This window comes from Ostrinia furnacalis, unplaced genomic scaffold (assembly GCF_004193835.3).
Source record: "Ostrinia furnacalis isolate ACB-3 unplaced genomic scaffold, ASM419383v2 OfSCF4062, whole genome shotgun sequence".
NCBI classification, from domain to species: domain Eukaryota; kingdom Metazoa; phylum Arthropoda; class Insecta; order Lepidoptera; family Crambidae; genus Ostrinia; species Ostrinia furnacalis.
The window spans coordinates 511,521-655,699 of NW_021134301.1; the positions used below are offsets into that span (position 1 = coordinate 511,521).

Consider the following 144,179-nt stretch of genomic DNA (forward strand, 5'->3'; position numbering starts at 1 on the left):
CCACATAGAATACCCCCAACATGAAAGTTAATACAAGCCCGCGATAAGTAATTTATGCCAATACACGACGAATGTGCCCTCAACACGCAAATGTAGTAAAACTTTATCCTTATAAAATCAGTTAAACCTGTATTAATAAAGCAGCGTTGCAATAAATCAGCTCCGTATCAAATCAACAATCTTTTGATTGACGATTTTCCAATTATACCCACGCATAAATATTCCATTTGTTTTGCATACAACGGAATTGAACACGTATTGGGTTTGGACCTTTCGGCGATGTTCAGATGTTTCGAACGGCCAAAGCGTTGTCTGCCACAGCCTAAAAATTCTAACTCAATCTTTCGCCAAAACAACCAGACAAAGTGTTAATATTGGTAGTATTTTAGGCTATGTCTTATTCGGTTTGTAAATGCTTGTAATGTGAACAGACATTTATAGCGCTATTCAACGAAGCTATTCGATCGGATTGATTTACAAGCTACCTTTGAGTGGGCGGCTATATGACAAGGATATTTTGCCCTCTTAGACCTAATTTATTAACGCAACAACCAAAGTCATTAAGCTTAATGCAACTGCGAATGTCAGTTTCGAAACCAAATCAAAGTGTCGTGATACTAAAGGCCGTTTAAATAATATTTAGTATATTAGGTGAATAAGTTTTACATAAATTGAGGATAAATATATTTTAATGTTCAAGAACCAAATCCCTAAACCAAGTTCAAAGTAGGTAACTACCTAATTTATAAAAATATATAAATATATATTAAAATTCTCTTTTGGAAATACTTCCAAAGTAGATATAAAAACAAATTATTAAATTAGCTGACTGTAAAACCTTTTTGTGGTTACTAACATTATCAAGTAATAGGTAGGTAATTATAGAATTCGTTGATCATAACTTGACCTCGTCCTTTTTTTTTCTATTTAAGTAAATCATGGTAAGTATTCAAATTAAGTACCACAATATCTTGAGGTTATAAATATGTACCTACATAATATTTTATGTATTTAAGTATCATAATTAACCATGACACAAATAAAGCTGTCTATTTGTGGTGTTGAAATTGTTTTGATTTGAAGCACCTACTTTTAAGAGATTATCTTATTAGCACCTTGTAAACCCGCAGTAGGATGCAAAACCGCAACTGCACGGGATCTATCGTCTTAAAATCATATTATTACATCATTGTATGAGCAGTACTCATTTACTGCTTAAAACTGTATAAAACATGTTCTTTAAAGTTTTCATAAGTTATACCTAATGTTTTTAATAAATTATGCGTGTTCTAAGATTTAATTTCTGTTAAATAAAATTTATTCAAATCAATTTGAAGAGTATCAAAACACTTTGTTGTAATATGAACTTCAAATGCAACTCTTAGCTCGATGCAAATATGTCTATGTCTATGATTCAATTTAAATTCATGTTCAAGGAGCCTGTGAAAAAACCGTGAAAAAGTCGGCCGTTTGGTGTAGTGGTTCAGAACGGACTACTATGCCGTGAGGTCCCGGGTTCGATTCCCGGTCGGGCAGAAATTGAAATGATGAATTTTAATTTCTGCGACGGGTCTGGGTGTTTTCTATGTATAATATGTATGTATTTACAAAAAAAAAGTATTTAAGTATGTTTATATCCGTTGTCTAGTACCCATAGTACAAGCTTTGCTCAGTTTGGNTAGTTTGGTACTAGCGGCGCAGTGTAAAATGTCCAAGGATATTTATTTATTTATTTACATCAACATGTAAAAAAAATTAAACAAAAAAGGGAGACACAGGGCGACTTCAGTTAACAGCTGGAGAGACGTAAGATTTACACGTTTACACGTTACGTTACGATTCACAGCAACGGACGAGAACGACATTTATGTCGGATCGGACACGGCGTGGCGCAGGCCGATGAGGTGAGGCGTTTGGCCGTCGGACCGACGCGACGCACGCAGCGCGACGCGTCGGGGCGCAACGCAGCAGTGTCTTCTGAGGGCGAACTCCGAAGGCCACCGCTACGCTGCAGGGCAGAATTAGGGCAGCTCTACCCAACCACTGCTTTACTGTAATCTACAATATGGTACACTGGACTCCCCACTTTAGCACTGTATTGGCTGTATCTTATACTAAACTGGAACAAAAACTTTGATATCGCGATTCAGGTTTCCGAGGGGAGTACGTACGCACACGGCACGGCCACACGCACACATGTTAAGGAATGTGAGAATAGACCGCGCAAAATGAACGATAAATTAACATTGTTTTTGATGATGACGATTTTTTTTTTGGTCAACGGATATTACGGACTAGAATTTAAGGTTTGTGTTTTAACAATAAAATAAATTTTTACCGTTCGTGAAAAATAGAACTTCTGAAAAAATTCCAAAACAATAAAAACGTTACATTTTAAATTGTTAAAAACCTAGATTAAGATAAAATGTTGTTTCTTAAAATATACACAAAGATTGATATAAAGATATTTTTTTTTAATTATTTTTTTTTTAATACATACTTATGTACTAGGAGCTATGTCTATTTTTGCGTCTAGTTATAACTAGAAAATTTTAAAAATAATGGTAAATAACGTTGTATCTTCTTCGACTGCGTGACTTTGCCTTGCATGCGACCGGTTTTTTAAGTGAACTTATCAATGGCCGGTGGCGGGTATTCGATCTAATTTTTGGCATGCAAGAGGACCAACTACTTATTAATATAATCTAACATACACATTACACGCTCATTCATATATGCCAAGGATTTCAGAACATAATTTTAAACTGCACTATTTCTTGTTTACTGTAATTATTGTTATTGACACTTTATTGAGTTTTATTAAACTTGAGAGAATTTAAAAAATATATATAAATAAACTACAAAAAATTACAAAATGACCAATTATTATACCTGCAGAATTATCGAACAAAAAGCATTGATTCTGCAACTTTCCCCAAGAGATGGATCTAATAATAAAACCTTTTCATACAAATTGACATCAGTAAACAGCTAATAAGTATGGAAGTTAATTTTTTTTGCATTAACGATATCGGTCCTGTAGGAAAGTTGTTGCATTTGAATAGGACCTGTATAAAAATTTAAACCAAAACAAAAAGGAAGTCAAATTTGCTACTTCAGTGGGGCAAGTGCAAGCACTTTGTTAGACCATTGACTGTGCAATACAAAGGGTGGTTAGCGACACGCTCAAGGTATCAAAATCAGCGCACGCAGTGAGATGCCCCCCCAAACATCTACTACGCGGCGACTAGGGCAGTGTTAGAACAGCGCTGCCGTCACCACTGCTTCACTGTGTAGCAACGGACTCCCGAACGAGTCTCTAAATCACAATTTATATAGCCAGCATGGATAAAAACTTCGTCACCGCGATGCAGGTTTGGTATGCAAAATGTACTAGAATATTTCTTCCTCTGTTATGCTTTTTATCAATTAAATAAAAATTAATTACCGTTAACGTAGTGAAACAATTTCAAAGCAAAATCTTTTAATAATACATAAAAAATACACTTTACTGTCCTATTCTAAAATGGCTCAGTTTATAATACAGCGCCATCTGTCTAAAAATATATGAACGTAGCAAAATAAACACTTGTAAATACGATCATTGAAGGAAGTTATAAGTAACCTTTAAGTTCTTACTAGTAATGGTTACTTTTAACTGCCGGTCGGAAAGAATAATACCCATTTTCTATCAATTAAAACTAACGACCAATGGCCATTAACCAAATTAGAGGAAGTAAAACACCTTTTTATGAAAAGAGTGTCAATGTAGGGCGACAGCCCGTTTTGCCCGCTGACCTTGGCATTTGACCGGTTATATTGGCTAGGGCTACCATTGTTATCCTTTAGGTCATGGTAAAGTCCGCCCCGAAATAATTTTAAATCCATGATGACATAAAAAATCATGGCAAAAATATTTTAATCTCATATTTTACCTATATTTTTGCTATCTTTTTTTACATTCTGTGAAGATATCACATTGGAAATTGCTTATAGGTGAAAAGTAATTGTTAATTTTTTGAAAGTATTACTGTTTTAGGTAATTTTTTTATGTATTATTACATTACATATATACCTATTCGATGATAAAGTTGGCATGTTTTCAATAAGTTATTAGGGTAAACAATAGAATAGGTAATTGTTAAATTAATTGTAGGTTTGTTATGTTTACAATTTCATTGACCAGCTATATTCTTTAACTCACTTTTTAACCGACTTTAAAAAAGGAGGAGGTTATAATAATATGTTCGACTGTATGTATGTTTTTTTTTTCTATGTATGTTCACCGATTACTCCGTCAATTGTGGACCGATTTTCAAAATTCTTTTTTTGTTCGATAGGGTACACTTCTGAAGTGGTCCCATTGTCACCAAGTCAGGATCTGATGATGGGATCCTAGGGAAATCGACTGCAACTCTCAAATTTTATAGGCACGTATATCATTTTTCAAACATTTTCTTAAGTTATTCAAGTATTTGCTCATGGAAATCATCATCTCAAATTCATGAGCTGATGATAGAAAGTAAAACTCCTTAATGCTTAGGAGTAGGAGGATAATTCTTTTAATTTTATAGATAAGTATAGTTTCTAAAGTTATTCAAGTGTTTGCATCAGATATCCATCATCTCAACACGATGAACTGGTCATGGTAGGTACAACTCCTTAACGCTTAGGAGTTGGAGGATAATTCTTTAAATATTATAGGTACAAATAGCCGTTGCCGATATGGTAACCTGTATTTTGTAGGGAATATTATTTTACACTTGACATTAAGAATATACTGCCTACCTTCAGTGGTAACACCAAGGTAATAATTAGTTAACTAAAAAGCAAGAAATAAGTTAATTTTTATAAAAAGGATTCGGTGCAGAAATGGAGTCGGTGCAGGCAAACTTCACACGTTTCATAATATTAGCACCGACTCCAAAAGTATCAATCATGGTATACATAAATATTAATTCGTCCTAATAAATAAGTAATTAGTGATTATTTTTCTACTTTTTAGTGTATGTTTTTTGGAGTCGTTTTTTTTTTTATAAAAATTAATTCATTCTTATATTCTCAAATCACTTCAGAACGAAAAAACAAAAACTTCCATCACGAGTGTCGTAAATTCCATCTTGAGCTTAAAATCTACGACCTAAATATTATAGTTTGATACATATTTCCGGGCGGACTGTACTTCAAGATAATTTATACGAGTATGAATATTTGGGTCCGTGGCTGAGTCCCCCTGTGTTCGACGCACCCGTGGTCGACGCTCCCGGTCAGATAGAAGCAATTTTTTATCAATTAATGTACAGTCAGTCACAAAAATAATTATAAACGAATAAATATTTATACTGATCGTACAAATAAATGTTTAATATTATTTTACCATAGTGATACCTAAAAATATAATAGGTTTTATGTTAACCTATCATATTTTATCATAGGTTTTATTTACCTATAATAACATGTAAATCGTTTTACCTAATCAAAATAATTGTAACAATCAGTCTTTAAAATAACTCTACTCTCTCTACATTTAACTAACTACAAATAAAAGTTTTAATTATAAAAGTTTTAAGTATTTTTAACAGAAAATTAAATACATTATTTTAAATAGCGTCAAACATGCATGGTTTTCGTTGACTGTACTTAGTGCAAAAGCCGAAAAAAAAAAGATATTAAATTTATTTAAATCGGGGGCTTCAACCACGGGTGCGTCGAATACTGGGGGAACTCGGCCACGGACCCGAATATTTTTCCAACCCTGCTAAACGGAATGACTTTCATACTTAAAATATTGGCCATATTAATACTTTGACTTAGAATCAGGCCAATAAAAATATTATGTGTCAATCCATCCATGGGCACATGAAGTTTAGGATTATACTTAACGTACGTCATCAACGTCAAGAAAACATAAAGAAAATAATTTAAAAAATCAAAAAGGGAGTCACATTTGCAACTCCAGTTGTATTTGGAGCAGGGCTCCATGTTTGCTACCATTATGGTTATTAATATTATCAGTAATGAACATGCGCGCAGTGAGATGACAACTCACTGCTACTGCGCGTTGGCCGGGGCAGTATTAGAACAGCGCTGCCCCACCACTGTTGTACTGTGTAGCAACGGACTCCCCGGCTTTGAAGCCACAACGACCCTATTTAAAACAAGCTGGGAATAAAACTTCAATATCGCGATTCAGGATAGCGTTTTAACCCTTACTCGTACAAAAATGTGACGTCACATTTAAATAAAACTCTATCAAGTGCCACAAAACTTGCTTTTGCGCAGAGGGGACCACCTATTATACTTAAAACACATTAAAAGGGCAAATTACATCCTTGATGCTTAGGAAATAATGGTCAGTTTTGGTTGTACGAGGTTAATAAAGACACACCACCCTAAACGAAACAAAGTAACTGAATATGTAGTGCTATTTTATTTAAACTTTTTTTAAATAAATACAATCTTTATCTCAATGTCCACCGATGGGTATTAAACGAGGTAACTCCTCTAGAAAATGGTTTTTGACCAAGATTGCATTTTAAATCATATTGAACTATTTTCCAATGAAAGGCGTGAAAACTTTTTAATAATTTCTTTTAATTAATTATTTTCTTAGGCGTTCAGCATTCAAAGTATTGTATCTAGTTAAAGTCATGGTATAGTCATTTATTCCATGAACAATAACAGTAACAATAACAGTAAACCATCTACTACGAATGAATTTCGTAACTTGTTCAAATAACTATTTTGCCAATGCTTAATTTTTTTATGGACCTAGCTTTCTACAAAATCATAAATACAGTAGATTTTGGTAATTTAGTACACACTATCGAGGAGTCCGTCTCCGTTATTACTACACGGTCGAACAGCGGCAGAGGCAGCGTTGTTCCTCCGACACTGCCCCAATCACCGTGCATAAAAAAAAATATCGCATAGTGATGCCGATCAGTACCTAATATGATTAACTACTTGTAAATACATAGATCATAGATACACATAACATCATAATAACATTAACGACTAAAGTAGTAGACGCATTTTCTTGATAATTACTTGACAAAACTGATTTATCACTGAAAACTGAATCAATAACGTTAAAACAAGAATATCTAATATACTTATAATAAATCTGTAGAAAGGTCAATTCTGTACATGAAATATATTTTCAAAATAACTATCAAGGGGTGATTAGTGATCGATACTGATGCCAAAAATGCAATCAGTAAAATTTTTGTCTCTCTGTCTGTCTGTCTGTATGTTCCTTATAGAAACAAAAACTACTCGACGGATTTTAATGAAACTTGGTACAATTATTCTTCATACTCCTGGGCAGGTTATAGTATACTTAGGAATTCCCACGGGAACGGGAATTAGCGGGAAAATTCTTTTGTATGAAAAAATTAAACCGCTTAAGTTAGACGCTTGAAATTTGGCATGCAGGTACCTTAGTAAACTTAAAGCTTAGTTACAACAGGATATTGCAAAATTCCCACGGAAACGGGAGTTAGCGGGAAAAAACATTTGTATGAAAAAATCTAAACCGCGTAAGATAGATGAAGGGGGTAAAACGGGATCCACGCGTACGAAGTCGCGGGCGGCCGCTAGTTTAAAATAAATACAAAAAGGAAGTCAAATTTGCTACATCAGTGGGGTGAAGTTGTCCTTCTTTCCTCAAGAATGAGTCATCTGAATGAGTTAGCACGCGGCCAATCTGAGTTTCCAACGTATAGCGCCGGGATCTGAACGTGGTGCGATGGCCCTCCAAGCATCGACCTAGTAGAGACCGGGGCAGTATCAGAACAGCGCTGCCCTATCCACTGCTTCACTGTGTAGCAACGGACTCCCTGACTATTGAACCAAGTCAACCGTATATATTCCAAACAGGAAAAAAAACTTTGTCACCGCGATGCAGGAATGGTTTGCATAGTTTTGGCAATATTTTATTTTTAACGTGTTTTGCTCAAAGCAGTTAACTTTTCTTTGTTTTAAATTATTTAATATCGATCAGTCATTATGTTTCAGCGTTAGTTTTAGAAAAAAATCTACAATACGTCTTAATTTTTTAAATAAATGAGATGCATCAAAATTATAAGGCCTCATTTTAGGGGACAGCGCCATCAATTGTCACTATTAAGAACTAACATTGTAGAGAATGCTTTAGCAGGTAGAGACCACCCTTCGGACAGCTCATTGCAGAATTGTTGCTGATATGCGATTGTATAAACTGTGTCGTAAGTAATAGGGGTTATGTTTCTATCGATATTTGAGCATCGACCCAAGAATCAACAACGCCATCGATTTTTGATGAAACGAACTAAATAAGTAGGTATGACACCTCTACAAGAAAGTACAGAGCAAGCGCCAAAATATCATCAAATAACTTTTTCAAAAATAGTATTATNCAGCTAGTTTAAAATAAAAATTCGTAATAAAACAAGGAATCTGTTAGTACACAGATGATCTACAAAATATCCCCTACTTAAATAAATTAAATATCTGGAACATCATACATTTTTACAAAATAACATAAATGAATTTGGAAATTGGTGAAAATCTTGCACCATCCTTTAAATTGTTAGTACCAATTTTTCCTTTCCTTCTTTAATGCTGGTATTTTTCGATTATACTCGCGTAGGTTGGTTATTACGTATAGATAAAAGGAAACCATATTTTTGACAATAAATATATACCACGACAGTGATACACTGATTTTGGATTTTGTGGAAGATGTCTTTCAACAGGTCTCAGAAAAGATCTTAAAACAAATAAATTGATCCAATTAGGAATAAGACTTGTACCTTATTATCTACTGTTCTGTTACTACTGCATTCGTAAAACGAGCTAATGTGACTAAATATATTGTCATGTAAACCCGTATGTTTTTACAACCATTGCAGAATAATATATCGTTTTCATGCCTTATTCATCTCAAATTTGTGAGATATCTTTTTTCAGGCTCCAGCCTGTACCTAATCGTAGGCGTAAGTAAGACCTTCGTTTGTATATTTCGTCCCAATCACAATATTTGTCTTATAATTTTTAAATTACTTCAACTGGTTTAGTTAACGATAACGACTAATGTCATTAACGATAATGCCTCATTACTTTGTTTGGCAATACGTAGGTACAATACGATGAAATATAACCATTATTAGAAAGAACATAAAGATTAAACTTGTCTTTTGAGGACCTAGTACAATAAGCTGTCCCAACAGTCTCTACCTGGTATAGATTTTACAAGCGATGACTTTTCTTTAAAACTGAGCCCTTTTGTACTAGCAATAGAGCAAACTTTTAGATATTTCCAAAACATTGAGCCTGCATCGCGATGACAAAGTTTTTGGTCCTGCTTGTTATATATACAAGTATGCTAGGATCACAGTCAGGGAGTCCGTTGCTACACAGTGGAGCAGTGGCGGGGGCAGCGCTGTTCAGATTCTGCCCCAGTCGCCGCGCAGTGGCTGCATGGGGGGACACTCGCTGCGCGCGCCGACTCCGACGCCTCAAGCGTCGCTCTGGCCTCGTGCCGTACCCCGAATCTTTCAGACACCTCACACGGTGCTCGCGATTGAAACTAAGCCCGACCTAATCGTTGCTTCACCGCACACGAAGAAGTGAACTTCGCTTCACCCCACTGATGTAGCAGCTTTGACTCCTTTTTGTATTTTTATTATTAATACCTAATCATAATTTTTGTTCATACATTAACATTACCTACCTTAAAATTTCAGTACAATAACAACTTAACAAGGATGATTTGTATTAAAAATATAANTTATGATTCAATACGCACAATTGGATGCATGTCTGAAAGCAATTCATAAAACTAAACAACCAATTAGTAAAATAAATAGAGTAAACAAATTATTACAGCTATTCAGTAGGACTAGTTCTACACAAAGCAGAACTTGTAATTGTTCGCTCTTGCCTAACTTACCGGATGCATTTAAGCATCCATGGCTCAGGTAAAAAAAATACTTTAAAGATCAAGGCAAACAAAGAATAAAAACATTGTGATACAGTTTTCAAGCCTTATTCGTTTTAAAATTGTGATTCCTTTTTCAGGATCCAGCCTGTAATCGTACCTCATGAATTATTTTTGAAGATGTCCTTCAGTAAGTAAGGCCTTCGTGATCGTGCCGTAACTAAGCTATACCTACTATTTATTCTGTGCCTAAGCAGTTCTTTGAATATTTTAGCACCATTGACTTTATTTGTCTTTTAATTTCTAAAATACCTCAACTGGTTTAGTTAACGATAATGACCGATGTTATTATTGATAGTACCTCATTGTTTTGTTTGGTATACGTACAATACAGGGAAATGTAAACATTATTANTAAATATAATATAAATATAAATATAATCTACACAAAGCAGAACTTGTAATTGTTCGCTCTTGCCTAACTTACCGGATGCATTTAAGCATCCATGGCTCAGGTAAAAAAATTACTTTAAAGATCAAGACAAACAAAGAATAAAAACATTGTGATACCATTGACTTTGGAAATAAGAGTGATAACTTACTGGTGATTTTATTCAAAACGAGTTTGTTTATTTATTATTAAGTATCTAATATTATATTCTTTCATTTTTATTTCAGATGATATTATGAAAAAATCATTTAGTACCTATTAAAATTTTAATTTGACCTAGATTTACATCCAAAATAACCATTTTAAAGCAGTTTTAAAACCATTCTTAAATCACCTAGCCCCGTTACAGCTTAATTTGAGTTTACATTACCTAATATTTCACAATTTCTTTCAATACAAATCAGTAAGATAAAACCCTTGTGGTAACGCCACTGTTCTTGAGAACTGAAGAATAACGAAATAATTTAATAATTTCATGAAAATGAGAATATCGACCTGTAAAAACTTCTATGTAACTATTAGACAAGCTGTGCTGAATAAAAATATTGGTGAGATTACATAATATTTGTCTTCCTATTAGAAGACAAATTCCCGGCTTTACATTGTCCTAAGTTGCCGAACGTTATTATCAACAATTAATTTAATATATTGATCATCGACAAAAATAATAATACTACGGCAGTACTCAGTGATTTATCTACTAATTCAATAATGAGACAAAATATAATAATATTATCATGCAAGACCTTTTGATGACATTAAAGCATTATGTATAGCCTGCTCTATTACCATCACAGAATAATATTATGTATATCGTTTTCAAGCCTTATTCGTTTCAAAATTGTGATTCTTTTTCAGGCTCCAGCCTGTAATCGTACCTTATGAATTATTTTAGAAGATGTCCTTCAGTAAGTAAGGCCTTCGCGATCGTGCCGTAACTAAGCTATACCCACTATTTATTCTATGCCTAAGCAGTTCTTTGAATATTTTAGCCCCATTGACTTTATTTGTCTTTTAATTTCTAAAATACCTAAACTGGTTTAGTTAACGATAATGACCGATGTTATTATTGATAGTACCTCATTGTTTTGTTTAGTATACGTACAATACAGTGAAATGTAACCATTATTAGAAAGAACATAAAGATTAAACTTGTCTTTTGAGGACCTAATACAATAGGCTGTCCCAGTCTCTACCTGGTATAGATTTTACAAGCGATGACTTTTCTTTAAAACTGAGCCTTTTTGTAGTAGAAATAAAGCAAACTTTTATATTTTCCAAAACATTGAGCCTGCATCGCGATGACAAAGTTTTTGGTCCTGCTTGTTATATATACAAGTATGCTAAGTTCACAGTCAGGGAGTCCGTTGCTACACAGTGGAGCAGTGGCGGGGGCAGCGCTGTTCTGATTCTGCCCCAGTCGCCTCGAGCCTAGGCCTCGAGCTGTGCCCAGATTCTTTCAGACACCTCACACGGTGCTCGCGATTGAAATTAAGCCCGTTCTAATCCTTGCTTAACCGCAAACGAGGAAGTGAACTTCGCTTCACCCCACTGATGTAGCAGCTTTGACTCCTTTTTGTATTTTTAACCGACTTAAAAAAAGGAGGATATTATTAATATTCATAATTTTAGTCCATACATTACGTCATAACTGCTTACCATACAATTTTAGTACGATAACAACTATAACTTGTATTAATTACTTTTGCTCGCTCGCGACTAACTTTTTGTTGTATTTTTTAAGCATCCAACACTCAGATAAAAATTTTACTTTTAGGATCAAGACACAAAAACACAATCATTGGATGTAGATAAGAGCGGTGATCCATTATCTACTGGTGACTTTTTTCCATACGAGTTCATAGCCTATTTTTATACTAATCTTTAATTTTTATTTCCGAGGTGATAATATGAAAAAAAACTAAGTATTTAAATTTAAATTTGACCTATATATAACTATTCTAAAACAACTTCAAAACCTTTCCTAAATGACCTAGGTCCAAATTTATTACAGCATATAATTTCACTTTACATTAGCTAATACTATTATTACATTATTCACAGTTTGTTTCTTACTTGAGAATGTAATAATAGTCATCATGTCACCTAATATCGACAGAACTTAATAATTTAATGAAAATGAGATTAATCATCCTGCAAAAACTTCTATGTAATATCAGACAGGCTGTGCTAAATTGAAATATTGGTGAGATGTGTATAAAATTTCTCTTCCAAGTCCCGGCTCTACATTGGGCACTAAGTTGCTAATCGTTATTATCAACTATCAATGTAATAGTTTGATCTTTGATCGACTGCAGTAAATGCAAAAGGTAACAAAGAGATTTTTACCTTTTTTATTAAATTTTGATTTTTGACAAATTACTTCACAAAATACAAATAAATATATCGAGTAAAAATTAAAAAAGGGAGTCAAATCTTCTACATCAGTAAGTTATCAGTTGCATTTGGGTTTTTACACTTAAGTTCCTAATATTCCTAATACTAGTACTAGTCATATAAATATTCATAGGACAGGTTAAGTTGATTTGTGTCCACTAGTGAGTAAGTTAGTAGTCAGTTCCTTTTTGCCTGTGTAGAAACGGACTCCCAAGTACACGTCGATAACGCAACCATTTATACTGAGCCCAAAAAAAAATGTTGACACCGCGATGTAGGTAACGTGTCCAAAACGTAGCCAGACTTAAGTTAAACTGCGATATTATGGGTTTCTTTTCTGTGTTAAGTGTTAGTACATATTTCTAAACATTAATAATTTTTGTTAGCCCATTTTGTACAGTCTATCTAGAAAATACTAAAAACATCTGCTTTTAGTGAAGCAACACCGCCATCCCTTGATCATTCAAGGAACTAACTCACCCGGTCGATAACGTGTGCTCAGGGTAGAGGGTTGGACCAGTTTGACTCACAAATCTCACAATAAATTAGCAGACAAGATCTCATACCATAAATTTACATTTTTGAAAAATATTGATCCCCATACTAACTAGCAATCAATTTTGCTTTCCTCTATCTTTACTATAATTTTATTCATCTAAATTGGTTCAGCATTTAATTTTAAATCTTGTATAGTTGTTGTGGATACTGTTGAGCAAAGAACTATAATTTTGCGTTTATTAATAAAAATCTAATTACTAATAGCAAACAATGAGACTCGAAAATAAACTATTATACAGAATGATACTTAGTGACAATTTAGTAATTATTGTTATGAGGTTTTGGCACTTACACTGATCTTTTCGGTTTCTATAACTGATAAAGATAGACCTTGCCTTTTTGTGCTGTAAGATAGCGCGTTATTAGGTTTTTATAGTAACGCAGTAATTAAATTACAAATATTTTACAAATAATCAATCTAGCACGACCTTTAAAAGACATTTAAGCATGATACATATTTTAAGAAACATTCATAATAATAAAAGACAAAACGAAAGTCAACTCTAAATATCATACATGTTAGCAGAATTTGTTTATAGTTAATACTACAAAAATCTAAATCAAAAATATTTTATTCAATTTAGACCACTGGTGGCATTTATGAACGTCAAAATATAGTAAAATAAAGGTAGCCCTTATGGGGCACTTTACATGTCTCCTTATCTTTTGGGCCCTACCAACAGTACAGAGATAGGCATCAATCGCGAGCGCTTCATAAGGCGCCTGAGAGAATCGCAGTCTGCGCGCGCAAATAGAAGTCACAACAACCAAAAGCGCGCGCGACTGGGGCAAAGTCAGAACAGCGCTGCCCCACCACTGCTTCACTGTGTAGTAGCAGTAGTATTCCCTTGACAAATACCAAAATTGAAAGCATATAGGTAAATCGTTGCTCGATAATCGAAACAAAAATTTGAGTAATTATTTGTACAAAATAATCATTTTGTTATGTTGGTACAAAAATAACTTGGCAAATGAAAACAAACGGACAATCTATCTATCTATTATATAAAAGAAAGTCGTGTTAGTTACTCCACTTATAACTCAAGAACGGCTGAACTGATTTAGCTGAAAATTGTCAGGGAGGTAGTTTAGAGCCAGGAGAAGGACATAGGATACTTTTTATCCCGTTATTTATTGCCATTAAGGCGGAACAAAGTTCGCCGGGTCAGCTAGTAAAGAATAAACCAATGAAACTCGAGGAATAGTAATTTGAAAACTTAACCTTATTATGCATGCAGTGATTTGTCAAAGTCAAAGTCAAAGTCAAAATTTCTTTATTTGTTTAGACTAATAAATAGTTCTTACAAATCGTCATATGCTCTTAAGGAGCCTCTACATGTCTCTAGTGAGCCTCTACATGTCTCATGTCAGTAAACATTATTCTAAAATTAAATTGTCTACAAAGCTATTACGGCATTAGTCGACAATTAAACGATATTATGTACAAAACTCTACACAAATAATCGCGTGCGCATGTTTATTTGTCACAGTAGATATGTTACAGGAAATGTATGAATTCTAGGAATTGTATACTATTCCTAGGAAATGTATACAATTCCGAAGCTATTTAGGAAATGTATAAAATATTGCTTCAGAGATTTTTTAATACGCACATATCCTAGGAAATGTATACTTGTCCTAGGAATTTTATAGAATTCCAATATTGTATTAGGAAATGTATAAAACTAAGCGGCACCAGCGCGGTCGCGTGATCGGGTGCCCCTCGGTACGCCTAAAATTTCATTTAGCCAAACCACATTGGCCGATAGGTACTTCTAACTCACAATTATTATTGTTTAGCCTGACAGTTGTTTTCGCACTATTATACTTTGGTCGAATAAAATATTTGCCTAAAATTTATTGACATACCTTTCTTTCGGCATCACGCCTATTACGCTTAAGTATTGGAAATCCCTAATTTTAACATCTCTTTTATTANGTGCGTCAAATTATTCTATTGCGCCGCTAACGCCGATTAAAAATCAAAAATACCAAAAAGACTCCAAATAAAATAAACCGGAGTAGGAAAGAGAGTATGACTGGATTACTGAAGATCCCCGAAATATACAGTGGAGTCACGATAAAGTGCACATTATGAAAATATGTGAAACTAGACCTATTTTTTTTTTCGAGAAAAAAGAGGTCAAAAAATTTTTGAGATATTTTTTGATTTTTTTTTCTTCCAATTACTTCTCGTAAAGAAAACGTAATAACTATTAAACTAAGAGGTATATCCTGATAAAATAAAAACAATAATAATGCTAAATAACAGGCGATACAAATAAAATACATAAAATACCCAGAAAATGCCAACAAATAATAAAAAAATATACTTTTAAAAAAAATCTGCTTTTAAATTCGTGTTTTTTTGGTTATTTGATTAATTTCTCCAAAAAATGCCCCTATAACAGGTTTGCTTTGTATTATTCTCTATCGTATTACTTTTGTAAAACTAAAAATTGCATGTCTCTATCCTTATCACAACATATTATGTCAATTTTAAAATCGGCGCTAGAACAACGTAAAAAAGATTTTTTTTTGTTACAAAACAAAAAAAATGTTGCAATAATTAGAAGCAAAATCCCCCCCACATGAAGTTATGGAATTCAAAAGATTATTTTGCTATTTCTTGATAAATCTTTAGACTATCTTAATAAATGGTTTGATTTCAGTGAAAGCAATTGGTTATTTAAAATCCAAAAATTAAATTTAAAAAAGGAGGTTTCATTTAATGACTGTGAGACAATATTAGAAGTTCTAAATTTACAAGAAAAATTCAGTATCAAAATGGACGACCTATACTCTGAAAAAACGATATTGAATGAAATCTTTGCTAAATTAAAAGACTACAGTCTAAGACTTTACTGACAAAAGTACAGGCCAAAAATGGCAGCATATTTTAAAAAATACTGAAAATGACTTACCAAATTTATTTGAAGTAATTTCATTCCTGCTCTCTGTTCCCGCCACTTCGGCATTTACAGAAAGGATATTTTCGGTTATGAATTCGAAGTGGCGAGAAGGAAGAAACAGAAGTAGTGTATCATTAATAAAAAATGAGCTTTTGATTTATATTAATTTAAAAATTGAATGTGACAAAGCATATGACACTTTTATTTTAAACAAAAAACTGTTACACAGCGCAAGAACTGCGAAAAAATATAGTTTTTATAAAAATAAATAATTAAAAAATGTATATTTGTCTATTTTTTTGTTTTTCCCATAAAATACTATATTTTTTTTAAATGTACTATATTTTTTACACCTTATTTTAGAAAATACTATATTTCGCTGATGAAATGTTGGCAACCCTATAAGGCGCCTGAGAGAATCGCAGTCTGCGCGCGCAAATAGAAGTCACAACAACCAAAAGCGCGCGGCGACTGGGGCAAAGTCAGAACAGCGCTGCCCCACCACTGCTTCACTGTGTAGTAGCAGTAGTATTCAACAAACAAAAATTTGAGTAATTATTTGTACAAAATAATCATTTTGTTATGTTGGTACAAAAATAACTTGGCAAATGAAAACAAACGGACAATAAAGAATAAACCAATGAAACTCGAGGAATAGTAATTTGAAAACTTAACCTTATTATGCATGCAGTGATTTGTCAGTAAACATTATTCTAAAATTGTCTACAAAGCTATTACGGCATTAGTCGACAATTAAACGATATTATGTAGAAAACTCTACACAAATAATCGCGTGCGCATGTTTATTTGTCACAGTAGATAGGTATAATAAATTAGTCGTGGATGAAGAGTGCTATATTTCAAACAGTTGAAGATAATTTACAAGTAATATTTTATCTGGTTTTCTGAATAATAGTAATATATCAATATTAAAATATATATTTTCTATGCTCTAGCGATAGAGCATAGAAAATATTATGTATTTTTAACGGTTTAAATCTTCGATCAACAAACCCAACTAGATACTCGTATCAGGTCAGCGCAAAAATTACGTTATTCGCGAAATAAAAGTTCAGAATTGAATTCTTATTTAATTAACGCCAACTCACAGTTAGCGGGGTGTAGATGGGAATTTGAAAAACTATAAAATATGAAATGAAATGATTCCAGACGAAAAAAGATAATATTAATATTTACAATAAAAGAACTCGCTTCTCAAGTGCGCTCTTATTTCCCGAGATGGAATATCTAGTTGATATTGTTGATCAAAGGTTTAAATTGACGGCTATAAATAGAAATTATAGTTAAATTAAAAAATTAACTACAGTTAAGTATCGTAGAAACCACAATACACAAAGTCCCGACTCTCCCTTGGATCTGTTTCCGCATTAAATTATCGTATCTCTATGAAAAAAGTTAACTTTCTTTTTCTGTTATACATCACACAGGACCTGTTAGTGTTAATAAACCTTTGCAGTAGTCAGCCCGCACTGGTTAATCCACATTCCCTCGTTTCGCGTAGCCGTTGTAGAAAGTCTGCAATCTTTAGTTCCTTCGATTGTCAAGCGATGGCGCTGTGCCTTTACTTTAAGCCCGTCAGCTGGAAAATATAGTAAAAAAAGCATATAGAGCTCTGATATTCACATACAATTACCTACAGTGTGAATATAATCGCTATTCAATATTAAAAACTTGTAGTATTACAATCCCCTTGCATTTAATCGTAGCGTTTTATACTAAAATCATGCATCTCGATATTGAAGTTTTTAATCTGGTTCAATTTATATACGCCAGCTGTAAACGTACTGTTGGGGGTCCGTTTCCACACAGTTAGCTATACAGTGGTAATATGGACACAACAGTTCTGAATTCTGTCCTCACCAAATATCCTGCACTTACTTCTAAGTAAATCAGTCTTATTAGAAATCTCATTAACGGGAAGCGAATCTGTGATGTAAACTTGATCAATAAATGAATAAGTAAATTACACTGATGTAGAAGATTTGACCCCCTTTTTTACATTAAACCTAAATCTAGAGCACAAATGAATATTTATTGTTGAAAATTATCACCTATGTTGCTACATAATGTGCCATTTCTTTATTAGATAAATATGTCATCGTGCGTACTTTTAAATATTAAAATAGGTATAACACCAGTGTATTACTTGTGCTTTATCTGTGTCTATATGGGTGTTACTTGACTCTACAAAAAGTATAAAAAAGTTAATGTTAATGTTTTACTCAGATAACAAATGGTGAAATACTTATACCCCACCTATAACACAAGGGGTTAACATTAAAAAATATTTTATGTACAACAATAGGCATGCAAGTATTCCTTTAAATAATGTATAACTGTTTTCTTTTATGACATCTGCTATCAATTATAAGAAAAGAGTGAATTAAGTAAGAAAAACAATCATGTACTTATTAGCATACAATAATGTCACTTATCTTCATTCACTTACATACAGCTAGGGCATGAATATCGGAATCTCGGAATCTCGTAATATCGGAATCTCGGAGTAAGAGATCCGATATTACAATTCCGATATTGAATGACCCAATATCGTAATATCGGAATCAGATAAAGGTTTTAATTTAGATTTTAAACAAAGCGTTTAAACGCGCCACAACCAGCCACAAAGCCCAAAGTACATAATTGGCAAAGACCAATGATTTTCTCATGTCTCTCACCATCACTTTTTGTCCCACTGCAAATATTTATGGTTAATTTAACTTGTTCTAAAACAATTTTAGCACTTGCCGTACTTGGTCTTAGCAATGAAAAACGACATGTCAACTACCTTCCAAACATTAATTGGACTATGGCCCATCAGTTCTGCGTACATGTGCCCTGCCCATTGTCACTTCAGCTTGCTAGTCCGTTGGTCTATGTCAGCGGCTTTAGTTCGTTTACGGAGCTTCTCATTTCTCGTCGATCTCGTAAATAAACACCAAGCACAGCCCTCTTCATAGCATGCTGTGCAACTTTGAGAGGGCACCTTTCCGAGCCGTATATCATGACTGGTAACACACACTGATTGAAGACTTTCGTCTTTAAGCACTGAGGTATTTTGGACGAAAGATGTTGTGTAGTTTCCCGAAAGCGGCCCAGCCGAGTAAGTTTCGACGATTTACCGCTTTCTCGAAATTGCATCTACCTAGCTGAATCGTTTGTCCGAGGTAGCATACCTGTCAACAATCTCAAGAATCGAGCTCCCAACCGAAAATAGGTAGGGTGCAACATGATCACAAGCTTCGTTTTGTCCATCTTCATCCGAAGGCCTGCCTGTTGGGAGACTCGATTAAGGTATTCGAGTATTGTGCCGAGGTGTTCTAGCGATTCCGCCCTTGTATGCAAAATTGACGGCCAATGGGGCAGCAAGGTTCTGGAGTGGAGGCCACGTACCGGAAAGCGCAGCATAGGACTGCCATCCACAAGGTGGACCGACGACCTCATAAAGGTAGCAGGAAGGCGATGGATGCAGGCCGCTACCAACCGGCCATTGTGGAAATTATTGGGGGAGGCCTATGTTCAGCAGTGGACGTCCTATGGCTGAAATGATGATGATGAGGATGGCCCGTGGTTTTGTGAGTTGTACATCGATAATCAAAAAGAAACAAATTACAAGCATACTCAAGTTTTTTACCACTACCTAAAATTTTTGTAACATGTTACTTAAATGACTTTACAAATCGTTCTGCCAGTGTTGGTTGAAGGAGTAAAAGTTTGTTTGATACCTGTTTTACAAAAGAACTTAAATTATTTGCTAGTCCATATTGGCTCATTATCAGTAACCAAATGCAATGGATACCCATAACATACTAAAATGGTTTTAAATACTTCAATTTTATCATTTTAAGCAGTGCTGTTTCGTACGAAATTAAAGATTTTGATGAAAATCATTATTTTACTGTATACAATCGAGAAATGTTACGAATATAACCAAATATTCAATTTATAACACATAAACTCAATTCCGATATTAATATCGGAATTCCGATATTGAGATCTAATATCGGAAACCAATATCGGAATTGAAAACCTTCCGATATTACATGCCCTANACTTTTAAATATTAAAATAGGTATAACACCAGTGTATTACTTGTGCTTTATCTGTGTCTATATGGGTGTTACTTGACTCTACAAAAAGTATAAAAAAGTTAATGTTATGTTTTACTCAGATAACAAATGGTGAAATACTTTTAGCCCACCTGTAATACAAGGGGTTAACATTAAACAATATTTTATATGGTATCCTTCCGTTTGGCCAAATTACTTTTCGCCAAATTTCACTTCGCAAACAACTTATCGCCAAAGTTTCATTTCCCAAATGAACTTTTAGCAAATGTACTTTTCGCAACTATTTCATTTGGTCAAATTATCATTTCGCCCATGACTATTAACAATGTCGTATGTGAAAAACAGCAACTTTACAGGAGAGCGTTTCAAAGTTTAAATTGCTCATATTTTTGTACTTATTTTAGGCAGGGTTATGAAAGTTTAGAGTATTACTATGAAAGTTATTTATGTTTAGGACAATATTATGAGTACCCGGTATTTAATGTGTAAATATGAGAAAAGTCACTTGTGACCTTTTTAACGGAGTTAGACTAGTGCTGATTTGTCATATCTACCAGAACCGACATTGTTGCATGAACGAAATTAGTGATAACTTGTCGGAAATGCCACTTTCGTCCTTGTTTAATTATTTATTTATGATTATACGTATGTCGTATGTAAAAATTACTGAAAAAAAACACAAAAATCTATAGAAATTATATACAGGATGTCCCAAAAAGTAGTGTCAAGCCGAAGCCCAGAGGTAGAGCATCACTAGGGCTACCCAAATCACCGTGACNATACTAAAATGGTTTTAAATACTTCAATTTTATCATTTTAAGCAGTGCTGTTTCGTACGAAATTAAAGATTTTGATGAAAATCATTATTTTACTGTATACAATCGAGAAATGTTACGAATATAACCAAATATTCAATTTATAACACATAAACTCAATTCCGATATTAATATCGGAATTCCGATATTGAGATCTAATATCGGAAACCAATATCGGGATTGAAAACCTTCCGATATTACATGCCCTACATACAGCTCATAATGCATCGCTGTGAGATATCTCTACAATGGAGGGCCATCTCTACTACACCACGTACCTGAGGGCTAGTCCATAAAACTATAACGGCATCCCCCGTCTTACTTACTCACATGGGAATTTAGGGGATGCAAGCGAGACAGACGAGGCCCTTATGGGGATTCATTTCTAGTTCTATGATTTGTCAAGGGATGGCGTTGCCCTTGCCTTTGCAAGTTACATCGAAATATATTTGACTATATATCCATTTTACTGATTAATTTTTGATGTAAAATATTATTATTAGAATCTGATCATGAATTTAAGAGGATTCTATAGAAATACTATTAGTAAGAAGTCATCAAAGGTATAATTTTGTCAATTTTGTGTGCGGAACCTACATCGCGGTGACAAAGTTTTTTTTCCGACTTTGTATAAATGCATTTGACTTGGTCGTACCTTCGGGAATCCGTCTCTACTCGTTGGAGCGGTGAACGGGACAGAGCTTATTCGTATCTCTGTCCCATTCGCGACGCAATAGTTCCAGGCCCAGACTATTGTGCTCGCAATCTGACGCCTCTTGGTGTCAAAATTTGAAAGATTCTCAACCAAGAGTCTTTCTCAAGAGAGTCAATGGGGCCGATTGACTCTCACGGGTACCGGCTTACCCCTAAACTGTGCAATGTACTAACCTACCGACTTAAAACTACATTATATCACTGGGTTAAACACTAGGTTCTCACTAAGTTCCAGTGGTGTGGACGACGCGATTCCCTTTTTGTTTTTAGCCGCAATAATTAATGAGTACAGATTGAGTCGCATTTATTTTCTGACAGTTTTAAAAGATGTAAAATAAATAGTTTAAATATTATAATCTATACGGATTACTAATGTTTGGCCAAAAAACGTTTCCCAAATTATCACATCGCAAACAACGTTTCGCAAATTTTCATCATCATGAAACTTTGGCGACAAGTTGTTTGCGAAGTGAAATTTGGCGAAAAGTAATTTGGCCAAACGGAAGGATACCAATCTATACTCTATAATTAATATTGTAAATGCGAAAGTAACTCTGTCTATCTGTCTGTCTTGCTTTCACGCCTAAACCAAAGAACCGATTTTAATAAAATTTAGCATAGAGATAGTTTGAGTCTCGAGAAAGGACACAGGATAGTTTTTATCCCGGTTTTTGAAACAGGGACGCGCGAGATAAAGTTTTTTCTGTGACAGACAAAATTCCACGCGGGCGAAGCCGCGGGCGGAAAGCTACTTTCATAATAAAGAAGTGAAGCAAGTATAACTTCTTCTGCTGTAACATTTTGCCTTGGTGCGATTCGAATACGTAACCGCAGCTGACATTGAGGCCCGTTTCGCTAACCAACAGGCCAGGCGGCTGTCCAAATGATACTAAAGACTGAAACTCGTCATAAAAATAAAAATGACGCTAATAAACAGTCATTTACGGTTCATAATGCTTCGTGAGAAATCTCTACAATGAGACGTTATCTAACAAACTCTACCACGTACCTAGGGGTTGATCCGAAGACGATGGCATTATGTTCGGTTCTATCTGTCTTATTCACTCTCTCCAAGTTGCATGGAATAAGAGCGAGACAGACGAAAACAATAAACCAAAAGTTTTGTGTAGTAGGTAGATCTCCTAATGTAGAGGGGTGCAACTCTAGTTCTGCGAGTTGTCAAGGGATGGCGTTGTCCTTGCTCAAACAAATGCTTTGAGTAATATTTTACTATATTTTTTGAATATACAGGTATATTTTCAGTTAAAAATAAAAATATACAAAAGAACTACCCACCTAAGAATATTGTCAAACAACCCAGTCTGTATTAAGTTCTTAAAATAATGTTTTTATACATTTTTTGGGCGGTCTCTACATCGCGGTGATGAAGTTTTTTTTCCGACTTTGTATAAATGCATTTGACTTGGTCGTACCTTCGGGAATCCGTCTCTACTCGTTGGAGCGGTGAGCGGGACAGAGCTTATTCGTATCTCTGTCCCATTCGCGACGCAGTAGTTCCAGGCCCAGACTATTGTGCTCGCAATCTGACGCCTCTTGGTGTCAAAATTTGTAAGATTCTCAACCAAGAGTCTTTCTCAAGAGAGTCAATAGGGCCGATTGACTCTCACGGGTACTGGCTTGACCCCTAAACTGTGCAATGTACTAACCTACCGACTTAAAACTACATTATATCACTGGATTAAACACTAGGTTATCTCACTAAGTTCCAGTGGTGTGGAAGACGCGATTCCCTTTTTGTTTTTAGCCGCAATAATTAATGAGTACAGATTGAGTCGCATTTATTTTCTGACAGTTTTAAAAGATGTAAAATAAATAGTTTAAATATTATAATCTATACTCTATAATTAATATTGTAAATGCGAAAGTAACTCTGTCTATCTATCTGTCTTGCTTTCACGCCTAAACCACTGAACCGATTTTAATAAAATTTAGCATAGAGATAGTTTGAGTCTCGAGAAAGGACACAGGATAGTTTTTATCCCGGTTTTTGAAACAGGGACGCGCGATATAAAGTTTTTTCTGTGACAGACAAAATTCCACGCGGGCGAAGCCGCGGGCGGAAAGCTACTTTCATAATAAAGAAGTGAAGCAAGTATAACTTCTTCTGCTGTAACATTTGCCCTTGGTGCGATTCGAATACGAAACCGCAGCTGACATTATGTGGTGTGGCCCGTTTCGCTAACCAACAGGCCAGACGGCTATCCCAATAATACTAAAGACTGAAACTCGTCATAAAAATAAAAATGACACTAATAAATAGTCAATTANGCGGGCGGAAAGCTAGTAGTCATATAAAAGCTCAAGAATAATTTGACGATTTGCAAATATTAGTTAATTTAGTCCAGTCAAAGTTTTGATTTTGAGTATTTTCACGGGATAATTAAAAGACAGAACAACGCTTCTAATAAAGTTTCCTGGTAACGTTTTTCCAAGACCGTATCCGAAACCTGGGAAAAACCTGAAGTTTTCCTGAAAGTTCTTTTAATAGGCTATCAGAGCTCTCATTAGTACTTCCAGGAACTTTGTTCAGCTTGGTTTATAAGATAATGCTTAGTTTCATAACAAGTGGAATGTTTTGACTTACCTATTTACATTGAAAGAAATATTAGCTACTAAGAAAATCTGTTAAAATAAAAGTAAAAAAAATATGTGAAAGTTAAAAAAATCATTAAAAAAATCAATCATTTCTAAAATCATTCCGATCTATTTAATTAAACTACTTGTAGAAGCTTCTGAATGAATATCGTGTAAAAATTAAAGATTCTTAGTGCTTGTAGAAGTAAAATAAGCAAGTATGTTCGTTAAAAAGACTTGAAACTGGAAGAGATGGTGACACGGGTAAAACCTTGTGTATTCGTTTAAGTACTTAGTAACTTATTGTGAAACTTAATTGATTTCGTTCATAACATTAGTACGCAAGTCTCGTCTGAAAACGGCCTCGCTAACGCGGGCCCCTAAAAGCGCGCCTCCTGAAACAGATTTGTTAAATACAAATTGGTTATTAAAATTCCCCGCGCGCTCCGAGATATTTGTGGCGGGAGTTATAGTTCCTTTGACAGATTCCCGTTTTTTTGCCTTGTCAACTTTAAAGGAAAGATGTGACGTTTGTGTTTTGTAATTACAACGTGTAAGACCGGAATATAAAGAGAATGCTACTCGATGATAAGAACATACCAATAAATTTTCAGGGCTAGATTTTTTTTTGTTATTAGCTGAAGGTGTATTTTACACTAAATAAATAAATTTTACACTACCCATTTATGTTTATTTTATGAGGCTTTTTAGAGAATTTTTCAGGAAAATAAGTGGGAGATTTACAACATAAGCCGTATTGATTGACTTTGTTTTTATGGATGTCTTCGTTAAAATATAAACTTACATCCTACTCAACTCGTAGAAGGAACAGAACCAATGTTTGAGCTGAATTCAGAGGTTTAAAGAAAAGTTGTTATGAAATTATTTTTTTCATACTACACTACTCATTTAGGCTTTACTACGAAAGAATGTTATCAACATTATTATCATTAATAAGCCCAACGAATAATTTTAACGTCCTAACTTTCAAATCCAGGTCATTCTGTACAAGTCATCAAGTTAACAATTTCGTCAAATAGCTCGCATTTCTCGCACGTCAGAGCATCCCCTAGGATTGATTTCACGGCGGTCGGTTGGTTAGCCGTCAACAGGCCATCCGCCCGACAGCCGTGGAGAGGCGTGAGAGAATGGCAGAATGACCCTTCTGTGTTTACTATTTTAATTTGGGTGAAATTATTGGTCAGAGTCAGTAATTAATATGGCACAAATAGGTTTTATTAGTCTTGATCTTTATTAGTAGAATTAATTAATAGACTTTCAAAAAGAAATACTTTTAATAGCTTTGTCGAAGTGGTTTTAGCTCTGTTTGAAATGACTCAGTAAACTAGTGTGGGACGGGACACTAGCACACTGCTCGATGCACAGACGACGTCAAGGATATGAAGGCTGCAGACCATGCTCTTATGGAATTTCTTGGGCTAGCAGTGGACTGTAATTCGCTGATGATGCTATGTGGGAAATCCCTATAATTATTTCCCATTTGCAGCAAATCTTTGTTCTCTATAAGAGTGCCTATAAGGTCCCCCCAAAAATTAATGTTGTAAGTGAACTTTCTTTTTAAAAGCTCCCAATTATATGGCGTAAGCGTAGGTGCAATTTTTTTTTCGTACAAAATCGTATCACAACTTTTTTGAAACCATCAGTCACTTCTAGATTCCCTAATATACGAGCATAATACAATGCTGCTCGGCAATATTGCTGAAAAATGCTCATTTACCTACCCTCAAGCAAAATCTTCCCTCAGGAATCCTGTGAGTCTATTTGGAAGTCTTGCGGACGATAAATCATGGAGCTGTCAGGCGTCCGTGACAAATTGCGCCACCTAGCGGAGATAACTATTTTGGGTTAGCTTGCCGTAATGATCTGCGATCTAATGGTTCTACCACTTTGAAGTAAAGTTAAGATGTTCGATTGGGCTGTAGCGCTTATTTTACTTAGCCTGAGTTGGTTTAGTGACGGTCGAAAAGCTAGTAATTTCACTGATAGCAGGAAACAAACGATATAATGTATTTGTATTAAGGCTAACATTGTAAATATGAATGAAACTCTTTAAGTAGCTAAGGTAAGTTTCACGTAAGTCCACTGAAAAAAAAAATTAATGAAGTTTGATATGTCTAAAAGATATTAGATTAAGCATTAAAGAAAATAAACTAACTATTAGATAAGTAAGTAACTTAACTAAAAATGGCGTGAAACAAAAATTTTAAAGTGTAAAAAACCTTTATTATTTTTATGGGTCATTCCACAAAAATATGTCAACTCTTAGTCCGCGCCACATTTCACAAGAAATGTTTGTTAATATTTTATTCCAAAATTGTTAAATAACAGCTCGNGCCTTTCAGTAGTTTTTGCGTGAAAGAGTAACAAACATCCAGACATCCAAACTTTCGCATTTATAATATTAGTAGGAAGTAGGCCAGTAGAATTAAACACAAAAATTGATTAAATCGGAAATAATTCCTACAAAAGATTTTTTTGCTTTAACGTTTTTTCGGTTTTCCAGTTATATCGCGTAAAGGACTTACCCTATCGAAAAGTGGTCTTCATGACGGTTAAAGGGCACTTAATCCTGCATTGAATAAGACCAAATTCATATGTTTTGGACAAACCGTTCGTGGCGTCGAACCTTAGACCAGGCATACGGCTAGGCAACGTAGTCATGCAGGAGGACACAAGGAAGAGGGGCAGCCACAGTAGGTAACACAGAGTCGTTCAGGTGAGTGCCAGGAAGAGGTGCAGCAACCGCAGTTAAGGAACGGCTGGGACGAACAAGGATAGGCGCATCAAGCTCGTAAGCCTTGATAGGGTTACACTGGTTGAGGTGGCCCTTTTCAAGACTTGGAAGCCTGTGGGTAACAAATCATTGGACGTGGAGAGGGTCATTAATTATACGTATATTTTCTACTTTGCCGAACTTTAGCGCGAGAACAGTTTGTCCAAAACATATGAATTTGGTCTTATTTAATGCAGGATTAAGTGCCCTTCAACCGTCATGAAGACCACTTTTTGATAGGGTAAGTCCTTTACGCGGTATAACCGGAAAACCGAAAAAATGCCCCTTTCGGGGGCCCCCACCACTTAAGCACAACTCCGTCGAAGTCGGAAACTTAGGAGAGTCTTAATGGGCAACCAATGAAGCCATTAAAACAATAAAATCTTTTGTAGGAATTATTTCCGATTTAAAAGCTAATTCTACTGGACTAAAGTAGGATAGTAGGATTCGAATTGAATGTGTTCTGAATAAGTCAATCCAAAATCACTGAAAAAGACCCCAAATACGACGTTATAGAGTTCAAACTTGCCGTTCACAGCTGCCCAAAGAATAGCCCTTACCACCACGCCCAACCTTGTGTCGTCACGCTGCTATTGTAGAGATCAGCTGTTTAGTTCCCTAGGGTCACGAGTGATGGCGCTGCCATACATTTATGAAAGACATTATTTACCTTTTTTTTGCAAACCAGTGCTTATGCTTAATTAGGGCAATCAAATTAGATTCTTTCAGAGAATTAATTAGCAAGCTGAAAAACCGTTGTAATAGGTACTTTTATTTGGTCCTAAATACATACATGTAATCTGAGGTTTGTGCAAGGTATATAATTTAATTTAGGTAATTTCAGGAACTAGGAATTTCAATTAGTTGTTTTTAAAATGTTCACTCATAAAAGGATAAAAAATGGTGTAAATAAAATATAGCATACAGTTTGCGTAAACATACGGCTAAAGNCCTGTTTCGCTAACCAACAGGCCAGGCGGCTATCCCAATAATACTAAAGACTGAAACTCGTCATAAAAATAAAAATGACTCTAATAAATGGTCACTTACGGCTCATAATGCTTTGTGAGAAATCTATACAATAGGACGTTATCTAACAAACTCTACCACGTACCTGGGGGTTGGTTCGAAAACGATAACATTATGTTCGGTTCTATCCGTCTTTTTCACTCTCTCCAGGATGCCCGGAATAAGAGCGAGACAGACGAAAACAATAAACTAAAAGTTTTGTGTAGTAGATCCCCTAATGTAGAGGGGTGCAACTCTAGTTCTGTGAGTTGTCAAAGGATGGCGTTGTCCTTGCTGAAACAAGTGCTTCAAGTAATATTGTACTTTATTTTTTTAATAAACAGATATATTTTTAATTATAAATAAAAATATACAAAAGAACTATCCACCTAAGAATATTCTCAAACAATCCAGTCTGTATTAAATTCTTAAAATAATGTTTTCAATAATTTAGTGTGCGGTCTCTACATCGCGGTGACAAAGTTTTTTTTCCGACTTTGTATAAATACATTTGACTTGGTCGTACTTTCGGGAATCCGTCTCTACGCGTTGAAGTAGTGAGCGGGACAGAGCTTATTCGTATCTCTGTCCCATTCGCGACGCAGTAGTTCTAGGCCCAGACTATTGTGTTCGCAATCTGACGCCTCTTGGTGTCAAAATCTGATGACCATTCTCTATGGTCATCACTCGAAGTCAATGGGGCCTCATTGACCTTCAATGTGCGGTATAGCCTAAAGCCTTAGTTAACACAATAAACTGGTACACTGGTAATGACTAGCTTCCAATGTTGTAGAAGACGTGATTTCCTTTTTATATTTTTTTGTTAAATGCATTGTTATTCTTGGCACCAAGCAATAAACAAACTAAGGCTGAGTTGCACCACCTAACTTTGACTGTAACTTTGACGATAACCGGTGATTTTTGTATGGAGTTTGACAGATTTTTGATGTTTGTCAAAGTTAAAGTAAGATAGTGGAACCCATCCTAAGCGTTTTGTTGCCAATAATTTAATTTACAATATACTACATCATAGATTCTGAATATTAATAATGATACTTATTTGTTAAAATGGGGTGTTAGAGAATGTACCAAAATGAAATACAAATAGAAAAATAAAATGTCATTACATAAATATTGTTTTAAACTTTCATGGGCACTAACATTAGAATAATACTACATAGTAGCAATCCTGTTACCTACTATTATGTAATTAATAAATGCCATTAACCATCACTGCTAATTCGCAGCTAAAATATAAAGAAACTTGGACAATGGGACGCTCTAGCGTGATAGAGCGCTCTAATGCTCTACACAAACTAACCCTTTTAGAAATTATTCGGATGGCAATATGGAAATCATTGGGGGAGGCCTATGTTCAGCAGTGGACGCCCTGAGGCTGTAATGATGCATAAAATATTTGTTTTCGAACAGACGACAAGAAACGTGAAAAATATGTGTGAGACAACCGAAGTCCGTGGATATTACACTAAGTAGAACATTATTTAATTAATCATTTATCTAATTACCATATTTCTAAATTACACTTACCAGCAGTCATTTATAGGTCATAATGCTATGTAATTTGATTTTAAGAGGTTCTGCATCGCGGTGACAAAGTTTTTTTTCTGTCTTTGTATTACATTTGGTTTTTTCATACTGTTGGGAATTCATCTTTACTTATTGGAACGGCGAAAGGGGCAGAGTGGGGCAGAGTAATCACATCTCTGTCCCATTTGCGACACTATAGTTCTAGGCTCAGACTATTGTGTTCGCTATACGAGACGCCTCTTGGCTTTAAAATCTTGATGTCCATGTTCAGTGGTCATCACTCGAAGTCTTTGGGGCCTCAAAGACTTCACAATGGCTTGAAAAAGTAAAAAGTCAATAACACTAATTACCCGTACACTAAGTACATCACTGGTAGGTACTCACTAGTTACATTGAGTAGAGAGGGATTCCCTTTTGCCTTTTGGTATAACCGCGGAACAAAGCGTCGTTTGTTTTTCTTTCCCTTTCCTCATTAGATTTTTATTGCTCGTTGTTTATATTGTTCAAGAATTCAGGATACATTTGTTTACATGTTTTGATATAATTTCTGATGGAAATAAATCTGTTTTTGCTGCCTGTATTTACCATTAGGTTTATTTTATTTTTAAAAAAAATGCTGATTACATTTTGAAAAAATATGTGCTAAAATAACATAGTAAAAATCCCATGCCATGTCTTTGAATAATATCAAGGATTGGCCTATTTATTTTTGTAGGTTTATGGTACTTTTTTATTGACTACATGATTTAATTTGAAATTAATTGATGTTAACAATTATAAAACATTGACATATGAGAAATGATTGTAGTAAACGATGTTATGGAAGTATTTGTATCGAATGTGCTCTGAATAAGTCTATCCAAAATCACTGAAAAGACCCCAAATACGACGGTATAGAGTTTAAACTTGCCGTTCACAGCTGGTCAAAGAATAGCCCTTACCACGCCCAACCTTGTGTCGTCACGCTGCTATTGTAGAGATCAGCTGTTTAGTTCCGTAGGTTCACGGGTGATGGCGCTGCCATACTTATTTATGAAAGACATTAATATTTACCTTTTTTTTACAAACCAGAGCCTAGGGCAATCAAATTATTATTTTTTTCAAAAAATTAATATTTCATTAGCAAACTGAAAACGATTCAATACCTTTATTTGTTCTGTAACCTGAGTTTGCGCAAGGTCTAAAAAAATAATTAGGTAATTTCAGGAACTGTAGGAATCTCAATTTGTTTAATTTAACATTTTCACTCATTGAAAGATAAAACAAATGGTGTTAATAAAATATAGCACACAGTTTGCGTAATATACGGCTAAAGACCTAAAAACGAAGCGATTAATCTATTGAAACAAAATAAGTATTGTGCCAAAAGCGTTATCATTGTAATATTAGCATCATTCGTTCCCTAAGTTGCCAAGCGATGGCGTTGTTCCTTTTATCGCGCCCTAAGAATGTCACATCAAACAAAAATAGTCATAAATAACACGATTATCAATGCTCATTAAATTTAATTCCAATATTAAAATACTGGCCACAACATTTGTACTATACGGACAAACAAAAAAAAGCATCAACGATTTTTTTTAGGTCGCATTGCCTTTTTTTCCATACAAATCCTGAATCGCGGTGACGAAGTTTTTGATCCCGCTCAGTATATATACAGTTGGATTTGAACTTCGAACGGGGAGTCCGTTGCTACACAGTTAAGTAGTGATGGGGTAGAGCTGCCATAATTCTCCCCCGCCCCGCGCCGACGAATCGTCCAAGTAGGTACATTCGCGCGCACCCCGAGGAGGACGGATGAGAGGTCTAACCCCTCAATCCTAATCAAGCCGAGAAGCCGCTCTACGCGGCTACACAGAGCTGCCCAAGAAACACCATGTTTCGAGGAACCGCGAAGTGGTTCTAGATCACTTCAACCCAACTGATGTAGCAGAATTGACTCCCTTTTTAGGGTTCCGTAGCCAAAATGGCAAAAACGGAACCCTTATAGTTTCGTCATGTCCGTCTGTCCGTCTGTCCGTCTGTCCGTCTGTCCGTCTGTCCGTCTGTCCGTCTGTCCGTCTGTCCGTCTGTCCGTCTGTCCGTCTGTCCGTCTGTCCGTCTGTCCGTCTGTCCGTCTGTCCGTCTGTCCGTCTGTCCGTCTGTCCGTCTGTCCGTCTGTCCGTCTGTCCGTCTGTCCGTCTGTCCGTCTGTCCGTCTGTCCGTCTGTCCGTCTGTCCGTCTGTCCGTCTGTCCGTCTGTCCGTCTGTCCGTCTGTCCGTCTGTCCGTCTGTCCGTCTGTCCGTCTGTCCGTCTGTCCGTCTGTCCGTCTGTCCGTCTGTCCGTCTGTCCGTCTGTCCGTCTGTCCGTCTGTCCGTCTGTCCGTCTGTCCGTCTGTCCGTCTGTCCGTCTGTCCGTCTGTCCGTCTGTCCGTCTGTCCGTCTGTCCGTCTGTCCGTCTGTCCGTCTGTCCGTCTGTCCGTCTGTCCGTCTGTCCGTCTGTCCCTCTGTCCGTCTGTCCGTCTGTCACAGCCGATTTACTCGGAAACTATAAGTACTACAGTGATGAAATTTGATGGGAATATGTGTTGTATGAACCGCTACAAAATTATGACACTAAATAGTAAAAAAAAGAATTGGGGGTGGGGCCCCCCATACATGTAACTGAGGGATGAAAATTTTTTTTCGATGTACATACCCGTGTGGGGTATCAATGGAAAGGTCTTTTAAAATGATATAAAGTTTTCTAAAAAACATTTTTCTTAAAGTGAACGGTTTTTGAGATATCAGCTCTCAAAGTCGTAAAAAGTATGTCCCCCCCCCTCTATTTTTATAACTACGGGGTATAAAATTCTAAAAAAAATAGAGGTGATGCATGCTAATTAACTCTTTCAACGTTTTTTGTTTGATCAAAGTATCTCTTAAAGTTTTTGAGATAGGTTGATTAAATTGACATAATAAGTTTATTATATTTGCTGCTACGGAACCCTTTGTGCGCGAGCCCGACTCGCACTTGGCCGGTTTTTTGGTTTTATTTTTAAGTATTTTCATCTTTCAGGAGTTATAAAATATAACCTACAAGGTAATTTATTAATGTGAAACTTTTCGAGATGGACGGATGTTTGTAAGATTAACAAAATCTACTGAACGGATTTTGATGAAATCTTACAATAATATTGTTTTTACATCATAATAAGATAAAAATGCATAATTATTTAACACTAATAATAATTAATTAATCTTTTTGTTACACTATTACGAGTAGTGATAGTGAAATAAGGATTTAAGTTAGAAGACATTACTTTGGATTGGAAGATAAAGTAGAGACAACAAAAAGCGAGATTTTTTATTTTTGTATTTGGGTTAATTTGTAAAGATTTATAATTTTTATTTACACAAACTGAAAACCCCATCCCTATCAGATACGAGATTATTCACATCTCGATGTACAACTTGTGTGAGAGTTACAAACTGAAAAAAAAAACTGTTAAAATATTTGAAGGGTACATGGGCAAAACAAGGAATGTACAGTCACGGAATGAAAAGGTTCGTCAGTTTTCAAATTGATTCCTTCAACGAATCGCGAGCACATATTACCTTTTGAAACTATGTTAAAGACAAATCTCGAGTTAGAGAAAATAATCTTTAACTGTTCGTCAGTAAAGTTCAAAATTATTCAGATGTTGATGTCAAAGTTGTTTGACGACTTATCTTGTCAAGAAGATTATTATGATTGATAAACTAAAACCTTCTTGTTGGTTCAACCTGCCATTATTTTTTCTATTAAATAAAAAAAAACTATGTCATCATTGCATTGCACTGATGGGATAGAAAAATAAACAAGCAAAACCTTATTCGTTAGTAAACGTCATATTTATTTAAATGTTAGCAGCACTTTCTTGTACTGTTATGTTGGCAGGTTTGACTCTTACAGTACCTAGTGCAAGCGAAAACCGACACTAAGGTGACGAACCTTTTCATTCCGCGACTGTACCTAAAATTCAAAAGTATATTTTTGATGGCAATATTTTCGATTTCCCGCGTATTTTTATTTGAAATTATACAAAAAGCGTAAAATCAAGTAATAGTCATATGTATGAATTCCTATTAGTAGTTTATAATTTTAAGTGACACATAAGAATATTTTAAATTAAATAATTTAAAAAAATTAAAGGTTCATTACATAACTTTTTGTTTTTGTGACATTTCTTGTTTTGCTCCTGTATCCTTCATTTGTTCTTTGCTAAGAAACCATGACCACATATTTTTTCCTAATAAGTAAATATTTTTGAACAGCGTCATGAAGGTTTATAGGATTAAAGTAATCTTAACAATTCACATAACAAGGCCGTAAAGTAGCACACTCAAAAAATTAGTAACTGTTTTGGCTCTAGTACACGAACAAAATTACACTAGATGGCGCTGTCTTCTGATTTTGTTCAACCATGTTAACCAAATCTAGCCATTTTCAATTATTTTTATTCGTAGCTTACTCTAATTTTAAACATTGTAAGGCTTATAGAAAATTCAATTTTGGTTATTTTTTTAAAACCAAAAAAAACCTTTGAACTCCTTTGCGTATTCAAAGTATTGCTCGATTTTGTATGACATTCCTGAAACGCGGTGTTAAAGTTTTTTTTTCCTATTTGGTTAAGTATAAAGAACTGTGAGCCACATTTGGGAGTCCGTTTCTACGCATTTAAGCAGTTTCGGGCTAAGCTGTTCGAACTTGCCCCACACGCGGTTATTTAATACCGGGTGTTTCAAAGGCTTAGGTCTACTGATAATCGTGTCTTGATACGCGAACCCTGAAGCAGGTAACTGCCCAAGGAATGACGTAGAAAATTTGTCTCCTTTTTACCCGACTGCGCCAGAAGGAGGGTTATTTTTGTAGTACCTACGTTTTCATTACATTTTTATTCTTCCATACTTTATTTCTCTATTTTGCCATTTTGGTACTTTTACTCTGTCGTTTAGTTTTAGTTGTCGTTTTAATATAATACGTTTAGCTTGTGATATTTGACGCAAATGTAGAGCGCGACAATTTTGTAATTTTAAGTAGGTATCATAAAACATTCACAGCCTTTTCGTAGATAGTGGTATTAATAAGTAACAAAGTTGATAGTTTTCTTAGGTTTTCTTACAATGTTATGTCAATAGTGTATCTTTATAGTAACTCTAGTGTTGAATATTTATGAAATTATTTTAATTTACCGTATTTTTATGGTAAATCAACCTTGAGTGGCTAAAAAAGTACAGTGGCCACAAAGGGAGTCTTAACCCGATTTATATTAAGATCCTAATCCTAATTAATTTCTTATCAAGTATTATTAAATAAGTCAACAAATATTAACAAAACTGCCTGCCTGGGCTTTGTCAGCGTCTGCTGCCAATGTTTACGTGTTATTAAATATGAGTCAGCCGGTAAAAGTATAACGAATGAAATTATCATTATTACGTAGTGCATGCGTGCGTACAAAGATAAACACTTAATTATCCCTTATGATAATTTTCTATTGTCTCATTAATTTTCATGTTCCTGGTAGAGCTTTTTTACATTACTTTTCATAGAAAATTGTTTTAATTTTACTTTTTTCTTGTAAAGGTCAAATACGTGCTGAGATTATCAAGCACAGCATGAGTTTCTGGGAAAAAGAAGTATTAATAAGATAAATTAATTAAATACAATATTGTCTATAAAAATAGGATCGACAGGAAGCTTACGGGAACTTTAAACTTGCCTATACAAATGATACTATAATTTTATTTATTGTTTTTAGTTTGATGGGTGGGTGGGTACCTTATCTTATAGGCATTCAGTTCGTTCTAGAAAGAAATCATCCTATATCTCCTTTAAGACTACTATTTATCATCAGTTATGGCTCTATCGGTACTCTCATACCATATCAGTTGATATCAACAAGTGAAATGATTGTCCGAAAAGGTCGTCGTCTCTAATTTTGTCTTAGTTAGATAGTTATTAGGCAAATTCTCATCCAATGATTTGTAACAGACGCTACCTCCCCACAAAGGTCTAACAACCCACAAAATAACAAGTGCATAACCCACCAAAATAGATTGCAAACCAAGTGCAATGCCAACAGCAATATTACCTGCTTTGCGATCGCTGCACTGCTGTGCACACAAGCAGTGCGTGTAAATCGACAGTAGCATTTGCACGCGAACCATGCAGGTGCACCGTTTGTAAGCAAATTGGAAGTTTAGCAAACGTAGCGCCCAAATGAATTGTTCTAAAGGTGAGAATGTAATGCAGTTGTTACAGCTTACGCTGAAGTTGTGTAAATATCAAACACCAAAGAGATAGGTAGCTTTTTCTTCTCGTAAGCTATTCTATTAAGGCCCGATTCGACCAAACTTTTATCCGAGAATAACTCCTGGTATAATTGGCACATTGACAGTTTCAGTATGGGAAATATGACGATTTATTCTGAGAATAATATTTACTCTTGTTTGGTCGAATCCACCCTAAATGAATTTTAAATGAACCATGCAGGTGTACCGTTTGTAAGCAAATTGGAAGTGTAGCAAACGTAGCGCCCAAATGAATTGCTATAAAGTTGAGAATGTAATACTGATGTTACAGGTTACGCTGAAGTTGTGTAAATACTTAACACCAATGAGATAGGTAGGTTATTCTTCTCATAAGCTAATCCGTGAAATGATTTTGTATGCATCATGCAGGTACACCGTTTGTAACCGAATTGGAAGTTTAGCAAACGTAGCGTTAAAAGTGAGAATGCAATACTGTTGTTACATTTATAGCTTACAACGCTGAATTTGTGTAAATCCAAAAACCAAAAGAGATAATCGGTTAAAATTATTTTGACATATTTTCTGTAATCAACTTACTTACTCACCCTGAAATACTGACATGAAGGACAGTCCTCAACGATTTACACCAATGGCGCTATTTCCATCTCTACTCTGCTTTAACTGTTAAGTAAGTATGCACTTACCTATAAACATATTCATACCTTTTACTGGTAACTTACACCACACACCCTTAGCGTTGACATCTAGTAGTATTTATTGATGATTGATCGGAGTACATACTCCGTACGTCTCTGTGACTCTGCAAGCACAAACAGAACCCAATCCACAGTACACACTCTACATCATTTACACAACCCCAACGACCAAAACACACTTACCTGGGTGCTGGCCGTTTAGCTAGCCAGATACTGTGTGATCATTCCTAACGCAAGCATGTAAAGGTGGTTCTGCACGGCCACTACAATCGCACCGCCCCAAAATGAATACCTTAACTCGAGTACACACGAGCTGTGTAGTACTAAGTTGCAGCAACTGCTTTCTAATCAATGCCCGAATGTACAAGCCGGGTGAGGCCGGGGCTATGCATTTGCATAGAAATTAACCGGCTGCCCGGCTAACCGACATTTCACACAGAATAAATAACTCGGTCAGTTTAGGGCTGCATACGAAGAGAACCGGGGCGCGGGTGAAGTGTTATTTTTTAGCATGCAACCGGGAAAGGTCGTAAATTTGGGCTTTGCGGCGGATAAAAGGCTGGGGAAAGGCTAAATTATTTTCATGCCGCTTGGATTGTTGGTATTTTTTATGGTCTGAGGGGCTTAACTCTGTGGAAAGTAGTAAGTAACCTTTGTAGGAGCACTCATATTATCTGGTTGTTATTACAGTGGATGAGCTTCAATATACGCCTGTTGTTGAATGATGATGCTGTAAAAATGTAAAGAAAAAAGAAAACAAACAATGTACAAAAAAAAATGTAAAAGTAAACAACAAAATATAAACTTCAACATTTACTCATATTATGAACTTTCTTATTACAAACACTCCACCGCAAACCACTAGATGTAAAAGGGTTTTTACCTCTCTTCTATCAACCCCAACAACGTCTCCAGTTTTTATTCTAATTATTCTGCAATTACAGATTCTGCAATACGGGCGGGGCACATAGCTCGTAGAGCTGATGGCCGCTGGGGCAAGAAAGTTCTTTAGTGGCGACCACGAGCCGGAAGACGTAGCGTGGGCAGGCCTCCCACTAGGTGGACCGACGATCTGGTGTGGATCGCGGGAGGTGCCTGGATGCGAGCGGCGCAAGACCGGTCTTTGTGGAAATCTTTGGGGAAGGCCAGCAGTGAACGTCTTTCGGCTGAAACGAACGAACGATTCTGCAATTAAAATGCATATTCTTGCGTATAGCTTCTAACCCTAGCCAAGATAACGGCGCGTGTAGTTGCGGCCTGCAGACAATGTAATCTGTTTGCGACACTTATTTATGGGAACACGGTACACTGGCGGGTTCTTTAGACGTCACATGGACAAAGAATTTAATGATACCCTCGGAATATTCTTTTACATATCGATCCGAAGCGATTGATGTGCAATTAAGTTGACATGACAACTTGTTAAACTATGTAATTTTAAATTATTTTTCTTTAAAATGGGTGCCTACCTACTGCGATAAAGACGTTCCTCAAAAAAGATTAAGTATGATGAATTCCTATGATGAAGACATGGAGTCAAAAACTCACCATGGTAAAAAAACGAACTATGTAAATACAAACAGTTTTTATTAAGAAACTACTTCGATGATTAAGACAGTCTTCTTTCATGATTTCAATATCAATCCTGAACTTAGTTGCATCGATGAGTACATTTGTATGGCTCGCGTCGTATAGTAGAATTGGATTTCAAAACTTCTTTACGTTTGACTGAATTATCTAATCTAAAATGCCCTATAAAGCCTTGCTAACCGGCATATAAACAAATCGCGTGTATTGTTCGCGCGGGCGCCGCGTGGACAAATTATGCAAGCTATGCAACACGCACATTGTTCGCTGCAGTTGCCGCAGCGAGCCCCGCCGCATCCTGTATGAGTAACTCGTTCAGACAAATACGAGTAGTAAACGAGATGAATGTAATTTTCTAGTCAGAAGAATACTATTAAAGAAGATTAATCATTTCTAATGATGATTAATACTAACAGATAGCAGAGATATCACTACTTACTAAATGGTGTATTGGCAAATCCATAGTCTGCATGTGCTGGGAGACAAATAATTGGGAGATACGTAGTTTGGTACTACAAAGATCGTCACCATAATTTCAGAAAGTTACACTCAAATTAAATGCCTTTTTACTTGTGATGCGGATTTCGGCACGCATGCAGGTCCTGCATTTCATACATGTTTTTTCTATTACGCAGGCTATACGCACACGAAAACAGGCACCGGAAAAAGGCACTAATACTTTGCATATACTCGTAACTTTTCCTAGGAACGTCAAAGAAGATAATCGCTTTTTTTCATGCTTTCCATTTATCTTTATGATGATTCGGTCCACCGCCTGACTGTACTTATCTATAGTTGCTATAGACAGCTAGAATCTGCTGCCATTTACCAAACTAGGTCTCAAGACAATTCCACTTAACTGCATACCCTGTTAAGTGGAATTGTCTTGAAGCCTATTCATTTAAAGCAATTGGGAATGTTATTGTCCGAAGTGATGAAGCCATTCGTGCTGCAAGAGGTCGTTCAAGCTGACCATCGTGTTACTTGTCCATGTGCCTGGTTAGTCTCTTAATTAAGTGTTAAGTAATGCAACGCATACGTACAAGTACATTACGTAGATTCTGTAAAACAAATAATACGAGTATGTAAGTTTTCCGTTATCAACTTTTTTTCAAGTTATCAAAAATTTGGTATGTATATTTTTACACCTTTATAATACTTCTTTATTCATACTTTATAAACCGAAAAGGTTTTTATAGATGATATTATGCAATAAGTAAGTAGGTTACTTATTGCATAATTACTCGTGTCTATTGTAGCTGTTTTTTAATATTTTTAGTAAAACACTAAAAACGTTTTAGTGGCTTTATTCGCCTCTCATTCGCTTTCACCATTTGCATTTATACGGGTATGTAAAAGTATTAAGTATACAAATGCCGTTTTCTGATGCAGCTAGATTTTAGATCAGAATTTTTCTCTGAGATCCGAGCGAGATATACGAATCTTGATACAGAAACAAATAAAGGGATCATGACGCCGTTTTCATAACCGTTCGACGTAAATTCTGAGCTCTATTGGGGGTCTAATTCTCAAAACGATGTAGATAAATCGACTCTATCTCTCTGTCACTCTCGATCCAGCACTCCAGGCTGAATGAAAGCGTCTGAAGATTAAAAGAAGCCGAAATATCAAAACCGTATTCCAGAATAGGTCCCCTGTTGCTCAGTTGATAATAACTTGCGGATTTGTGTTCGATACGTGCCGACGAATAGAACGCGTGTAAGCACAATAGTTTCAGTCGGGGCCAGATTATACAGGACGTGTAATGAAATCCAGATATTCTTCGAAGTTATTTATACAGCTGTTGTGTCCTGTTCGACTAGCACCTATCAGGTCCTTATGTAGGGGTGGAAAAGATACGCACGAATTCTGGCAATACTGATTTATATTAAATTTGGTCCGCGTGTTTACATTGTGCTCTCGAATTAAGGACTTAGTTATACAACTTAAATATCAATAGAATAATATCCGCTAAAATTTTTCATTGAACAGATTAGTATTTTTATGCAGCAAAAAATAGATAATTAACTGCAAATCAAAATGCCTGGGGATGCCAATACATATTTGTACGATAGCAAAACTACCCATATTCTTAGCACGAAGTTAGATTATTTGATACCTGTTTGTTCTCCTTTTTCTTCCGACGTAGTGGCCGTGGTGGTCATGAGCTGTGTTTGGTTGTAATTGCCTACTAGTCNTACTCTGTTGGTGTTAGTTGTCTCAGAAGACCAAAAGCTCTAATATCAGCGCCCCAATCAATAAACCGATCCAAGTCGTGTGCCCGCACATTAATCGTGCCATCTAAACCTCATAACAATACAACGCGAACTCGAGTCAGCGCGCACTGATGAACCCGATGACGATATTACACCTCCAGCGATATAAGGTTGAGTGCAGGCACAAATCGACTTCCACGTCTCTATTCTGATCTTGAAACATCACCCGTCCTTGTTTCTTCAGACGTGTCAAAGAAGGATAGCGTCTCTGAAATGTCAGCAAACGTGTCTGAATCAGAATCCAGTTCAACATTACCGGAGGGAGGGCCCCATCATTTCTCTTTATCGGTTCGCGCTCCGCCATCAACACTATCTGGGCGCTCCGTTAAATTTTACGACAGGGACTCATTTGAGACTCGACTGTTACTCATTTTCGATGACACGATTCGTTTCGACCTCCCGTCCTCGAAGTTGTTTTCCGGAGTTATGTTTGAACGGATTTTAATAAATGGTGTTTACTCCCGATTTAATATAGGAGGCGTGCGTGCGAAATCTGTTTTGAATATAAATGGTTGCGTTACTCCATTTTCGAACCTGACTGAACAAACCAGCTATTACAAAGGGATCTGTCATCGCCAGTGTTAGCCAGCCAAACAGTAAATGTTAGCACTAATATCTTATTCCTGGAAACAATAGCAATACATTGTATGCAACTAAAATGCAAACCTAACATTATTTTATCTTTCCACTTGTAAACCGTGGAAGCATTAGCTTGATTAATACTAGAAAACATGGTAATAACAGTAGTTCACGCCACCGTATATCCTCTCGCGCTACCGGGCTGTATTCGATATCCCAACTAATATTATAAATGCGAAAGTAACTCTGTCTGTCTGTCTGTCTGTCTGTCTGTCTGTCTGTTACGCTTTCCCGCTTAAACCTCGCAACCGATTTTGATGAAATTTGGCATAGAGATAGTTTGAGTCCCGGGAAAGAACATAGGATAGTTTTTATCCCGGTTTTTGAAACAGGGACGCGCGCGATAAAGTTTTTCTGTGACAGACAAAATTCCACGCGGGCGAAGCCGCGGGCGGAAAGCTAGTCCCTTAATAAATACTTACTAGGTATGTAAGTTTGCTTTAGATTTTTACTTCCCACTATCTCCAGCTGTTAAATAAACCTTTGGTAGATGTTATCTTTAACTGAGAACTGTTTTTGTAGTGATTTCCAATAAGAAAAACTATCAAAGAAGATGGAATATTATGGTGACTATCATTTACGAATTTGCACAACACAATACCTATCATCGTTAGGTCATTTAGTCTCTAGGAGCACGACCCTCTTTAGCTTACGAGGCAAATCGAGCATTTGACCCATACGCCCCTTCCTGGTCAGACGGATTGAATGATTGAAAATAACAAAGTACATATATTTATTTTTAAATTGAGCCCTTTTAAGGTCACATCGGTTTTCCTATCACACTTACACGTTTCCCTTAGATGTCCATATTGTCCATAAATAATAATAAAAAAGTTAATTCAATCAAGTTAAAAGAAAAATAACCAAACATTTTTGTGTTCCAACATTGTACAAAAACTTCGCCAACCACTCAAAGTTGAAAGTAAACCGACTAATTACGCAATATCTTAAACTTCACAAGACAATTTGGAACCCTCATCGGGCGGCGGGATTTTCCCATAAATTCTTGTAACACTTGCTACCTAAATGAGTTCCCAGATCTTATCTATCTCCCATCTTTGGGGTCGTTACCGAATGTAAAGTAGGTCATGGCGATTCTGGTTACATTTTATAAATGAATAGCAAAAATAAATTTACACCATTACAGTGTCAAATGTCATCGTAAAATTGTGAACTCCTTCAGTTTCTAATAATGTGTAAGATTATTATAAACTAAGAGTGAGTTAGTTTACATGAGATTATAATCTATCTAATTACGTTAGTTTATAAACTAGCGGAGATGTAGGTGTGGGTTTGAGGAATGCTGGATTGCAATGACAAATCATTCATAACTTTATCCTACAAGTAATTGCAGTCGAGGTCAAAAGACCAAAAGAGGTATCTAAAGCTAATGACGTTGCTGACCTTAATCTTAAGACAGTGTTGTATTTCACTTTAGAATCATTGCCTGCCTTAGAATAAAACCAGGAAATGCCAAGCATGGTAATAATACCGTACTTGGTCACTTTTGGGACCTTGTACATTGACTTTTAGCGTAAAATGTGGAGTGAGATACAAATGTCGAATGCGTGGGAGTGGTGCGTTGTAACAATACTAGGCAGAGTCCACATTGGAGACAAAGCTGTACATATTTTACCCAGCAGTCGTTTTTCTATTTGCTATAGCTAAGTTTCCCAAGCCAGCGTTTTTCTCTATCGCAAATAACAGTACTCGCTGATGCAGCAATAATTAGCGTTTCTAATACCCATTTGCATGGAACTGCCATAACATTTGCATGTGTAGCTTCTGGGTAATTAATTTGCCGAATAAAACCCTTTTTGTACGAAGTAGGTACATAGAGATACACACTCTTTGTTACACCACACAAAACTGAGAAATAAAAGGAATATAAAATGAAACCGCATAATTTAGGTTTAATTCTTGATTAAAATTAACGTTAAAATAGTCAACAATAAGTTTAAAATTTAGTATCTTAAGGGTAAATAGGTGGTAATGAGACTGCGTTGTAGTTACTTGTGTTTTTATACATACCACAAATTATTACCAAGTTCATTAAATCAATCTCTAAATATTTTATACCTTTATTGTTAATTTTATCAGTGTTGGAACTATTAAAATTTTCATCGCCACCCTTTTTCTTTTTTCTTTTTATTTATGTTTCTTCTGCTTAATGAAACAAAAAGTACACAACGGCACCTCAACCTAAACACTCTGGGATCTCATGTAATACAACCGAGTGCAGTTTTGACAAAATAAAAACAGATGGGCTATTGTTCGTACATGAACAAGTATCAGTTACACTGTGCCTACACCTTATGACTTCTAAAATTCAGACCATCATCGTGAGCTGGGTCCACAATGTTGATTTAAAGCATTCGGTAGAGCTTGGGTGCGGTATGCTCGCTTACTTGCTAACTGAAGGGCGTGGACCTACTCCGAAAATTATTTAGCCGTGTCAATAGAAACTTGGACTACCGTCAGTTTTTTGACTTTATGTGTGCTGATATCTTTATGAGAGATGATGTAAACGATTAACGTGATAGTGTGGTGTAACAGATGTGAGGTCTTGAGGAGTCAATCATCAAGAATAAGTAATCATTGAAAAAACAACATTGTTATTTGATTCTAAATCTCAACCACAATACCCTGTTGATGCCTTATTAACTTGTTTATTGCAGGTTTTATTTAAAAGTAAATATATTTGAGTTTCTTTGCAAAACTTAATAAGGTCTATTCAATGGCAAAAGTAAATACACATTACAATGCGAAACAAAAAATGTAATCTATATTAAAATGAGATCAAAGAGTCATAGCTAGCTTAATATGGTTTAATAGCGAATGTTGGCTCATTAAATGGTCGTTTTTATTTTTATTAAATACTAAAATCCTACACAGCGCCCTAACGGCTGGTATTTGATTGCCTAGAGGTACTATAGTCATTGCAATTTATTTCTATAGCTGCATAAGTCGACTACAATGATATTTTACCGAGGTCATTAACCTCTTGTCCCTCGCCCACACACAAAACATTGTGGACGCTAGTCATTATGCACAGAACTCATTGTTTCTATCAACTCTCTCTTAAGACTTAACAAACTTACCTCATGACTCACTACAAATCCACTTTGAGGAGTGACTCATCGATTTGATAATGAATACTTAAATTAATTGCAACATGCGTTACATTCGCGGTAACACGCATTTTGGACTCTAATCAGTTGACTTAGAGTCGTCTCTACCCAGCAAATTAGGAAGGAAGGGATGCATGTCCCAACTCGCGGGACGTCACGCAAGTCAGCTGGCAGCCCTTGTACCTGTCCCTAATGACAAACAAATGAGTATTGCTACTACCTATTGCGTTTCTGTCCCAGTCAACCCGGTAGTGATAGAAGGAGAGATAACATTCGCCTTGAGTTAATCTATGGTGTTTTCATTGATTCAAACGGACCGGTTTATAGCGTGAATGTGGGGTAACCTTATGTTGGCAAACAATTATATGACGTGTCCCCACGTGTTATTTATGTCGGTGTAACTTAATCTTGCAGTTAGAAAGTTTTGGTTAGTTTGTCATGGTTTTTAGAACCGTTAAAGTTTGATTTATTGGCCGAACGAAACCCACGCGTTTGACCATAAATAAAATCCATCTCTACCTATTATTTTGTGTCAACTCTGGATATCGGTTAATTCTAATTTAAAAGCTTGTCATATTAATGAATCTCTAATAGTTATGATAATAACAGAAAGAGATATTATGGCAGCGATTTCTCACGCATGGTTTAACTAACCAGCCTCTAACAAAGTTGATAAATTGGGTTCATATTTTTTGATAATGGAAATGAAAGGGTTATGTGATTTAGCAACAACCACCATTCAAATAAAAACACACGTAAGGTTTTAAGAATTACAAAAATACAAAATTAAAATTAGAGGAGGACTGGACTTTTCAAGTTACATACTTGTTAAGTAGTATTTAGTAGTTTCTTGTCCATTAACCATACAGCGTATTGAGTTTGTTTACAGGCTTAAATAATACCCCCCAAAGATATTTTGGGCACTCTTGGGAAAATTCGGTATTCAAAAATTGTGCTTTAATGCTAAATTTAGAAAAGCCAAGAATAATGTTTGTTGCGAGCACGGATGTAAGCAAAATGGTACGCCCACAGCTATCACAGTTGAAGCCAACGAAGTAGGTCTGGCGGTTGTTGAGGAAGCTGGGCTATATGCTGCTATAAATAATGTTACTGCTGAACAGAATTTAGACGTTTCAATCATTTTTGGCACCATTATTATATAGAAAAGGGCGATTAAAAACCAAGTTTAGTTGTCTAGGATAAATATAATTAAAACTAAAGTACAGTACGAATTAAAAAAAACCTTTGTTACTTATTACAGAACTCTTTGGTACAATAATGTGAGTCAGTGTTAAAAAGGATCTCTGAACACGTCCGATGCTGCTTAGGGACAATAATGTGGGACAGGTGATGAGCACAGTACAGCACAAATATTTCAGTAGGCACTAGGCACAGTTCCTAGAGTTTCGAAATTCATAGTCATCTCGTAGCCTACGGCTGAAATGATGACTGGCAAAGAAAATTAAAGGTTACAGTCAAAATATTAACTTTGGCCATCGATGTTAAAAGAAGACTTTGTCTTGGGAAACCTACTGATTTTACTTTTTTGTGTTCCAACAGATGACGCCATACAATAACTTAACGCAAATAGAAATTCATTTTTGTTTGTCCTTTGCACTTTCACATTTTGTGGCGGATATTAATGTTTTTCTTTTTTATCTTCTCTGCACAAATAAATACTTATTGTTGGATGTAACTTTGGTACTTAAATATGTATTTTCGCTGGATAATTTAGCCTACACTTGGATAAAAATGTATATTCGTTAAGTTCTACACTGCTCTATAATTTTAGTTGTCACCTTTAATTAAGTTTACACTTAGACCGAGTTGCACAATCTAACTTTAACGGTAACTATAACGATAACCGATGTTTTTTGTATGGAGTTTGACAGAATTTTGACGTTTATTAAAGTTAAAGTAAGATGGTGCAACCCAGCCTTAATAAATGTGTCGTTTAATGATGTAAAGTCTTTGTGAATGCTACAACTATAATGTAACCTTGTTAGTGATCAAATAAATACGTATTTTACGTGGTCAACTGCGGTAAACAACAATAACATTATAGCAAGAAACTCATAATAGATCCAGATTGAATCAGCACGCGTTCCATAACGTTCGCGCGCAATTAATTTCGTTTTCACTTATCAACGAGCCGTTATCGCAATAAGCGATGTGTCATAATTCAGTGGTGGCCATTAGCCGAGTGAATGGGACCCGCTGGCGAGGGGCCAACGGGTCTAAACACGCGGAAAAATTGAACCGCTACTTTATTGGATTCACCCTATCCACTGTATTTATTAGGCACCAAGACTTTTCGATTAGAGCCACAGCACAAATGCTACTTTCAGATTCAGCGCTTTAGCAGCTTTTTAGAATCTGAATCAAATCGAACATTTCATACCGCACACTTAAAAAGTCAATCACGGCGATTGAGTCGCTTTTCGGAAGCTTGACGCATAGGTAGAGTCAGGCCCGTCTTTCCCACTGGGCACTCTGGGCACGTGCCCAGGGCCCTGCGATCGAGGAGGCCCCCGTCTGTTCTCATAAAAGATCTTTCTCCAGGTGAGAAGGGCCTCCCTTAATCCTTATGTGCTCAGGGCCACTAGTAGATTAAAGACGGCCCTGGGTAGAGTTGCCAAACGCGCGATTCTGATACCGATTCCCATTATATTTACCACCTTTATTCCACATTTACCTATCTTTTACAAATAAATGGTTTGATTTGATTTGATTGATTTGAACGCATGAATTCGCAAAATCGCGATGCTTCATCGATACGGTCACAAAATCGCCGATCGCCGATGCTAAAAGTTGCATGTCTGCTATGGCCCTTAAGGCTATTCGTTACAGTGGAAAGTTTGGATCTATAACTTGCCGAAAGTGGAACAAGAAAACCCATTTTTTGGTGGAAATAGAGTTGCGTAGATTCGATTAGCTAAGTTTTCAACTGTATAAACTAAGGGAGTACTATCAGTACCTTTTGTCTTAATTGTATAACACGAAATTCCTAATCATCATCACTTTATAAATACAGTTGTTTATTTAATCACACTTTGTATTTTCGATGTTTTGACTACGTATAAGTTAAAATGTACTCTACGTAAAGGTTTCCGGTTCCGGTGGTCGTAGAAGTAGCACGCACGAAAGTGATCTCCGCAAATATAGCTACGAAACTGTGTATAATCGTCACAAAAATACTCAATTTGTCAACAACTATGAGCATCGAGTACACGAACATTGCAGCGAACAGTGGGACAGTGAAAACATTGCGCTATTTTTATTAAAAAAGTGAATAAACTCTGCAAGTTAGAAGTGCAATTCATCAAAACAAACTCATCTGTCAAAAAACGTACACCAAGCAGGAAGTAGTGCCAACCTAACGAACGAATCGCCATAGACAACTGCTGTCAGTGTGACAGTGTCAGTGTTGCAACAACAAAAAATAATCGGTGTTCCCTTCACAAGAAACTAAATTTCTCCGAAAAATGGATATCAACATGGAAGTTTTGCTATCAAAACTTGACGAAAAACTAAATAAACAAACACTAGCTATCACTACAGCGTTAACAGCAAACGTAATGGAGGTCCTAGAAAATAGGCTAGCACCAATCATAGAAGAAAATAATAACCTAAAACAAAAAGTTGCAAACTTAGAAGTGAAACTCAATTCGATCGAAAAAGAGAAACGCAAAAACAACATTATCTTTTTTGGCTCCAACGAAAAAGACAAGAACGAGACTGAACTGATAGACTACATTAAAGAAACCATTCAGGATTCAGGAACCCATTTGGACAGTCAAGAGATAAGCAATATCTATCGAATTGGTAAACCATCATCCAAATGTCGCCCCGTCGTCGTTACACTCACTACAACATGGAAGAAACACCTGATCTTGAAGAACAAAGCTAACCTTCCTTCAGGGATATATGTCAAAGAAGATTACCCGAAAGACGTTCTAATAACACGCAAAGAATTACAGTCAAAAGTAGATGAAGAAAAGAAAAAAGGAAACGTAGCATACATCAAATACGACAAATTAGTAGTAAAGCATCCATACAACTCAAGTAAAGAAAAAAGGAAAAGAGATAGCAAGTCACCAAAATTAGCACCACAAAAGAAGCAAAATACTAGGAACACAGAAGATTCTGCAAATACAGCAACAACAGCCCCATCAAAACAAGTAATTAGACCAAATATATTGAACTATGTTGCACGCGAGAGATCTGCTTCTTCTCTATCAGACATCCCAAAAAACAATTAACCGCCTCCACCATCCGGAACCGCCATATAGAAAATAAAAACTATGGATTTAGAAAAACTCCAATAAACAACACCCCAAGCCGGCTAGTCACCGTGGGGAAAGTAGACTACTACCCTCCATATACCCACTTTCAACATACAGCGAGGTCATCAAATGAACTAACTACACCCATCCACACACCACCTAATAGAAACCAACAACTCAGATTATGCACCTATAACGTAAGATCGCTACTATCAAACGAACGACTATTGGAACTATCTCACGCCCTCAAGAAAATAAACTATGACATAATAGGACTCAGTGAAGTAAGAAAACAGGGCTGCACCATTGAGGAACACCAAGACTTCATACTTTGCTATACGGGAGTATCAGGTGGACTTCATGGAGTGGGATTCATTATTAAGAAGACTTTTAAACAAAATATTGTCAACTATACCGGAATATCAGAACGAGTGGCCGTACTGAAGCTGAGATTTGGAAATCATACATTATCAATCATTCAAGCTTATGCTCCCACTGAAAAAGCTAGCGAAGAAGACCTCGAAAAATTCTATGGCGATATGAGGAAAGCTCATGAATCAGAGGAAAAAACAGTGATAGTCATGGGAGATTTTAACGCAAAAATTGGACAGCCAAAGAAACTTGAAAATTTAGTAATGGGTAATTACGGATATGGAAAAAGAAATGCAAGAGGCGAAAGGCTTATCCAATATGCTTGCGAACAAAAGTTATCCATTATGAACACATACTTCAAAAAAAAGCAAAGTCGCAGATGGACATGGATGTCTCCTAACCAAAAAGTAAAAAATGAAATCGATTTTATTATGTGTAACAAACCAAAAAATATAACAAACATAGAAGTACTGAATAATTTAGAATTCCCATCAGACCATAGACTATTGAGATCAACGTTTACATTAAAATCTCTTAAATTGAACAGAAAATCATTCAAGCCTCAATCAAAAGCACCAGAATCAGACACAGAAAAATCCACATATATGAAAAATTTAAAAGATAATATAAACAAACAGCTTATAGCCTTACATATCGACAATTTGCAAATGTACTATGACATATTGGAAAACATTATCATAACTAGTCTGCAAACAATAGAAATAAACAAGAAAACTAAGAAAAAGCCAACAATCCTAAGAGATACTACAGTGAACTTGATAAAGAGACGTTCAGAATTAATATCAACCAAAAATAAAGACAGAAGTACAAAAACAGAACTAAAAAACATATTCAAGGTAACAAACAAAGCTATTAAAGAAGATTACAATAACCACAGACAAAGAACCATAGAGAAAAACCTGAACATGTACAGAAGTTCCAAACGGGCATTCAAAGAATTAAACACTCAAAAAGTTTGGATACAAAAACTTAAAAACGAACATGGAGAAACAACGTCTAGAAGCGATATCATAGAACATGCAACTGCTTTTTACAGAGAGCTATACAAGAAACCATTAGAAGACGCTCCTGAGGAAAACCCAGCAATTTTTGAGGATACAGAGGAACCTGTAGAAGTGGAACCAATAAGCACTACTGATGTATTTCATCATATAAAAAAACTAAAGACCGACAAAAGTCCTGGACCAGATAACATAAGTAATGAAGCTATAAAGATTGGAGCACCCATTCTGATTCCATATTTTGCCGAACTGTTTAATATGGTGCTGGAAAATGGAAAAGCTCCCAAACAATGGTGCTGCTCAAACATAGTACTCCTATACAAAAAAGGTAACCCAGCAGACATTGGAAACTACAGGCCAATAAGCTTATTGTCCAGCATTTATAAACTTTTCACTTCTATTGTATTAAGCCGAATATCAGCAAAGATAGATAACAACCAACCAATCGAACAAGCAGGCTTCCGTTCTGGTTTCTCCACTATAGACCACATACATACATTGGACCAGATACTCGAAAAGTATAAAGAATACAACCGACCACTCTATATCGCGTTCATCGACTATGCAAAGGCATTTGACAGCATATCACACAACTCGATATGGAAAGCGCTCGCCATGTGTGGAATAAGTAGGAAATATATAGAAGTCATAAAGTACATCTACACGCAAAGTACCAGTATCATAAGTCTGGAAAATAAAGGGGAAGAAATAACAATAGAGAGAGGCGTCAGACAAGGCGACCCATTGTCTCCCAAGCTATTCATAGCAGTACTGGAAGGCATATTTAAAGAAATAGATTGGAAAGAAAAAGGACTGAAGATACAGGGACATTACTTAAACCATCTCAGATTTGCTGACGACATTGTCCTTTTTGCAGAAACAGCAAACGAGCTAGAGCAAATGATACAAATTCTGGACAGCAAAAGTAAAAAAGTGGGATTACACATGAACATAAACAAAACCAAAATAATGACAAACCATCTAAGACAACAGATAAACGTGTCGGGTCTCTGTATTGAGTATGTGAATGAATATATCTACCTTGGGAAACAACTATCTTTCGGTACGAAGAACAATGAAGACGAAGTAGACCGGAGGATCAACTGTACCTGGAAGAAATTCTGGGCGCTTAAAGAAATCCTTAAAGGAGACTATAGCATAAAACTAAAACAAATAGTAATGGACACCTGTATCCTACCAAGTCTCACTTACGGAAGCCAAACATGGACATATACAAACAGTATAAGAAATAAAATTACAACATGTCAGCATGCTATGGAAAGAAGCATACTAAAGCTGAGAAGAATCCAGAAAATCAGGAATGAAGAGATAAGAAAAAAAACCAAACTTACAGATGCCCTTCAACATGCCCTACGTCTCAAATGGAAGTGGGCTGGACATATTTCCAGATACAGTGAAAGAAGGTGGACACAAGAAACAACAAAATGGCTGGGACCAGCTGGTAAAAGAAAATCAGGTAGACCACGAAAACGATGGTCAGATGACATCGTCGAAATTGCCGGCACCAACTGGATGAAAGTCGCGCAGGATAGAGAAAAATGGCAAAAGATGGAGGAGGCTTTTACCCAAAAGGGATCCGTATAAATATAATAAAAATCATATTGTATGTGTAATAACTTGAAATATGGATAAATAAAAAAGCTTTATTATTATTATTATTATTATTCAGGCGCTGGCATACATCTGATTTTAATTGCAGGGTGTCTTTATGCCTACTGAATAAAGATAAAATATTTTACCGCATGTAGCAAGCACATCATTTTGCTTTCTCGTCTCGATTTTAACGATATGTCGCTCATATCAATTTACTGATTATATTACTTGGCTTGGCTGGAAAGCGAATCGTCTTGGTTGGCAGCAGTCTTTAAATTTTCTTTAATGAAAAGCTTTGTAGGCACCAGCTTTACGTTACGTCATTCTGCCAGTGTTCTGTGCAAGTAGATTTTATTATATTTGATGTTTTAGCTTCCCTTCAGTAATTTAAATCTTTAAATTGTCACTTGAGAAGGTATAACTATGGAGAAATTTTAAATGTTGGATACTTAGTCATAATTGGCCTACAAAATTTTACTAAGACATATTGTAACCTAAATTGATATTGTGCTGTACTACCCTTAAATAAATAAATAATTATGTTAAAGCTTAGCAGAATTTGCAAGCTTTTGAGACGTTACCCTTAGCCTCAGTTGCGCCACCTTAACTTTAACCATCGTTTTTGTACGGAGTTTGACAGACTTGTCGTTTGTTAAAGTTGAAGTAAGATAGTAATTTCCGTTATTTCTGCCTTCATTACGCCCGTTATTATGGCAAACCCTTGCATTATGAAGTCGTCTGGGCAAACGCAACGCGAGCACAATCACGCGGCCGATTCCCGGACCAATTACGACCCTCGCAAATCTATTCAATGGCCGCGTATAAATTTTAATGAGTAACGTAAGATGTAATGAATCCTATACAGCTGTTACGCGGTTTTACATAAGTTTATGTGACAGTAAAAGTTAGTATTTCCTTTGAAATTACGCTGAAGTGAAGCGTTTTCTGAAACTTCATTAAAACTTTCAATAATAAAGTTTTGCATAATGTTGAAACTGAAGGTTTTTTATTACGCTGTAATTAATGTAATCGGGCACTTATCTACTCGACTGCAAAAGCAATTTACTATTTTACGGTTCTTATTTCATACCTTGACTACACAGCTCATAAAAAAATGTCAATCGACTAGACCCTTATTTTACCCTTTGCCGCCCATTTTATTCCAGTTGCCGCACTTTTTGAAAGACCAAAGGATGTTTGTTTTTGTTTGTTTTGTAAATGAAAATGGCAACCTTGCTTTACTTTCCTTCTTGTAAATGTGAGAACAATAAACAATATCTAACCACAGAGATCGATGACCGGTGCAGCCTATACTCACCACAACAAAAACAAAGTAACAATTTTATGTAATCTATACTAATATTATAAATGCGAAAGTAACTCTTTCTGTCAGTCTGTCTGTCTCTCTTGCTTTCACGTCTAAACCACTGAACCGATTTTGATTTTTGGCATAGAGATAGTTTGAGTCCCGGGAAAGGAATAGGATAGTTTTTATCCCCGTTTTTGAAACAGGGACGCGCGCGAAGCTAGTCTAAATATATAGGTATAACTCAAAGGTGACTGATTGACTGACATAGCGGCCGCTCGCGACTTCGTACGCGTGGATTCCGTTTTACCCTATTAGGGGTGGAGTTTCGTAAAATCCTTTCTTAGTGGATGCCTACGTCATAACATCTACCTGCATGCCAAATTTTAGCCCGTTCCGTCCAGTGGTTTACAACGTTATGTAATGTTAACATATGTTCTGTTGCAGAATGGATGCAGTGCGCTGCAGCGCGCGGCGGCGGACGGGCACGTGGACGCGGTGCAGCTGCTGCTGCGGCGCGGCGCCGACCCCAACAAGCAGGACCACGTGGTAAACTACTCCTTATGCTCTACTCCAGGGTATCTCAAAATATCCCCTGTTAAAGTTTCCAGGTGACGGCGAACCGTAGTGGTAACTAATTAAATTCCCCCGCATTTAATTAGTTACCACTACGGTTCGCCGCACGTGCCTGTCAGTCATCAGGCCACCATTACGTAAATCTTGTCGCGAACCTCCCTGCCGTCGAATTGCGAACCCTAGCGGTTCGCGTACCCGTCTTTGAGAAATCCTGTTCTATTCCAGTAGGTGCATAATCTGCCAACCCGGCGTCAGTCTTATTTGTGCTGGAACTCATAGTCTTTGCTTACTGCGACTGAACCCGAAGGACAAAATTTTGTAAACCTATTAACTACCAGGACCAAGGCTTCTTAAACTTTTTTTCTGTGACGCCCTCGGGAATTCGCCATTTGTTTGCGACGCCTCATCCCCATCTGGTCAGAGACAGTGACGTACTCTCTCCGTGCTTGACTGAGATTGATTATTTAATGGTTTCATCAACTACCCTAATCAAATTGCATTATATGTATCCATCCGCAGCACGGCAACACAGCCGCGCACGAGGCAGCATGGAAGGGCTACAGCCGCTGCGTGGCGCTGCTGGCGGCGGCCGGCGCGGACCTGCGCGCGCGCAACGCGGGCGGCTTTGCGCCGCTGCACCTCGCCTGCCAGAACGGACACAACCAGTCCTGCCGCGAGGTCCTACTGGCGGGCGCGCCGCCGGACATACAGAACAACGTGAGTACACAAGGCATCACTAGTGTCTAAAGCCTGGTCCGTGAACACGTAGAATCCCGTCCAATGACCCCAAGCTGCCCATCCTTGTCGTTCGCACGTAATTATGTTGCTGTCGCGCTCGCACACTCACTGCGGGCGCGCGTCGCACAGTTGCGACAGCAATATAATTACGCGCGAGCGATAAGGATGGGTAGCTAGGGGTCATTGGACGGAATTCTACGTGCTCACGGACCAAGCTTAGTTGCTGCACCTCGCCTGCCAGAACGGGCACAACCAGTCCTGCCGCGAGGTCTTACTGGCGGGCGCGCCGCCGGACATACAGAACAACGTGAGTAGACAAGGCATCACTAGTGTCTAGTTGCTGCACCTCGCCTGCCAGAACGGACACAACCAGTCCTGCCGCGAGGTCTTACTGGCGGGCGCGCCGCCGGACATACAGAACAACGTGAGTACACAAGGCATCCCTAGTGTCTAGTTGCTGCACCTCGCCTGCCAGAACGGGCACAACCAGTCCTGCCGCGAGATCCTACTGACGGGCGCGCCGCGCCGGATGTACAGAACAACGTAAGTTGACAGAGGCAATTCCTAGAACGTATTTCCTTCTTTAACCTACCTAAAAGTTGTAACTGGACACACCTTTAACTTAATGTAGATTTATCACCGTTATTCAACCGAAGATCACCAATAATTACGAACCTATGACGGTGTTATTTAGATCACTCAGTAAGAGTACCTAACTACTTTACTTAGGTAATCATGACTTAAATGTTCTTTGTCTCTTCCAGTACGGCGACACTTCACTGCACACAGCTGCTCGATACGGCCACGCAGGCGTCACTAGAATCCTCATCTCAGCCCAATGCAAGGTCTCCGAACAGAACAAGAACGGAGACACGGCTCTCCACATCGCCGCAGCCATGGGCCGGCGGAAACTGACCAGGATACTCCTAGAAGCTGGCTGCGACAAGTCGCTCAAGAACCAGCAAGGCGAAACCGCCCGGGACATCGCCACGAGAAAGGGCCTAGAAGAAATCATCAGCATTCTCAATACACCCGTAGCGAAACAACCCAAGAAGAAAGAAAAACACAGAGACAAAAGCAAAGAAAGGGGAGTGGACGAGCCCGATGAAGCAAAGAAGAAAAACAAAGACAAAAAAAAGAAGAACGTCCATTTTGAACAAGAGCCCCCGACTGTCCAGTGGTCCCCTTACGGTTGCCACTACTACCCCGATCCTAAATACTTCCCCAAGCCAAGACTCAGCTCGTTACCCACCGAACCCCTCAAAAAAGGCGAGCAGTACTACTTGGATCTGGCCGGAAACATCAAAAAGGGTCCAATAGGCGCTGGCTACACGTGCTACTGCGCGCCATTCTTCAAACACATGGAGGATAAATTGAATGACGATAAGAAAGACCTGAAGAGACACATAGACAGAGCTCATGAAAGATTAGACCAGAAAGTCACTGATTTAGAAATGAAGACACAAGGACAGATTTCCGAGTTGACGAGATTCGTAGCTGCGGAACGAGCGATGTGCAAAGAGAGACACAAACATTTGGAACAATGGCTGACGCGGGGCATGATGTTCAGAGCATCGGAGAGAGTCAGGAAACTAGATTTCAGTCCTAAAGGCTCTTTGGATATTCCTCCATTGAAGAGGACAAGAAGTTTGGAACTTCTGGATGCGCACGCTGAAGAGTGGAATAGAGTAAACAGGCTGATCAGAAGCTTCAACAAAAACGCAGAACACTACGAGAGCAATGCCAAAGATCTAAATGAAACTAAACCGACGTCTAAAAGTACTGAGGTTTTAGACACGAGAAGATCCCCGCCGACTCCAAGAAGAAAATTCTTACTTAAAAACTCGAGAAGTAGCGATCAGCTTGAAGCAGGCCCAAGCACAAGTTCTAGACCTTCTAGATCACCTCACACATCGCATGCAAGTCCGGCTCGTGAAAGTCATTCACAAAATGTCACAGCAGAAATTCATGTAAAAGCGAATAAGATTTCTGTCTCACAATCCCCTGTGTCAGAGGTTCCAGATTACAATGATCGCTACGCGTCACCTAGTCGGCAATCAAACGCCAAGTCAGCGAGCAGTAGCAACAGACAGTCGGATTACAAAGCGAGCGATTCAGATGGAGACAACCTCCACAGAGTTCAGAAAGATAACCCACAGAGCGTTCCAGTTTGGAAAAGCCAGGTTCTTCAAAGAACAGCTGATGACATTCGGAAAAGAGTTATGCTTGAGAAGGAAATGTCTGACGTATTGTCGAGGAGTAACCCGAAGTCCCTCGACATAGCTCAAGACGGCTACGTGAAGCTGCGTAAACAGGGCAACTACCCGATAGAAGATAACAACATCGTTCGAGAACCGAGAAAGTCGGTGCAAGAGTTAGTCGCTCAAGTGGAATGCCAGCAGATATGTCAATCACCTGAACTTATTCCTTTGCCGAGGAAGATGCCTCCCACCGAACTTCAAGACGAACAGATCGCCCCAGTCAACGTTCAGCCGAGTCCAGGAATATTAAAGATGCCGCAACAACCTCAACGACCTGCACCCGTGCTGAAAGAGAAGCCACCGAAGAGTAAACGATTCAGTTTGCACAACCTCATACCCTTCCCAACGAGGAAAACTTTCCAAACCCCACCTAAAGACAACGGGAACAATTCCGAGAGCAGCGACGAGGAAGACAATCCCATCAGAACCACGCACCAGCCCGGACCCATGCGGAATGCTAACCTGCTACAGACATTACCATTACCCAACTACGAAACCATGTCAAACAAGTCGCAATCCCCAGCACCACAGGTCGCGGGGAATCACAATAACATGTACAACCACGACTTACGGGCGATGATACCTAAGGACGCCTACTTCCATGACATACCGAACAGGCAGATACATCATCAGATGCCTTACAGGGACATGATCGACAACGGTCTCCCCGTGCCTCAGTACAACCCTTGTCAGCCGCAGTACGATTACAATGAAACCGGCCTCCCTCACACGCAGGTCCCTGCTCGAAGTAGGAACCCCCTGTACCACCACCAGACCGGGGTCTTCGATGCGATGATGCAAGACCACATGATGCGGGAAATGGAGCGGATACCGCAATGCTACAGCGACCATTTGGACCAGAACACGGAGATAGAAATCGCGAACCAGAACGACCACTTTCGCGGCGGTTACTACGATAACCATTCGCCAGTGTACCCGAACTTTAGAGGGAATGCACATGGCATGACCAGGAAACCTGTGGCCGACCACAATTTGCTGCACAGTCGCCTTCAGTCTTTAGCCATCAACACGCATTTGACTGAAACGCAGAGTCAAACAGATAGGGAGTCTCACAACGACTCTGGCTACAGTACTAAAGTATATGGAAGTTCCCAAGGACCCTCTCCAAGTCTTTCAGGGCACGTGGAGTGTTCAGATAACCTTTCAGGGCAGCGAGTCAATGTGGGTCCTGGGAAAGTTGGTGCACAACTAGGTGCTTCTAGTTTGGTGTAAAACACATGAATTTCTGTGCCTTCCAGTGCCTTTTTCTATTTTAAATAAGGATTGATACTCAAGCTTAGAAGCAAATATAACTACTTATAGTTATCTGAGTATCTAGCCTTGATTCAACAAAAATAAATACTAAACTACATCTGGCTTTAAAATATCAAAATTATATTATATGAGAAAACTATTGATTTAATTAGTATCGTAAGAGATCAAAAATACATAACTCTCACTTTGTCACATGAGCAAACTCACTGATAAAAATTAATAAGTACAAAATACTCACTTTTATACTCATAAACACATGATCACGTGTAGTTTAGGGTCAAAAACATAACAAATAAAGTACAAATTTATTTTTTAATATTGATGCCATGTATCACAATTAATTTAAGTTATTTTAACTGTCACATTTAAATAGTACTTTTTATATTGCAAACTACTGTTTACTTTGTGTAAAAATGTGTAAAAAAAAACTTACCACCTTCCATGTGGCTATTATATTTTTGTAAGAAATAAAAAGTATACTCGTGTAAAACTGTAAACACAAGCGAAACAGTTTTGTGTCCTTTTGATGAATTACTCAACAATAAGTTTTGTAAAGAATGGTGTGGAGCGTGTGTGTGATTTTTGTATTGCCAGATTTATTATTTTTTGCATGGTCTGTAATATAGCGATTTAATTAATAAGTGAAAAAAGGGAGTCGTACCTTGAATGTGCTTAAAACAAAGTCGCTATAATGACAGATGTTTTATTTATATGTAAAATAGCTAATAAGCACGTTTTGTATGTTAAATGTAAAATAACTGATATTTATTGTGTTCCATTGTGTATTTTGTAATGTAATTTTGTATTGATTGAGCGATTCTAATAAAACTGCACTTCTGAAGTGTCACAAACTAAATGTAGCTGTGTTTTGTTTCCTTTATTACTATAATTTTAAGTTTATTTTTTTTTAATGTAAATTCAGACCAAAAATTTCCGAGTTTCAATGAAACGCTCAATCGATAAACAACAATGTTAAATCAAAATCATTGTTTGTAACAAATTAATTTATTATCAACATTTCTTATAATCTAACTCGACTTCGGTCGCTCCAACTACATTCTCTATAGAAATCTCCAATACTAGTGTGGTAAAGTGGTTTTCCTTGCAACACCGACGCTTTCGCGGAAACTATCTTAACAGCTACGTAGTCTCCCGGTTTCGCCTGTCTTTTGCCTCCATCTTCGGACAAGATTTCCTCTTGATCAAAAACTACTTTTAGATAAAACTCGTTGCGGCCTAGAACTTGCCCGGTTTTTTTAACGGTTCCTTCGATTAGAACTAAGTGAGTGTTCCCTATTTCAGCTTCATTTAGGAGTTGGCATTTACGTCGGTATAGCTCTATCATGCGGCTGTGTCTTTCTTTCTTCACTTCTTCAGGAACGTCGTCTTTGTACCTGCGATATGCTGTTGTTTTCTGAAAAAGAAATGTTATTTTTATTATTGTGTAACACATATTTTTTTTTACAAATGTTTGTTTCAGTAAGATGTAGTTAGGTATTGTTAATACGCAATAAAATACAGAATAAAGTGTAGCTATACCTCTCGCATGCTGTATGGGAATAGGAAAGCGATGTTGTAGTCCACGATATCCATTAGCGTTAGCGTCTCTTGAAAGTCCTCTTCTGTCTCCCCACAGAACCCACAGATCATGTCTGTTGACAGGCCCACTGCAACAAACAAAATAACCATAGGAGCTAAAATACAGTAGCTTGGTTTCTTTGGGATGCTCAGTATATATAAAATGATGATTTCACTTTTGTACTACGAAAATAGTTCATAACTGTTTATGTCGCGAACTACGCCAACAATGAGGGCTATCGTATTCGCGCTCCCTAGATGGCGCTACTGGGCAGTGACAGGATCACAGGACTTTACAGTGGCCACCCTAGTGAATGGAAATGCGGTAGCCCTCATTGATACTTTCATTGTTACCCTTATGCCCGTTTTCACCATCAATCCCTTATTTTTAAGTTACCCCTATGGTAACACAATATGACACTTTGTTTTCAAAGGGATCACTTAAAATTCACGTTACAAGAAAACGGGCATCAACCGAATAAAATGTTTCACGTGTTGTACACAACTGTCTAATGCGCGGGTATCTTAGGCTGAGTTGGACCACCTAACTTTAACGATAACTATGACGATTTTTGTATGGAGTTTGACAGATTTTTGACGTTTGTGAAAGTTAAAGTAAGATGGTGCAATCCAGGCTTAGTATAGAGGCTTTTTAACATGGTCCCACCTACCTCCCGGAATAGTGTTCCTCACGTGCTCCACCAGCAGCAGGTAGGCCTCCCGTGTGTACCCGCGCCGCATTCGCTCCAGCACCGCGCTGCAGCCGCTCTGGGCGGGCAGGTGCAGCAGCTTGCAGATGTTGGGCCGCTCCGAGATCACTTGGAGCACCTGAGGTGATATACTTTAAGAATGGAGTTAAAGAAAGAAAATAATTTTATTTTAGCTACAAAAGACAAAAAAATGAAACATAGCTGCTAAAAAAGGTCTTCTTCTTCTTCTCTGTGGCTATTGTGTTTCCACGTTTGCCAATGTCACGTGAGCATAGCCATTACACGGTATAAAAGGTCACCCACTCAGTAACATCTTGACAGTGTGACTGCCAAGACACTGATTTTCACTGGTTTCAGTTATGGGGTGTTACTTGTCAGATTATATTATCAGCAGTCACAGGAAAATATTCATTTCAACAAAAGGGCCATTAAGACCTCATAAAGCAAGACTTGCAGGGGATATGCATTGAGTTGAGAACTTTGGATTGATCAGAGATTAAGCATCCCTGTGCAAAGGTATTAAAAACTGAGACTGCAATTTCTGTGTAAATCTTACACCAGATACATAATATTTCGGGATATTCTGAAATAAAGAAAATTCATCACTACCTATGATAATTATCCCACAACTCACCTCATCAGGGAAATCTTTAGGATGTGCTGCTGTAAACCGTATTCTCATCTCAGGATCCACTGATGACACTTTGTCCAACAGATCAGCAAATCTCAGACCACCCTTCTTGCTTTTGTATACTGTTTTAAATCCTAAAAAAACATTTATTGCAAAAACATGTAACTAACCACCAACTTTTTTATTGTTGTAATTTCAAAGAAAATGTTACCTTTAGCCATTTGTGTATCAACCTTCTCAGTTTGTTGTGAAATATCTCTATAACTATTAACATTTTGGCCGAGCAATGTGACTTCTTTGACCCCCTGGTCGGCCAGTAACCGAACCTCATCTACAATGGAGTTTACTGGCCTCGAACGCTCTCTGCCTCTGGTGAATGGTACTATGCAATATGTGCACATGTTGTCACAGCCTCGCATTATTGAACTGTTAACAAATAAGATACAGTCAGATTCACATTATAAAACTTGTACAGGTTAATAAGTTTAGATTTTCTTACATAAAAGCGGACACACTGTCCTGGTTGAGACGAACTGGTACAACGTCAGCATACGTCTCATCAAGAGATAGTAGCACATTCACAGCAGTTTGACCACTATTTGTGAGCGCTAGGAGTCTGGGTAAGTCTCTGTAGCTGTCTGGGCCTGCAACTGTAGAGAAAACAAAAAACTGGTATGTAAAAGATGTAAATTACACTATAATACACCATTTTATAAGACTAGTTCATTACATAAGACAAAGTAACAGTTGCTGTGAAGAAAAATCTTACCTACATCAACAGCTTTCTCTTTCTCTATCAGCTTCTCTTTCAATCGCTCCGCCATGCAGCCCAGTAAACCGATCTTCACGGGCTTGTCCCTGTTCTTAGACATCTCCCGCCGTCGCTTGAAACCTCTCAAGTGATCTAAACGATACCAAATCTTTGACTCGGCTCCTTCACGGATGGCGCACGTCATCACAAGAAATATATCCGCTTCATCTTCCACTTCTGTCCTTTCAAAACCCTCATTCTTCAATATAGACCACACAATTTCAGTATCATTGAGATTCATCTGACATCCATACACATCGAAGAAAACTTTCCTTTTACACGTAACTTGAACATTTTCTGGCAAATAAGGTATGTGAGGGCGGTCTACAAGAACAGGTTCTGATGACCCAACTATAAATTCTTTCAATCCTGGCCCCTTTTTTATTTGATTTCGAACGGAATCTAATCTTGTTGAGTCCGAATAACATCTACAATTTCTGAGTACCACAGAGTTCAAATGTGGTATCAAGCGTCGGCTTTGGCGTAAAAAAAACATTATCTAGAATCATGAATCAATATTTACTTTAAAATTAATTTAAAATGAATTATATTGAGCTAATTAAAATCACAAACATAACCTCTTCCCAAACGTCAAGTAATTATTTTTTTTCAGTCTTGACGTTTCTGTCAAGTTTTGAAATCGTGATTGGGAAATTATTTAATTTTCATCTCGCAAAACCATTATTGTCTATGCACTTATTCAAGTTCAACTTGTGGAAAGCAATTTCCGAACGAAACGAATAAGCATAGACTATAGAGTTTCATGAGTCATGGCGGCTGAAAAATATGTCAAATGTTGACAAATCGATCGATTTATTTTACCATTTTTATTATTTGCTTCATTGATTCAATCAATTGTTCATCAATGCTCACAAAAAAATACTAAGCACCATGACGGACCGCTACAGTGATTACAAAGGTATTCGAATGACATAAAACTTTAAAGCCAACTTCGTTTTCAGACACCTGGTTTTGCTATCTTTATTTAGTGACTCAAATACGTCTCTTTATTTATCTTTGCCAGTGTTTTCGCATTGGCAGGGTCGTCTCGATCCACGCGTGATGATTCTAGGACGCACCGAGAGAGTGGGCGGGACGGTCGGGACAGGAGGAGGTCGCGATCGAGGTCGCGCTCTCCGCGAAGACGATACTCCCCGGAGCCCCGCGGGAGTCGCTACACCCCTGAAAGATCTTCAAAGAGCCGTGACAAGGATGAACGCTATGATGGTACTTAATTTTGCTGTATAATTGTCTTTCTAAGTTAGTTAATAGAGCTTGGCCAAATTTTAATTCTACTATTTATTACAGACAAAAGACATCCCCAACGCTCAAATGATTGGGAAGACTCTGACGAGGAAGTGCCTGCGCCCCCGCCGCCGCCTCGCATCACTAAAATCTCCATTGGTTTCTCAAAACCTAAGGAACCCATCAAAATGACTCTAGGTGGTGCTCCAAAGCCCAACATGGGGATTAAGAAACCCACAGTTGCTTCTGTGTTCAACACGGATGATGATGATGAACCAGAAGAGATGCCAGCAGAAGCTCGCATGAGAATGAGGAACATTGGCAGGTGAGACTTGTTTTTTTTGTGTGAAATGTAGCCTAAGATCTGACTTAAAATGAAATTATTATTTTCAGAGAACATAGTATACCTTCTTCTGTACTTTACTTTTTTAGCCTAACATCTGACTTACATTGAAATTATTATTTTCAGAGAAACACCTACATCAGCAGGCCCTAATTCTTTTGGAAAGACCAAACAAGGTTTCTGTGATGCGAAAAAAGTATTTGAAAAGAACTTGAAGGAGGCCCTAGAGACAAATAATGACAAAGCTGTGCCGAAGTTCCCACAAACCATCTACAAGATAAAGGGCCCTTGATAGACATAGCTTAGAGATTAGAGAGCAGGATTCAGATATTGTTGCTGAGTGTGACTAACAGATTTATATTTACTATTCTCTCTAACTTTCAGTGTTTCCAGTTTGCACTTAGCTCTTTGTCTGAATCCTGTATTAGTGTATCATTATGTGGGGAGTAAATGTAAACTTGGTTGTAAACATGTCTGACTATAATGGATCTTATCAATTTAATTTCAATTATCTGAAAAATAGAACTTAATAATTTCTTTTCAACATGTACTTACATCTTGAACAGTCTGTTTATAACTTTTCATTACAACTAGTTGTTAAGTATGTAGTTTAAACTTTACCACATGGTTTTGTAAGCCCACATTTGTTGTGTAGATTGTATTAGATGTAATTAGATAACCCATGCTTCTTATGTTGAGCATTAATCTTTAAACATGGTTTTTGAAATCAAAAATTCTAAATAAATAAATGTATTGAATGTTATTTACTTCATTTGTTTGTATTGGTATTATTAAAATTGTTCTGCTATGGAGTTAATTAATCTAAATTATAATATTTGAATTCTTGCATTGATAATGAATAACTATAAAGTTAATACAATCATTATGTTTGTACCATAATGTACTATGCTGTATATTGAATGAACCGTTTCTATTTACTGCTATTAAAGACATAAGATACCTATCTATATTGTCTAAGGTTTTATCTTTACCTAAATTTTAAATTACATTGGTTAAAGATCTATAACTGTTTTTTTTGTTAAATAAGCTTAGTTACAAACATTATGTTACTCTCTCTCTCTAACCCATCTGGCCAATGCAGGCAAAACTATATTTACCTCTGGATTAAATTAGACAGTTGAGCTTCTGTAATGGAAACTAATTTCTGAGAAATAAATTGTCTAGAACAGTGGTTCTTAACCGGTGGTTCACGGACCACTGGTGGTCCCTGGAGGGATTCCAAGTGGTCCACGAAGTGCACTTGCACACCTTGGTCCAAATCACTTTTGACTGGAAAAATCAGTCGTGATATTGACTAAGGGCCATCGGTCAAAACCACATTTAACTGATTATTGTAGTCAAGTGGTTTTGACCGATTATGAGTTTTGACTGTAACATAATAACTAATTATAACCAATTGTGTGGCCAAAAATATACAAGTATAGACAAAAATTTGGTAAAATGGTCCCTCATGACTTAAAAGTTAAGAACCACTGGTCTAGAAGATAGTTGGCTATCAACCAGAAACTATAGGTAGGTACTCAAAAGCAAGTTATTAGTCAAATAGTAGGTAATGTGTGTAGTGATTATTGTCCCTTTATTCCATCTAGTCCTACCAGTAGTTTGATAGTCAAACTGTTTGGATATTTTTTCCAAATTGTTATTTTATGGTAGCTAATCAAAAAATAAGTGATGTTTTGGAATAATTTTAAACTTTTCAACAGGGGTGCCTATCATAGTATAAAAAATAAAAGATATTTGGGTTTTCACTTATTTATTACAAAGCTTTTACTTCCTCTGTACATTTTGTGGGCGAGACATGTCGCGGGGGAAGTTGCTCTTGGGTGGTGTCCGGATGCGCCTGTCCTTCTTCGACCTGTTGCGCACCACCTTGCTGTGGATTGCGCACGACACGCAGTAGTGGAGCTTAGCATATAACTTGGGGAGCTGGAATGCTGTAAACAAAATAGAATATTGTTAAAATAGTGCTATGGATATAACTGGTTGATAGGGTATCAGATAGTTTACTTGTCATTCAGACGGTTCTGCTATCAGGTGAATGAAGTAATTAGTATTACTCAATGATATTATCTATAATATCATTGGTATTATTACTAGTTTCAAATATCTTGTAAAGGCTGAGTTAGAGAAAGTTAGTTTTATAGGTTAGGGTTCTGTTTTTCAGTATCTTTGATTTGATAAATAGTCACATATATTTTTGTTCAGGCAATTTCATGAACAAAGTAATTTATGAAGATCTACTTACAGGCATATACGGAGGCTTCGTTGATATCTCTCACGGCGGCAGCTTCGACAATATTCCTAATGACGAACTTCTTGATAGCCTTGTCCTTCGGCACACATCGGGCGCAGTTGGTGCATCTGACGGCCTTCACGTGGCCACGGCCGTGCTTGGCGCGTCCTCCATTACGGCGTTTGCGAGTCTGAAAACATAAAAGGAGTCTTCAGGCCACATGCTCACACGACTCAACACTAATGACGCGTGTTGATATCGATGATCAGTGAAATAATCCATCCAATTTATTCCGCACAACACGTAACATCTTCTTTTGATTACTAGCTTGAATTTCACGGTAATAAACCAATTTCTATTTGCAAAAATTTACGCACCATGTTTCTAACCTCCGAATCGGTAAACGAAGAAAGACGGAAAAGAGCTCGAGATCATAGACAAGCAAGTGACAGGGAGTATCTGTTTCCGGTATTAATTTTTTTTCTAATTTCACAGCATTGGCATTTTGTGTTTTAAGCCATATTTACAAGCCAAGCCGGAAACAGTGTTGCCATTTAACATTGTTAATCTCTCCTTGGCAAATATCTTCTTCGACTAAATTCATAAGAAAACGATTATAAAACAAACGCTACGATGAACAAATACGATTAGCAACGAATTCATAGCCTACCAGCTAGTCAATATTATCTAAAAGTTGAATTTATAGGTTTTCTTTTCACTTTCTAGAAAAATATTCTACCATAGAGAACTCCACGAACTAGTTCATTCATTTCAGTAATTCAGTCACTCAATTCGCTTTAACCATCAATGCATCAATCAACAAAAAAAAAACTGCTGTTCTGTCACGACGATTTTCTTTCTGTGTTGTAATTATTTTTGTTGCTAAAATAGTAGATAATTAGTGGACTTTTCCATTTAATTTGCTTCATTTGTGTTTCTTACGTAATTATATTGTGCTTTAAATCAGTTTCTAGCCGCCGAGGTACCAATATTTTACTACATCGTGTAATCGTCTCGGTGCTGATAATTATTCTGATATAAACATTTTATGAACTGCGATGTGGTGCAGATAGTTAATTTTGTGTATTGCGTGTGAAATGTCACAACATGGATGCCCAGAGAGACTTTCCAATAGATCGAAAGGATTCCAGGAAGATGGTCCGAGCCAGCCTACGATGGAGGTCCTGGTGGAGACCCTCACGGGGACCGCCTTCGAAATGACGGTGTCCCCGACGGACACTATATTCGCGATCAAATCGAAGATATTCAGGGTTGAAGGTGAGTTTCGATGTTATATTACACAACTATTTCGTTTGACAGAATTCGATTTACAGTGCGTCATCTATACCCAACAAAGGATGTCGTGGCTATTCTACGCACATTTCTTGCAACGAATTGATAGACAAAACATAGGAAATTGTAGAAAAGGGCAGAATTTGACCATATTTAGCTAAACTGAGCATTGGAAAGTTTCAAAACCAGCCTATGTTTTGCAACATTGTTGTATGGTAGCTAAATCCAATTTGGTGCATAGAAACAAACCATAACCTATCCTTGTGTAAACAAACTTTCTGGGTCAACATGCTGTGATCAATGTTAATGAACAATTTCAAAATAAATTTTAGGAATTATAGGTTATTTTGGTAAACATTCCTTGTTGAGTCACATAACAACATTTGCATACAATATATTAGGTAAATTACTCATTTCTTGGTTACTTTATTGTTATGTATTTATTACAGGCTAGGATACATTGAATAGTAATGTGACTTAATATTAATGAATGCAATAGATTTTTGTTTAGTTTTCTGAATACCCACTCTTGCAAGTTTTTATTTGCTTTTTACTCATGATATCAAGCTTCATTCTCTTAAACCTTAAAATTTTTAAATAAATACATTTCATGGAGACAATGGTTGATTAAAATAATGCCAGATTAGGTACTAGATTTTGGTGTGAAACTAAACTTTAAAATTAATTACAACTGTGTGCCAATCTTAAGTGTCAAACCGAGGATCTAAAGGTCAAGAGCCTAGCTCTCTAATTATAACCGTGATACATTTAGCATTTAAAACAACTCTAATCTTAGCTTTTATCCAGAACGTTCCCCACAATCGTAGTAGGTATTTATTGTTTTCTGATAAGTGCTGTGATTTTAAACTTTTTATTGCTACAAAAATAATTATACACTGCCAGCTGCTACAAATTGCACTGATATTCTTGAATTATAAACAAAATATTATAGTAGGTATTTGTTTTTGTACTATACATATAGTACCAATGCCATAGTTTTGAATGTAACTTGATCTTTAAAAACTTTATCACAAAGTCTGCCTGCCAATGCAATGACCATTATTCACTACCGAAAATGTTATTACTAAACTGTATTCAATTATAATAAATCTTTAGTTGTGTTACATAGTTTTCTAGCTTTCTCTATTTGTGCTCCCAATTTTTTTCTAATGTATGTACTTATGATATAGCTAGAGCTATTTTGGTTGTAGTGTTATAGATTTTGTAAATATTCTTTAATCCATCAGGTCAATGAGACTAACATGTTGCTTTGAAATGATGCCAAAATAATCTCAATGTTCAAGAGATCGACACAAGATGTGTGAATCAGGAATGTAATTTATTCATGTCTGTCTGTGTTTGACATTATGTAAACTACTCAGTAGTCTTTTAACCGACTTCAACAAAAGGAGGATGTTCTCTTTAATTTTTAAATATCTTTTTTGATTTGATAAATATTTGGAATGAATATAGGCTACAACCAAATATGCATTGTTATGATTTGCATTGTTATGCCTCCCTAACCCTCAAGGGTTTGTGTGGAGGAGTGGGGAGTGTAGTTCAAAACCTTCATTTGCCTCGAGTAAATTAGGAAGGGGTTTTGCTCCTGCATGAATGACCTGATTTTGATGATTATGTATTATAATATTTTCTATAGAAAATCATATTTATTTTAATTAAATTGATTTACCCCTGGAAACACATCCATAAAGACCAGTTCATAGTAATCAAGACATGAAGACTGTATGGTCTATTGCTAGCTATACACCTTTCTTGATTATGTTGATTATGAAGAGAATGATTCTCTCTATTCTGATGAAACTTTAGACTGTTATTATGTGCATTCATTATCTTGCACATGTCACACAACTAGATACATTATGCAAGTCAAAGTCAAAGTCAAAGTCAAAATTTCTTTATTTGTTTAGACTAATAAATAGTTCTTACAAATCGTCATTTTGCTCTTAAGGAGCCTCTACATGTCTCATAATCTTTTTACCCTACCAGCGCTTCGAGACCAACATTTGGCAAGTGCTGAGAAGAAGCGCCGCAACAAACTCAGTCACCACTGTCTGCCGGTTAATATAAATAAATAGAAATAGCAGTAGTAGGTACATTCGATTCAGGAGCAGTTCACTGAATTTACCATGCATTCTTGTATGGTGTATCTTATAAGAATGGGTATACAAGATTGCGTGGTATATTAAACAAGGTAGTGACGTGCTAATATCTAGACTTACATATTAAGATACTAGTAGAAATGACTCGCATACATAAATTTGAATAACTTGGATTGACCAGTCCCCGAAAGCAGCGCCTGTTCACAGACATGACGAGTGAACCAGCCATCGCTTCACTCGACCATATTAGAGGGAATGTAACGACCCGCCTCACTACGCCACCACCCCAGAGACATTTTAGTGAGAATGACAATTCCAAGTTATCTTTTAAAAAAAAACTAATAATAAAGCTAAGTAACAGTCCAGATTGAGAAGCATGACACTATAACATTTGAGAAATTATTATTAGTTTATACATTACTTTCCATTTTAATTATTTTTAGTGCGAGCATGAGAGGACCATAATCCTACTCCCAGGATGACTTATCATTAAGAAAATCTCGAGTTGTATAATAGGCTTTTTTAAGCATGTGATCTTTAACTATACCTTTAAATTTATTATACGGTAGCTCTTTATATTTATCAGGGACTTTGTTATAAAAATGGATACCTTGTCCCATAAAAGTGGCAAACACTTTATTAAGTCTAAAAGCGGGTATAGCCAATTTATTTTTATTTCTAGTGTTAATTTGGTGAATATCACTTTTCTTTTTGAATTCATTAATATTTTGTTGAATAAATAGAATACAGTTTAAGATGTATTGTGAAGCGGCCGTGAGAATGCCAATTTCTTTAAACAATTCTCTAAGGGACGCTCTTGCTTTCATTTTATACAAGTATCTTATCGCACGTTTTTGCAAAATAAATATTGTTTCAAAATCTGCAGCTTTGCCCCATAGCATGATTCCATATGACATTAGGCTATGAAAGTAGCTAAAGTAAACTAAGCGAGCTGTTGAAACATCGGTTAATGACCGTATCCTTTTTATTGCAAAAGCCGCTGAGCTGAGCTTTCCCGCCAGAGTTTCTATATGGGGGCCCCACTGGAGTTTTGAATCCAGGGTAATTCCCAGAAAAACAGTAGAGTCTACCAGATCGATGGCATTATTATTAAGTTCTATTTGGGTACTAACTGTTTTTACGTTAGGCAAAGAGAATTTTATACATTTTGTTTTCTTTGCATTAAGTTGTAAATTATTTGTAGTGAACCAACTTAAAACTCTTGTTAGTGCATTATTTACATCGTCAAAGTTATTTTTACTTCTATCAATATTAAAAATCAAAGATGTGTCATCAGCAAATAACACGATTTCGCAAGAGTCCTTAACAAAATATGGTAGATCATTAATGTATATAAGAAACAAGAATGGACCCAGAATTGACCCCTGCGGAACTCCCATTTTCACAGGTGACCCAGAAGACAAAACACCATTTATGTCAACCTTTTGAACTCTAAAGTTTAAATAGGATTGTATTAAATCCAAAGCCGAGTCCTTCACCCCATAAAAGTGCAGTTTGCGAATTAGCGTTTGATGTTCTACGCAGTCAAAAGCTTTTGAGAGATCACAGAAGACCCCTAGTGCATTTTGAGAATTCTCCCAAGCCTCGAAGATATGTTTAAGTAGTGCAACCCCGGCATCGGTGGTGGAACGACCCTTGGTAAAACCATATTGTTCACTATGAAATAGTTTATTAGAGCCAAAGTGAATCATAAGTTGCTCCTGTATGATTTTTTCAAAAATCTTGCTCAGAGCGGGCAAGATAGAAATGGGTCTATAATTGCCAGGGTCGGTTTTACTACCAGACTTAAATAATGGCATTAGTCTACTATGTTTCATGAGGTCGGGGAAGATTCCCTTCTCTATGCAATTATTGAATATTATCGCTAACTGTGGGGACAAGACGAAAACAGTGCATGTCACTACAAATGTAGTGTTTGCAAGTCATACATTTATATTTTTTTTACATAGCAACAGTATCACTGGGGATAGTACTCCTCTTTCTTGGCCTTGCTCCAACCTTGTGATTCACGCACCAGCTGGTCTCTTAACAATTGTCAATTGCGATATAAAAAGCACTATTACCTACTTACAATGCTGAACTTTGTTTATAATAGGGAACTTGAAGACTATGTCCTAGTTTTTTGAATACTAGGTAAGTTACAACATTAGTGCCCCTGTTTGTTATCGACTGGTACAAAGGCTATATATATTTAATTATTTGTCTCATTTCACGTTCATTGTAGATACCTATGTATGTCCAATATGATCCTAAAGTGCAGGTTCGCGCAGCGATAGGGACCGGAGGCAGAGACAAGAGAAGTTAAGAGAACTCCAACAACTGGTTTGGCAATACTGGATGTACACCTTCTTCTTGGGTCTTCATACTGTAAACTAGTACCAGTGGAGATCGTTGAATCTTATCGTGGCGACAACAGAACTACACAGTGTCAGCCTCAAAACTCTGCTACATGAGTGGCGTTGTCAGCAGCATTCATGCCCGTTTTCACCATCAATCCCTAGTTTTTAAGTGACCCCTGTAGTAACAAATAACAGGAATTTTGTTGTCATAGGGGTCACTTAAAAATTAGGGATTGATGGTGAAAACGGGCGTCAGTCTCCCGTGTCGGATGTTGACTCACCATCTTTGCTTGGTGATATACATATCAACCAACACCATCCCTAGCCCTTGATCAGGCAGGAAAGAACGAGATGTCCTTTCTCCACCCTTCCTTATGTACAGTCACGGAATGAAAAGGTTCGTCAGTTTTCAAATTGATTCCTTCAACGAATCGCGAACACATATTACCTTTTGAAACTATGTTACAGAATAATCTCGAGTTAGAGAAATTAATCTTTAACTGTTCGTCAGTAAAGTTCAAAATTATTGATCAAAGTTGTTTGACGATTTATCTTGTCAAGAAGATTATTATGATTGATAAACTAAAACCTTCTTGTTGGTTCAACCTGCCATTATTATTTCTATTAAATAAAAAAAACTATTGTCAATTGGTCAATGTCATCATTGCATTGCACTGATGGGATAGAAAAATAAACAAGCAAAACCTTATTCGTTAGCAAACGTCATATTTATTTAAATGTTAGCAGCACTGTTTCTTGCACTGTTATGTTGGCAGGTTTGACTCTTACAGTACCTAGTGCAAGCGAAAACCGACACTAAGGTGACGAACCTTTTCATTCTGCGACTGTACAATTTTAGTTGATCATCATCATCATTTCAGCCATAGGAAGTCACTGCTGAACGGCCTATATTTCCCTAATGATTTTCACAATGGCCGGTTGGTGGCGGCCTGCATCCAACGCCTTCCCGCTACCTTTAGTTGATTTTTATTTTAGTTGATACTCTAACTAAATAATGTTTAGCTTGAACGTCCGCGCCGCTCCAAGCTGGCGACTAGATACGCCGCTCCCCTCACTCTTCTTGAGTGTAGTGGGGGCACCTTCATATGGACCTCGCTACGCCAATATGCCTCCTTTGACTCGCTTATTAGCGAATGTGCCTCTATTAGAATTGAATTATTCAATGATTCGGTACCAGCCTGTCGAACAAACTGGCCTTAGGGGGGTGGATAATCATCTATTTTGGCATCATAAAAAACGAAAAACCTTAGTCACCTAAATGATCTATCGCCTGATAAGTTCGCCTGGAATAACAACGCTGTTTGTGAGCGAATCCTCTTCTGTGTCATTAGCACGATCTGTGCTTAGTTTGGGCACATTTGGGGCTAGTTAATTGCTGTGATTCTTGGAACAATTTATTTACTTAACTAGCTTTCCGCCCGCGGCTTCGCCCGCGTGGAATTTTGTCTGTCACAGAAAAACTTTATCGCGCGCGTCCCTGTTTCAAAAACCGGGATAAAAACTATCCTATGTTCTTTCCCGGGACTCAAACTATCTCTATGCCAAATTTCATCAAAATCGGTTGCGAGGTTTAAGCGGGAAAGCGTAACAGACAGACAGACAGAGTTACTTTCGCATTTATAATATTAAAGTTGGGATGATGCGTTGGATTGGAAATGTCAAGTTATATTTTTAGTTTAAGATCGACTCGGTGAGAGTGGGTTGATCTTGATACTTAGATAGTTGTAATACGAAATTATATCGAATAAGGAATTCCTGCAATTCGTAACCATCGCGTGTGCCGCATGCCGTGATGTCAGCCTCAAATCTAGCAATTGATTTACGACTTTTACGACTCTGCTGCTCAGGTATAATCTGTTATTTTGTTGGCAAGCTGTAGGTAAAAATAACGCGCGTTTTCTTGAGTCATTCGTTATAATGATTACGGTCTATGTGGGCTACATTTTTCTAAATGGGTAAGAAAAATAAACATGGTTTATGTTTAGTAATACTATGTTAGCGTTAGTAGCATAGATAGCAGGAAAACTCGCTATACGATAACTATGTCCGAACTTACTTATTCATTTAAAACGTGCGCGCTAAAGCCCATTTCAATAGCAAAATACGAGTGTCTAGATTGTCTAACTCTTAGAATACTGCATGATGATGAGATAAATCTAGTTCAATGAAGTCTGTAAGAGAAATTGAAGGCCTAAAAAGATTATACCTACATAAACCTTCCAGAAGACGTCTGTAACATGAACAGGGTTAAAGAATCGTCTAATTGGATAATGTAAAGCTGCAGCTTATTGATATAACCTACGCCATTATGCAGAATTAAAATGCCCTCTGTCTGGTTCCGCATTAACAACTCGTGAAATGATTTCTTTCAATGTTCATGGACATTAATGCCTGATAAACGTTTTATTATTGGAGGTAGGTAACCTTTCCGTAACAATATTCCATTTAGCCTAGGCGCAGAGCACCGATTTTTAGTTGGCCGATAGTTGGGTCGGGCTGTTAATCTGGACATGTATGGAAGTGCGCACATTACACCGATTTGATATCGGCCGATTCTTCATACAAATTAGAATCGACGAGCCCAACTAAAAATCAATGGTTATGCTTATGTTTGTTAAAAGAAAACGGGTAGATGGAATTATTCTTCATCTGATTAACAGGTTGTATAATTTCCGTTCTGGGGGATCGGACTCGAACAAGTGCTCACTGTTCGTTCATGCCAAGTAAAGTTTTTGAGCTACAGCGCCTACAGCATAGCGTGGAAGTGTTTGGCGTGCGCAATTTACTGAATCAAGATAATTTACATTCCACAATACTTTTGGCACATGTTGATATTATTACGCGTGTGTAATGTGTATGTATTAAAAGTGCCATGGAGACCATCTTCATTCATGTCTTCACGATGAGAGCAGAGCATGAATGTCGCTCGTGACGTCAACATGGTCAATCAATCGTTCTTCATAAGGACACACAGGATCCGTCTTCACTACCCCCGACCTCGATTTACACGAGAAAAAATCTAGTAGAGTAGATCAAAAATTATCTTCACTCCCATGAGCCATTATTATTATTACCCTACCTCCATTTTTAAACGAATTACCTACGTGAGTGCAAAAAACGTTATAATTATCAAATTGTTTCGAAAACGTTTCTGCAACATTTCTATACTGCGACGCCTTGTTATATCGACATTTTGTTACTGCGTGATGTTTCGTTATAATATCTAACTACTGCGAACGATTTTACTACGACTGCATTTGAATTTGAATGGTCAACCGAGGCTCCTACCATGAACTTAGTTGGTATCGGTGGTAGGGTAAGCGATCACTGCACGTGCCTAGATAGCCGCGACCAAATTGAATGTGAACTCATTGCTACTAATTCATGCACCACATCTGATCGCGGTAGCTGCACGCGTTGCTTTGACCGAACCTATAGATTTGAGACCTGTTTATGTGCCCTGAAAAGTGTCTTTACACTAAACTAAACTCTTTGCACCTCACTCCCCAGGTATCCCAGTATCGCAGCAGCACCTGCTGTACAACCTCAAGGAGCTGGACAACGCGTCGATGCTGCGCGAGCATGGCGTGGGCGACGGCGCGCGCCTGCGGCTGGTGCTGGGCATGTGTGGCGGGCCCATCACCACGCGCCGCCTGCCGCCGCCCGCCGGCGCCGAGCCCTGGCGGGACATCGAGCGCCTCCTGGACACCACCAGGTATGCTATTGTCTAGCAGCACCTGCTATACAGCTTGAGGAGCTGGACAACCCTGCGACTGGTACTGGGCATGTGCGGCCCATCACCACGCGCCGCCTGCCGCCGCCCGCCGGCGCCGAGCCCTGGCGGGACATCGAGCGCCTTCTGGACACCACCAGGTAAGAACCGACACCATACCCCAATAAGCGTACCCAGGGGGGCGGCAGGGGAGGGCAGCTGCCCCTACTGACTGCCGACTTAAAAAAAAGTCGACTCACGAACAAATGCAATTCATTCAGTCTTGATGGATCATCGATACAGTGGCAAATCGTCTACCTACCTTTACACACACATGCATTACAAAGCAAAAAGTCCAAAATGTTAGCCTACGTGCGTACTACAGCTTAGATAAGACGTTTACAAAAACGAATTTATAAACTTGTAAGTAGGTACAGTGAACGTATTTTTTTATCAGGGTTCATAGTTTTATATTGTCATTTCGGTCATATTGCATACACCATGTTTTCGTTAATATTACGTAAAAGAGGGTAAATATTTTTTACAGACGAATCAGTCTACCCTCTTTATTTTAGTTCGTTCGACCACGCCGCGATGTATCGTCCTCTGTTCAACAAAATTACAACACTTCAGTATTTTGTCGTGCAGGAACAACGTTTGTGTAAATTGTTTGTTATTTGTGTGATTCCGTGTTTGTGTAACCAAAATTGAAGAAAATCGCTATGGGATTTGAATTCACAATCGCTGGCATTACTTCGAAGCTCAAACCACTCAAGTAACCGTCGATAGTTTTTATTTTGACCCGTGTGCAGGTACTAAATATTTTTTTATTCTGTCCTTTCGTTCAAAGCACACATTTGAAGCGCGTAGGTGTAAATCTTATCAGATGTACCACCAAAAATAAGCTGTAAGTAGATGACTTTCAAAGATAATAATCTTCATTCAGAAACGTTAATGTGTGCCTAATTATTCAAGGCGCACACAGATGCGGGCTGGTAGGCCTTGAGCCGTCTTCCTGCTTCCGCTTGGTGCCACTTTTTGCTGCAACTCTGCATGTTCTCTCGACCGCAGGTTACTCATCCATTTGTGTGGTCTGCTGACGTAGATTTTTTGTGTGTAAACGCAGATTCAATCGGCCGGTCTAGTGACCCTGTGTAATCGGATAATGTGACTTCGAATCTTGCAAGATTATAATTTAATATTGATAGATATGTTATGTTATAACATTAATGTATCTTGTTCAATTAGATTTGCATTATTTAATGTAGAGTACTAAGCTATTCTTTTGATTGCTTTTGTTCTAAGCACCACTTGATTTGTTGTAGATTGATTGGAATCAAAATCAAATCAAACTGCTTTATTTCTTTAATGAACCAAACTACAATGAACAAATTGCTAACAAACTTGTAAAAAATAATTGTTGAAAGGAACCACTCTTCCTTTTCGCGTTTACTTCAAGGTTTGAAGAGTATTTATTATGAGCACAAAGAGAAAGTTTTAGAAATACAAAGGAAATTAGCTTAGATTATATCTACTTAGCACAATATTAGAATGTTTATGTATGCTTGTATGCGCACGAGATTGTATGTACTACAGCAAATTAGTTAACATTAGCAGAAGATAGGTTATTTATTATCGAAAGTCGTTCTAATATAACGTCTGAGCGTCCAATACTGCGTTTTAAGTGGTGGGCAACTACAAAATAATTTACACCAGAGCGGCACTGGAATCATTTACCCCAGAGCGGCACTGGAATCATTTACCACAGAGCGGCATTGGAATCATTTAACACAGAGTGGCACTGGAAGGAAGTCGGTCCTTAACTTCGAACTCCTATATTTTTCTTATTAATTTAATTGTGGGTCCAATGTCAGTTCATTCTGCCCCGGGACAAGGCATTTTTACTGGCGGTCTAGCTGTATAAAGGCTTCTCCAAACAGGACGCGTACCTAGGCCGCGCTAGAGCGTTAGCCTGACGTCGCGCTATAGCGTCTACTTGTGTTGTTAGAATGTTTATATATACACAATGCTGGCACTAGCAATACGCAACGCAACGCTTTATCGCAGCGTTAGGACGGTGTGACACTGGATTCTACATTCTACCAAGCTAGCGCTCTACGCGTTCTATTTGGCTAAAGGTTTAACTTGACTATACACAGGAAAAGCAGCGGTATAGTCTCGTAAATATGACCTGCCATTTCAGCTTGCTTATCCGATGATCATTTGTCTTTGTAGGTTATAGGCATTTTTGTAAAAATAAATCGCCCCTATCACAAGTACATAACGAAAATGTTGTTTCCAGGGAGGAGACGGAATGGGGCAGCAACGGCTGCAAGGTGACGGTGCTGGTGTTCCGCGAGGGCGAGCGCGTCAACATGCTGCGCGTGCGCGAGAATCGCGACGGCTCCTACTCGCCGCTCGACCACAACAAGTGTGAGTATACCTTGAATTTTTAGAATCCAGCAGACATGTAAACAAACACTTGCATACACAATTACACCATAATCACTTACGTGTTCATAATATCATAGGTACACATTATTTCACAAGCCCATGAAACCAACTTTATTCTCACGATTATACAAGTTTGAAACAAATTATTTTAGCAAAATACGTGGACGATGAAAATTTGTGAGACTTGTCAAATTGACTTGACGTTTAAAATTATGTGTTATCTCCATGTTGTCTCTGACACATCAGTGATGTAACCTGTAAGTCATAGACAATTAATCGGTAAATTTAATCGATTTCATTTCAATTATTCAATCATTTTCATTACTGATTGTACTTAAATAGATTTAAAAAGGGTCTTAATCAACAATGTATTTTTTCTTCATTGAATGTACTACTAAATATTTAATATACTGATTTTTAAAGCATTATAAATGATTTCTACAGGTACGTAAGTATTACAATAATTTCAATTCGCGATTAACGAGAGGTTTTGTCGCCTCACTAGTGCACAGATTAAAAATGTTTTAATGTCAGTTGGCCATATTTGTTTAAGTTTCTGCTGAATTCTAAAAAATTCGACTTTACACTGCAACATAGCGTTTGTTACAACTGCACAGGGTCTATTCAGCAGTGGCTCTATTCAGTTGTGTCATAAAGGATTCGTGTCAAGAGATGCCGCTTCTTCTTTTTCCTCAGTCCCTCACTGATTAGGATCGCGACGGCTTTAGCCGGACATGTTTCCCTTTTTAGGGACTTGTCTGGCCAAAAATTGTGTTGTCCGGCCTGGCCGGATTTTGTTAGGCTTTTTATGTGGCTATCGTGCCAGTCGAAACTCGAGCCACAGAATAATGTTCATTCAAAGATGATGACCTACAAGGTGGACCGACGACATCGTAAAGGTAGCAGGGAAGCGCTGGACGCAGGCCGCTACCAATCGATCAACATAAAGCATCGGGGGAGGCCTATGTTCAGCTGTGGACGTCCTATGGCTGAAATGATGATGGTGATGATGATGAAAGATGGGAGTACCCGTTCACCATGAATTTGCGACATACAGTTTGTTGTGTTATAAAACACTCACAGAGTGCAATCTCAACTCACTGAAGTCGCTGGAAAAATTGGAAAAGCAGTCAAAGTAACACTATCTCCCCCACAGACTCGTCATCGCTGACACATCTCCTCGAGCACGAGCCGGACGACGGGCTGTCGGGCTCGCTGCACGAGAACGCGGTCACCATGGGCAAGATGATGGACCTGCGCCGCCGCATGGAGGACCTGTCCGTGCAGCGCCGCCGCAGCGACCGCGCCGGTGAGTTGAAGCTCCATAAATCATCATCATCATTTCAGGCTTCAGCCACAGGGCGTCTACTGCTTTATATTGACTCCCCCCAATGATTTCCACATCGCCCTGCACACACACGCACTCACATACACGCACACACACACACACATACGTATACACACACACACACACACACACACACACACACACACACACACACACACACACACACTCACACACACACACACACACACAACAAACACACACACGCACAAACACACATACACACATGCACACACTCACAAGCACAATCAAACACACAAGTTAGAATAGAATAGAATAATCTTTATTGCCCAAAACTGTGTACAATTTGTGCTGGTCACAATGCAAAAAAAAAAAAAGTTACAACAGTGTTACCCATATCGGGCATGCAATAGTTAAAATACAGTAATAAAGTTAGAGTTTAATTAGTTCACACAACGCAACTTGAAAGTAAAGTTAGTTTATGTTATAGTTGTTGTAATTCACGAAGGCGAGTGACCTTAAGCCTAGGTGCAAACCATCGATTTTTCGTCGGCCGACATTTTAGTCAGGCAGTTAATCAGTATGGGCATGTATGGAAGTGCGCTCATTACACCGATTTGATTTGGCCGATTCTTCATACAAGTTAAAATCGGGCCCAACTATCGGCCAACTAAAAATCTGTAGTCTGCGCCTAGTCTTACATGTGTGGTTACTGTTCGTTTTTTCAAAAGTTTTGATAGACATTACACTATCGTTATGTGCATGTACTATCGCCAACAGTGTTAACTGCCCATTGAAAGTCATGTCATCTCGTTCTATCGCAAAGAATCGCCATTTGATTAGAGCGAGAGTAAAAACGGAAATGGATAGTTAAAAGTGTGGGCGTGTGTACACTTAGAGAGTGACTCCTTCTGGCGCAGGTGCCATTTCAGAGTCCACTTTAAATGCTATTTAATTTTTTGTTAAAGAAATAGTTGTTCTGTCATATAAAACAACTAACAAGCGTGTGTTAATCCTTCGCAGACAAGCCTGAGATCCAGAAGACTCGCAGCGAGGAGACTTTAGCGGGTGCGCGCTGCGAGCGGCCGCGCGCCTTCGAGGACGACGCCTGCCGCTACCGCCTGCACTACCACTGCGCACTCAACGACCGGTGAGTAGCTTAGTTAGTAGGACTGCTGCAGGTCAACCCTCGCAGACAAGCCGGAGTCCAGAAGACCCGCAGCGAGGAGACTCTAGCGCCTTCGAGGACGACGCCTGCCGCTACCGCCTGCACTACCACTGCGCGCTCAACGACCGGTCAGTAGCTTAGTTAGTAGGACTGCTGCAGGTCAACCCTCGCAGACAAGCCGGAGTCCAGAAGACCCGCAGCGAGGAGACTCTAGCGCCTTCGAGGACGACGCCTGCCGCTACCGCCTGCACTACCACTGCGCGCTCAACGACCGGTGAGTCTGTAGGACTGCTGCAGGTCAACCCTCGCAGACAAGCCGGAGTCCAGAAGACCCGCAGCGAGGAGACTCTAGGACTGCTGCAGGTCAACCTTGACTGAACTCAGACACCACAATTTGAACCTTCTTATTATGATGATAAGGCAAAAACAAATGAAAATCAATATATTTTGTCTTTCAGAGGGTTTAAAGAAGTAACTACAGTCTGGTCTGCGAGCACGTAGAATTTTGTCCAATGACCCCAAGCTACGCATCCTTATCGCTCGCGCGTAATTATATTGCTGTCGCGACTGTGCGACGGGCGCCCGCAGTGAGTGTGCGAGCGCGACAGCAACATAATTACGCGCGAGCGATAAGGATGGGTAGCTTGGGGTCATTGGACAAAATTCTACGTGCTCACAGACCGGGCTTTAGTATGTGTGATAGTGCTTCGAAATAGGCGAGGCTTTTACTATACTCTCAACATAATTTCGCTTTAGTGCTTGCTTAATCTGAAATTGTATTTCTTGGAGAAAGATGTCCTTTTAAGTCCTTGATAGCACCGAAAATAAAAGTCGATTAAATTCCTTCCTCGCGTCGTTCAGGCGTCTGTATTTCCGCGGATCGCAGGTCCGTGTCTTGACGTCCGAAGCAGGCGCTCGCGCAAATTTTAGCGCCCCATTGAAGCTATTTACAATAATATTTCCTCGCGGTACAGATACCGGTGCTGCTGATTGAATCATAAACTCATAAACAGGTGTGCGCATCAGAGCGATCTCAAACCAAATTTTTTTTCAAATTCAAATTCAAAACGTTTATTTGCCAAGAACACAGTAATACAGGGTGACGATATTAAATAGGATCATGTGAAATCAAAATCGTCTAATTTGCTCCCTTCCACGTTGCAGGTATTCCGTGCTACCAGGAATCGGCGTGCGAAGCGAGTCCGAGCAGTCCATCCACGACGCCGCCGCGCTGCTGCTGCCCGGCGCAGACCGCGCGCCCGCCACGGCGCCGCAAGACCTAGGTATGTACTAGCTCCACTGACGCAGGTGTCAGTCACGCAGCACGAGGAGCAGTCCATCCACGACGCCGCCGCGCTGCTGCTGCCCGGCGCAGAACGCGCGCCCGCCACGGCGCCGCAAGACCTAGGTATTTTTTTTTTATGTGATAGGAGGCAAACGAGCAGACGGATCACCTGATGGTAAGCAATGAGGGCTATCGTTTTAGCGCTCACCAGTTGGCGCCACTGTAGAGTATGGTCCTGTCAATCGCCAGGGGTGCCAACTGTTAAGTATAAAAACGATAGCCCTCATTGAGAAAATTGTTTTTGAAGCGGTGATGGCTCAGTACGATACAGTAAAGTGTGTCTTTTTCCAGGTCCGCTGGTGGGCGCGGGTACTTCGGGCTGGCGCGCGGCCGGCTTCGGCTCGGCCGGCTCCGTGGGCGCCGTGCTGAGGGCCCGCGAGCCCGACGCGCTGCACCACGCGCTGTCCTCCTCCAGCGAGCAGCTGCAGCGCACCAGGTACACACCAGCAGGCCCGCTGTGCCCGCGAGCCCGACGCGCTGCACCACGCGCTGTCCTCCTCCAGCGAGCAGCTGCAGTATAAAATGGCTTCCACGATGCTTTTCATGGCAAAAAAAGTTGTGCGCCCTCCATATTGAAAACGGACACAAATTACCAATTTGTTTATCACATTCTAAAAGATTGTGTCACAAAAGCTAAATGGTAAACTTCGTGTTTCCCAGAATCCTGCCGTCCCTGTCCCGGCACCGCAACCGGGAGCACTTGCACTTGAGCGACGAGGGCTTACACTTGGCGCCGGCGCGCTCGCTCGAGGTGGGCAGCGAGCGCCGACAGCGCCGCATACAGCGCATCAGCGAGGCCGTCTGCCTTACGCGGTACGTGATCATCACCTGCATAGTAATTACACCGGTCAACAAAAAAAAAATTTTTTTTGCGCATGGGTTTTACTTATTATATTCTGATTATATGTATAAGCAAATTTATATAAAAAAGTGCGATTACAAATCGAAAATATTTGCTTTTTAAGAAGTTATAGTGATTTGAATTTTCCATCTTCATAGTAGAATGTCTCTAAAGATGCACGTCACATTCTCATTGGGATATATTTATAGATAATTATGGGGGCTTATTCGCAAGAACAAGGGGAACGCTTTCATCAAAATATAGTGGGATTTGAGAGATGACGTTACCAAGGCTAGTGTTCACGACGACTACGAAATCTTCCTACAGAACCCTAAAAAATATAAAAGAAACCGCGGCAAATACATATACGCGCCTATAGGTATAGATAAGTCATAAATCATCGGCGCGCGGCAAGTACTTGAAAAGAAAGAGACAGTGCGAGCGCGCAAAGGACAGCATTAGCACGCGCGCCCGCGATAACCGACCGTAGCGCGTAAGAAATAAGGCTCATATCCGGATGCCTTAAAACTTTGTTTACGAGTCCCGCGCGTTAGAGCAAGTACTCGCGTATTCCAGAAAGCGGGCGAACCGTCGATTTTCTAGTTAGTAGGCAAGCTGGAGCGGTATATAAACCGGCCGCCGTGCCGATCCGTCATCAGTTTTACTCAAGACAGTTCTCCGAACAGATCAAGAGTGAACCTCCTCCGACCGAAGAGCTACAGGAAGTCTTCTCACCGCGATAGAAGAATAGTGATCATAGTGACGACTTCAGCATCAGAACCGGACACCGTTATTGCTTCGTGACTTCGGATACGTTTCACCGCGCACCGTATCGACGCCGTCCTTCGACAAAGACGAGTCAACGATCCACCCACCGAACTTCAGTGTGCAACGACTGGAGACACCGTCTACCGGAGTGCCACCGTATACAGTCCACAATCTACAGTCCACCGCATCATCGTTTTCACTGCGTCCGTCAACAGCCCACTCCGTGTACCTACTCCGCTACGATTACCCGGTCTTCGTAACCGTTCCGTATATTTTTGTGACCGGATAAATAAACAGTCCTGCACATTTTTCTGGTCCTTCGAGCCGGATCGTTGACAACTTACTTGAAGACCGTTTCAAGACACCGAATCGCCCTTGAAGAAGGAAAATCTACGTTTGTGACTACAGTATGCCGGTCACAAGATCACAGAAGGGCAAGGCCGACGCAGCGCCGCCAGTCGCCGCTGAACAAGCCTTACCTACGTCCGTCTCCGAAACCAACCGGGAGGAACTGATCCAGTTTGAACCTCCAGAAAATAGAAAAGCACCGAGGTCATCGCGGGCATCCTCCGTAAAATCCGACCGCGCCCGTCGATTGGCCAAGGCTCAAGAAGAGGTAGCTCGCCTGGAATTAAAATTAGCCCGCGCCCGTCTCTCCGCCATCCAGGCCGAAGAATCGGAGGAGGAAGACAACGACTCCGTCGCCTCAGAAATGCACGAGTCTCGCGTTGAGACTTGGCTTGAGGCTCAANTCGGGGCCTCCGGAGTCTCCGATCCACTTCAGCTGGAAGGCGTCGCTGGATCAAAGATAAATGTCAGCGGATCACGCAAAGTGAGCGTCACGCTACAGGGCCAAACTAAGGGCTATCCGATAAAAGCCAGAACAGTCAAAGGGCTTCACCTGGCACCACAAGCGGTGTCTGAATTGGACCTCAAAGGATGCCATCATCTCCGAGGAATACAGAACTTCCTTCAGTATAAAGAAAGAAAACCCACCGTATTAATAGGCCAAGATAATTGGCATCTTCTCGTCGCCCGGCAACTCCGAAGAGGACCGACACATCAGCCGGTAGCCTCACTGACCCCATTGGGATGGGTATTGCACGGGTCCTCAACAAGAAGTTTAGGAAGAAACGTGCACTACGTCTACAGAGCCGAAGAGAAGCTAATAGACGAAGAAATCCGAAGATACTTTACCATCGACTCGCTTGGCATCCAACCCAAGCTACCGAAGAGTGATCCAGAAGTTCGCGCACTGCAGGTCCTGGAAGCAAATACAGTGAAGAAGAAGGAAGATGTCTACGAAACTTCGCTAATTTGGAAGAAAGAAGATGTGGTTCTTCCAAATAATTATAAAGGCGCGCTTAACCGACTCTACAGCATCGAGAAGAAGCTAGACCGCGACACATCGTTGAAAACCAGCTACGAAGATCAAATAAATAATTTGATCAAGAAAGGATACGCCGAAGAAGCAAAAGAACCTCCGACACCGGGCAAGACTTGGTACTTGCCACACTTCGCCGTTCTACACCCTAACAAACCGGGAAAAGTACGAGTGGTCCTGGACGCCGCATTCCGCTTCGGGAATACCTCACTGAACGATAATTTATTGCCGGGGCCAGATCTACTACAGTCACTGCAGGGTGTATTGATGCGATTTAGACAGCACAAAATCGCAGTCGCCGCCGATATCGAAGAAATGTTTCTCCGCATAAGCATCCGCAAAGAAGATCGAGACGCCTTACGCTTCCTGTGGCGTCAAGACCGGCGGGAGGGCCCACCTACCGAATATCGCATGACAACAGTTGTCTTCGGGGCCACCTGCTCGCCATGCATAGCTTTATACGTGAAGAATTTGAATGCAGAAAGACATCGTGAAGAATACCCAGAAGCCGCATCCGCAATTATTAATAACCATTATATGGATGATTATTTACAAAGTTTTCAAACCGTAGAAGAAGCACAGAAGATCGCCAACGAAGTTGACCGCATACATAAAAAGGCAAATTTTAATCTGCGCAAGTGGACTTCGAACAACAGCAAAGCAATACAGAACTTGGAAGATTCCGCCAAGATAGAAGAAATCAAGTTCGACGACGGCGCAAAAGAAGAGAAGATTTTAGGCCTAATATGGCGACCATCATCGGACTGCCTAGCCTTCAACTTAAATTTCGCCCGGGTCCCATCCGACATCGTCAATGGCAATCGCACACCGACGAAAAGAGAAGCACTACGAACAGTCATGGCGATTTTCGACCCACTCGGAATAGCGTCACCTATCGTCATTCAAGGGAAACACATCCTACAGGAAACGTGGCGCACTGGGATTGACTGGGACCAAGAATTAACCGCAACGCTAGCCAGCACCTGGAAGACCTGGATTGAAGACCTGAAACAGTTGAAATCGATCCAGATCCCACGATGTCATCCGTACTTAAGTAGCGCAACCGAGCGCGAAATTCATACATTCGTCGATGCCAGTGAAAAGGCATACGCGGCAGCGGTATATTGGCGAGTCATCGACAGCAGCGGAAACATCCACGTGTCGCTAATTACCGCCAAAGCGAGGGTCGCACCGCTAAAAGTCACATCGATACCTCGTCTTGAACTCCAGGCAGCCGTCATCGGAAGTCGACTAGCAAGTACGACTATCAAAGAGTACGATATTAAACCCGACCGACAGTACTTCTGGTCAGACTCGAAGACCGTACTCTCATGGCTACGTGCTGGCCCCCGATCGTTCAAGCCGTACGTCGCCCACAGAATAGCCGAAATCGAAGAAACGACTAATGTCAGTCAATGGCGATGGGTTCCTACGTCACAGAATGTAGCAGACGACGCTACACGCGATTCACCGAAACAGTTTAACGCTTCGCACAGATGGTTCACCGGACCGCCATTTCTACGAGGACCCCCTGAAAGTTGGCCGCAAGAAAAATCTACGAATACAACCGAAAACAAAACAGAAGAGCGAGTCAACTTAGTGAAGACTAACAAAGTTCGACTTTGCGAGTCGTTACCCGACGTCAACCGCTTCTCATCGTGGCTACGACTAATAAGGACTACCGCATTAGTATTATTATTCATCCAGAAGCTGCGCGCAAGAAAAGTCTCCGTCAATTATAAACGAACGAAGAAAAATAAAGAAAAAGATCCGCATTGGCCGTCTCCTGCCAGAAAATTACACGCAAAGTTACACGCCGACGTATCCGAGCAGAGTCGACTAGGCGTTATAATTGAAGTACCGTTTCTGCAGCAAGCCGAGTCGCTCTGGGTGCAAGCTGTGCAAGAAGAGATGTTTCACGAAGAGATTGAAGCACTCCGTAACGGCCAGCATCTTCCGACGAACAGCAGACTAGATCATCGTACTAAATTCAGAAGAAACCGAAATGCCCGATATGCAAGAACGAGCATTTCGTCACCGACTGCACGAAATTGAAGGAAGCCGACAACAACAGCCGCTGGAAGTATGCAAAGGACTTCAAACTTTGCTTCCGCTGTCTACGCTACAAAGCTGCAGATCACAGCTGCAAAACGAAGTCGTGCATGGTACGGGGCTGCCAGAAGACACACCATCCGCTCCTACATTACGACAAAGCACCGAAAATCGAGAAGAAAACCGAAACCGTTGCCTCTACCAACTCACGCACAAGACAGGGCCACGCATACTTGAAAATCATCCCAGTTCGTGTCTCTGGCCCTAAAGGATTCTACGACACTGCAGCGCTCCTCGACGACGGTTCTACAATTACCCTTATTGATGCCGACGTTGCCAACCGCGTCGGGGCCTCCGGAGTCTCCGATCCACTTCAGCTGGAAGGCGTCGCTGGATCAAAGATAAATGTCAGCGGATCACGCAAAGTGAGCGTCACGCTACAGGGCCAAACTAAGGGCTATCCGATAAAAGCCAGAACAGTAAAAGGGCTTCACCTGGCACCACAAGCGGTGTCTGGATTGGACCTCAAAGGATGCCATCATCTCCGAGGAATACAGAACTTCCTTCAGTATGAAGAAAGAAAGCCCACCGTATTAATAGGCCAAGATAATTGGCATCTTCTTGTCACCCGACGACTCCGAAGAGGACCTACACATCAGCCGGCAGCCTCACTGACCCCATTGGGATGGGTATTGCACGGGTCCTCAACTAGAAACTTAGGAAGAAACGTGCATTACGTCTACAGAGCCGACGAGAAACTCATAGAAGAAGAATCGACTAATTTCAGTCAAAGGCGACGGGTTCCTACGTCACAGAATGTAGCAGACGACGCTACACGCAATACTCCGAAACAGTTCAACGCTTCGCACAGATGGTCCACCGGACCGCCATTTCTCCGAGGACCCCCAGAAAGTTGGCCGCTAGAGAAATCAAAGAAGAATAAGCAGAAATATCCGCAGCGGCCGTCTCCTGCCAGAAAAAGACATGCAACAGTTCCGCCTACGTGTAACGAAGAAATTGCCATTAATAAACCGCCAGGCGCAAGTCAAAGATCGCAAGACCGGCGGGAGTCGCCACTAAATGGAAACCGGCGGGAGCCATTGAAACTCCAACACCGGCGGGAGCCCCATAGCCGGGGAGCTCCCTTGAAAGTAGAACGACTTAGTCGTCGACCGCAACTTACCTCGCAATACCTGGCCCCGAGGGAAAGTCATCGCGACGTATCCGGGACGAGACGGAATCGTCCGCACCGCAGACATCATGACACAAGGAGGTGTCATGCGCAGACCTACGAAAAGGCTCGTCATCCTACCTACCGAAAAGGGGGTGACAGAACAGTAGTCAGTCGTCGTGTTAGCGATTTGGATGCAGCGACGACACGAGTGCGCCGCTGCACGGCGGGAGTATGTTCACGACGACTACGAATTCTTCCCACAGAACCCTAAAAAAAACATAAAGAAACCGCGGCCNTGTGTTGCGAACATTACTATGTGAAGCCGAGTACATAGTTAACAGCCGTCCGCTAACTCATGTTTCTACGTCACCTGAAGACGATGAAGCTCTTACCCCGAACCATTTTTTAATCGGTGGTTCAGGCCGAGTACAGACACCGGGAACATTTACCAAATCCGACNGTTATTACCTGACTAAGCATAGTAATATTCACTACTTAATTTATTTCAAAAAATATAGAGCGTTAATAACAAAAGGATTGGATACTATCTGCTTTACAGAAGTGCCACCAGCAAAAAATTATCAAATCATTTAGATTACGTTTTTATGTGATTACTTCTTTTGTTTTTTTAGGAATGCCGCCAAAAACCAATGCCGAAAGGCAAAAAGCCTACAGAGAACGACTCAAAATGGATAAACATGATAGAACAAAAATAATTTTATTAAAATAGTATGAATGATTACTCCCTTATTTTATTTCTAACCCCTTAATATTACCCCGTATTTGGGTGCATACTTACAAATATTTCGAATTGAATAAATGAAGAGCATTCACAATATTTCGCCAATGTATAACAAGCCTTATGGCCTTACTATTTCGTTACTACCGTTTCGTTACGTACATTTTTTTTGAGAAATACTCTACTAATACTAATGTTTTAACTGTGAAAGTAACTAGGTAGGTGGTACCATTTGTTTGTTCTGCCTTACGTTGTTTGAATATAGAGCCGAGGAGGTACTTATACTAAAACCCAGACACTAAAGGAATATCTATTCACATAATCAAAGTAGGTAGTTATTAAATAGTTAATTTACTTATTACAATCTAACTTTTTTATTACGTAGAACAAGGTTATTCATACTTTAAAGAGCGCCTGTTTTCCACAATAAAACAAACGCAAACTAGCCTTTTCTCCAAAACGCCCGAAGCACTCCATCCCAAAATTAGATGTCACCGTTAAATAAAGTAACAGTAAACGTTTGACAGCACGCATGACATTTGCGCGCAGGCGCATCGGTCGACGACCTGTCCCGACCGGTCTATGATTCGGCGTACACTCGGCTTTGTTTGTTTAGTGCGCGATCTTTTCTACTTGTCAAAATCAAATTAAGATCAAACATATTTTATTCAATTTAGACCACAAGTGGCAATTATGAACGTCAAAATATAGTAAATAAAAAAGGTAGCCCTTGGGGCACTTACATGTCTCCTTATCTTTTGGACCCTACCAGCGCTTTGAGACAAACATAAATGGCAAGTGCTCAGAAGAAACGCCGGAACAAACTCAGTATTGTATTGTATTTAGAGAAATTAAAGAAAATTACATTAGATGTCTAGCGAAAGTAAAATATGTTTAACTGCTTCTGGCGCAGTCGAGTAATGATGAATGAATGATGACTGTATTTCATCACGCTAATGCTTCGCGATGTTTATTTTGTCTCAGTTTTAGCATATCATCGAAGTTAGACTGGGGGACCAACTTTTTTCCACTTTGGAAGCGTCTGTCACGCAAACTATTCGGTTTAGAAAAAAAATATTTTAGAAACCTCGATATCATTTTTGAAGACCTATCCATAGATATCCCCACACGTATGTGTTTGACGAAAAAAAAAATTTTGAGTTTCAGTTCTGAGTATGGGGAGCCCCCAACATTTATTTTTATTTTTTATTTTTGCATCAAAATCTTAATGCGGTTCACAGAATACATCTACTTACCAAGTTTCAACAGTATAGCTCTTATTTTTTCGGAAAAAAAAATGGCTGTGACATACGGACGGACAGACGGACGGACGGACAGACAGACAGACATGACGAATCTATAAGGGTTCCGTTTTTTGCCATTTGGCTACGGAACCCTAAAAATGGGAATTCTGTTACCAAGTTTGTGTTAATTTGCTACAGTTTTTTAATAACAACTGTTCTTGGATTCAAGTTGTGAGATCTAGTTTTGCATGCGACATGATTATGCGAGAAAACAGCTGTATCTGATTAGTAACGCGATAATTAGTTGCATTCTTAAAGCATCGGACCGAAGACATTAGTCATCTATAAAGTGAAGGAAAAAGAAATTATGAATTTGATGACAGGTTCACCGAAATCACAGTTATTTGAGAATGTTTTATTTAGTAGGACTGCTTGGCTAGGTGAACCTGTTTCAACCTTCGCCTCATTTAATAGTTGATAACTGCAACTCAGTGCAGCACAGCTTATCGCAAATTTCTACCTCATGTCTTCGGCTGGCACAGAACTAGCTGACTGCAGCGTGACGTAAGATGCTACCTGACGTTTCCACACAATTTGACAGATGTTGCTTAGCGCCAGCTCAAGCCATTGGCCTTATTTTGATATTATTGAGGCTCGCTCGTAATTCTAGTAGTGTAGGACACGTACAAAGTATAGCTGCACATAGTGTTTTTTGTAGTTTTAAAATACATAAGACACAAAGTATTCTACACAACAAAGGCTGTATTTGTAGATCGCCACTGCTTATATACTCTTCAAGTACTGGGAAGGCACTAAACAATGTCAATAAGAATGGGGCCGCAAACTAAATTACTGGGCAATTGCCCCCACATACTTATGATAATCTCGCGGGCCAGGGCAATTTGAAATAATCAGGCATAACCTAAATAGTGTCACCACGAACAATCGCGCATCGCACGTCTTCAATATGCCCACGAGAGAATTAGATGTAGTAGGCCAAAACTAGTTTAAATAGGGCATTCAAGACATTGCTAGAGTCCTCAACATCATCATTATTTCAGCCATAGAACGTATACTGCTGAACATAATTATGAGGCCTCCCCAAATGATGATCGGTTGGTAGCGAGCGGCCTATATCCAGCGCCTTCCTGATACCTTTATGAGGTCGTCGGTACCTTGTGGATGGACGACTGGACGTCCTACGCTGCGCTTTCCGGTACGTGGTCTCCACTACAGATCCTTACTGACCCATCGGCCGTCAGTTCTACGCACCAGTTATAATTAGAGAGCGCCATTGAATGCTTAAATGATGATGATGATGGTAATGATAAAGTTATAAATTTCGGAAACAAGTTCGTATGTAAACCTACTTGGTTCTTGCTCTATCATAGAGAAGCTCCCGACTTGCGCAGTGAAAGTATTCCCACGGTGCGCGAGCGCATACTGCAGTAATGTCTAATGAAGGAATATGTGCTCAATCTTGATGATCATAAGGTGCTTTATTGGGCACGTATAACGACGAATTGCTGGTGGCTTGAGTGATAAACGGTGCATCAATTTTCTTGGGTATGAGAAAATGAATTGAATGAAGGCTTCACTGTATTATCTCTATTAATATAAATCTTATGACCTACAGCTGAACCTAATGACCTATATTTTCAAAAGTCAGATATTAGCCAAAATACATCAAATAGAAAAAAAAGTAAGAGTCGCGTGATTTTACCAACTCTGGATATTTGGCTAAAAAATTAGCAATTTAGCTGAATTACTTCATGATCATCATCATCATTTCAACCACTGGACGTCCACTGCTGAACATTGGTCTCCCTTAAGGATTTCCATACTGACCAATACATAATTGCTTACCTCCAAAAGTAGTTCAACTATTGAATAAACAATTAAACAGGAACTGGAATTCGCTGCCTGCTGCTGCCTTTCCCGAACATTATAATCCGGGTCTTTTCAGGGAGAGTGAATATGCACTTACAGGGAAGTCTATCAGGCAGGGCATCCTAAACTGCATCTCACTTAACATCAGTTGCGATTGAGGTCAAAGTCTGCATAAAAAGTGAGTCTGCATAAAAACTCGCTTCATCTCTTAACTTGTGATTAGGCAGATTTCCGGGTTATCCTCCATTCGGTTTGTGCGAGTGTCGTCACGCAACATCTCTTACGAGTACGTGCATCGCGCCAATAGTCTCGAGGTGCCGTTCTTTTTATTGTACATGATATGCTGACTTGACGACCATCTCTTTTATTATGCTTGTTATGATTCTAGATCAGGAGAAGTTTAGATTATGTTCTGTCGCTGTAAAAACCGAAGCACCCGCGTATATTGCTTGTAAACGAATAAAATAGTAGATATTAGGGACTTATTAATAATAATCAAAGTTTATAAGTATAATGACTCCCATGACCATAATCTACGGCACAAACCATAGGTAAGAAATATAATTTATCTTAATAAAAGAAACTGGAAATTTTTGTTGTTCTTGTTGTTGTTAAAAACTTTGTAAGACAACGAAGATGTGGCTCGAGCTTGTCCATTAGATGGCTGATCATTCGTGGCTTGAAGGCCTTATTAATGAAATTGAAATTAAAAATGGCTATAAGTATCATGTGCTAAAAAGGCATTAGTCAAACGCCAAACGAAGTCCATTTCGTCTGGCTCCAACATTCCGAGGTGTGCCTGTTAAAATCACCGAGCGACTCCAACTTTTGGGTATCGAAATGTCCAGCAAGTTGAACTTTGGCGAGTACATCGAATCCATAGCGAAAACTGCTGCCAAAAAACTTGGTATCCTCTCGAGGGCAAGGCAGTACTTCTCCAATAAGCAAAGGCTGCAGTTATATAAAGCACAGATCCGACCTTGCATGGAATACTGCTGCCACCTCTGGGACGGCTCTGCCAAGAAATATTTGGCTGCTTTGGATTCGGTGGAAAGGCGTGCCAGGAGACTAATCGACAGCCCGACCCTTGTTGAAGCGTCGCTCCAGGAACTTGACCACCGCCGTAAAGTTGCTTCTCTAACGGTTTTCTACAGGCTACACTTCGGAGAATGTGCGAAGGAATTATATAACTTAATTCCACCAGCCCCTTTCCATCACCGGGGAACCAGACGCAGGCTAGCGTACCATCCCTACATTGTCGACATTCCACCAGCTCGCACTAAGCGTTTCGACGACTCCTTTATAATGCGAACAGCTAGGGACTGGAATTCGCTGCCTGCTGTTGTATTTCCTGAACACTATAATCCATTAGGGCACTAGGGTTGCCGTAAGTGTCAAAATTTTTGAAGCAACCTAAAAATAAATCCTTATTTGCCCGGGTGCACAACCCGATCAGGTGGGCAATTAAAGAGAGCATATGCCCGGCCACTTTTCATCCGGGACGCGACAACCGGATATGAGCGCCAATACTGGGAATTTGCAAATCGGGATCGAGAACGGGGTGACCAGGGCTTAGGAATGTAGAGGACGATTAGGAATAAGTAGAGACAATCAAATTTAAACGAGGGCGCCAAGTAAGGAGAAGTTTTTAGGCATAAAATCATGGAAAATAATTAATTTAGTTTGCAAATCATTTATTGTCAATAAGTTTTTTTTTTGCCTTAAGCAAATAGATTTTTAGAAACCACTTTAAGATTAAAAATTCACACATTATTATGCAGTTTAAATTTTTGAATCACAAATTTTCATCAACCTTTTGCCAGATAGGTAACATAATTGTAGATTTTCACGCACTGCCCTGCTCGCACTAGGAATTACCTGTCACTTGAAGGAAGACGTTAATAAGCATGTTTCAGTATAATAAAAACTAACCAAGGGACGACAGTACGTGAAAGCAAACCCACTGTTATTACGGGGAAAGTATCGACAAGAAACACAGCAATTACATTTTACAATACGACACGGGCAGCGTTTGCGCATACAATATGCGTTTAGTTTCACTCAATTAAAGATCTCCTTACTTCGACTACTGCTCGTAGTAGTGGGTGCTGCTGACATTGACCGTGGGAACTCAATTACGCGTCTTTTCTTCCATAAACGATGCAAGTACGACACGTTTCTTTTCCTAGTTTTATTTCTAGTCGATCACTGAGTTCGTTTGTTCGTTTCAGCCGAAAGACGTCCACTGCTAGACAAAGGCCTCCCCCCAAGGATTTCCACAAAGACCGGTCCTGCGCCGCTCGCATCCAGGCACCTCCCGCGACCGTAGAATCGCTAAAATCAAGTGGCAGTAGGTGGGGCACATAACTCGAAGAGCTGATGGCCGCTCGGGCAGGCAAGTTCTTGAGTGGTGACCACGGGTCGGAAGACGTAGCGTGGGCAGGTCTCCCACTAGGTGGACCGATGATCTGGATCACTGAGTACTTAAATTAATGAAAGCTATAAACTTATGAGGAATTATGATGTCGTACTTTGTTGTGTATGTAGGCTGTACTGAAGCTGTGTTAGTGGCAGGCTTTAAGGCCATAGGCGGCCGTCACAACACGCACGACGTGACGGACATGCCCTCCGGGTAGCGGAATCGCATTTCACTGGGTAATTCTAGCTTATAATATCCGACCCAATGCATAAATTACTACTAACACTACCATATTAATACTGCACAAAAAGATCACTTCATAAAAGTCATACAAGTAATTTTCTGCAGTGCTTTCAAAAAGCGATTTTACTGCTGGTAATTTGATAGTTACAGACGTATAGTAAGATTTGCGTGACCTATCCCAAGATTTGGAAATAAATTGCAAGTAAAGTGGAAAATTGTTACGCTTAAAATAGGACGAAAAATAATATACTTTTTTCACAAAATCATGGTGACCCTACCCCTATATTGGTCAATTATCGCTGAGCTTTTCATCGCTTGATCGCGAATTTATTTCCACACGGGTAGCTGCGGTTTCCTATTGGCTAGGTAGGTTACCCGGTTAATGCAGTGAGTTTTCAAAATTAGTTTATTGCTCATTCGTTGCAGGGACATGAACTTTTTCAAGTTATGACTGAGTAATATGACCGAAGATTATTATGTCTAACGGGTAAAGCTTGGGTTGTATCTACAGGGTGGAAACGTTAAGTGATCTCACTCGATTATTTCTAAACTATACAAGATATTGAAAAACTGGTTACTGATCCTGAAAGTGCTTCAAGAGATCTTTCAAACGGTACCAATAATAGGTTACTGAATAAACTGGATCTATCTGAAAATTCAATGTTTCCAGCTTCCATACTAAATGTATGCCAGACACACAATATTAGAAGTGTATTTTTTTTATTTAATAATAAACTCTTAAAATAAACTCGTAAATTGTATTCTTATTTTAAATTATTCATGGAAAACATTGGTTTTAGGCTTTACTTGCTATAATATTGTCAAGAGATGAGTGTCATGAATGTGGTAGTACAAAATGTATGGAAGAAGGAAACATTGAATTTTTGGATAGATCCAGTTTATTCTGTAACCTATTATTGATACCATTGGATAGAGCTCGTGAAGCACTTTTAGAATCAGTAATCAGTTTTGCCATATCATGTGTAGTTTTTAAAATAATGTGACTTTACTAAATGTATGGAAGCTGGAAACATTGAATTTTCGGATAGATCCAGTTTATTCTGTATTCTATTATTAATACCGTTGGATAGAGCTCATGTAGCACTTTCAGGATCAGTAACTAGTTTATTGATATCTTGTATATTTTAGAAATTATCGAGTGAGATCACTTATCGTTTCCACCCTGTATAGCGAGAAAAAGTTACAATCACAAGTTTATTGCGACCCAACTTATTTACATGATTTATCGAGTAATTGGATACAAAAAGCGCTCTATGTTGCACTTATTTAAGTTTTCAAGATGCTGTTTCCAGGCAAGAACACTTTAAGTGTAATCATTATGTTTTATGGTAAATTATGAGACAGTGGAGAGATGGGAGAAGTCTCGGGACATATTGCATTTGAATATAATTACCGTTAATAACCCACTCAACTTACTACGTGATTAACTTCTCCTGCAGTAACATCACTTTTGCGCCTCCACAACATACTTTATACTATAAAACCAGGTGAAATACACCCAATTCGTTTTACAACCTAGCAAGGTCAAGTGGAGCCCTTTGGATCGTAAATATTCGCCTCGCCGGAGTCCTCAGTCCCTCTTGCATGACAAGAATCCTAAGACGTTTTTAACATTCCGCCGAGGCATGCATGAGGACTGTTTATGAGTTTGTTACCTCGGATGTGGGTGACCCTGGAGTGGTATGTCACCCGTGACACGATCCGATCATTTGGATTATGGCGGGTTATAAGATAAAGGCATAAATCATAGATCTAGGTCAGCCGATCTCAACACAGGCACGCGAAACCCTCAGGTAAGTCGAAAACATCAAAGTCAAAGTCAAAATTTCTTTATTTGTGTAAACTAATTAAATAGTACTTACAAATCGTCAAATATTTTGCTCTTAAGGAGCCTCTACATGTCTCATAATATTTTTACCTTACCAGCGCTTCGAGACCAACATTGGCAATTGCTGAGAAGAAGTGCCGCAAACTCAGTCACCACTGTCTGCCGGTTGATATATCTTCTTGAGCAACGTAAAAATATTAATATTAAGCAAGGTAGTCATAGTATTTTTTAAATTTATAGTAGGGGTAGCAAGCAACTGTCTACCCAATTGACTGTACCAATTTTCCTTCAAGTGGACGACAATTTAGAAACTAAAATGGAGCCCAACACTCGATGTATAAGCATAGAAAGAAAGAAAAAGTATTTATTCAATGCAAGTACAAAATAAAATAGCAAATAGATATAGTAAAACCAAACAGTAAGGTACATGCACCAAAATGGCATCTGCATAGATCTTGAAATTGCTGGAAAAACAATATTTAGTTGGATCTTACTTACTGACCTGGTGATCAAATCTTTATTTATTGACTTAATGACTTTAAAATGCATAAAAACTTGTGTAAATATCTCAAGTAGTTTCTAATTGAATTGATTTTCTTAAATTGTCAACAACATTATAAATGACTAATCCCGGATGCAGTCATGTGATGTAGTTTATCTCTTTCTTTATTTTACCATCGTAACCTGCGTCAAAGATATTAGAATAAATTGTCTTGCCTATTTTCCTTAATCCTTAAAGCACTTAATGATAAATTTCATCAAAAATATTAATTATACTTAATGGCAATTTTATAGTTGTTCGTTTACGACATAGCATACTTAATTAAGCACGTGTACTTATACAATATAACTAAACATTAAAAATAGATGTATAAATTACTTATTTAATTAATGTTATGGCTAGCAGTGGAATGCTATAATCAATTCAAAACCAAATCAACTCAAGCCTGTATTCGGAACGACTTAGGCACCGAACAAAATGAACAATTACTAAGTCCTTTATATTGTTCGGTGCTTAAACTCTAGACTCTATTCAATTGATTTTTGTTTTTACTAGTGTATAATTACCCTAACATTGCAAAAAGAAATGCTGTGTATACCTGTAATTGAGGTCATATACGTATCATGTGTTAAACCATGTTAAAATGTATGAACTGTATTGTGTATGTGACTTTGTTGGTGTACCTAATAAATAAATAAATAAATAAACATAATATGCAAAAAGAAAATAACATAATTTCCAGATTTTTACATAGTAAAAGACTAAAAACACCATTACCTGTAATGTTTTTAATTTCCAACCCAGTTCATGCATTACACATCATTTTATTAATCTGCAATTAGCGAAACCACTTGCCCGTCACGTTGCGCCGTGCCAGCCGGTGCCTTGCGCGTTCGCAACGTGCACAAACATACGGCCGTCTCGCTCGCACTCGTTGCAAACGTGTTTGGAACTACACCTGTCTCTCTCCCCGCGCACCTGCGTACATTTGTCCTTGACCGAGGTTTTTTATTGTTATGGAATTTTCGAACATCAATGTTTATTCCAAGAATGTTTGTTTGTTTTTATGGCAGATTTAAGGCTAATTTAAGATTGTTTTTATGAGGATGTTTGTCAATTTGGCTAGGCAAGTCATTTTTCAATGCATCCTTGATAAGTTGTATTATTAGCGACTGTTTTTGTCCATCGTCTATCTTCCAATAGGTATTAAGTAAGTTAATTTAACTTAGGTGCTTTTTAATGGTTTATACATGGTTCCTATAAAATACTTTCAAGCTTGATTAGGACATTAAGTCTGAGTTGTTTCAGCCAACATTTAGAATAAATAATTGTTTCAGAATGCTGGAGCATTATAATTATAGACAGTTATGTACGTTTCTAAAAATCAACTCCACCTCCGAATACATTTATAATGCTACAAAATTTCAAACCATTGATTGTCTTTCCTTCCTTTGATTACTGTCTTTAATTCCAAAGCTGTTTCTAATTTTCCCCTGGCTTGTTTTAAATTATTAGTGATTTTTATGTCTAGAATTTTCCTTTGCAAGTAATCCGCTGGGCCCGAGGCGACGGCCTTCGTTTGAATAAAGAAAGGAGATTGCGCCTTCATTACAAGCTAATAACCATTATCTGGTTTTGGTAAGATTTGCGCACAGTAAAAGTAAGATAGCAGTAAACCGTTTTCGAATTTGAGTCATGTAAATAGGTGCAAAATTTTTGAGTAGCCTAACTTCTGATTTCGGAAAAATAAATGTTTCTGATTTCTTAGTTTTTACATTATATTTGGCATAGGATTGTTAATATATAGAAAATCACACTATATTATAATTATTATGGCTCGTTCTCCTTTTTTAGCATAACCATAAATAAAGGCCTCGTTTTGTCATTCAGGCAGTTAAAAATTCAACATGAATTATGTCAACAATTTGCATTTCAAAGAAGTGTTCATTAACAGCCAATCCGTATTCTTCACCGACCATCATTTGCACACATNAGTACTCACATTTTACCAATATTATGGCATGCAAAAACTATGTACGAGTAATAACAGCACTTTTCAAAACAACAATCCATTTAAACATGTCATAGACAAATTAATTCAATCAATATCAAATGTCAGTTAAATTAAGTAATATTAGAATTTTGTACAATAATAAATGTCAATAGTGTAACAATCACAAATCTAGAATTGCATAATCAATTAATGTTTCTTAAAAATGTCATTTATTTTGTAAAAATTTTTCTCAAGCAGCCACATCATAAGTTTACGTTTGAACAATTTATTCGGTAATATCTTTNGCACACATTAGTTACTCCCCGCTCTGCACTGTGGCCCGGTTAAACTTTTTTCGAAATTTTCCCAGCCAATTTCACGGGAAGAACAATATGCATAATAATTTATGAATTATTTAACACCAAGTCTTTGTCTCTGACGAATTAACGAAAAGTGTCCCCCCTTGGATGGATTTGCATAGATTTGCATGTGATTTATCGCCTTTGGTTTGCAACTTTTTTAATAATGTACAAAAAGCTTGTCATTCTCAGATAATCAAACGTTTTGGGACTTCCTGAAGGGTTAGTCCTTGATGAAGGCTGTGCCTTTGACTCTCTTGGGATATTGTTTATGTTCCAGGATATTTATGGAGGCGCCGTTGTAGACGCTTTTCATTATAGTTGAAACGACGTCAAATTGTGGTCGAAAATACATAGTACAGTATTACAGTAACATTTGACAATGCTTCATTGAATGGGAGTTCTTTCAGGAACGATTTTTCCATTAAACCCACTCAGACTACTATGTCTAAGCATACAGAGTAGTCTTACATAAAATACATAAGAGGTAAAATATAATAAAAGCATAATATTAAGTAGGCAATTCAACCATTGTGAGTTAAAAAGACACGTAGGTGTACATTCTTGTTAAAAAGATACTTATACTCTTAATCTTGTAATATAAAAATAAAACCAAAAAGGCACATTTTCATATTATCAAAGCAGAAAATGGAGCTTAGCTAAGTGTTCCTTTGTGACGGACGCCAGTTTCTTTGTTATTTTAATTTTGCTAAGAAAACAATTCCTTGTATTTCAAATAAAGATTTTAAGGCCTGACAACAATCCCGACGTGACTTAATAATGTTAAAATAAACGTTCCTCAAAACTTATTCTGGGGAACAAATATTTTGGTTGGCGACAGAGTCGTCATTTTATTTAATAAACTTAATTGAAAGTAAATTGATTCGACTTAATATACCATTACTTAAATTTCTGTACCGATGAGTTAGTGAGAAATCTATACTATCTATACTAATATTATAAATGCGAAAGTAACTCTGTCTGTCTGTCTTGCTTTCACGCCTAAACCACTGAACCGATTATGATGAAATTTGGCATAGAGATAGTTTGAGTCCCGGAGAAAGGACATAGGATAGTTTTTATCCCGGATATTTGAAACAGGGACGCGCGCGATGAAGTTTTTCTGTAACAGACAAAATTCCACGCGGGCGAAGCTTAATAAGTACAAAGTCCGAATCCGAAGCGAATAAATATCATTAAGGATATAGGCTATCGCCGTGATGAATGCAGGCATCGAGCGATTTAGTGACGCAAAACACTATGTTTTTTGGGACACATTTTGTTTTTTGACCTTGACCGCCAGGACCAGTTTCTCTTGTTTATTTATTCTTATGACGCTAACTCGGTATTTCCCATTAATGGGGAATACCAATACTCAAGTCACACTTGGTGACTTTTTTATGCACTCGGGAACATCAGCTTTTGTCACTCTAAGAAGGCAAACAATTAATTATCCTTCATGTTAATTAGGTATCAAGATAAGATGGACGTAACAGCTCTTGGCCTGCAGGCAGCGTTGCCAGACGTCCCGATTTTGGCGGGACGTCCCGATTTTTAAATCAAATTTAAATGTCCCGCGCGGGACAGGCTCTGTCCCGCTTTTCGGAGAGAACTCGACCGTACGTGGCGTACGTACTAAATCTGATTTAAAATATTATTTTTATTGTTAAAATACTTTTTCTATAGCTACTTTTGCTATCTATTGTCACGTAAACGTAATTTTAAGTTAAATAAAAAGATAAATATTTGAAAACCTTTGATTATTATACGATTTTTTACTATGTCCCGCTTCTGACGGTAGAATCCCGCTATTTTCACTCAAAAAGTACCAAAGTCCCGACTTGGCGAAAAAAAAAACTGGCAACGCTGCCTGCAGCTCACCTCGTGAAAATTGATGATCAGGCTGAAGATTGAAGCGAGCTTCATTCAGAATCCTTACAGAGAAACTAGCTAGCATTTCCAATTAGATATTGGAGACCCGCTGAAAAACTGCGTTGGGGCACGCGTGCACGTGTGTCTCGAATAATATAACGAATAATAACTTTTAATTTCGTTATTCTTTTTGTATTTGTGTCAAATAAAGATTTTCTATTCTATTCAATTAGAGAGAGAGAGAGTCAGTGCTGGTGCTGGCAATAGATTCTGATTGAATTTGGAATTAAAATCTACCTCCTAAAACGCCACCTAAACAAAACCAACGTTAAGTTCGTTACTTTACTGCAAAAGATTGTGGGTATCACAGTTTTAAATCTATAGGTTTTTTAGAGTCAGAAATCAAGTTTAGACAGATCTAAATCAACATTTTTCTGTTTGTGTCCATGTCAAGACTACCCAAGCTGGTGGAGGTTTATCGACGAGTCTTTTAATCCGCACCGCAGCCAGATCAAAGGAGACCGCGATGACCGCCGCTTTTGCCAGTAATTAGCATGTTTGTCCCTCCCCCCGGTCATTAACAAGGTGTTCGGCTGGCCAGACGCGAGCGGAAGCGGGTGTGCTGTCTAGGAATGATGGCATTTCTTCCAATAAGTCGACCTACTATCATAGCTATCACCTGCGAAATACAACTAACGTGATTATTTTTCCATTTACTCGAATATCAAGAGTTTTGCCGTTTACTCGAAAACCTTAATTTCAAGAGTAAACTAGTATTTACATACCTACAAGTTTGTAAAGAACCTTCGGTGTGCAAGTCCGACTCGCACTTAGCCGGGTATTTTAGTGCTTATGCAGAAAAAAAGACCAGCTGTCACACCTGATATTAAATGAGATGAAGTCTAGGCTGGACTGGTACAGTCAACATCGAACAGTNTAAATAGTTCGTGACACCTAAAGTTGCCAAAAAGTTCGCGTACGTCTTTGTTACAATTGGAATAAGGTTGTGTTATCAACTTTTTGGCCACTTTGCTGTCACGAAGTATTTGACGCTGACTGTACATGCCTATTCACTCTCGCCTCAGTGCTGCAGGAAAATGAAGAAACTATTCTTCTTACAAGTGGTTGATTTAAGTGTAATGTAGTCCATAATGGGCTACCATCTACTGAATCGCTATCGTTATCGCTACCGCTTATAAACGGTCCGCCCCCCACTGTTGCGTATTTGCGTCCCCGCGGTGGAACGGGACAAATCCAATATTTGCCGCGCGGTGCCGGGCCCAGCTGCAGGCTAATGCATCAAACTCTTCGCGTTGATCGATAAACGTGCCCGCCGAGAGATGGCGCTCACTGTGAGTTAGAACGCGGTAGGGAGATTGCGTCAAAGAATTATAGGGGATCGTCTTCTGTAATGTTATTTACCTTTGAATTATTTTCATGCAATATTTAAGCAAGAGTAAGGATCTATCATAACAAAATGGTAAAAGTCTCTACCTTTTAATTTGTATCATCGTTAGAAAATAAACTTTTTTCAGCTATTGCTTACGTACAATGTGGCTATAATAAATTATTAGAAATATTAGAAAATGCAAAATCCAGAGTACACAGGGACATTTTAACTCATAAGTACGCTGTAATGTAAAAGGTTTCTTTGTAGCTTTCTTCCTTTTTACTTGGTTTCATTTGTTCGATCCACTGCTAGTCCGACTCAGATGTATCTGGAATTCTAGATAGCTTAATTCAGTTCCAATCTTCACCATGAAAGTTTTTACTCTTACTTACAAATTGCTGTTATCAGCTGTTTCAGAAACTTGTTTACCTATAGATTCGTGCGCCTATCAAGATCATCCGAAAATAGATAAGGCGCGATAATTTGGAGCGAAACTTATTAGAAACTCCGGCTCATTCAGACGACAGTTCGCGACTACAACAGACGAGTAGGGCTGGCGCGTTTGACTAAATAACTAATTGACATTACATCATCAGAAAAATAAATTATTGACTTGGCCATCGCACTAAATAATTTAATTTACACGTGTTTTCATGCGATGGCCAAGTCAATAATTTATGTAAAACGTTAAAGATTTCCTGGCCTGGACTTGGTATTACATGGATCTCACAACTTTTTACCGTAGAACAACTGAGTTGCGAGACTTGGTTTTTTTGACAAGTATTGTTTTTGATGGGATATCAATTTTCTGACTTCACCATACCATTTATATGACCATGTTAACATGGGCTAGTGTCGGCTCATATACCCATTTACCTAACATCCTGTAAAATCTTCGATTGTTATTCGTAAATTCTATTCAAAGGAATTCTTTGATGATCAAAACATTTTTAATCTTATTAATAACACATTAATTAATAATGCCACAAATCTACACCTAGTACTTTTGGACGAGCTCTCTTTTTCTGTAATTCACAAATCTACACCTAAGCTTTTTACAGACGAGCTTTTTCTGTAATTCTGCCAATGTCAAGGTTTTAAAGACATGCGATGTCAGCAGATTGGCTGGAATCACATCTCGGACAACAGATTTTCTTACTAGGAGTAGGATAGGAACCCTGTTCATCAGTGAGGATATTTAAAATTTCCAACAGTGGCATCCCTGGCGCGAGTTAACTAGATACGTGTGTAACGTTCCCGGGCGGAAATTAAATCAATCAGGGCTGGCGACGTTCGACTTCCCGCGGGTGCTCTAATAAAATTACGGGACCGAATCTGGAGACGGAATGAGCTGGATTATTCCAGGGACACTGACTCGGGTTTATTTTTGTTGGAATAATTCCATTCCGCTTTTATTGCCACGTTTGAAAAGCCACCTGGAATTGCATTTGAAATAAATGCTTAAACACCTAAGATGTAAGTGGCTACTAGATTAGGCTGCTTAGTGGAAAATAGCCACGGGCTTTTCGTGAAAATCATCCTGTAAATAAAATCTTATATGATTTTTGAACCTAAAAATCTTAATATTCCTAAAACCTTCACCAACCATAGGTATAAATGTACATAACTATATTTTCATAAGAACACAATTTATACTTAACAATTAACATACAAATGAATTAATTAATAAGTAAATACAGCGCGATTACTTTTTATAACAGTTTATAACTATTTATAAGCTTATTAAACAATATGGCCGACCATAAAGTGCCTGTTTATCGACAAATTAACGTTTTCCAATAGTCATTTTCCGCAATATTAAAGCATGGGATTGGGGATTGCAGGTCTCATAGAATTCAATTACCGGCGTCCCATGGCGGCTTCGATTTGCAGGCTGCAATCGGCTCCATTTTGTTCTTTAAAAGTATATGCAGTAGGCTCGCCTTCTGGCAAAAATTTAAACAAAAATCTGCCAACAATGAGTTATTTCTGAACATAAGTTTCTTTTCATTTTATTGCAAGCATTCGCTCTATGTAATAAAAACTCTGTCTTGCGGTCTATTGCTCTCACTCATGCTAGCATTTCGGGAGGAGAAGAAGAGCAATTGGAAGAGTTTTGATGCAGTCTTTTAATCAGCAACTCATCATCATAACCACACTTCACTATTATTCATTATTATTTACTGGCATCTTTTTTCATTCATACTTCCTTCCTAAGTAGGTACATCTTTGAGCCCGTTTTTAGGTAAATAAATAGCACTTTCATTTTCATAGTTGTCAGAAGTTGGTGCTTCGTTTATGCGTAACATTGTTTAAGATCGGTCGGCCGTTTGGTGTAGTGGTTCAGAGCGGACTACTATGCCGAGAGGTCCCGGGTTCGATTCCCGGCCGGGCAGAAATTGAAATGATGAATTTTAATTTCTGTGACGGGTCTGGGTGTAAATATGTATGTATTTAATAAAAAAAAGAAAAGTATATAAGTAGTATATCCGTTAAGCTAGCACCCATAACACAAGCATTGAGTTGCTTACTTTGGGGCTAGCTGGCGCTGTGTGAAATTGTCCAAAGATTTATTATTTATTATTATTATTATTTAAGATATAGTAGAGGAGAGCCTACTGAATCTGTAACTCTACTGTGACCCGTATTTTAATTCCTTGCCGTTTAAATCGATACCGTAGACGTTAAATTGGTTCCTTATGGAGAATCTATTGACGGAATAAAGTTTTACGAAGAGATTCGCGCTAACTTTGCGCGCTAGTGAAGTCACTTCGAGGATTGTTTTGTTTTCTTTTACACTCTTCCGTATGGGATGCTCGATAATAAGTAGTTAGTGCAGCATTTTTTTTTAATAAATATTAATATTTTTTTTACATAAATTACTAAGTCTCGTTAGCCCCTCGTACTAAGCTAAATAAACTTGTGTCACGAGTGGGCTCACCACAACAGTCGAGCGTTGGCGGGATTCGAACCCGCGTTCCTCGGTACTCCAGTCGGCCGGTTCGACCCCTTCACCGTCCAACTATCGTGGCTTCATTCCTTTATATTATTGTAATTAAAGCCACACACACACTGTGCAATATTATGTTTTTTCCGGCAGTATCACACATAAAATATAACCTATCACAAACCCTGTGAAGTCTACTGAAATTAGATTGAAAAGAAACGAATGCCATTCCCAGCTGTCTCGCCATCTTAACGTACGTTTCAAAAGCTACTTAAAATTACCCGAGAACTGTCGAATCTCCCGAAAATCCGGGAATTCCCATCGTTATTGTTATAATGCAAATGGAACCCGATAAATCCCGGCTAATAAAATTCCTGTGTCAATGCGACCCCGATTTGCCTGTCTTTCGTAATTGCCGGTTTTTCCCGTCCGCCTTGAAGATCCTTTTTTAATCGAGAACTCTTTTGAGATAAGACAAGCGTCTCGTGCTATTTTAAATTAATCAATCATTGTTCAAAAAGTTGTATATATACCGTTTTGGTCCGTCTTAGAAAGTCCTTATCGCGAGTTCTGTGATAGCTACAAACAATTAAAACAAAATTATGAAATTCACAGGCCATTCTACATAATTAAGATCAAAACCCAAAAGCGATTACGATCGCTTTAGCGATTTAACGTCTACTCGTTACAAACAATACTTTCCCGTTAACAAAACTAGAATGTTTCATTAAAATAGTTACAGCCATTTTATTTGGTAGTTCCCTAGCCTCAAGCATAGTCTGTATATTAATCTACTAGCTTTCCGCCCGCGGCTTCGCCCGCGTGTAATTTTGTCTGTCACAGAAAAACTTTATCGCGCGCGTCCCTGTTTCAAAAACTGGGATAAAAACTATCCTATGTCCTTTCCCGGGACTCCAAACTATCTCTATGCCAAATTTCATCAAAATCGGTCCAGTGGTTTAGGCGTGAAAGCAAGACAGACAGACAGACAGACAAACCGACAGACAGAGTTACTTTCGCATTTACAATATTAGTATAGATAATTCTCTTACCGTCTGGTACTTACCAGATGGATCCATCCATGATGTCCCCTCCGGACGTCTCCGATCAGCGATGCTTGGATGGCCCTTGACTTCCTCTTGAATATCAATCGCTCGTAGATAGCGGACCTATCATCTCATTACGACGTCTGGTGCGAGTCAACAACAAATCATGCTATTTTATAGTACCTACTAGCTGACCTGTGCCCGCGTGAAAATAGTTAAAATAAAATATTTCCCGGTTTTGCAACATTTTTTCATTACTGCTCTGCCCCTATTGGATGCCTTCCTCGATAAATGGGCTATCCAACACAAAACGTTTTTTTTAATAGGACCAGTAATTTCTGAGATTAGCACGTTCAAGCAAAGAAAGAAATAAAACTCTTCAAGCTTTATAATATTAGTACCTTAGATAGATTGCATAATTTATAACTAAATCATGAAAATCATTTGTTTTCAAAATGTTACATTTGAAAGTTACTTGTTCTAGAATAGAAAAGAATAATTTGCCAAGTGTACCAATTAAAACCTTACAAAATTTTAAAATATCCATATTTTCATCATTTTTGAGCGTGAAAAGTTATTTTTCATTCTTGAAAGAGCCACTGGAAGCGATAGAGATAGATAATTTGACGTACCGAATATACTTTTAGGTACTTACCTACTTGTAGTTAGCTAATCGCTCGAACATTCGATTCGATTTTGAAATTGGAAACCTTACTCATAACCCTCCTCATTTCCTGTAATTGAACTAGTTACAACACTCACTCACTACACCACAGTAAACGCCAGTTACCTGTTCAAAGATTGATCAAAAGTAGACATATAAAATAAATTAAACATGTACCTAACTCCAATTTCCATATATCACATGTTAGTTCAGCCAACATAAGTTTATCTCATCATGTCTTAAAACATTGATTCTTGTAACAAGAATATTATAAACTAGCGGCCACCCGTGACTTCGTACGCGTGGATCCCGTTTTATCCCCGTAGGGGTTGAATTTTCAAAATCCCGTCTTAGTGAGCACCCACGTTCTAAAAGGAACCCCCATGCAAAATACAGCACTTGTAGTTTCTGAAATTTCGTGATTAGTGAGTCACCTTTCGCTTTTATATACATGTATAGATGTATAAATAGTAGATAGAACTCGTTCTTCGCCAGAGTACACCACATATCCTAAATGGTTGGTTAGATCCAAAAAAATGGTTATGGAACCATAATTATCCCACCCAGGAGCTCTATGTTGTATGTAATACGACAAAATCTGTGAACATTTTCATGGTCATTAACATAATTGACGGGATGGCCCTTACTGTAGTATTGTGTGCCGAGAACAGTTGCGAGAAAATAGTGAGTTGGTGAGGGTAGACCGATATGTCACCCGCAACCGCAAGTTTCCTCAGTTACTCCGCGACCATGGCGCTTGCAACAGCGCCGGAATATCGGAAACTTGAAATTAAGGCACACGGTAGCAATCCCGTCAATAATAAAATTATTACTTACATTTGTTTATAATGTACTGGCTGTCATATCTATGCTGGGGCGCCTACCCGCCACCTGCCTCGCCTGCCATTGACAGGCGTTAGTTCGGCCGACCCTGCTTAGCTGGGAACAGTAAATACTTGGCTTTCTCTCGTGATTTAGGATTAGTTTGCCAAGTTCCGACTTCGGTTAAAAACTAACAGCAGGAATTGGAGAATTGATTTTCGGTTATCAATCGCTACTTTAGTTAACTGTCCGTTAAGTTTCGTAACAGAAACACAAGGAATAATAAACTTTTACTTAACAAAAAATATATTTATGAAACAAATCAGACTACACATTTTTGTAACAAATTACACCTATTTACAACTGCCATGTTAGTAGAAGGAAGAATAAGATAACTATTAGCAGTCGCCCGCGACTTCGTACGCGTGGATCCCGTTTCACCCCCTTAGGGGTTTGAATTTTGCAAAATCCCCTCTTAGTGAGCACCTATGTTCTAAAAGGAACCCCCATGCAAAATTTGTGACTCCTAGTACTTGTAGTTTCTGAGATTTCGTGATGAGTGAGTGAGTGAGTCAGTCACTTTTATAGATATAGATTTAAAATATTTTCTTAAATGATTTTCACTGGATTTAACCTGGCTCTAGCTTCATTAAATCAAATTACCGTGTTTTCGATGTAATTAATTTTGATTACAACATCGTAATGAAACAATGTAACGCGCATTAATGTAATAACTCTCATTTTGGCGTTGAACTGAGTCGAAGCTCTTAGCTCATCAAGATAAACGAAATATTTAGCGTCTTATCTCTTTACAATACGGTCTATTTTGCAACATAAATGTAGTCTAGTGTACTGTACCTTCCACTTAACATCATTTAGGGAAAACCCTTATTTCGTTTCGTTTCAGCCAAATGACGTCCACTGCTGGACAAAGGCCTCCCCCAAGGTTTTCCACAATGAACGGTCCTGCGCTGCCCGCATCCAGGCTCTTCCCGCGACCTTTACCAGATCGTCGGTCCACCTAGTAAAACCCTTATAATAAACCTTAAATATAGCGTCTTTCTTACGAATTAATAAACAAGTAAGATAAGCTATTTTTGTATACGGGCAATGCGAAAATAAATACATTTATGAATTTTATTATGGACATGGAAATTGTGTTTGGATCTAGAAATAGGTTTTCAGAAGAGCAAAAAAATAAATTTAAGATATTCTATAGAGTTATTAAAGGTATTCTATTTTGATAATCTTATTCGATGTTTTGTATCGGACGCAATAAGTTCTGGGAAAATGAACTAATACTTTTTATTAAAAATTCTCAGACACAAAATTGAGTAAGCGAATGCCATGACAGAGGGAAAGGTAAGATTCGCAACAATCTCTACGTATTGACCAATTCATGAAATAGATGTCAACTCTCGAGCTAACTTTTTTTTAACTCACATCCTTGATAGATTGGTGCAATGCTTTTCTGAACGAGGCAGGTGAGCTTGCGAAGAGTTCACTTAAATTGAACTATTGAATATTAACTTAAATTGAAATATTGAAAGCTGTGACTAATGACTATAACTTTCAATTGAGTTACTCGATATTTTAGAGTCACGATATTCAATTGACAGGCTCTGGATTTGATATCTTGTGATATTTAAAAGGCCAAGCAAAGGGACAACCAAGGCTAAGTAACGAAATATGACAGGATCAAAATAAAAAACACTTTTAAGCAGAGTAAATACAAATGAGTAGGTAGGCGTGGATTAGCGGGGTGTTGCGCTCACATACGAACCGCGCTCGGTGCGTTTCTATGAAGATGACCTACTCATTTGTATTTACTCTGCGTTTAAGGCTGGGTTGCACAACAGCACTGGTTGACAAACATTAAAAATCTGTCAAACTTCATACAAAAAACACCGGTTATCGTTATACTCGTAGTTACGGTCAAAGTTAGGTGGTGCAACTCAGCCTTATTCAGTTTGACCAATATTTTGGTACTATGATAGTTTTTAAAACGTTCCTCGAGCACTTTTTCGGCAAGTTTGCTTTATTCATTTGTGAATAAAGCAAACTTGCCGAAAAAGTGCAACTTTTAACTTGCACATATTAGGGTCTAAAAGGCGACCTTAATGCCAAGGTATTCTCCTACAGTAAGCCTATACCTATAAATATTTTAAAATTACGAATATGCTATTTTAATAATGGCTCCCAGCCAAGCCTCACACCACCTGGCAAGCGTCAGTGTCCTGGTACTATAATATTCATGTGGAAATTAAGGAGCCTATAAATCAGCCGTGGCAGGTTTTTCATTCCGCCTTAATCGGTTATCACCTGAAGGGCAATTTCTTGGGCTGACGTGACGCGCGGAACTGCTGAAATATTGTAACGAGGTATTAGATTAGCTGGAATAACACGTTTATATTACTTTGGCGGTAATATTAGCGGTTGATGATGTTGTGTGAATGTATAATCGGCACACCAGATACAATAAGGCAAGGTACAGTACAGTACATTTTAAGAAATTGTTGCTTTACATTTTAATCAGGGGCTTGGAATCCTGATCCTCTTCTTCGTCGCTACACTCTTGCCAGAGTGGTCGTGGTCGTCACACCAGGTCCGGTGGCAAGCCTCACAATCCGTGTCCATTTCTCCCGCACTGCAGCCTTTCTTGTGCACTCGTGGAGTGGACCATTGAGTTCGGTTTTGACCTGGTCAGTCATGGTCAGGCATGGGCGACCTGCCGCGCGCTCTTGTGCCCTCAACCTTCTCCTGCACGACCCTTGATAGATCTTACCTAATAGAATAGATACTGCTTACTTAATAGATCATCATTAAATAAAATAATTTAAGCTCTTTCTTAGATTGTAGCTGTGTACCAAGCGTTAATATGGTTTCAGTTAAGCGTCCAATCACCCAAGATCTCCAATTTACATAAGACTACGTCCAGTTGAGAGGTCAGTCTACATAGGGGCTACATATTTCTGAAATACAGTAATTAGAAACCAACTAAGATGGCTTTACAGCTACCACAAATGTCCTAGTTAAGACCCGAAACGAAGAAAGTTTCTCTGAGAAACTAACAATAACAATAGCAGGCGATTCTAGCCCTAGCTGTGTAATGAATGTCATCGGCACACAATTTAAATTCCATTACAGCAACATACACTCGGCATCAAATAAATCGCACCTCCTGCGAAGCACTTTCAAACGTATACATCCCCACTTCTCACCATTATACGGATTATACCCCAAAAATGTGTCTTTAGAAGGATCCAGTGTCTCTTCTTAAAGCGACAGGTAGCTTGAGACGCTTGAGCCAACTTCTATGGTTATAAAACTGTTAAAATCGCTATCCATCTGTTAAAGAGGACACGTGAGATCATTATTTGGTTTCATAACCACAAAAATAGGCCTAATTGGTGACAAGTGAGGCTTTTTACAAGTCACATTTACACAAGTAATTTAAAAAAAAATGTTTGTCTTCAATTTTATTTATTGGGCTTTCAAATAACACCAATATTGGTGGGGCACCATGATTTTGTCAGAAGAAAATCTTTAAAATTATTGTCGCGGAGGTGCTATTTCTTTGATGCCGAGTGTACTTACCAACTTGTCACTGGCACGCATATCAAGAGTCCTAATCTACGTCCATTGTCAGATACGCGTTACCCCATTTGCCAGACGAGTTACCCGAGGTATTTACCCCGTTCGGGTGCTAATTACCCGACAAATTACCCCAATCTCTAGGGCGCGGTGGTTGTATCGAGATAATGAAGTAGTTTTGTAGATGGTTGCTTGTTTGTTCTGGATCTCGATTGTAGTTTCATCTAAGTACATAAGTTAATTAAAATTATGAGTTGTTGGCGGCACTGCGATTGTTGTAGCTTTAAATAAATTAACTGTTATTTTAGTCTTGCTTATTATACTTATCAACCACAATAACAATCTTAATCTCGATCAAGGAAGCTATACAAAAGTTTTTCATCGTTCACAAACACGTATAAATTAAATACAAAACTTACCATTGGATTGTATTAACATTTCAGAAATGTCGATATGATAGGTAAAATAACGAAAGTTAATATAAAGTACAGAGTTGAAAATACAATTGAATTGATTTTTTGCCTGTAGCCTCTAAATAACGACCTGAAACTAAATTTGCTTAATAAATACTATATTTTTTTTACATAATACCTTCGTTATTATGTCACTATGATCATAATAGCATAAGGAAATCAACATAATATAAATATATGAATAAACAGCGTCCGCGAGATCTAAGCAATCCGACGTTGTTTGCAGACGCTACCCTCGTCTCCGAGGGTTGGCAAACTTCAATTGGATTTAACAAGGTTTAACCAGAGTACCTGGATATTGTCAAAGTGAGAGATCAAAGAACATGGTTATCTATTATATCTATACCTAGATAAAGCTTTTGATGTGTCTTTTGGCTAGGATAATTTACAATATTTGTCTGTAAAGACTTCGTCTTCTTAGACTTAAGCCTTGATCACACGTACCGAGTAAACGGGCGAGACAGTAAAATGTTTACTCGGTCGAGACAGTTGGGTGAGCGGGTCACATACTCAAGCGCTCGGCCGAGCACTCGGCGTAATGTTCATACACACCGAGTACTCGGCCGAGAGCACTGTCTCGCCCGTTTGCTCGGTACGTGTGATCAAGGCTTTTGGGCTTATTTTTCAATCGTCGGATAACTTTTTTTAACTGAAGAATAAGTTTGGCTAATCGACAGTTTCAGGTTTCAGTATGGAAAATATGTCAAAATGACAAGTTTATTCTTCAGTTAAAAGATATCTGACGATTTAAAAATCAGCCCTAAGTGAAACTGAAACTTAAACTATGATCCCAATATTTCGACTTATTTTTTGATTACGAAATGAAATAATTATATAAATTAAAACCTGAAAAATATTAATTTCGATTTTAATTTAATTCGTGGGATGTAACTTGACCCCTCTTCTGGTCGGATGCGGTTATAAATAAACAGAAAGTTTTCTCATTTGGAAATTATTTTGTGTACAAAGTAGATAGGTACTGATATAACCAGTTTAAACATATAAATAAGACATGGGTTCTTCTGCGTTAGCTCGTAACATCAGACACGACATCCTCACTACCCTCGGGTAAAATAATTGTAACAAAGAGCAAGCCCATTTTAATAAAATGTTTAGATTTAGAAAATGTTTTGTCCTAACAGACTTTTTAGAAGTAGAGTATTCGTCCCATTCGTTTGACACAGGATTTTATTCCAAGTGACATAACTCGCGCTACAGCTATCATGTCATTTAATAAATAAGGAAACTTCTTTTAGTTTATACTGCAAATTGTAAGGGTTAGTAAAGGTTGCGGGAAGGCATTAGATGCAAACAACAACACGCTGTGTTCTGAGATGACACTGTCGTTCTTGAGGTTTGTAGGTTTTAAGGTTTTTTAAAGCTATTAAACGGGACCGTACCCACCTCTCGTTACCATCGCTGCTACTCCTGTGTAGCCAGGATCTGCAGCTTGATCGCCAATAAAAAGTTACCAGTGAAGGTCTCGTTATAACGTAATAACTCGTTTAAAGGGGGCAAAATGACCACTTTAAACGAGTTATTACCCACACTTTAAGGGTTGTTTTCCTTTGCATCATTTCCTAAAGCTGGTAACCCTGCGAGTGCGGGCTGACCGGGCCCGGCTGTGTGCATTTAATTAACACGTTTATTTCTAAGCCAACTGCTGGATTATGCCCTCTTGCTTGCGGATTCTGATGATGAATGTATTTGCATTTAGAGAAAATGCCGCTTAGAACTCAAATGGTCACTGAAACCTAGAGATTTTCTACTCCTGTGTTTTATTTTTAACCGACTTCAACAAAAGGAGGAGGAGGAGGTTCTCAATTCGGTTGGCATTTTTTTAGAGCTTTACAGAAGTGACTGAAGTTCCCTTCAGTAAAACACTAGTAAAACTTCAGTACCTATTATGTGTCAATTAGTGAAGATTACTAACGATTATCTGTTTATTTGTTACAGGTAAAACCATACTTGAACTACTAACTGCCTTGCTAAAAGTAACTGGTAAGCTCTATGTCTATGACCACGATCTGTGTCAGGTAGTGTTGCACTAAAATAAAGCGCACTGTATGATCGTTACATTAATAATGGTTAATTATGTCAACTAGCCAATCAATTTTTATGACACAACAATCAAGTTTCAAAATAGTGAAAATATTTAGCTCCAAAACTATTCAAATAATTTAGTGAAAAACGTGCGTTTTGTGCTTTGCCTATTAATAACATTCTTCTAGTCTTTCAAAACTTTCAAGATTATCCCCAATTTAGACGTCTACGTTCCTAATTACCAAATGTAGCGTCAGCAAAAACATTACAAAAACCTAATGGCGGATTTATCGTTGTTTTTCCGTGTGCGCGTTTTTGCCGGCTCTACCTTTGTTGCCTCCACGTTTGCCGTGTCAAAGGAGTTTGTTTAGAGTTTTTTGCGGGCTGTACCAGTCAGTTGAAGAGTAATCCATCATTCGCGATCAGGTGTCGTTGCTGACGGTACCAATTTCGTTATAACTTTAACGTTATTTTGGCAAGTAATCATGGGAGTGTTATTTTCGTCGAATAACAATAACCCTTGATTTTCCTGTTTGTTTATTCATGAAATATTAGCAATGGTGCACTTGTGACAGCGATCTGGTAGTGATTAATGAAAGAAGCAATTTATCTATCCACACAAATCGAAGATTTTCTTGTCTGTGTATTAAATATTTTTACACAAAACAGGTAGGCTCTACAAATTAATGAAACGTAACTACCTACTTGTTGTAATTAATTTATTGTTATTTACTTCGAACAAAGCCACTTATTGGATAGATTAGTTAAATAAATCATTTATTTCCCCTCACAAATGATTTATTTTTAGAAATTGTGTAACATTCAACTGACAGGTAAAGAAAGAAAGAAAGAAAGAAAAAGACTTTATTGAACACAGTAAGCACAAATTATAAACAATAACAACACAAAACGAATATAGAAAATAGTGGCCACTGTGTAGGTAGTTCATAAAATCTACCCACAGCATCAAATGATGTGAAAATTGAATGTGACAATCAACAATCGCAACTTACTACGAACAAAACTTACGTCCACCCAAAAAAACATAAAACAAATAATAACTGAAAAACATTCGAAATCAAATTCAAAGCATTAAACTGCAAACTATTTCGTAACGGCTGGTAACGGCCGCTGCATCCGTATCGCATCCGCCTGCGTATCGCGCATCCTCCATTGCATCCGTTCGCGCGTTTGGATGTTCTGTGTTCTGCGCCGTTAAAATAGCTTCAGGCTGCTTAAAAGCTCTATTTGGGAGTTAAAAGCTTGTTTATGAGTGCATGCAATATTACTCGTATGTTGTTGATTTTATTTTAGTTAATGAACAGTAAATAATGATTTCAGGTCGATTAAGTTGCTCAACATGTTGTTTAACTTGTTAGTTGTCGATGCGGAACATTTATTAGGGTGATTTATTGACTTTTACCTACACTGGTTACATCATGTGTTGTATTAGAAATACATATGTATCACAATATTTTGTGTATGTGCCGCCTGTCGCCTGAAGTGGTTTGTTTTCTATGAATTCTATGAACGATAGAAGAATATTGAAAATACTGTCAAATTCTTCTTTATCACGTTTCTTCCTTCTTGTTTTTTTATTTCTCAAAACCTTTGCTTACCAGCATAAATTGTAAGCGGTTAGTTCTGAGAGTGTAACTAACCGATTCGATTAACGAATGTGGCTTGTCCTAGGCTTAGGAACGTTTCGCAGCTACCCGCAGTATTACAACCGTCTCCATGCCCTCGCCGCCAGATCGTTTTCATTACATAAAACCGAACGACTTGTGTCCGTCGGTCACACCGCACCGAACACCGCAATTTGCAACGCTATGTCCTTTCCAAGCAGCTATCTCGCCTGCACACCCGCAATCTTCGCATAATGTTGTCCCCGTTTGGCATTGTTATTTTTTATGACGTCATTCGGAGTGCAAGCAGATTGAGCTCCGTGGAAGTCGCAGAGATATTGGTTTCGAATCGCGTCTGGAACTGGGGGGTGTAGAAATTCGCAGAATGACATAATTTAAATTCAAATTCAAATTTTTTATTGCATATTAAGTCCATTCGAAAAGTATTTCGTGATCCTGTGGAGGGTAGTTGAAATAATTCCATTAATTTGGTCCCTTCTACTAAGAAAGGGTGGATGTTCTGTCTATAATACCTCGACATAAAACTAAACTCGCTTCTGAAATCAATATTCTGCAATATTATGGAGTCGACTGAATAATTGGGATGCAGCTTCATAAAGTATTCTCACTGTACAAAATATTCGACCTAATTTCGCTGTTGACATACCTACTCGTAAGTTTTTCTGTAACTGCAAAGAGTTAGGAATGGATGAATTTTAATTTGTAATTACTTACATTAACAACTTCTATTCAATCAACATCTACATGATGTTGTTTAGCTACATGATAACAATTATTATTTTCTATTATGACGATGATATTAGATCATATCTCGTAACGATGCCATAAGATAGTAGAATGGTGCGAAAAATTACAGCATGGGAAATCTCGAAGTCTATGGTTATTGTGGGCTTTCTTCTTGTCTAGTTTATAGGTTTTTAAGTAGGCAAGCCACCTGAATACTTACTGATTCGATCTGATAGCTACACAATAAGCAGTTGGAAGAAATGCAACAAGTTTGAACTTAGCAATGATGGTCTTTTTGTAACAAAGTAATCTTCAGACAACTCAGAGAGAGAATTTGTTTGGAATTAAAATTGAGAAAGCGAATGACCATCTATTACTGCTATTAAGCTGTGTATACAGCGAACTAAGTTAATCCAACAAAGTAGTTTGGCATTTGAATATGACTGGGGATATGACGGCAATCAAGCAAGGTAGAGTTACAGTTGCTGAACGCAAGTGATTTGACAGCCAGATGCAATCACGATCTCCACTACCTACCCGATTGTCTATAAATAAGCCTGGGAATCTTAGGATACACAGCGTCATGTTGTCTCCTATTTTATCCAAAGATTTAGCAAATGTAGGAAATAAACGTGAATAACGCGCAATGCTCGCCTCCGTGACCTTTCATAAAGGAAAACTGTTTGTACAGAAAGAAACGGAAGGACCAAACTAAATGCCGTGCATTATTTTCTAATCCTGCTTCTTTCTTGTTTGCAAGATAACAATTAACATCCTTGTTTGTTGGGACAATACGTCCAATCGCCCGTGGCTGCTCGCGTCTAGTTTCACAATCTCCGACAGTGCCGACAGCGAAAATTCCGGATCACTCCGAGCCGGCGATTACACACGATCTAACGCCGTAACCCGGGGAATGAGAGACCCAATTGGCTTCCACGTGGATGAGTTTATAAGGTCCGATACGATGGTCGTACGATTGTCTACCTACGCCATTAATATGGCGTCAATCAAACAAAAAATTCCATGTCAAAAAGTGGCAGAAGTCGACCCTGGACAGAACTCTAAGCCTGTGTAACACCTGAAGGAAAGTGATAATCAGGCCAAAGTTGGAAGAGAGCTTCACCCAGAATTCCCGGTATATCCAACTTTTGGAATTTGGAATTTATAATGGAAGGATGGGGAGATCTTAGGAAAATAATATTTTTAATGCTTGATTAAACGCTTTTGGACGTGTCGCTTATAAAAACTGACTGAGCTGCGTTGTTTCTTTAATTAGATATTGTCATAAAAGACTCTACAATCCAGATTTGGTCTTATGATCGTGGCATGTAAAGGCCTCCAGTTTGATGTGCTATGGGATTTGTTGGTGTAACAACAGAGGCGGATCGATGCGAAGAAATGACTCGAGGATATCGGCGTTTGGCAAATAGTAAACAAGTGCGCCTGATTTCACTTTTGTTTCCACGCGTAGGTGTCGTCAACTAACAATGACCATATTCGTCATGGACGAATGAACTTAGCAAACTCTCAGTCAGTGATATTATCTTGACATGTCGAATTTGGGCAATAATTAGATGATGTTTCCTCATCAGCCAGAGTTTTGACCGATACAACTCCTTGCCAGGCAAGTTCCGTCTCCTTTTGCGAGTGTTCCACTGATGTCAGTCATGAGCAGTCTGCCCATCATATCTTGTGGGAGTGTGATCTTTGGAAACATGAACGTGATATAATGCTTAATTCAATACAACATACATCTGTTACCGCAATTTATTACACCGATCTTGTCGCGACAAGGAAAAATTTCCGTGCTTTTAGGCGATTTTGTGAAAAATATTATTGGCAGGTAGTTGCTAATTGCTCATAAGATAGGCCCCCTTAATTTAATTTATTGTCCGTGGTGCATAACCTTTTTCTTAAAGGTTTTAAACCTTTGTTTGTCACCTGTCATCCGCTTTGCAATGGAGGGAAGTCGAACCTTAATTTCGAACTCCTCCTATGTTCTTCTGATTAATTTCGTTGCGGGTCCAATGACAGTTTAACTTTCCCCCGGGACAAACTTGACCTTCATTGGTTGGGTTTTTGTGGCGGTCAAGCTGTAGATCCTGGCTACACAGGAGTTGCAGTGGTGGGAACGAGAGGTGGGAATAGTCCTGTTTGCCAGGCAAGCATTCTAGGGTAGTTGCCAAAACCACGATCATTCAAACTTCATGACATGATCCATCGTTCTCTGATTGGGAGCATGTGCTGACAATCAACTTTTTATAAAATCACGAAGGTCTGAGGTTCACGGGCTCTTGCTCTGTAATCCGCTTAAGATAGTTTTGTTAGTAGAAACCAGAACCTCCTAAGAGATTACACTGACCACTGAGCTAAGGGCTAAACCTCTGTTCGGATAACAGCAGATTTTTATCTAATCTTCGCTCGTCTTATACGATATTACGTGCTAGCGTGTTATTTGCCGCCGGTGGTGGTAAGCTCCGGAGGCTCGCTGTCGTCACGTCGCTTCGCTGTGCTAGACAACAGCTGGGCTACTCCGTAAAACGTAATACAAAGTTCGAATGTTTCCATCCCTCTCGCACAAAGCGCAGTCAGCATAAGCAACAGCGACAGATATACCTGAAGCTACGTAAACGCGGCGATTTGGAATAGCCCTGCAGGCGTGCGATCTGTGTGCCTACCATGAGTTTAAGTTAGGTGTGCTCGCTAGCGACTGCGTAAAAAAATGACATTTAAATGTATGACATATTGTGCAGCGCCCCTAGCGGCTACTTTCAAGAAATAAAATCTTCATAGAATTTTTTGACGTATTCGCTAGCGAGCTCACCTAACGTAAACTCATGGTAGGCACACTGAACCTTAATGAACTTAGTCTGCCGATACTGGTCTGGGAATTAATAAAATAATCGATAAAGTTCTTGAAAGAATCGTTCGTTTGCGAGTAGGCATGCAACTGCTAAGAATAAATAAAGTAAGTTTTTTGGACAGTAATTTAAATACGGGACCGTTAACCTTTCTCGCCAAGCTAAATGTATTTATATTTGGAGTGGGTTCACTCAATAGTCTAGCAGATGACGGGTTTCCAACTACCCACCTACCCTCGAACCGTTCGAGTTTAATGAGTTTTTTTACCCTACCAGCGCTTAGAGACAAACATTTGGCAAGTGCTGAGAAGAAGCGCCGCAACAAACTCAGTCACCACTGTCTGCTTGTTTAAATCGCTATTTAACGTGAAGTTTCCTTACATCTTAAAAGGCTGTTAAGCATCATACACAACACAATAAATACCTATACACCCTTTTTGCCGATCTCTTAGTTCCCATTTGTACCCGTCACCAAAAATCTGAATGGCATTTCACATAAATGACGTAATTTGCATGAGAACCCGAGTGCGGCAGTTGTATAATAACCTCGTTACTTATGTCAATACACGAAACATAATTTATTTTTCGCATCCCTTGCAAGAGGGTTGAAAAGAGTGACGGAGGCTCACAAAAGAGGCAGGAATGGAACGCTGTGTGTGCTGGTACATGCCAGGAGCTTACAGATTGTGTGTTAATGAAAATTACAAGTACCTATTATTGAATTTTAGGCTGATTTAAGTATAGATATGTACTATGACATTCTACGACTAATCACATCCCTTAAAATGGAAATGAAAGAAGCTTACACTAATTTTCAGGCATATCAGAGTCTCTTAAGATGCTTTCGTTTTAGAGCGCCATTATAGAGTATGGTCTTCACTTGCTAGTGCGCCTTGCCTGCTAAGAACAAAGTTGCCTTGCTGAAGCGGTAGGAGGATTATCGCATTCGCACTCGCCAGGATGGCATCACTGTAAAGTAGGGTCATTTCAATTGCCAGTAGTGGTGCCATCTGTTAAGTCAATAAACGATAACCCTTATTGAATTGTAGCAGGAAGGCGTTGGATGAAGGCCGCTACCAATCGTGCGATGTGGAAGTCATTGGGGACGTCCACTGCTGAACATAGGGCGTTCAGCAGTGGATGTCCTGTGGCTGAGATGATGATGATGATGACGACCCCTCATTAAAAACTTGAATCTACACTTGAGGTAAGCGCTGTAAACTCGCTGCCTCCCGTCCCTCGGCCCTCCGTCCAGGCTAAGCCCATTGAGAGGCGTCCTTCGGCGGGCTGAATGGGCCCGTTGTCGTCGCCGTAATAACGCCCACTTCCGATATTCCTTGTATGAATTATTCCAGGAATTCTGCATTTTCATTTCACGGTGGAAATCTCGAATGGCATTCCCACAACATTCATTTGGAACTTACGCGCTGTTCATAGTTTTATATCAGGGAAGAAATTATTCCATCATTCACCTCGTAATGAGTTACTATTTATCAGGCTCTACCAACGCGTAATTTAATACTCCATTATGAAAAATATTTAATCACCAAGATCAACAATAGCCGGCCTTTTCAATCACAATATTTTCATCTTCAACCATAGTCTTCAACGACCTTCAAAAAATCCACCTGTCAATTTAAATGATAAGTGTCAACGAGGTGTTAAATGTCAACCTGCTAGCGGTAAATATTTTTAAAGCAAGAGTTCATAAACAAATCATAAGAAATCTACATGAAGATGTCTTCTAATACCTATAGATAAATTATTGTTTGCTCGTATAATCATCTTTTCATCTGTATTGCATCAGGGAACATATAGATGTTGTGAACAATGAGGACAGAGGCTCATTGATCTCCAGGATATTTGATCTGGTAAGATTTTACCTACTTTCAACTTAACTTTAAATAATAAAACCTAGTATAGTAGTGTCTGTGTGGGTCAAGAAATTGACGGGCTATATCAAACTACAATCAGTTCACGTTCTATTGATGCTTAGAATATTGATGGCCATTTTCCCAACAAATATGTAGGCGTTCAATGAATAGTTCTTTTCTATATTTAGAAGTACTCCCACACGCTATGGATTACATACAGTGTGAGTCACGTTAAAGTGTACATATGAAAATAGATGGAACTAGACCTATTTTTATCGACAAAAAAGAGGTCAAAAAATTTTTGAGATTTTTTTTAAATTTTTTATAGAATTTTTTTTCATCCAATTACTTATTGTAAAGAAAACATAATAACTTTTAAACTAAGCGGTATATCTTGATAAAATAAAAACAGTAATAATGCTAAAGAACAGGCAATACTAAAAAAATACATAAAATACACAAGAAAGGCCAACAAATAATAAAAAAAATATACTTTTTGAAAAAAATCCGCTTAAAAATTCGTGTTTTTTTGGTTATTTGATAAATTTCTCCAAAAAATGCCCGTATAACCGGTAGTTTTTATTACTTTGTATTATTCTCTATCGTATTACCTTCGTAAAACGAAAAATCGCATGTCTCTATCCCTATCACAACGTTTGCAATGATCGTTTGAACTAAGCCTCTCCGGGCGCGCCATTCAACGCTTCGTTAACAACAAAACTGAAAATGGCTCTAGATTTGTAATTTTGATAAAGACAAGTTAGATTTCAAATAAAAACAAAAGATTTCGAAGTAAAATAAGCATTTTAGTTAAAATTAAAATTGTCTCTACCTGTAGCGGAGAATAATGTTGTGGCAGGCCTTTGTTCAAACGATCATAGCAAATGTTGTGATAGGGATAGAGACATGCGATTTTTGGTTTTACAAAGATAATACGATAGAAAATAATACAAAGTAATAAAAACCACCTGTTATAGGGGCATTTTTTGGAGAAATTTATAAAATAACCAAAAAAACAGATTTTTAAGCAGATTTTTTTCAAAAAGTATCATTTTTTATTATTTGTTGGCATTTTTTGTGTATTTTATGTATTTTTTAGTATCGCCTGTTATTTAGCATTATTACTGTTTTTATTTTATCAGGATATACCGCTTAGTTTAAAAGTTATTACGTTTTCTTTACAATAAGTAATTTGAAGAAAAAAAATTCTATAAAAAATTTAAAAAAAAACTCAAAAAAATTTTTGACCTCTTTTTTGACGATAAAAATAGGTCTAGTTTCATCTATTTTCATATGTACACTTTAACGTGACTCACACTGTATAACAAGTGTTATGAAAGCGAAAATAAGATTATCCTTAATAAGAAACCGCTCGACTGTACTGTGAATGGGCTTCCGGATCATTAGGTTAACCCCACATCTGGGGGTCTATCCTGGCCTCCATTTTTACCATGACCCAACCATCTGTCCCTTTCACTCCTGCCAAGATCCTAATAACGTGTGAGAGAGATGGATGCTGCTGAGTATGTAGACATGGAATTCAGGGTAGGATCTCATGTCGGACATGACATTTACCCTATTATGGACCAGTTGGTATGTATTCCTAAGGTTTGTGGACGTTTTTGTAGCGTTTTGTATGGCTTGAAGGAGGTTGATAGTCCTGACAGGTGTTGGAGAAGTTAATATTTTAAGTAACCTGTAACGTGCAATAAAGAGCTTACGATATTTAATAAAGTTTTTTTTAATACTTGTCGCAGTAAAATTTTGTATTCCATGAATTCCTATCGATTTATCGTAGGATGATAGGATCTTTACATGAATCTATGTTGATAAAGATTAGGAACTGCAGTCGAAATCGATCTCGAAATAATCTCTATCAATGTAGAGTCTAATTCCTACATCTTTCTTTACTATTGCAAAGTCATTTTCTACTACTCTCTCCACTTTCTCTCTACTCTTTTACTAGACCATAGATAAGCCTAGTTTTTTTCATTCCATTTGGACCTTTTTATCAAATTTTTGTCCAGCAGCCCTTTCTAGAACCATCTTGAGCGTTCGACATATCGCGAAAGATCAGATTCCCACGGCTGCGCGCACGCAGGGTCAACGACCGGCGCCTTTATAACCTAACAACGGTACCTGGGCCTTCACCTCTTTATGGCCTAAAACTATTAACACGTAGACCTTATATGTCATACAATAGAACACACATTCGTATATCTTTTTTTGCACCGTAACCCTACGATTTCGGACTTCCAAGTGTCTCTGAATTGTAATCTTTATGCTTTTACAAGAAGGTGGTTTTTGGGTTGTAATAGAATTGGTTGATTGTTTTGGTGCAGTTGTCTTTGCTCATTCACGCAATGTCTGAAGCAAACCTAATCGTTCTACACGTAGACGTAAGATGTTCCTTTACTAGAAACTAAAATCCTGCAAGTCATCTGACACACTTTTGCCTTAGATACACTAGTGGATTAATGAAGCAAGTGTGGCAAGCTTTGAGTGGAATGTCCGAGAGACTCCTTTTCACTTGCCTTCGCTCTCGTTGCTACGTCACAGGCTCACAACGTGATGATTAAGTGTTGCACATCATTTCAGGGGACATTTGTTGTGTCCCCCAATGTATCTTATGACATCCACACAGCTTATGACCGAAGTCTCTGGAGAAACATTAATGTGTTCGCGATCCTCATCAGTAAGGGACAGAGGAAGAAGAAGAATGTATGTTCAAATGCGTTTCATTGAAGATATTCTCTGAAGTATTGTTTTTGTTATCCAAGTAAAATCCCAAGCCGTCTAAACAGTTGCACTGTTGCACCAAACCCTGTCATTTGCATACGCATTACGACATTACGAGCGCGTAGTGTTTCCTATTACGCGCTCGCCTCAACCCTGAATGCATTTTGACGCACGTCGCCTCTGTGTCTATACATAAACGAACTTGTCTGATTTCCAAAATACTTGGGATATACGTGGAAATGGCCATGACCATATGTCTGAACTCTGGATCTGGATTAATGCAATGCTTACTGTTTGTTAACTTTAAACGTTCATCTCTTTTTCGTTCGTCATACATACCTCTACTTATTACTCTCTCTACTGTGAGGCGGGTCGTTACATTCCCTATAATATGGTCGAGTGAAGCGATGGCTGGTTCACACGTCATGTCTGTGAACAGGCGCTGCCTTCGGGGACTGGTCAAGGAAAGATATACCTGACATAAAATATATGTATCAAAACGCAACAATTAACCTAGAAATTAGCACGGCACTAAAGAAATTTATTCAAAACTGCCACGCGGTCTCGTGCTAGATGGGCGTCTTAAAGGCCACCTTCTATCAACGGGAGCGCGTGGTAAGTAACTTGCTTCTGAATGTATGTAACTTCCTACTTTTTTATATTTTTTTATATTTTTAAACCGGCAGACAGTGGTGACTGAGTTTGTTGCGGCGCTTCTTCTCAGCACTTGCCAAATGTTTGTCTCGAAGCGCTGGTAGGGCAAAAAAAGAATGAGACATGTATAGGCTCCTTAAGAGCATTTGACGATTTGCAAGAACTAATTTAATTAGTCTAAACAAATAAAGATAATTTTGATTTTGATTTTGATGGGGAAAAAAAAAAAAAAAAAAAAAAAAAAATTAAAAAACCTTCAAAACAATTCTGGGAACCAGTCGAGCATCAGTCAGTCTCAAATTCTCAATAGATTTTCCTTCTAACATAACTAATAAATATCCTAGCCTGTACACAACCTAGTCTTTTAAAGTAAGTCGCAGTTTCGGAGATTATAAATGCCAAATGACGTATTGTACACAATTTACCATGGTAATAGCTATGTCATCTTGTCTACGTTGTAAATTGTTACAGCATTTACATGATTCGACTGGAATGCTGTGATTTTTGTCTTCAAATTACCCTATTTTAATTCTGAAAAATGATTTGACTTGTTGTGACCCACCAAACTATCAGCAATAATGTTTTGAACAATCCGCTTGAAATAGAATAGCGCTGGTTCATATTGCATTATCTTGAGCTCCACGGAGGTTTTGTTTTATAAAATTTACATACTGAAATTTACGTAATAAACTTCACAGTGTATGACGAAATATCTATCCAGTTTTCAGAGAAACTGTTTTTTATTTTAGGTACTTAAATACAGACCGAGCTACAACTTTATGCTCAGAATCCGTCAGTTCAGGAGGATGCTTTATAATGCGATGTCTCCAAATTCTATCAATATACCCGTTGTGTTATGAAATGTTCTAAGGCAGTGGTTTTTAACCTTTAAGTCACGAGGGTTCATTTTACCAANAGGTATATACCACCAGGTGCACCGTTCATGGGGGGTGCATGGGAACGCCTTGTGCGCTCAGTGAAGAACGCCCTCTACCGTATACTACACGAACAGCACCCGCGCGAAGATGTGTTGCGAACATTACTATGTGAAGCCGAGTACATAGTTAACAGCCGTCCGCTAACTCATGTTTCTACGTCACCTGAAGACGATGAAGCTCTTACCCNGTTTTAACATTGTTATCGATAGAACATTTAAGAAGTTAATCAAGTTAATCAAATTAATGATTATTGATTAATGATTAACAAATTAATCATGATTATGATTACTTTTTTAATCATGATTATTTTAATCAGGATTAATTTAATCATGATTAAAATTAATCAAATTAATTAATTGATTAAAAAATTAATTGATTAGTGCCAACACTGTTGGGTACTAACTGTTTTTACGTTAGGCAAAGAGAATTTTATACATTTTGTTTTCTTTGCATTGAGTTGTAAATTATTTGTAGTGAACCAACTTAAAACTCTTGTTAGTGCATTATTTACATCGTCAAAGTTATTTTTACTTCTATCAATATTAAAAATCAAAGATGTGTCATCAGCAAATAACACGATTTCGCAAGAGTCCTTAACAAAATATGGTAGATCATTAATGTATATAAGAAACAAGAATGGACCCAGAATGGACCCCTGCGGAACTCCCATTTTCACAGGTGACCCAGAAGACAAAACACCATTTATGTCAACTTTTTGAACTNGCTACATGTAGCACTTTTTTCACTTATAAGCTTGTCTTTTTATTTAATGTACTAAATGATAGATCAATTACGAAAGTAGATTGCTCCTTTACAGAAACATAGTAATATTACAGTCAAATGTATGCTTTCAAAAATTGTAGAATAATTGTTTAATCATTATAAATATACTATTTAAACTATTTTTTTGTTTTTCTTCATTAATTAATTAATAAGCACAATGTAGGTTGAGTTATAATAACACACAGGCTTAAATATCTCACACACAGGCTTAATTATCTCGCACACAGATTTAAATATCTAACACAGGCTTAACTATCTCGCACACAGGCTTCAATATCTTTGATATCTGTTTCCTAAACAACTTTTATTTAGGTTATATTATGTACCTACGTTAAGGTGGTCCCGCCCCAGAGCATGACACAGAGAATGCTTGGAAATAAAATCAATAGGTGGCGCATTGTTAAATAGTAATCAATGGTGATAGCGCTACGATGCGCCTCCTGTCGGTATTATTCTTAAAGCATTCTGTAATTTCAGCACATTATCATGATAGACTACATTCATTCTTAATGACAATAAAATTAATAAATAAGTACACTAGCTATTACTTTTATTATTTATGAATGCATAAGTTTTACAATATAGTTGATTATTATAAAATAATTTGTTAGGATAATCTCATAGGTACCTACTTCCGTAATATAGCCAACAAACAACTAAGGTAGATAAGCTAATTGAATCAAGAAATATGTACGACAACTGAAATCTTGCATAATTTATTGCCTTCTATGCAAAATGTCCCGAAGCAGTGGTAGGGTTAATATTGGGACGTGTAAAAGCGCTTCTTTAAAGCCTATTTGCAAAAATAAATGAATTTATTTTAATTTTAATATTATTGCTTAAAACGAAATAGATTTTTGTGCCAAATTCTAAAGACTAAGCCATATAACCGAAAATAAAGGCGAGGCCGAAGGCCGAGCGATAGTTTAAAGCCTGTGAGTCGCCATAGATTTATTTTTAATGCGTCAAAAAAGGACTAGAGCCCAGTGACGGACAGAAAGGCGAGGCCGAAGGCCGAGCGATGGTTAAAATCCCGAGAGTTACCATAGTTAAACTTGTGTTGCGTCAAAAAAGCACAAGAGCACAGTGACAAACGGGAACAGCCCCGTGTAATTTTTGCGAGGCCGAAGGCCGAGCTCCGAATGCGAGGCCGCAGGCCGAGCGCCGCGTAGGGCGAAGCCCGGAGCGGCCAGCATCGCAGATCTAGCTTTTGTAGCCCGCGTAGCGGGCGACCAAAGCTAGTCTATCTATATTATATAAAGCTCGATTACCACTCACTGACTCACTGACTGACTGATCAGGGGTATTTTTAGGGTATTTAGAGGGGAGGGGGGTAAAATTTTTGGTGTTTGTTTTAAACTAGATTTTTCGACTGCCAGCTTTACTAGATTTTTTGAACCAAAAAACAAAATGGCGGCACTTTTTGAAACACCAACTTTTTTGTTTTCGGTCCTGAATTTTTTCTTTTTTGGTGGTTTGTTAGGGTTGCCAAGGTGTGCTAAAAAATGTGAGAAAAAAATGGAAAAACAAAATGGCCGCGCCGCCATCTTGGATTTCAAAAATGCGATTTCGAGGTGATTTTAGGGAGGTGTCATTCCGAGGTGCGTCATTTTTTTTTAAAACTTCTTTTGAGTTTTTGTGACGTATATAGTCTGCTTCAAGGCCAGTAGTAAGTTTTTGAGAGTTCTCGCTCATTCCAGCGAGAAACTCTCAAAAACATTTATTCAAGGATCACTCAAAATAATTTCATTTTCGTTCATTCTATTTGAAANTTAATACTTGTCGCAGTAAAATTTTGTATTCCATGAATTCCTATCGATTTATCGTAGGATCTTTACATGAATCTATGTTGATAACGATTAGGAACTGCAGTCGAAATCGATCTCGAAATAATCTCTATCAATGTAGAGTCTAATTCCTACATCTTTCTTTAGTATTACTAAGTAATTTCTACTACTCTCTCCACTCTTTATCTACTCTTTTACTAGACCATTGATAAGCCTAGTTTTCTACATTTCCATGTCTTTTTATCAAATTTTTGTCCAGCAGCCCTTTCTAGAACCATCTTGAGCGTTCGACATATCGCGAAAGATCAGATTCCCACGGCTGCGCGCACGCAGGGTCAACGACCGGCGCCTTTATAACCTAACAACGGTACCTGGGCCTTCACCTCTTTATGGCCTAAAACTATTAACACGTAGACCTTATATGTCATACAATAGAACACACATTCGTGTATCTTTTTTTGCATCGTAACCCTACGATTTTGACGTCGAAGTGTCTCTGAATTATGATCTTTACGCTTTTACAAGAAGGTGGTTTTTGGGCTGTGAAAGTCAAAATTGGTTGATTGTTTTGGTGCAGTTGTCTTTGCCCATTCAAGCAATGTCTGAAGCAAATCTAATCGCTCTACACGTAAATCTAAATCCTGCAAGTCATGTGTCTACACTTTTGCCTTAGATACACTAGTGGATTAATGAAGCAAGTGTGGCAAGCTTTGAGTGGAGTGTCTGAGAGACTCCTTTTCACTTGCCTTCGCTCTCGTTGCTACGTCACAGGCTCAAAACGTGGTGATTAAGCGTTGCACATCATTTTAGGGGACATTTGTGTCCCCCAATGTATCTTAAGCCATCCTCGGCCATCAGATACGGGGGTGTCTGGTGGCGTCTAAAGAGGCCGCGACGGCGCAGCACGTGTCCTGCGTGCCGCTCGCAGGAGGTTGAAGGCGTAATAACGCCTTGGTTGGGCTGGGCTTGGTTTAAGGTATTTTGTAGGTACGAAGTATTTACAAAGAGTATGATTGATTTTTTTTTTCGATCATCCGGTTACGGTAAAAGACTAGATAGAGTTACCAAATAATTCGCAATATTTTCTTTTTTGTCACATATTTCCGCGGAACAAATATAAGATTGTTTTATAATTTTATGTAATAACTAGCTTTCCGCCCGCGGCTTCGCCCGCGTGGAATTTTGTCTGTCACAGAAAAACTTTATCGCGCGCGTCCCTGTTTCAAAAACCGGGATAAAAACTATCCTATGTTCTTTCCCGGGACTCAAACTATCTCTATGCCAAATTTCATCAAAATCGGTTGCGAGGTTTAAGCGGGAAAGCGTAACAGACAGACAGACAGACAGACAGACAGACAGACAGACAGACAGACAGACAGACAGACAGAGTTACTTTCGCATTTATAATATTAGTTGGGATATAAACATTTTAAGATTCAATTTCTATTTATGGCTAATATGAGCGGTCGGACTTGGTCGTGACTGGTTGTCATGTGCCAAGTCTGGCCGTTCCATAGATTTATGTGTTTGTTCTATCATTCAAGACATTAGTGTCAATCTTATCGGTAAAGATCATTCATTATATTAATGCGACTTCTCAGAATATTATTTGACGAACTACAAAGCTCTACTGCGGTTTCAGATTCGATTCTCGATAGGGGCTGATTGCGAGTGCTTATACCGGGGTTCATTGAGACCTGCTTAGTTGGAATAACTTCTTATTTACTATTATTATGTTGCTTAATAAATAATTCTTTAATTAAGGTGCTTTAACTAGATGGAGCAAATGTTAAAATAGTGTACCCTATTTCGATATTTCACTCTACGTCTTTCCTAGAATTTTCGTATTATAGCATTTGACGATTTGCAAGAACTAATTTAATTAGTCTAAACAAATAAAGATAATTTTGATTTTGATTTTGATTTTGATTTTACTCTCAAAAATATTCGACAAAATGTTATCTAAAAGAATCAAGTACGTAGGTAGGTATTTTGTAGGTACGAAGTATTTACAAAGAGTATGATTGATTTTTTTTTCGATCATCCGGTTACGGTAAAAGCCTAGATAGAGTTACCAAATAATTCGCAATATTTTCTTTTTTGTCACATATTTCCGCGGGACAAATATAAGATTGTTTTATAATTTTATGTAATAATATAAACATTTTAAGATTCAGTTTCTATTTATGGCTAATATGAGCGGTCGGACTTGGTCGTGACTGGTTGTCAAGTGCCAAGGCTGGCCGTTCCATAGATTTATGTGTTTGTTCTATCATTCAAGACATTAGTGTCAATCTTATCAGTAAAGATCATTCATTATATTAATGCGACTTCTCGGAATGTTATTTGACGGACTACAACGCTCTACTGCGGTTTTAGATTCGATTCTCGATAGGGGCTGATTGCGAGTGCTTATACCGGGGTTCATGGAGACCTGCTTAGTTGGAACAACTTCTTATTTACTATTATTATGTTGCTTAATAAATAATTCTTTAATTAGGGTGCTTTAGCTAGATGGAGCAAATCTTAAAATAGTGTACCCTAATTCGATATTTCACTCTACGTCTTTCTTATAATTTTTGTATTATAAAGTTAATTAATTAATTTTCTACACGCACGTTGAAGCCTATTGACAATTACGTAATTTAAGAGCTAGACTTCAACACACGACTCGTGTAAGGGAGAGAATAATTTGACTACGTTATAGATAGGTATTATGCTTATGTTTATTATTTGAATGCTTACCTACGGTTCGTCGTTGCCCAGTCCATAGCACATTAAACTACTCAAACTACACAGGGCCCCCGCTGAAAATCAGTTTCGAGACAAGCCCTGGCGCGGTCTTGATGTATACTGAGCGGGTGCCTTTTTGTCAGAGGGGCACAAGCAGCTATCTGTCCATTTGTGTATCTCTTTCGTTATGTACCTATGTCTTTCCTGCTTGTATGTCTTTCTTTGAAATAAATACTATTCTACATTCTCTTTACAAAAGCATCAATTACAACTGAATAAAATGTATGAAAATAACTTAATGTGATTTTGCTTCTACGAAAGCTACAATCAGGTGAGATGCAGGCCAAGAGCTTCCTCGTTGTGGATAANATTTCTATTTATGGCTAATATGAGCGGTCGGACTTGGTCGTGACTGGTTGTCATGTGCCAAGTCTGGCCGTTCCATAGATTTATGTGTTTGTTCTATCATTCAAGACATTAGTGTCAATCTTATCGGTAAAGATCATTCATTATATTAATGCGACTTCTCAGAATATTATTTGACGAACTACAAAGCTCTACTGCGGTTTCAGATTCGATTCTCGATAGGGGCTGATTGCGAGTGCTTATACCGGGGTTCATTGAGACCTGCTTAGTTGGAATAACTTCTTATTTACTATTATTATGTTGCTTAATAAATAATTCTTTAATTAAGGTGCTTTAACTAGATGGAGCAAATGTTAAAATAGTGTACCCTATTTCGATATTTCACTCTACGTCTTTCCTAGAATTTTCGTATTATAAAGTTAATTAATTAATTTACTATGCACACGTTAAAGCCTAACAATTACGTAATTTAAGAGCTAGACTTCAACACAACTCGTGTAAGGGAGAGAATAATTTGACTACGTTATAGGTATTATGCTTATTTAGTACTAGCTTTCCGCCCGCGTGAAATTTTGTCTGTCACAGAAAAACTTTATCGCGCGTGTCCCTGTTTCAAAAACGGGAATAATAACTATCCTATGTCCTTTCCCGGGACTCAAACTATCTCTATGCCAATTTCATCAAAATCGGTTCAGTGATTTTGGCGTGAAAGAGAGAGACAGACTGACAGACAGAGTTACTTTCGCATTTATAATATTAGTATAGATTTGAATGGTTACCTACGGTTCGTCGTTGCCCAGTCGATAGCACATTAAACTACACAATCTCATCAATTATAACTGAATAAATTGTATGAAAATAGCTTAATGTGATTTTGCTTCTACGAAAGCTACAATTACAAAGCCTTCAAAAACAATTCTGGGAACCAGTCGAGCATCAGTCAGTCTCAAATCCTCAATAGATTTTCCTTATAACATAACTAATATCTTAGCCTGTACATAACTCTTTTAAAGTAAGTCGCAGTTTCGGAGATTATAAATGCCAAATGACGTATTGAAGACAATTTTCCATGGTAATAGCTATGTCATCTTGTCTACGTTGTAAATTGTTAGAGCATTTACATGATTCGACTGGAACGCTGTGATTTTTGTCTTCAAATTACTCTATTTTAATTCTGAAAAGTGATTTTACTTGTACCCTTCACCAAACAACTATCAACATAATGTATCCGCATGAAATAGTTCTGGTTCATATTGCATTATCTCGAGCTCTATGAAGGTTTTGTTTTATAAAATTTACATACTGAAATTTACGTAATAAACTTCACAGTTTATGACGAAATATCTATCCAGTTTTCAGAGAAACTATTTTTTATTTTAGGTACTTAAATACAGACCAAGCTACAACTTTATGCTCAGAATCCGTCAGTTCAGGAGGATGCTTTATATGCGATGTCTCCAAATTCTATCAATATACCCGTTGTGTTATGGAATGTTCTAAGGCAGTGGTTTTTAACCTTTAAGTCACGAGGGTACCTTGATGTCTGTCTTGTCAGGGACCACTTGGTTTTATTCAAAATCCTATGAAAGGGTAGATCGATTTCTCGCCCACTGTGCGCCGTTTGCGTTGTGTTGACTCGACTCATCACGTCACGTCACTTGTTTATTACAATGTATTCGTGGACCACTTGGAATGCCTCCAGGGACCACCGGTTAAGAACCACTGTTCTAGGGCCTAGTCTAGGCGATCACAGTCGCGCAGTGTAAATACCACTTCCTTGGCGGTATATAAATAACAGATTAGATTCGCCATACAAAATGGCGTCAGTAATTTGAATGCAAATCAACTATTATTTCCTCTGAACGGCACTAATTACACTTTTTATTTTTCCGTTTCGTCGTAATTTCTATTAGTAAGACTCGCTAAGTATATTAAATTTAATGTTCAAGAAGCTTCATTTGATTAAGCTTTTTAGTAAAAGGATTAAGGTACATCTGGTTTCTATGAAAACCTTTAGTCGTCTCTAGCAACGGAAACTATTTCATGAAAATACGTAGAAACCAGTAGAGTCAGCTACGAAATCATATCTTTAAGTGGTAATAACGAATCCTGTTCTAAACAGTCGGGTAAAAAATATCGTCAGTAGTCTTACAAATATCAAAATTCTTGCCTTAATTTTACATTTTCATGTTTTCTTTATAACTTTATTAGTTTCTGTCTATCTTGTTTATTCTGCGTTTCTTTTTTATTTTAACTTACCTACTTGACATTCCATGTCAACATTTGTAAATTTGTCTGTCAAAGGTTTTCAAGCCAAACAATAACCCGTCAAGTCCACGTAGCGTCGCACGCGCAGCGTAACGGGCTCAATTCAAATTTTACTATGTTATCATAAGGCTTAACATTCTTCCACCGTGTACTACTACCCTTTGCTATCATTGCGCCTCGCAAATCATTATCAATTTTAATATCAAAACTATAAAGTTGAAATTTCTTGTCAGCTGTTCGTTTGCATTAGGACTGCCGATGTGTATATCATTAATGTGCATTGACAGGTTATTTTGGACTCTCGGTGACGGATCGAAGGTCGGTTTTGTGTTGTGTCGTGCGTTTGTGTGTGTGTCGCCGTACCACGCCGTGCCAGGCTGCGCGCGAGTACAGTTACAAAGCTATATCGATTGTTGAGCCTTTAGTTTTCTTAGACGCCATTTTTTGTATTGACCTTGGGAGTGTTAAGTTTTTTGATCGATTAATACATTTTGTTACTTTTACTGTTTACCATCTACTGCTGACGTAAGTCCTGTTTTTGTCAGTCTTTAAACTGGTTGGACTGTAGTGTTTGTGAAATTATAAATTATTGTTAATACCTATCCTATCGTTTATTACAATCATTGAAAGGTTCTATTGAAAGGTAGAGTAGTAGGTCCAGATGATATCATTGTCAGTTTTGCATTCAATGCTATTAAATTTCTCAGGTGGTATTCTAGCTCACAAACTTTACCTTAGTAATATACTTACGCCCGTATTCACAAACATTAGTATGAGGTCTCACAGTGCGCGTGGACGCACAGGGTGACACACGAACCAAACACAGAGCTCTATTCAACGCTGTGCGTTCGATTTGCTGCGTCACTTAAGCAAGCATCGTTTGTGAATACGGGCGTTAGAGGAAGAGCTACCAAAACGTTACCATATATTTTTTTTATATTATGTGATTTTTATGGCTGTGACGCTGTGAGTGACAGTCATCTCATCTAATTTCCACCACATAGTAAAACAATAACCAGTTACCAGACCCATTGAAATTATCACACTACACTTTATGCTGACTCGTGGGAGTTTCATCAAAACGTTTCTTCAATTGCAACCTAAAATTAACACTTCACTATTCCACTATGAGCACAGTAGCGCGAGAGCCAAGCTCGCATAAATTAAGACTTTGCTTTTAATTAAACGCCTTCATGAGATCATTGTCATGCAGGTTGATGGTGTCTACGAGGCCCTTGTTTGTAGGACAGATATAAATTGTGACAATTTGTCTTGATATTAAGACGCGTTGACAGTTGAAAGGCGATTAAAACCGACGAACAGCGCTAGCGGCATTCTACTTAAGGAACTACTCTGTTTGCCAGAGTATTGTGGTTAGACTCTATGCCTTCTTGCTATTATGTGGACAACATCTGAGGTCACTCTGGTTTAAGATTTTAAAGGTTCAAATAAATTAATCAGTACGATATGTGCGCTCATCTGCGTCTGACTTAGCCAAAATTTTGACGACTCTAAATCTAAAAAAAAGGTCTGTTTGTTTAGGGCTTTACAACCTAGATTAATATGCAGGCCAGGTGGCAGTCTATGTTTGAGAGACAAACTGTCAAATTATGTTAGCAATCTGTTTGATTGCTTGTACTTGTGAATCCCAGACATGTGTTTAGGTAAATCAATAATCATGAAAGGGCGGCGTCATTTGTGAGATACGTTTTATCTATTTAGACCTAGGTACGCATTTTAATAAATGGATCGTATTATTAATCAAAATCAAAAAATCAAAATCAAAAATATTTATTCAGTTTAGACCACAAGTGGCACATATGAACGTCAAATATATTTAAAAAAAAAAGGTAGCCCTTATGGGGCACTTTAAATGTCTCCTTATCTTTTAGGCCCTACCAGCGCTTCGAGACAAACATTATGGCAAGTTCTGAAAAGAAACGCGGGAACAAACTCAGTCACCAAACAATAGGTATACTATTTCTAGAGGTTTTCATTCTCATTTTCAAATAAACCTTTTTGTTACTGGACTATCCTCGCCTAAATCTCCACTGTATGGTTGCACTACCGTTTATGCCCAAGAGAATACCTACTTCGCATGAACTATAGTATACAAAGCGTCTGCAAACGAATTGAGATGCATTTCGTCAGCTAGATTAAGTTCCAGTGGATGAGGTGCGAAAATGCACGGGAATTTAACGTGCACTAGAAAGATTCTTGCGAAGTTTGGAGCTTGGGAGTTTGCTGTTTGTTTCTACTTCTCCTGGGTAATCAGTTTTAGAATTAACACTCATTTCATTACCTAGGTTAGCTTGTTGGCTTATGTTTGATGTTGAACTTAAGTAAATCCTTATTTACCTATTTGTAAGGTCTTGTATGGATTTTGTGAATTACAGGATTCATGGAAAAATCAATATAGATGCTGAGGCATCTTTATTATTTTCAAGATTGGGTTAGTTAGTTACCCTACCTTACCCTAGTTTCATCATCATCATCTCCAATCTAGTTTATCAAATCAAATATATTTATTTATTGCTTGACATAGGCCTCCTGCTGCATTAAATGTGCTTTAATACATAATTATACTACAATAAGATCATTTGTATACTAGTAATTGATTGCGTAGTTCCGATATAACACGCCCTGTAATCCGAACCGGTTTGAACTGGCAGATCATTATTTGCCCAAGCAAACTATCCCCTAATCTTAACAACAGTCCTTCATCAAGTTTGATTCCAATTACGAACAATGAGTTACGATAATGTGGCAGCCCTAATCTGTATGCGGAGATGGGTCGCTGTCAATATCAATATTCGGATTGGATCAGCCCTGGAGGTCAAGTGGATTGGATTGACCTTTAGGACTAGTTAAAACTATTTTCTCTGTCTCTCTAGTTCGTCTGGCTTTTTAGAGTGAATTCCATTGTTTTTATTAGTTTATGTGCCTTTTGTCGGTCGACCTTCTATCATCATAAACTCATGACTACAACATTTACAGGCACCTTTTTTCAGTAATTCTTGCTTAACTATGCCAAAAAATAGGTTTGAAAGACTTTCCCAGGTTACACGGTACACCATCTTACTTTTACTATTACAAACGTCAAAAATCTGGCAAACTCAATACAAAATGTACTTTGGTAAAGTTGTCGTTACAGTTAAAATTAAAATGATGCTACTCAGCCTTTTCCAATTCTCAATATTTTTTGTCAAATTAAGTAATAATTTAGCTCCACTTACAGCGAATTCTGTATTCTCCTTTTTCCTGAGAAACGTACCTCAAAGGGTGCTTTTAATATCTCGGTCATAAATATTCTGCGTCGTTAGGACTCCATTAATTCGAAAGGTATTCAATTAACTCAAATCCGACCACCACTCGGGTTTAATATAAATAAACAGGATGCTAAAAACCTGTTAGCTTTAAAATAGTATTTTTTATTCAATTTGAATTATTACTTGAAATTGTTCATGTATGCAGTAAAAAGCTCTGTTTATCATATCACGTTATAAAAACAATTCTGATCGATCCGATGTTTTTCGATGATTTATTCAAAAATACAGTCACTATGAAAAAAGAAAATGCAGTGCTCAATGTCATTCAAAAGGGGAAGGTCCAGTTTTTTTTTTTGTTGAAAACCAATAAAACTTTGTTTTAATTTGTTAAATTTTATTGTTTCAGGTATGTACGAGTATTTCTTACGTGGATATAATTACGAATAAGACGCAAAAAAAGAAGTTTTGAAGTCACAATGACTTGGTAAGTTAATTAATTGTATAGTCAGCTTATTATGAAATTAGTTAGCATCCAATCTAAAAAAACATGAACGTTATAATTGTATTGTATAAATTTTGTAGCTCATTCATGGTCTCTGCCTCGTTAATGGGCCATGTCAGACGCCATCTTAACGTCTGACACCAGGGATACGATTCTCATGCAATCGAAAAAAGTTCACATTCGAAAAATAATTCGAAGGGTATTGTTCGGTTTTTTCGTCTATTTACACCGTTTGTGCAATCTTAGAAGTTCACAATCGAAAAAGTTCGATCGAAAACCACTAGAACGCTACGAGTGCTAAGTACCAGTCGAACTTGAAATTCGTACACGAATTTACCTGTCAAAGTACTCCAATTCATAATCCTATGAACTGTGAAATAAAACCAAGAAATTTTGTACATTGTAAGGATATTTTTTTTATAAAATAGATTGTAGAATATGAAATAGCCTCTAATAAAAGTCGTATGAAGAAAAATAAATTATTTGTTATATTTTTTTCAACGATGACATTGGCATTAATGACATAACCATTTTAACGTGTTCCGAAACATTCAGTACACGTAATGAAATATTTAAAATTTAACCTTTAAAACTTTATGTTTTGTGATACTGTGTATTAATTATACAACATTATTATTAAATTATAAAAAAAAGGGTTTTGTAATCAAATTTCACTAAGTAAAGATAAAATTAATCATACGGAAGTTACAGCGTTTTTAAAAACGTCGCAACGGACCGTTAAAAATTCGATTGCATGAGAATCGTATCCCAGCCGTCTTGCTAGCAAAAAGATAAAATAGGATAGAAGAACTGTGTCATTAAGTAGGTATTTAAAACAACAACAATACCTACAACAAGAACAAAAACAATGGTAGTAATTATTCTGTATTAGAAGTCGTCTTAAACTTACTAATTAATTAAAAGCTCAAATCTGCAAGTGTGAATCGTTGAAACATAAATTAACAACCGAAATCGGAAACAATGGGCCAAGTTGCGGCTGTTTTGGTTTAATTAAGATTTTGGAAGCGCCTTTTGCGTCATTTTAATATCTTTGCTTAATATCCGGGAACGACAATATTTATTTACGAAATGAAAAGGCAAGTCTTGTGCTAAATTAAGATCGTATAAATAACAAAAAATAATTGAATAATAGTAATATTACAATTGTGGTCTCTTTGACGTTTATGTGTATAAACAATTTAACATTTAAAACATTGTTATTTCAATGAAACCTAAGATGAATCATAATTTATTGATTCACAAAACATACTAGGTACCTCTCTACTACAGAATAATGTGTTGATGGGTACTTCTTTCTAGGTATTCGCTGCAAGAAAAACTATTACAAATTCAAACCAGTGGCTTGGCCCGTGGACCAAGCTAAACGTGGGCCAAGTCACTTAAAAGCCTCTAGTGCTAAAAAAATAAATCGCCCGTATTCACAAACGATGCTTGCTTAAGTGAAACAGCAAATCGAACGCACAACGTTGAGTAGAGCTCTTGTGATCGGTTAGTGTGTCACCCTGTGCGTCCACGCGCACTGTGAGACCTCATAGTAATGTTTGTAAGTCTTGTGCCGTCCGTGTCTAGATAATCCATTTGATTGAAACTTGTTTCGGCGTATTTGATTNGGCTAAGCCTGAATACAAAAGATCATGAGGTAACTTTTGATCTGCTAGCGCGCAATTTCCTCTTCAAGGTCCGTCATCGAATGTCAAGGTTAGGCATTGTATACTTGATGACTCGTCATTTGATTTTATGCGCGTAGCATTATAGTTCAATATTGTTTGGCGTGTTTACATAACAGTAAATTAGGTAAAGTATTGCGAATTGTGGATTGTGTTATGTCATAAGGTTCCGGCTGAAGTTAGCAGGTATTTAAACGATTATTTCAGCTGAAAATTCATGATTATATGGCATCAGCATACCCAAAGGCTGTATGCCTTTGGGTATGCTGATGCCATATAATCATGTGTGTGTATACTAGGTGAGAGCAAGTGATAAAGGAGGTGTCTTAATAATATTACTGACAATTTCTGTGCGCCTAGGATGCACGCCGCGATAAGCTTTTGTCGCGCCATTTTATAAATTTTACGCGATAAGCCCATACATTTGTCGCCTGAAATCATAGATTAGATATCACGACGCGCATTCTAGTAGCCCGGCTGAACGCTCTTCGATCTTTCATCTGAAGATTATTATCTATTGCTTGCTTGTGTAGTGTAGTAATTTTGTTTCAATTTTGACTTTATAAAGTATACTTTTGAACAATAAAATATAATTAAAAAATAAACTATCACTTTTTTTCTAATTTGTGTAAACGCATTAACAAATTAATTAGCTTTTCCTTTCACTCGCCGCGGAGCGATCGAGACAATTACAACGTTTATTAAATTAGCAACTTCTTTAGTTTTGTTTTCACTTTCCAACCTAGATTTCGCGGTTTCAGCTTTACTAACTTTCTATACAGAAATTCACGAATAAAAGTGTGCACTTAAAGATTTTATTACATGCATCAACATTGCTAGCTTAATTTTTATTCTGCATTAATTTTGATGTCAGACTTTTTATAGGCAGTAAAGTAATATTCTTACGCGACTTGTCTTTCTTGTTTAACATTGCAAAAACAGCTCTTATTTTCCGGGTAATATAAAGGGCTGTCAAAATATACTACGTTTGATATGTCTTTTCTACCTTGTACTCTCACTACTGAAGCTTCTATCGACACCAAGACCTTCGGTACATATACGAGAAAACTTTACTTATCAGTGGTGCCAAATTGATAGTTTTTATACATTGGCACCACTGGCGCTTGACTTGCATTGACATACTCTACCTACAGTGTCGCCATCCTGGTGAGTGCAAATGCGATAGTCCTCCCACCTCTTCAGCGCTCACCAGTCGGTCTTTTCACCACTGTCTTCACAACTAGGAAGTGACAGTGACGTTGCTCTACAGTGGCGCCAACTGGAACGCTAAAACGATAGCCCTCATAACGCATATTTTATTATGTACAACATCTGTATGCCATTTTATGTATGTCTAAAAAGAAATTAATTTTATGTTGCTAGTTTAGTCTTAACTTTCAATTTTTTCCGCCACCGCGCAGTCGCCGGACCGTGTCGGGTACCAGGCGGTCATAGCTGCCGGGGAGATCGTGGCCTTGCTCTTGGCCTGGCGGAACTGAGCAGGCGGTATTGACCCTTATTCATGGGGCTTGAAGATACGTTACGGTGTGTGGTTTTTATGCGACGTTATCTATCACTTTACCTTGACTTTGAGAGGTAATGTAGTTGCAGTCACTATAGCAGTTACGACTGGCTGTTGCAACTTCGTACGCGTGGAAATTGGTTTTCTTTCAGGCATCTAGTGAACAAGACCCTTGATTTATGTGACACCACATCCATAGAGATCAAGATACATCACAGGAGTTACTTTACTAATCTAAAGTTAAAAAGTAACGTAAAAAAATTAAGAATAAGCATAGTTCTATCAACTTTCAGCCAAATGACTCCTCCCAAGAACTGCACTTTTTTTCTGAAAATGCGCATGACAACAACACAGGCTAAGCATAATAATATGATATCGTATATGGTCTTCAGGTGCTGTTATTTAGCAAAAGCTTGTATTGTGATGCACTGTGAATATACAATAGTTATTTGGCTATTTGTAGTTTGTATGTAACTATACTCATATCGTCGATCAGTCTGAAAAATCTAGCCTGAAAACCTCAAATATATCAATCCTGCCATCCCGTGTAATGACCCCCAGAATAGCGGTTCCCAACCTGTGGCGTGACCTCGGTACAGTCGACCTTGGAATTGATGAAATAAAGTATGTAGTTTGATTCTCGCCTGGAACTTTTATTTTTCATAAATCACATCATGATGCGATTTTGTTTTTATAAAAATCTGCCCGAAATTTTGCGCTATTTATAGCACTGAAATTTTTTTTTGCTTGTATAGGTATAATCGTTTAACTTATTTAGGTAAACCTGCAATACCGGTAATATTAGCTGTGAGTTATGATTTCATAGAACGTTTAAATTGCTTTTTTCTAACTTGTTACGTAATGAAGCCAAAACGTGTTCACTGAAAGTGGCCAAATTAATGAATCCTCAATAAAACACTCAAGATTCTGTAATATTTTACACCAAAAAATGTTTTAAAAATTGTTATAGAACATTTTTATTACATAACAAACCTATAAGTTGTAAGTTGACTTTAAACCTCTGAAAACGTTTTTCAGCGAACACTGTAACGCTCGTATTCACAAACATTACTATGAGGTCTCACAGTGCGCGTGGTCGCACAGGGTGACACACGAATCACAGAGGTCTATTCAACGCTGTGCTTTCGATTTGCGGCTTCACTTAAAAGCAAGCATCGTTTGTGAATACGGGCGTAAGAAACAAATGTATCGATCGAAATATCTTCAAATCAGGCCCTATATTCCTGGCGAACTGTACCCGACCCCATTCTCCTAATAGTGGGTCATATGTCTCAGCTTTTTCATATAGCACAATTTGTGCAGGATATTTGCGTGCCCCGGCCATAATGATTCGGCGGATGAGGGCCGGTTATATGTTTTTGATTCGAAATAAATTAGGGTCACTTTTTATAGAGCTGTCACATGATTCTGTAACGCATTTCCTGCGACTCTGTCAGAATGGATGCTAAATATTTTTGATAGACTCCCTTATGCTTCAGCCAAACCAACGCGTGCATATCGCGTCAGCGATGGCGAACTGCACGCGTTAGTTTGACTGAAGCTTTAGAAAATATCAACCATATTTAACGTGTTGTATCGTAAATTTCACCTCGTTTGACGTGTCGTATCTACATCTGTCAAAATAGTGGAGGAAAATTTTACCAATAAATCACGGTTTGCCTGGCCGGGTGAAACCACCTGGGCGGTTTGCTTACTGGTCTGTAAGCCAGCCAGACCAGAGTGCCAGCTGTGGTTTCTAGTTTAAATCGCGTTAGAAGTATTTAATCCCTTATTAAATTCAAATATCTAACCTACTTGTTGGATTTTCCCACTTTAATAAAAAAAATATCTGTCAGCAGTGAGGAAAATGTGAATTCACTTGGCATTCAATGAATTAAATCCGCATCCATTGAGAAAAATGAGGCGACGCGACGGTATATTTCCGCTAATTACAGAATATTTCTACACATTATATTCATATGAAGCAATTCTTCCACGGCTGACTAACATGTTTACTGTATATTCCATTTCCAAGATAAATAACTTTAAGTGCGTAGTTCGTTTTATATCTTAATATCTTAGCCATTTAATAAAACCGCATAATACGCAGTACGTTTAGATACAGCTCTGAGTTACACCAAATTAATTAGTCACATCGACAGAACTGCTACTCACGGTTATTGGTATACTCGGTAATATTGCTGTCACTACGATAGACTGAAAGGTATCTCTTCGAAAATTAAGCTCCTCTGTATTGCCAGTTTTTGTTAACGATCCCTGAATATGTAAATGTACATCTGTTGTGCACATACAATAGAATAATGGTATTAGTTCCGCAAATTCCGCAATGTATAAACCAGAACGCAAACTACTTCAAAACTCTTTACCTATACTTGCCAGTGACTTCAGCACGACTCTTTGATATTCGAACAACATTATCCTTGAAGTATAAGCTTGTGCAACATTTGCTCGGTTTGTCGCAGCCTTCATAATGCATAGACAAGGGATGTGTATGGCTGAATGGTAATACGCGGCGCAGGTTGCAGGCGATGCATCGCAGAACAGCTGCGAGGTATCGAGACTGGATGCGACATTATTCGATATTTACGATCATAACCCTATCAACAAGAGTACTGGGTAATCGATAAATACTTGTTTGACACAGATCTTCGATTCTGCAAAAGCTAAGAAATGTCACATGTCACACAGTCATGTTAAATTGAGGAAGAAGATGTCACCATGGGTTGCGAACTTACGATGTCCATCATAATTACGTCACTATCACGTTGCAATACTGCTTTTCAGTAATTCCATTGCTGAAATCCATTTAGAAGAAGCGTAGCTTTTTAATTTTTACCGCATTTTTGGGGAAACCTGAATATGGATAATGCTACTTACTGTGCTGTACATCCGTAAACACCTTGCTGTAATCAGTCAAGTCAACAAGTCTGTATTAAACTGATATACTCGTACTTGCAACAATGTTCGAATCTGAATCGCACTCCAAATTGCAGTAATAAAGATGTCGTTTCACCCAAATCTATACCTCTTCCATTTCTGGCACATCTCGCCTCGCGTTAGGAACATCTGCGGAGATTTATCCCGCCGTCAGATGGCGCCACCATTGATGTCGCTGCACTTTTGTGCATTCTGCCGTGTTCTGACGCGTTGTTACGAGTGTTTCAGCACATGCGCCTTGAAAAGATTGATGTTTTATGCCCGATATCAAAGAATTTCTGAAGAGATGGATGCTGGGGTACTGGGTTTGTCATTGTCATTGTCTTGACTCGATTTAAAAGCAATTTTTGTGTTTGAATCGTGTCAGCTGTAATCGGATTCGGTTGATTGATTAGATTTCCATTTTACGTTTGATGATTACAAGTAGTACCTAAACCTTGGATGTTTGTTTATATATGACTATGTCGAAGTCCTATTGATACCTACAAGTATGTTTATAAATCCAATATGGCCATTCAAGAAAATAATCATATAAAACTTGAGAAACTTTTTAGAAATAGTTCTTCTACATTTTTGATATAATAACTATTCTTATCTTATTAACTTGAACCGTTTGAAATCCTCCTGTATCCCAATCCCGCACGTTTGCATCTCACTCGGCCGGCGTCGTCTCGCGACAATTTTCAAAATTGCATCCCGCGTTTTGTCCTCGTGGCCATTTTAATATTCGTTCTCAGTGAGACCTCAGCGCTGTGGTTAGCGAGAAAAGCTAAATAAAATGAAATAACAAAGAGGTGTTGGAGCAGAAGAACAAAAAATACCACGTAGGAAGAAAGAAAATTGAGAAAATGAAAGAAAAACTAAAAAGAAAATAAAAAGGATTTTGAAAAAATAAATAATAACTGACTATGCAACAAAAAGACTTCGCTATGATATTCTCTGTTGCCAATCTAGAAACGCTTCGTTAGGTAAGTGTCGCCTCACAGGTATCGATCGTGTCAAAAAACACTTTTTCCTTTTTTAGGAAAGTATGTCTAATCTCATTTAAACATAAAAATTCCTTCAGCTTAAATGAAAGCAAAACATTTCGAGTCTCCACTCTAGTGAAAATACTCATCCCCATATTATAATTATCCTCCATTTTAAAAGTGCCTTTGCTCAGCTAAATGCAAAATAGTCAGCGGTGTGTTTTGAACTAGTTTTGAAATAAACGTGAAATTATACCAAACTGCAGGTCGTATGCGGTTATAGTATATGTTTAGAACATATTCTAGAAAATGGATTGAGTGGTTTAGCTAGCAGCCAGCACGTTAGTGAGTGGGATGCACTACTATATTTAGAAGTATTTACAT

At 38.1% G+C, this 144,179-nt stretch overlaps 6 protein-coding genes across 6 annotated transcripts; 4 read left to right on the top strand and 2 right to left on the bottom strand.

The window, feature by feature from the left end:
• The first annotated feature begins 47,889 nt into the window (after positions 1 to 47,889).
• Positions 47,890 to 58,403, top strand: dgo (ankyrin repeat domain containing protein 6 diego). Its single transcript, XM_028312659.1, has 6 exons — positions 47,890 to 48,585; positions 49,701 to 51,260; positions 51,439 to 51,561; positions 53,452 to 53,553; positions 54,100 to 54,297; positions 55,083 to 58,403. Exons 1-6 carry the CDS (start codon positions 47,890 to 47,892, stop codon positions 57,810 to 57,812), a joined length of 5,409 nt encoding a protein of 1,802 aa, XP_028168460.1. The 3' UTR covers positions 57,813 to 58,403.
• Positions 58,404 to 58,846: 443 nt separating this feature from the next.
• Positions 58,847 to 62,199, bottom strand: LOC114358644 (CDK5 regulatory subunit-associated protein 1). Its single transcript, XM_028312662.1, has 7 exons — positions 61,543 to 62,199; positions 61,273 to 61,423; positions 60,985 to 61,199; positions 60,777 to 60,907; positions 60,104 to 60,260; positions 59,394 to 59,521; positions 58,847 to 59,268 (listed from the first exon to the last, which is right to left on the bottom strand). Exons 1-7 carry the CDS (start codon positions 62,078 to 62,080, stop codon positions 58,876 to 58,878), a joined length of 1,713 nt encoding a protein of 570 aa, XP_028168463.1. The 5' UTR covers positions 62,081 to 62,199; the 3' UTR covers positions 58,847 to 58,875.
• Positions 62,200 to 62,341: 142 nt separating this feature from the next.
• On the top strand, positions 62,342 to 63,908 carry LOC114358645 (PEST proteolytic signal-containing nuclear protein). Its single transcript, XM_028312663.1, has 4 exons — positions 62,342 to 62,503; positions 62,626 to 62,811; positions 62,893 to 63,154; positions 63,299 to 63,908. Exons 1-4 carry the CDS (start codon positions 62,476 to 62,478, stop codon positions 63,462 to 63,464), a joined length of 642 nt encoding a protein of 213 aa, XP_028168464.1. The 5' UTR covers positions 62,342 to 62,475; the 3' UTR covers positions 63,465 to 63,908.
• Positions 63,909 to 64,929: 1,021 nt separating this feature from the next.
• RpS26 (ribosomal protein S26) lies at positions 64,930 to 65,914 on the bottom strand. The gene is made up of 3 exons (XM_028312664.1): positions 65,804 to 65,914; positions 65,439 to 65,616; positions 64,930 to 65,127 (listed from the first exon to the last, which is right to left on the bottom strand). Exons 1-3 carry the CDS (start codon positions 65,804 to 65,806, stop codon positions 64,961 to 64,963), a joined length of 348 nt encoding a protein of 115 aa, XP_028168465.1. The 5' UTR covers positions 65,807 to 65,914; the 3' UTR covers positions 64,930 to 64,960.
• A 308-nt stretch (positions 65,915 to 66,222) lies between these two features.
• LOC114358642 (AN1-type zinc finger protein 4) lies at positions 66,223 to 82,850 on the top strand. Its single transcript, XM_028312660.1, has 9 exons — positions 66,223 to 66,704; positions 74,731 to 74,935; positions 77,235 to 77,365; positions 78,543 to 78,695; positions 79,716 to 79,842; positions 81,025 to 81,143; positions 81,497 to 81,641; positions 81,866 to 82,018; positions 82,733 to 82,850. The coding sequence occupies exons 1-9, from the start codon at positions 66,524 to 66,526 to the stop codon at positions 82,848 to 82,850; spliced, it is 1,332 nt and encodes a 443-aa protein (XP_028168461.1). The 5' UTR covers positions 66,223 to 66,523.
• A 373-nt stretch (positions 82,851 to 83,223) lies between these two features.
• Positions 83,224 to 87,382, top strand: LOC114358643 (uncharacterized). The gene is made up of 3 exons (XM_028312661.1): positions 83,224 to 86,088; positions 86,193 to 86,818; positions 87,289 to 87,382. The coding sequence occupies exons 1-3, from the start codon at positions 83,224 to 83,226 to the stop codon at positions 87,380 to 87,382; spliced, it is 3,585 nt and encodes a 1,194-aa protein (XP_028168462.1).
• The last annotated feature ends 56,797 nt before the right edge of the window (positions 87,383 to 144,179 follow it).

What these genes read in the sequence shown, in the direction of transcription:
- LOC114358645 (XM_028312663.1), top strand. Translation starts at nt 62,476, where the DNA reads ATGACGGACCGCTACAGTGATTACAAAG. An exon ending in CAAGGATGAACGCTATGATG is followed by an intron (nt 62,812 to 62,892) that starts GTACTTAATTTT and finishes TATTTATTACAG; the next exon opens with ACAAAAGACATCCCCAACGC. An exon ending in AGAATGAGGAACATTGGCAG is followed by an intron (nt 63,155 to 63,298) that starts GTGAGACTTGTT and finishes TATTATTTTCAG; the next exon opens with AGAAACACCTACATCAGCAG.
- LOC114358642 (XM_028312660.1), top strand. Translation starts at nt 66,524, where the DNA reads ATGTCACAACATGGATGCCCAGAGAGACTTTCCAATAGATCGAAAGGA. An exon ending in CACTGCGCACTCAACGACCG is followed by an intron (nt 79,843 to 81,024) that starts GTGAGTAGCTTA and finishes TCCACGTTGCAG; the next exon opens with GTATTCCGTGCTACCAGGAA. An exon ending in CACGGCGCCGCAAGACCTAG is followed by an intron (nt 81,144 to 81,496) that starts GTATGTACTAGC and finishes GTCTTTTTCCAG; the next exon opens with GTCCGCTGGTGGGCGCGGGT.
- LOC114358644 (XM_028312662.1), bottom strand. Translation starts at nt 62,080, where the DNA reads ATGTTTTTTTTACGCCAAAGCCGACGCTTGATACCACATTTGAACTCT. An exon ending in CTAAAGATTTCCCTGATGAG is followed by an intron (nt 60,261 to 60,776) that starts GTGAGTTGTGGG and finishes ATATCACCTCAG; the next exon opens with GTGCTCCAAGTGATCTCGGA. An exon ending in GAGGAACACTATTCCGGGAG is followed by an intron (nt 59,522 to 60,103) that starts GTAGGTGGGACC and finishes TGTTTGTTGCAG; the next exon opens with TGGGCCTGTCAACAGACATG.
- RpS26 (XM_028312664.1), bottom strand. An exon ending in CGAAGCCTCCGTATATGCCT is followed by an intron (nt 65,128 to 65,438) that starts GTAAGTAGATCT and finishes TTTTGTTTACAG; the next exon opens with CATTCCAGCTCCCCAAGTTA.
- dgo (XM_028312659.1), top strand. Translation starts at nt 47,890, where the DNA reads ATGGATATCAACATGGAAGTTTTGCTATCAAAACTTGACGAAAAACTA. An exon ending in GCATAAAACTAAAACAAATA is followed by an intron (nt 51,261 to 51,438) that starts GTAATGGACACC and finishes CCAAACTTACAG; the next exon opens with ATGCCCTTCAACATGCCCTA. An exon ending in CCAACAAGCAGGACCACGTG is followed by an intron (nt 53,554 to 54,099) that starts GTAAACTACTCC and finishes ATCCATCCGCAG; the next exon opens with CACGGCAACACAGCCGCGCA.